This window comes from Littorina saxatilis, linkage group LG2, assembly GCF_037325665.1.
Source record: "Littorina saxatilis isolate snail1 linkage group LG2, US_GU_Lsax_2.0, whole genome shotgun sequence".
NCBI classification, from domain to species: domain Eukaryota; kingdom Metazoa; phylum Mollusca; class Gastropoda; order Littorinimorpha; family Littorinidae; genus Littorina; species Littorina saxatilis.
The window spans coordinates 1638408-1782586 of record NC_090246.1 but is presented as its reverse complement, the minus strand read 5'-3'; the positions used below and the strand labels follow the sequence as shown (position 1 = coordinate 1782586).

Below are 144179 nucleotides of genomic sequence, written 5' to 3'. Positions count from 1 at the left end.
GTCACTTTCGCTGCCTTTTGCACTAGCGGCGGACTACGGTCATTGTGAAAAAATGCAGTGCGTTCAGTTTCATTCTGTGAGTTCCACAGCTTGACTAAATGTAGTAATTTCGCCTTGCGCGACTTGTTTTAAATATATATTGTTTTTAAAGGCGTGCAGAAGTCTGCATTCTCCTGTTAACAAAATGTTTACCGAACAGCAGTAAATCTTGGCCTTCAATTCAGAGTGACGTTGCTGATAAGGTCCTCGCCACTAAATTGTCTCGGAAATCTATGACGGCTTACTAGCGCCAAAACCACATAATTAGAATGTTCATGTGAAAATTGAAATGTTCACGAGAAAATTGCAATTATCAGTGTAACAAAAATTACTAATTTTCTTACCCAGATAACGTTTAACTTTCAGTTTTGGCTCAAATAGTTCGTCTGGAAGTGTGCCAGAATTGAAACATATTAATTTTCACGTAAAATTGTAATCATCAAGTGATCATGATTCATTGTTAAGTATTCATGTCTAATTCATGTATCGGGTGTTCATATTTAATTATCAGATGTTCGTGTTTAATTATCAGGTGTTCATGTTTCATTGTTGCATTGGGGCTATTTTAAGCCGAGGACAAAACTAAAAATGAGTAATTAACACTGTCAGTTAACATCATTGCTGTGAATTACACAGAACACGTGATAATTGAAATTTTCACGTGAAACTGGTGACCTCAGGTTTTGGCGATAGTAAGCCGCCATAGAAACCCTCACCCAGACACTCGCGAGAACGAACATGAATTTACCGATCACGTCTCAACATTTATTGAATCTTGGCGAGTGTCAGGTCAAATGTATGGTCTTGGCAAGCGCTAAAAAGCTCGTTCGATCTTCAGAGAGCTGCTAGTGCGACTGAATATTCCGACTAATAATATCCTGTTATCTGAATTGTTGATTTTATCTTCAGATGCCTCGCAACTGTGTCAATCTCAAAATTGTTTGCTTCACAACTGTTTGTTTAAAGTGCACTTTCTTTCTTGTAAATCTCTTTCGATTCGGGCAGGTTTACACATAGAATAAGGATAAGGATTAGAATAAAATAAAATAAGGATACGGATAAGAATAAAATAAAATAAGGATACGGATAAGATTTAGTATAGTCCTTGGCGGTTACCCTCATGGAAAATCGCGGGTTGCTTTCTCTCCAGGGAAAGCCAGCTGCCATACAGTATACGGCGCTACCCTTTTTTTTCCCCTGCATGAGTGTATTCTTTGGCTGTGAACTTTATTGTGCGCATGCGTGCACACAGGGGTGTTCGGACACCGAGGATAGTCTGCCAGGTATTCCATTGCCCCCTAACTGCCAGGTCTTCCATTGCTCCCAGAGCAGCTAGCTACGTTGTTTCCATGAGAAGGAGCGGTGCCTTTAAGCCTGTCTATCACCGTTACGCGGGGGATTTGTGTGTCTCAGATGTAAGTCTTAATGTCCGTAGAGTTCTGACTAGCCCCCCGCGGGTTAGGGGGAAGAATTTACCCGATGCTCCCCAGCTAACTATCGTCATCATGTCAAACATGATTGCTTGCACTCAACTCCAAGGCCTGTGAAAAGTAAATATTCGCCGTAATGGCTTGAGATTTGCTGGCCGATGTAAATGCGTGATATATTGTGTAAAAATATTCCATCTCACACGGCAGAAATTAATATGTAAAGCGCTTAGAGAACGTCAAGCGCTATATAAATCTCCCATATAAATAAATAAATATATATATATTGGTCTTCCATGGCTTGCCGTTCCATTATCGCATACATGTATGTGTCCGAGTGTTTGCGCATCTATATTCTCTGCACGTTTTCTGACACGGGTGTCAATTTATTAACACCTTTCTGTTTTGTAAGGTTCGTGCGCCTTTCTTTTTGTCTAAGTGATCACGTGCACTGACACAGGTCTGTCCAGGTTTTTTTCTCTTTTTTTTCTGTGTAGGCTTGTACACAGGATAAGACCATCCTCCCAGGAGCTTGTCACAATGTTGATGTTGGGTATGTGTCCAAGTGGAGTGATTACGGACCTGTGTCTTGTACTTGTGGCTTCTTGGGAGGGATGGTATGGTCTTATCTCGTGTAAAAGCCTGAGACAGTGAGGCCAACTATTGTCACGAGGCGGAGTGGGGCTTTAACTTTGCTTGTTTGTTTGTTTGTTTGTTTGTTTGTTTGTTTGCCCAGCCGACCACGAAGGGCCATATCAGGGCGGTGCTGCTTTGACATTTAACGTGCGCCACACACAAGACAGAAGTCGCAGCACAGGCTTCATGTCTCACACAGTAACATTATTCTGACACCGGACCAACCAGTCCTAGCACTAACCCCATAATGCCAGACGCCAGGCGGAGCAGCCACTAGATTGCCAATTTTAAAGTCTTAGGTATGACCCGGCCGGGGTTCGAACCCACGACCTCCCGATACGGGGCGGACGCCTTACCACTAGGCCACCCGTGCCGGTGGGTCTTTAACTAAAGACGTTCTGCAAACAAGGTTGTCTCCTACGAAGAATACTGGTGTCCCGAACTGAAAACTCTGCCTGAACAATCCGTCTCATTGCGGTCAATGCGCATGCGCTAACATGGGGAGATTAATCAGGTCGTGAACAACCTAACCCTAACCCTAACCCTAACCCTAACCCTAACCCATGGTTCGTTCGGTCAAAGGGTCGCATTTTTTAAGTCCAAGATTGGCGCATGCGCATTGACCGCAATGAGAAGGATTGTTCAGCAGAGGTTTCAGTTCGTCAGTGACACCGCCGCAAACATTTCAATGCCGAAACTTTTGGCAAAAGACCGAAACTCAAGACTCAGTACTGATAACAAATCATTCAAACGCTTGTACTTAATGAGATTGGGCGGGAATGACATATGAATGTCGAGTTCGATCTGTTGTCTTTTGTCAGTCGATGTAATGGCGCCATTAAACCTCTAATCATCTGCAAAACTTGCAATACTGTTCAAGTAGTTTATTGTTTGTCAAAATTCAACGATTGCTGATTGAGAATACCGGTGTTATTTTAAAGTAAAGGAATTTTTGTTGGAACTATTTTCTGTTCGCGTTTTTTAAATAATTTGTTTTAGTATATCATTCTCTCTGTTTCCTTTCTTGCTTTTTGGGGGGTTTCTTTCTTTCTTTTCAGACTGTACATTCTTTTATCTTTCTTCTCATTTAACATCTTCTCTACTCATTTGTCTTGTTTCATCACCAGATTCGTTCATTGGTGTGTGTGTTTTCCTTACCCTTTACAAGGTGAGATGCACACGACACAGAAAAACATCTGACGATGTTAAACTCATGAAACTGGTAGGCCTATATATTTCTTACTTCACTTCAGGAAATATTACCATAAATACATTCGGTCAAAATAGATTGGTACCTGCGATGTATAAGGTCCCTCCGATGAGAGTCTTTCTGTGTATGATCTTTACCAAACTATACCTGTTATGACAGGCAACCTGCAATGTACGGACATTTCTGGCGGCTGGTCCCAAGGGTGTCCTTTCATAGCAAGTATCACTGTAAAACTCTAACGGATACTATAGTGTTCAAACTTCCTCACACCCCATTTTTTTGTCTTATTGAATGGTATTTTGGAGAAAACATTTTTTTGTGGAGCAGCAAATTCTTGCTCATGAATACGGAACTGTGTATTTCTTATTGCAATGTAGTAAAACAACATGCTGGCATGTCTTCAAGTTCAACCACATTTTTGTCCAACAAACTTCCTGAAAATCACCGCTATGTTAAACTGTACGCAGAAAATATTTTCCGTAAGGTACGTTTCCTTTCAGCAATGAAAGTACAACGTACGCAAATCTAATTTGTTTTCGGGGGTAAGTGCAACAATTACACGTTTCAAGATAATCATAACACTATAATAACACAAACAGTTTTCTCGGTCTTGTATGTCATCAACAACAAAAACAACAACACACAAAACGCTCATTAAACCAACATTAAATTAAAAAAAGTGTTAAATAATTTTATTAAATCAATCAAATATCTCATTAAATAAGACATCGTTTCTCTCCGAAGACCGTATTTGGATGCCTGACAACAGAGCTAGAGTAGTCCTATTAGCAAACACCCCAGTCTCGATCATGCTAGAACAGCGGTATCACAGTTGTCACCTGTCCCTTTCCACAAGAAAAACAGCTTAACACGTGAAGAAAACAAACGACACAATACGTTCCACATAAACATACAAGAGAAACTCAAACAATCTACGAGAAGTTAAAAAACAAACTCACCAGAATTGAGAATAACCGTGAAAAAAATCCAGCCGGTTTCGGCGCGTGTTAACATGTAAAAGCGGTGAGCATGGTATAAGGAGCGAGTCATGCAAAGACACAGCCACCGCTTGACCACAGGAGCCGGAATCAATAACACTGCTATATGCACGAACCTGTCCAGGCAAGGTTAACTTAACGCGGTACATTTGAACACATCGCTTTGATATTTTGCAATCTTTATGATAATAATAATAATACGAGAATTTATAACGCGCACATATCTTACCACAAGGCGACTCAAGGCGCACTCATACACATTCTTTCGCACATTCTTTATTCTATTTTTTTGGAACGTTGGCGGTCCATTTGTTTTTGGATTAACACAGTTTCGCCGCTCCCCGGAAAAATATAAATAAGGGGAAGTTCTCACATGCGCTAACATGGGGAGATTATTCAGGTCGTGAACAACCTAACCCTAACCCTAACCCATGGTTCGTTCGGTCAAAGGGTCGCATTTTTTAAGTCCAAGATTGGCGCATGCGCATTGACCGCAATGAGAAGGATTGTTCAGCAGCCGGTATTTTTTCCGCATCAGACCTTCTTTCGGGGTCATGACATAGGCAGATCTTCGTCTCAAACACTACTTTTGTGTAACTTATTCTTTTCACAGGTGTCAAGCACTGTGGTAGAATGAAGGTCTTGCAACATTGTTTCCCGGTCAGGTTAAGAACAGAAAAACAAGTCGCGTAAGGCGAAATTACTACATTTAGTCAAGCTGTGGAACTCACAGAATGAAATTGAACGTAGTCCGCCGCTAGTGCAAAAGGCAGTGAAAGTGACGAGCCTGTTTGGCGCGGTAGCGGTTGCGCTGTGCTTCATAGCACGCTTTACTGTACCTCTCTTCGTTTTAACTTTCTGAGCGTGTTTTTAATCCAAACATATCATATCTATATGTTTTTGGAATCAGGAACCAACAAGGAATAAGATGAAAGTGTTTTTAAATTGATTTCGAAAATTTAATTTTGATCATAATTTTTAATTATTTTAATTTTCAGAGCTTGTTTTTAATCCAAATATAACATATGTATATGGTTTTGGAATCAGGAAATGATGAAGAATAAGATAAACGTAAATTTGGATTGTTTTATAAAAAAAATTATTTTTTTTACAATTTTCAGATTTTTAATGACCAAAGTCATTAATTAATTTCTAAGCCACCAAGCTGAAATGCAATACCGAAGTCCGGCCTTCGTCGAAGATTGCTTTGCCAAAATGTCAATCAATTTGATTGAAAAATGAGGGTGTGACAGTGCCGCCTCAACTTTTACAAAAAGCCGGATATGACGTCATCAAAGACATTTATCGAAAAAAAGAAAAAAACGTCCGGGGATATCATACCCAGGAACTCTCATGTCAAATTTCATAAAGATCGGTCCAGTAGTTTAGTCTGAATCGCTCTACACACACACACCCGCACACACACCACACACACACACACACACACACACACACACACACACACACACACACACACATACACCACGACCCTCGTCTCGATTCCCCCTCTATGTTAAAACATTTAGTCAAAACTTGACTAGATGTTAAAAGTATTAGGACTTGTAGAAGGCAAATATTGGCCTATGAGCAGCATTTAAAGTGGAGGAAGTAGGTCGTTAGTAATTTAAGAGGGCTTGACAAATAAAATCCCTTTCCGTCCCATCCGTTCTACTTCCAGATTCCTATCGGACTTGTGTTGCTATACTGATGTACAATCAGCCCATTAAAATCTTAGTTCCGGTCTTGACCAGCTAATAATCTTTTGAACCAGTAGACCAATTGACTGGCATTCTTTCTCAGACAAAAGCTAAACATCCATTCTTCATTGGACAATTAAATCAAGTCAAGTGACGTCATGGCTGAGAAAATTATGCTGTCGCTAAATTGCGAACGGTCGGCCCAGCTGTAAGGCGTTAGCAAATCATCACAGCTGTTTTAGTGCAACTCTCAATTCTTAGTAAATGTGATATGTTTTAGTGTTGGTTTTTAGTACAATTCTTACTTCTTAGTAAATGTGATGTATTTTATGTCTGTAACCGAGGGTGTGACAGTGCCGCCTCAACTTTTACAAAAAGCCGGACACTGCATGGCAAGTTTCTGTGTTTTTATAAGGATAGTAAAAGTTTGAGTCTTTGAGTCTTTGAGCTAGTCCCTAATAGTGATCACCCTGTGCGACAGGAACAAATATCCTCTCTCTGAGCTGTAAGGGGTTAAAACGAGTCTGGTTGCTCCCGGTGCCTGTAGCGCGAGAACCCCGCAAACCAAGCGTTAAAACTTCGGTGTTACGCCCCCACCAATCGAGTCGCTCAACGCAGGCTCGTACCCTGGGGTAACTCTAGTGACTGCCTATGTGTATGTATTGACGCAGGCAACAACACTGGAGCTCGCATGTGACACACCCTCGCGAACTCAACCAACGAGTATCGCTGCGACCAACGCACTGGCCTTCGCTGATGTCGCACACACACGACCAACGTATTGCGGAACACACAGAGACGGCGAGAAAATGGTCAATGCAATAATATGGTCTTCTTCGGGAGCTAGAGTGCGACTACCATCCCTCCCTAACGGTGGCCCTTTTCTTTCTTACATTTAGTCAAGTTTTGACTAAATGTTTTAACATAGAGGGGGGAATCGAGACGAGGGTCGTGGTGTATGTGTATGTGTGTGTGTGTGTGTGTGTGTGTGTGTGTAGCGCGATTCAGAGTAAACTACTGGACCGATCTTTATGAAATTTTTCATGAGAGTTCCTAGGAATGATATCCCCGGGTTTTTTAAAAAAAAATCGATAAATGTCTTTGATGACGTCATATCCGGCTTTTTGTAAAAGTTGAGGCGGCACTGTCACACCCTCATTTTTCAATCAAATTGATTGAAATTTTGGCAAAGCAATCTTCGACGAAGGCCGGACTTTGGTATTGCATTTCTCCTCCCAAAAAGGCGTATAGTGGCTGCCTAAATGGCGGGGTAAAAAACGGTCATACACGTAAACTTCCACTCGTGCAAAAAACACGAGTGTACGTGGGAGTTTCAACCCACGAATGCAGAAGAAGAAGAAGAAGAAGGTATTGCATTTCAACTTGGTGGCTTAAAAAATAATTAATGAATTTGGTCATTAAAAATCGGAAACTTGTCATTAAAAAATCTTTTTTTCTAAACGATCCAAAAACAATTTTATCTTATTCTGCGTTATTTTCTGATTCCAAAAACATATACATATGTTATATTTGGATTACAAACAAGCTCTGAAAATTAAAAATATGAAAAATATGATTAAAATTAATTGTCCGAAATCGATTTAGAAACAATTTCATCTTATTCCTTGTCGGTCCCTGATTCCAAAAACATATAGATATGATATGTTTGGATTAAAAACAAACTCAGTACGCTAAAAAGAATAGAGATACAGAAAAACATGTTATCTTACTCAGCGCGACCATTACCGCACTATTCTGGCTTGTCGATTTCACTGCCTTTGCCACGAGCGGTGGACTGACGAAACTACGAGTATGCGGTCTTGGTGAAAAAATGCAGTGCGTTCAGTTTCATTCCGTGAGTTCGACAGCTTGACTAAATGTTGTTGTTTCGCCTTACGCGACTTGTTATTATTCTCCTCTCCTTTTCGCTCTCTTCTACACTTTCCACCGGAAGAAATGTTATTGTTGAAAGAAAAAAACTGCGCGTTCTTTAAATCGAAGGGTTTTTTAAAAGGGGTTCCGCTGTACAAAGTTTTATGTTTTGCAAGCAAGAAAACAAACACAAAAACCTAGGCTTCCCTGCATATGATCTACAAAGCGGGGGCGAGATGGAAGGGGGCGAGATGGGAGGGGGCGATATGGGAGGGGGCGATATGGGAGGGGGCGAGATGGGAGGGGGCGAGATGGGAGGGGGCGATCGAGATGGAAGGGGGGCGAGTCGGTACCTCGCCGCTGGTTTAATAAAGCGAGAAGGCACAGTCCTTGCCATGCAAACCATTATAGGGTTCAACATCTCAGATCTCTCCAGGCTTTGATTTGGGATATCGACCGCCCCTCGTCTTGGACTCATACCAAAACTCAAATGCGCGCTGTTCACCAGGGTGGAACAGAACAGTTACCCTTTTTGGCCTTGCCTAGCCCGGCCAGTTCTCAAGGTATTGAGCGGCTTTCAATGGCGAACCGACTCAACGACCGTTACATGCACAGCTCTCTATTATGGAAAGCCGTTTGGTTCATAACCATTACACGTGTAATAAATAATTCATACACGTGTAATAAATAATTCATACACGTGTAAGAAATTATTAATACACGTGTAAGAAATTATTAATACACGTGTAATAAATAATTCATACACGTGTAAGAAATGATTAATACACGTGTAGGAAATATTTCATGCACGTGTAAGAAATGATCAATACACGTGTAAGAAACAATTCATACACGTGTAAGAAATGATTAACTACACGTTTCTTACACGTGTGTAAATTATGGTGGTTATGAGCCAAACGGCTTTTTCATAGCATAAAATAACATATTTATTACACGTGTAGTAAATAACTTATACAAAGGATGAAAGTAGCGGTAGTGGTGGTGGGGGTGTTGAGATACTTCTCAAAGTGATCGCTGAAAGAGTTTGGATGTGGTGTTGGCCGAGAGCGGTCAAGGTTGGTCAAGTTGAGGTACAGATCTACTTTGCAAAGTGGCCCCTCCAGCGAGTGCAAAGTTCAGACTAAATGACATTCACAGCCTGGAGTTCACGGCCACCGTGTTGACAACGTTTCCCCTCGAGCCAAGTCTTTCGTCACCCAAGCAGAGACCGTAGAGTACGTACACACCAAACCGTTACACAAGGCGTGATGGCCGACTGGTTATTGTCCTTTTTCGTAATCTGATCATAGGAGAAGCTTAAAAATGGCGCAACATTTCTTGCATTAAATATCCGGATTCTGAAAGTTGACACCGCCGTTAAGAACATGGACAACTAGTTTTTTTCTTTCTTTTTGTCATTGCATTGCATCACGCCGGCTCCTCGCGGTTCATATTTTTCAAGCGGTATTACTCGAAACCTTCTCTTAAAGCTGTGGTCTATTTATGACTTTCCGGGGCTACAAGGTTGAAAAGATAGGGATGAAAATCGTGTACAGAATTCTGTACAGCAAACGCTACCCGAAACCCCACCTATACGGCGTGTATGACCTTGAGAGCTTCAGTCAACGCTTGAATTTGGCAGGGATAACATCCGGTTTGCTCTCTCAAGACTGATCATATTTTATCTTCAAGAGAGGGGAAAAAATAAACGCCCCGGATTTCGTGTCTGATGTCCTAACCACTAGGCTACTGCGCCAATTGAAAGGAAAAACATTGATATGAATTCATGTTATGTTATTCTTGAAGCAGTATGATTTATATCTCTATCCGCCCTCTGTTCACAAGTGAATACATGTATAACTATTTCTTTGATGTCTGTTTTCAACTGCACAGAGCTTTGGAGAGATTCAATTACTGGTCTTGTCATTTTTCTTGCATGTTGTAAATAGAGATATTGCAGCTATTTGCATGGCGCGAATGTCGTGTAGCATGACGGTGTAAACATGTACTGCGATTCCGTGAAACATGTTTGCAAATAAAGGCAAATTTGAATGGCAATTTTTACGTTTTTGCAGCGCATGAATGGTAATTCAAGCGTAGAATGATATAAAATGATAATTTTTTCTATCTTTGACAACACTGGTGGAGTGGCCTAGCGGTTAGGCCATCGGCCCCGACATTTTGAGGCCCCGAGGCCTTGAGTTCGAATCCCTGCCAAGTCGTATATTTTTCTGCCCGATCCTTCTTGACAAGTATGCTCAGCTCTGAGAGAGCAAACCGGATGTTACCACTGCAAAATTCAAGCGTTGACTGAAGCTCTCAAGGTCATACACGCCGTATAGATGGGGTTTCGGGTAGCGTTTGCTGTACAGAATTCTGTACATGATTTTCATCCCTATTTTGTCAACCTCGTAGCCCCGGATAGTCATAAATAGACCACAGCTTTAATGAGATATGATACCGATACACGCACGACCTAGCAGAGACCTCACACGAGATTTTTCTACTGCAGGAATGACGAAAGTAGCCAAGGTCGACATACCGTGTTCTCGAACTTTTAGGCCAGCTCCTCGGGGGACATGCAGTTAAGTGACAGAATGTGTACTGACATGACGCTATTTTTGGCATTATGACGTTTTCTCGAACTTTGTTTCGCTTTTGACGTCAGAGACCTCACTTTGAAAGAGAGGGTAAAAGAGACGTCTTGGTTTTTGTAATCGGTCGGTGTCGTTTGTCATTTATGCGAACAGATACGATTTGAATTGACCTTTTTCACTTAAATTTTGGCGCATGCGCTGTGAAGTTTATTGTCAGATCTACCGGAACTAGGGGGCAAAAGGAAAAATCGACAACGAGGCTTGGTGCAAAGTCAAGTGCGGAGACGACGAGGCAAACTGTTGTGTTTGCAACTGCAAGTGCAACAGTGGAATGAAGAAAGAGAAATACGGTGGACAGAATTTGTCATTGTATGGCTTTCCGATGGGTGCAAGTGCGAAGGCGTAACAGCGAAGGACGCGATGGGTGCAAGCAATCCGACGACAGGGGTTTGTCGTGCCATTGAAGTCTGCTCGAGTCACTTCGTGTCTGGCAATGGCACGGCTATCAGCGATGCCAACTACGTTGACTTCGTACCCACCCTTAATCTTGGATTTCCCCCTCCCCACTCTCTACCTCTCTCTCTCTCTCTCTCTCTCTCTCTCTCTCTCTCTCTCTCTCTCTCTCGCATGATACCGTATATACATACACGGATGTTTTTCTGTGTGTGAGTTTGTGTGTACGATACCGTGTGTACGTATGCGTTTGTGTGTGCGTGTGTGTGTGTGTGCGGTGTGTGTGTGTGTGTGTAATGAAGAGAGAGAGAGAGAGAGAGAGAGAGAGAGAGAGAGAGAGAGAGAGAGAGAGAGAGAGAGAGAGAGAGAGAGAGAGCGGTAATTGAATTTGGCTTTTACCGAATGAAAACTATTGTCAAAAACAGTGCATTAAGAACTAAAACCAACCAACCATAAAATAAAAAGCACCCTCCATCCCTTTTAACTGTCTCTCTCTTCTGCTTTCTCGCGCTTTTTCTGTCTGTCAATCCCCCCCCTCTCTCTCTCTCCCCCTCTCATTTCATAAAAGAATTTGGGAGAGAAGAAAAGGTTTCAATATCCTCGGTTATACCTTGTGTCAATATTTCCATTTACAAATATATGCAATAACACTGTCTTACAATTAGTCAAAAACAAAGCCCTTTTTTTCTAAAAAGATCAAAATCCGAAAGAAACAACTGAAAATCATGCAGAGACTTTCTTCCGAAAATTACAAATCTCTGGCAAATTGAAAGGAACAACAAAATATTCCTTCAGAGAGAGCGAGAGAGAGAGAGAGAAGAGAGAGAGAGAGAGAACGAACGAACGAACGAACGAACGAACCAACTTTATTTTTCGAGGGTAATGGAGTAGATACAGCAAAGATCTTTTTTCATCCAGCCCTCGCCCAAGAGGGAATTAACTAACCAGTGCATAATATTAAAGCAGAAGAAGAAGCAAAGCAAAAACATAAAAACATGGTTATTAAATCAGACAAAGAGGAAAAATAAAATTAAAAAAAAATAAAAATAAATAAAAAATGTTCATAGCATACATGGTCATTGGTAATGGTATACATTAAAACACACACTTTGACACACACGGTCACATGCACACAGACACACACAGACATACATGCACATACAGACACACACGCACACAGACACACGCACACACACATACACACACACACACACACACACACACACGCACGCACGCACGCACACACACACACACACACACACACACACACACACACACACACACACACACACACACATACACATGTACACATTGTACACATAATCATAAAAAAAAAACTTAACTGAAATGAAATGATTATACTAGTAGATCTTCATGTACTTATCAAACAGCAGTACCTGATCGAGGCATTAAGTGCCACACGACGATGAAAGCATATACAAAAAAGTATGTCTTCTAAAACTGGCAACAGAAAGTGGCTGTCTGAGAGAGACTGGTAAACCATTCCACAGAAATGGACCTGAATATGCCAGACTAGTTTTATACAAGTCAATTCTAGGGAGGGGAACATTTAGTTTCTTCGTGCGGCTTGATGAAGTCTCAGTTAATAATATTCTTTTAGTTAAATAGTCTGGTACACGTCCAAGAACTATTTTATGCATAAACCTTGCCTTGTTAAACGCTAGTCTGGATGAAAGTGGAAGAATTTCAGCTTTTTTGTAGTCATGATTAGAGAGGGTGCTGTTTTTCAGCAGAACAACTTTTACTCCGCGTCTGTGCAAAGATTTTAGGGGTCTTAAAGCTGCATCACTTGCAGAATCCCAAAGGGTTGATGCATAGTCTATTCCAGACTGCACATGCGCTTGAAAAAATGTTCTGCGCGCATCAAAATTTAGAAAATGTTTAATCTTTGCAGAGAGAGAGAGAGAGAGAGAACTCAGAACTCAGAATGGTTTATTATTAAGGCCACAGAGAGAGAGAGAGAGAGAGAGAGAGAGAGAGAGAGAGAGAGAGAGAGAGAGACGGAAAGAGACAGAGACAGAGACAGAGACAGAGACAGAGACAGAGTGAGTGAGCGAGTGAGCAAGAGAGAGAGATAGAGAGAGATAGAGAGAGTCACACACACACACACACACACACACACACAGGCACACACACACACACACACACATACACACACAGGCACACACACACACACTGAAACAGACAGACACACGCACACACACGCACACACATACATACACAGACATACATATACACACACAAACCACGAGTGAGAGCGAGAGACTGAAAAAATGAGAAAGAGAGAGTCGTCAGTAAGTAGTGGTATTGACACGTAGCAATAATGACACGTCGCGCTAAAAGATGTAGTGCTGTCGACACGTAGTGATAATGAACGAATGATAGCGACTCATCGACAAATTATTTGTAGCACTAATCAACGTAGCGATAGCGGCACATAGCACAAATGACACGTAGGACAAATGACACTCAGCACAAATGACACGTAGCGCTAGCGATACGCACCCTCGCTCATGCAGGGAAAGTTAGCCAAGTCTTTCGTCCATATACCACCAATAGCCGTTTCAAACCATACCTTCGTGCATGTCCTTGACTTTTTGTTCATGATTTTGAACAAGATAATCCGTTTTCTTGCAGAATTTCTCAAAGTAATCCTCTGGCAAAGTAATCTTCGAGCATCGAAAGTGAAAGAGGTATTTCAGGCCAGGCACCTATTGCCCCCTAGTTCCGGTTATCAGAGAGAGGCTGCCGTGCCCTAAAATCTGATTGGTCGAAACGCTGGGGGCAAAGGTTATACGAAAAAGGTCTATTGTTGTCAACCTTTAAAAATACCCCACCACAGATCCGGGGTGGTCCAAACTGATTTCAATAATGTTGTTAGCTTAGCATTTTTTAAAGAGAGTCCCGCCAAACCATACGACCATACAGCTCGCATTAAAAGGGGCATTTAAAGGTTGACAACAATTCAAATCGTATCCGTTCGATTGAATGCGAGCTGTATGAACGTATGGTTTGGCGGGACTCTCTTTGAAAAATGCTAAGCTAACATGCAAGCAGAGATCTGATCGCCACAGATGTGCCCAGGCTGTTACATGGCGTGTGAGTAGCCTTCCACTTGCACAATTACCAACAATCAACAGACTAGTATCTTTGCAGAACTTTTATTTATTTTTCATTTTCTTTTGTTTCTCAGATTGCATGATTTGGGGTTCGATCCCCATGTTCGACGAGGGATTTATTTGCCAGAGTCAACTTTGTGCAGTCTCTCCTCGGTGTCCGAACACCCCCGTGTGCACGCATACGCACGTTAGAGATCCCAAGGTCACAGCCAAAGTCTCAAGGCTCGGAAATATGAAAACACGCATAGGATATGCAGGGGAAAAAAATGGGTAGCGCCGTACTGTATGGCAGCTCGCTTTCCTACATAGAGAAAGCAGCCCGAATTTCCACGAGGGTAACCTCACAGGACTTTATAAAATAGTATCCTTATCCTTGACATAGGAGTCAGTTACGAAATAAATTCAGCAAAAACTTCCACAGTCTGCACAGAAAGCAGCTCAGGGACCCCCACTTTCAATTTTTAGAGGGTCCATGGACCCCCACTGCAGAACTTTAGAGGGTTCCAAGGGTCAAAAGCCGAAAGGTCCCAGTGTACTTATAAAACATTGTGGTCGCGCATAGTGTGCTGTGTACAATATAGCTGACGATTGCAGTCTGAAGAAGTATCTACGGTATGCACGATAAAAGAAATGAGAGAGTCCCAGGACCCGCTCATATCAAGTTAATTGCGTCCCGGGACCCCCTCCATACATTGGGGTGTGCACGTTAAAGATCCCACGATTGACAAAAGGGTCTTTTCTGGCAAAATTGTATAGGCATAGATACAAATGTCCACCAATTACCCGTGTGACTTGGAATAAAGGCCGTGAAAGGTGAATGCTCGCCCTAATAGGCTTGAGGTTTGCTGGCCGATGTGAATGCGTGATATATTGTGTAAAAAATTCCATCGCACACGGCAGAAATTAATATGTAAAGCGCTTAGAGAACGTTAAGCGCTATATAAATCTCCCCATACAATACATTTGCAGTACATGTTTTTGGATTCTAGTGCGTATAGGACGCAGGGACGCTTACTTCGGGGAGCCAGGATATGCATGCATGTGTGCAATTTTCGCAAGTGACCATGTAAAAGGGTGCTCTACTTCCATGTAAAAGGGTGCTCTACTTCCATGTAAAAGGGTGCTCTACTTCCATGTAAAAGGGTGCTCTACTTCCATGTAAAAGGGTGCTCTACTTCCATGTAAAAGGGTGCTCTACTTCCATGTAAAAGGGTGCTCTACTTCCATGTAAAAGGGTGCTCTACTTCCGTGTAAAAGGGTGTTCTACTTCCATGTAAAAGGGTGCTCTACTTCCATGTAAAAGGGTGCTCTACTTCCATGTAAAAGGGTGCTCTACTTCCATGTAAAAGGGTGCTCTACTTCCATGTAAAAGGGTGCTCTACTTCCATGTAAAAGCCTGTACAGATTAATGTTTGATTTACAAAATGTTTGACACGGAATGGAAGGTTTGTGTAAAGCAAACAGGTGCAGGATCACCACTGTAAACTTGTAGTCTCTTGCTGATTCTAAACATGCTCATTATACATTGTTTCTAAGAACTTTTGAATAAAACACCGCTCAAACAGCGCTCAAACCAAACAGCTACGATTCAAATGTTTGCGAGCGTGTACATGGTGCTTTACTCTTGATAAAACCGAGTCGAGAATTGATTTTGATCCGGTCTGAAAAATTACGCCTTCAAAAACCCAGGATCCGCCTTGTCATGGCTGAAAAGAAAACGGATTCGCCCGGCCACATTTTTGACTTCAAAGAAATATTGTCCATTGAATTGCCTGAATACGCTGAAAAGTGAGCTGTATGGTCGTATGAATTGACCTGACACTCGCTTTGAAAAATGCTAGGCTAACGCGCAAGAATAGACGAATACCCAGGGTTTCATTTACTAGTGCGCCTTGCGCCATTGACGCATAACATCTCAATAACATCTCCTAGATCTTTGTTTCAGGCCGGCATATTAAATGAATGTTTTGATAGCGCTTGACGCGACCAGGCTACGTCTAAGAGGGTGAGGCGATCTGTTTTCAGGAGAAGGACTGCGCTTTTAGTTTTAAGGAATTGTACATAGGGAAAACGTTGCAGCACCTGTGATCTGTTCCCTTTCTTTGCCAATAATCCACGAGTGCACTTGAGTAATCCATAAAAGCACAGTGGAGGACTGGGTGGCCGAGTGGTAACGCCATTTGGCTCGGAAGCGAGAGGTTGCGAGTTCGACCCTGGGTCAGGGCGTTAGCAATTTTCTCCCCCCCCCCCCCCCTTTCCTAACCTATAGGTGGTGGGTTCAAGTGCTAGTCTTTCGGATGAGACGAAAAACCGAGGTCCCTTCGTGTACACTAGATTGGGGTGTGCACGTTAAAGATCCCACGATTGACAAAAGGGTCTTTCCTGGCAAAATTGTATAGGCATAGATAAAAAAAAAATGTCCACCAAAATACCCGTGTGACTTGGAATAATAGGCCGTGAAAAGTAGGATATGCGCCGAAATGGCTGCGATCTGCTGGTCGATGTGAATGCGTGATGTATTGTGTAAAAAAAAATTCCATCTCACACGGCATAAATAGATCCCTGCGCCTTGAGTCCGAGTCTGGAGATACGCGCGCGATATAAGACTTCATATAACATGAGTGCAACCTCTAGCCTGAGCGATCAGCGAGAGCAGACGTATGACTTAGGCTCCAGTGTTCAGTCACCCGTGAACTCCTGTGTGTTTTACTGCTGTGCCGTGACGATGCTGTGACTTGTTATCTGACTTACTCATGGACCCTTGACCTTTAACGGACTGTGGATGTAGCTAATCAACCGTGTCAAACAGCTCTCACTCAACCGTGTCTTCTTGTCACGGGCAAATAATCTCTCTCACTCTCTCTCACTCTCTCTCTCTCTCTCTCTCTCTCTCTCTCTCTCTCTCTCTCTCTCTCTCTCTCTCTCTCTCTCTCTCTGCTGAGGCCTTGTTTAGAGCGTGTGTTGGTTCAATAATTATGTACATGTATAACAATAACAATAACAATAACAATAACAGCACTTTATTGTCCATTAAAATATTACATAAAAATGGAAATTTTTCTTCGGCACACCCTGTCTGCCTGTAAACGATTATAACAACAATTGTATAGGACGACACACATAAAACATAAAACATAAAAGGGATACAATCAAATATGATATTGCACTATGTAAATTTACCCTCTCATATCACAGGAGTTGGGTTTCACAGCCGAGTAATCACATTAACAAATATTTCCCACACACCTTCACATGTACACATTGTTTGTTTTTTCCCAGCCGACCAGCCTCTACGTGATGCGAGAAGAATTTAAAATGGTGACTGCAGAAGGCAGGAATGACTTTTTAAACTGGTTTTTGCGTGCCAAAGGGACCTTATAACGTTTACCTGAAGGGAGAATTTCGAAACAGGGGTTGAGAGGATGGATCGGATCACGGACAATTTTGAGAGCTTTCCGCTTAATGGCAGCTTCGTAGAGACTGGTCAGCTGTCGTTGGGGTTGCCCAACAAGCTTGCTAGCCGTCGCAACAATGCGGTGGAGTTTAGCTTTGTTTTTAACATTTGTGGTACCATACCATGTCACAATGTTAAAAGTCAGTATGCTTTCAATCAAACTGCGATACACAAGTTCCATAACACTTTGATTGACATTAAAATATTTAAGCTTCCTGAGAAGAAAAAGTCGCTGCTGAGCTTTCTTATAAACAGCATGAACATGATCACTAAAAGTCAGCTTATTGTCAATTGAAACCCCAAGATATTTGAAGGTTTCCACAAGTTCAACTTCCTTGTCGCTTATTCTCACTTTTTGGGGACCACAATTATCACTCTTTCCTCCAAAAATCATTTCTTTTGTTTTGCCTACATTCAACTGCAAGAAACTGGACTTGAACCATTCATTCAGAAGATCAACTTGGGTAAAATACTTTGACAAAGTTTCGTCGTCCTTCAGACGCCCAACGAGGGCCATGTCGTCTGCATATTTAATGAGGGCTAGAACTGGATCATTTAAAAGCATGTTGTTTGTGTAAATGGAAAAAAGGACAGGAGAGAGAACACAACCTTGTGGGGCCCCGGTGTTTAAAACAACTTCGTCTGAAAGCACAGAATGACCAAACAAACGGTTGCTGAGGCTGACACGTTGTGGCCGATCGCATAGGAACTCCCTGATCCAGAAAATCAAATTATTGTTCACATCTAACTGGACTAACCTCTGGATAAGTATATGGGGCTGAATCGTATTAAAGGCTGATGAAAAATCCATAAAAAGAACTCTAACCGTGTTCCCTGCTGTATCTAAATGGCTGACAATCATGTTGATAAGCGTGAGTGTAGCATCTTCGGCGCCTCTCAGGGGAATAATAGTATTGGAGTATAAGCAATCAGGCTCTTTAGCCATGATTACGCTTGCGTGACCTGGGCGGTCTATGTAACAAAAGGCTTGCATGTTACCCATGTATGGTAATTGGTGTTCAATGTCTCGATGCCAGAAGTTCAGTCACGGTAGGTAAACACAAGTTGGGGGATTAGGTGAGGAGAGGGGTGGGGTGGTGGGAGCGAGGGGAGGGGGGTGTGTGCATACCTATCCGGCGGTTCCCCAGAATAGTCTGCACAATAGCGTTGGGCTCTGTTCTGTTCTCTTCGAGTGACGTTCAATTATTTGACAAATTAAGTCTTGATTTGAATTTGTCGAAACCTCGATCCCTATGACGTTTCTTAGCAAATAAAACACGATCCTACCTGGTTCGTCTGAGAACCATAATGTCACCAAGATTGCCTACATCTCATAGTAAACACATCAATCCGATTTTACTGAACCACCCCCCCCCCCCCCCCCCTCATATTTAGACAAGTTACCAACAACAGACACAAGTAGGCAGATAAGCATGTGTGCGTGTGTGCGGGAGAGTGCGTCGTTGGATTCATCGCCCTGGCTAAAGCCACTTTAGCCACTAATCAATCAATATCAATATCAATATCAATATGAGGCTCAGGGCCTATATCGCGCGTATTCCGTGGGTACAGTTCCAAGCGCAGGGATTTATTTTTTAATTTTTATTTTTTTATTTTTATGCAATTTATATCGCGCACATATTCAAGGCGCAGGGATTTATTTATGCCGTGTGAGATGGAATTTTTTTTTTTTTACAGAATACATCACGCATTCACATCGGCCAGCAGATCGCAGCCATTTCGGCGCATATCCTACTTTTCACGGCCTATTATTCCAAGTCACACGGGTATTTTGGTGGACATTTTTATCTATGCCTATACAATTTTGCCAGGAAAGACCCTTTTGTCAATCGTGGGATCTTTAACGTGCACACCCCAATGTAGTGTACACGATTTAATAATAACAAATATCTTTTCTATAGCGCAAGCCCCATCAATTGGCTCCAGGCGCTTTACAATTTCATTCTAAAACAAACGAGCACAAATGTAACGAGCCTACAAACAACTTCTTCTTCTTCAGCGTTAGAAGATGGCTGTGTTCTTCTTCAGCGTTAGAAGATGGCTGTGTTCTTCTTCAGCGTTAGAAGATGGCTGTGTTCTTCTTCAGCGTTAGAAGATGACTGTGTTCTTCTTCAGCGTTAGAAGATGGCTGTGTTCTTCTTCAGCGTTAGAAGATGGCTGTGTTCTTCTTCAGCGTTAGAAGATGGCTGTGTTCTTCTTCAGCGTTAGAAGATGGCTGTGTTCTTCTTCAGCGTTAGAAGATGGCTGTGTTCTTCTTCAGCGTTAGAAGATGGCTGTGTTCTTCTTCAGCGTTAGAAGATGGCTGTGTTCTTCTTCAGCGTTAGAAGATGACTGTGTTCTTCTTCAGCGTTAGAAGATGGCTGTGTTCTTCTTCAGCGTTAGAAGATGGCTGTGTTCTTCTTCAGCGTTAGAAGATGGCTGTGTTCTTCTTCAGCGTTAGAAGATGGCTGTGTTCTTCTTCAGCGTTAGAAGATGGCTGTGTCTATATCCCTTGCCCCGTGATGTTGGCACTGGGCTGTCAGTTCGAGGTCCTTTTTGTTGTTACCCCACAGTTTGTGTCATCCAAATAATTAAGGCAAAACAACATCGACCAAAGGCAACAAGCAAACTGGGCGTGCATGACAAAAGATAGTCACACACACACACACTGACACAAACACACTCACACGCACGCACGTAAGTACGCACGCACGCACGCACACACGAACGAACGAACACACACAAACACAGACACACAAGCACACTCACACACACACACACACACACACACACACAAACACACACACACACACACACATACGCATACACTCACACACACACACACACACACAGACAAACACACACACACACACACACACACACACACACACACACACACACACACACACACACACACACACATTCATATCATTAAAAGAGAGATCATGGCGGTACATGTACATACAGTGGGTATTTTTACATTTGTTGTTTGAATGGCATTTCGTCATATATATTTAGAAAATACTAACGGTTTCTCTAACCAATAGGCCTAAGTATTAGAAAGGCGACCAATGGCGTTTGCGGCTGAATTCATTTGATTTTATCATCAGTTTTTAGGGGTATCATGACAAGCAGCACTGTATTTCAGCAATGACTTAGTGGATGGCTTTGAAACTTTCAGAGTATTTTTGGTAAGTTTAGTGAGTCAAAACTTGACTAAATGTAAAAAGCGGGTTTGCATTTCATCTTCACATTCTATCTTTTGCCAACGAGATCCCGTTTATACGGTGCTGCCTTAGGCGATGGACACGCTATTATAACACTATGTACACCTATAAAAAAAAAAAATTAAAATCGCTAAATACCGTAGTTACACAATTAGAGTAAAATTCACTTTTAGGGTACACCTTTACCTGTTGGGTACACACTCACAGTCACGTGGAAATGAATCCCGATCTGGTACGTAGACTGAGGGCAGGAAGAAAATTGCACAGTTTAAAAATAATTCGGATATATCAAACGGGTGCGTTTACATGCACGCAGAGACTACACACACGCGCAGACACACACGCACGCGGAATTACCAGCACAAGCACATGTATTGCACACACGCGGCACACACACATTAACACACACACACACACACACACACACACACACAAACACTACCAAAAACAAAATGAAACTTCTTTGCAAGAAAACAAGCTAGTTATCAGCATACAACAACAAGTCGCGTAAGGCGAAAATACAATTTCCACGTGTTTATTTCACGTGTTTTCTAACCGAAAGTTATGCCACACACACACACACACACACACACACACACACACACACACACACACACACACACACTTTGTCTTTAATATTATGAAGGTTTATTTTTGTAAGTGGGCATTCGGTCAGTGTAGGCATTTGGTCAGTATAGGGTTCGGTCACTAGGTATTAGGTCAGTATAGGGTTCGGTCACTGGGTATTAGGTCAGTATAGGGTTCGGTCACTAGGTATTAGGTCAGCCAACACTAGGTATTAGGTCAGCCAACACTAGGTATTAGGTCAGAATAGGGTTCGGTCACTAGGTATTAGGTCAGTATAGGGTTCGGTCACTAGGTATTAGGTCAGTACAGGGTTCGGTCACTAGGTATTAGATCAGACAACGACACCCCGGCCCTTTCTCCAGTCCTACCTTGGGCGTTGGACTCGCTATTAAAAATCTGTGTACACATATAACTTGAGCGAGAGACGTCCTTCGTCTCAGTGGATTTTAAGGAGTTAAATACCTTAGTTACACAATGACAGCAAAATTGACGTTTAGGGTACACCTTCACCTAATGGGTACAAACTCACAGTCCCGTGGAAATGAATTCCGATCTGGTACGTAGAATGAGGCCAGGTCTCAAATATCTGCCTGTTTTTTTATACTGTTGACTAGACTGATGATTTGGTGCGTGAAAGATTTCTATAGACACATGACCCATTTTCTTCTGCACGCTATGTTTTGTCATGAACCTCCGTCTGTGCCCCGAGAGCACGAAAGGTGTGTGTGACTAGACTGTGTGTGTGTGTGTGTGTGTGTTTGTGTGTATGTGACTGTGTGTGTGTGTGTGTGTGTGTTTGTGTGTATGGTTGTGTGTGTGCCGCGCGGCCCGGCCGTGCGAGTGTGCGTGCGTGTATGTGTGTGTTCGAGTCGTGTGTGTGGCAAAGGGGGTTCCACAAGCACTCGGTATATCGCCAGATACGCGGTTCTTCTTTTATTAGCAGTGTTCAGTGCCTGAACTCTGACCACACCTCACAATTACAAAAACGATATTGCACAAAGACATAATTATATAGAGATCTCATGTTTAAGACTCACACACAGTTCAGCAATTCAAGAAGAGTTCCGGGGAGACCCCCTAGGAGCCAGCCTTCGTCTTCTACATGACGGTTTTGGAAGGTAGTGTCGTAATTTGTTAGCTCAGGTTGCACCAGATCGGTCAATTTTCCTTGTTTTGATCCAAATTTGTCTTCTTACATTAACTTTGAGAAGGTATATTAGGGAAAGTTTCTTTGCTTTCTTTGCTATTTTCCTTGTTTTAATCAACATTTTCCTGGGACCCCCTAGAAAGTTCGACCTCAACTAAACGCTTCGTGTCGTCGATCTGTCCCTAAAAGAAATGTGGAAACCCCCCCCCCCCCCCCCCTAAAAACGATGTGATCCGCCCCTGCAAGGGTCACGGGTTGTTTAATATGTGTAGGCTATCTATTTTGTGTCTATAAGACCAAAAAGCTCAAGGGAAACTCAGGTCTTAAAAAAGAGGGATCCTTAAAATGGAGATAGCGGAGGTGTTAGTCTAAATCTATCTAGTCAAAGTTTCTTATCTTTTTAGTCTGAAATTGTTTGCTCTTTTTAGTCTAAATTTATCGAGTTTTAAAGTTTCTCACCTTTGAAATCGACACACATCGTTTCAAGTGCTGTATGTTTGAAATGGTATTCATGTTCTTTGATTGTCTGTTTTTCAAATGATTTTTTAAAATAGAAAAATAAAGATGCAAAAGTAAACTCCACTCTGTGCACAGTTGTCTTCATAGTGACATAAACATGGTCTAACCACACTAGTTGTCTAACGACACGTTGGTCTAATGGCAAGGTGGAAGTAAAAGAGAGAGAGAGAGAGAGAGAGAGAGAGAGAGAGAGAGAGAGAGAGAGACAGAGAGAGAGACAGACAGGCAGAGACAGACAGACAGAGAGACAGACAGACAGACAGAGAGAGACAGACAGACAGACAGACAGACAGACAGCCAGACAGACAGACAGGCAGAGAGAGCTGAGAGAGAGAGAGAGAGACAGACAGAGAGAGAGACAGACAGACAGAAAGAGACAGACAGACAGAGAGAGAGACAGACAGACAGACAAACAGACAGGCAGAGACAGAAAGAGAGTTTGACTGACTGATCTTTAATACATAAAGATAAGGTTTTAGGCACAGCCTAGTCTTACAACCTGTCCTTACTATATCTGTAAAACACATGAAAGGATTATAATACATAAGTTATATAGTAATAATATACATGTAAACAAGGCGAACAGATAGACAAACAAAACAACAAACAAACAAAAAAACTTGACTAAATGTAAAACGGAGCATCAAAGTTGATATTGTTTTGTCATTTATTTGTACTTAGACGGTTTGCACAGTGTATGTTCTACACATTCTCACACACATTCTCACACACATTCTCACTCACATTCTCACACACATTCTCACTCACATTCTCACACACATTCTCACACACATTCTCACACACATTCTCACACACATTCTCACTCACATTCTCACACACATTCTCACACACATTCTCACACACAAACACACCATGCTCATCCTAATTCGGTACACATTCTTTGTTTTCTTGACACTTCGGCATGGCCATGCATATTTCTGGCAACAACAACACTCATACGACCACACACATGCTTGCAAACATACACACATAGAATAATAAAAGAGGCGTTATACTTCTTCATTTCTTACGTTTGACCAGCACACATCATTATGCATTCATGACTGTTAGCAAAAAAGAATCATGCTGTCACACACACACACACACACACACACGTGCACGCATGCTCGCATGCACACCCACACCCACACACAATCACACACAATCACACTGGTAGCTGGCATCTGGTGTTTCAGTTTTCTGTGACAGCATTTTGCATCTCCTGTGGACAAATAAAGATGAGCTTAACATTACCATACACAATATTTCAAGGAAGAAACAACACTAACTATCAACTTAAAATAGCCACGTCCTAGACAGTCAGAGAAGATAAAATCAAAACTTGACTAAATGTAAAAAACACCAAACTTACAGTCTCAATAACCAGGTACAAAAACATGCAGAGAAAAAAAACCACAGACACACACAGACACAAATAACCAGGTACAAAATCATGGAGAAAAAAATATACACACAGACAAAAACCCAGATGAAAAAGATAATAGCCACAGCGAAAACCAAAGCAAAAGCAAAAATTAACTTGTTCATCGACGAAGCAACAAAAAAGCTCCTCAAGCAAAAGAATGGTGGCAGCATGCGAATGTACTAATTGTTTTGGTCATTTTATTTCTCTCTATATTTTCGTACCTGATGGTTGAGGCTGTTATTAAAGTCCCCATGAGGCAAAAGCCGAATTAAAACCTGGAAACCTTGCAACTTAGCCCACAATGCAATGAAAAGAGAGAGAGAGAGTGTGTGAGAGAGAGAGGGAGAGAGAGAGAGAGAGAGAGAGAGAGAGAGAGAGAGAGAGAGAGAGAGAGAGAGAGAGAGAGAGAGAGAGAGAGAGAGAGAGAGAGAGAGAGAGAGAGAGAGAGAGAGAGAGAGAGAGAGAATGCATTCGTATTGTAAGTATAAGTTAGTACGCTTGCTTGCTTAATTTTGTTGTTGTCGACTGTGTACTTGTTCCTCTCGCTTTGTTGGGTTAGTTTGCTTGTATTTTCTCATGTCATGATTTGTAAATCATGTGTGTGTGTGTGTGTGTGTGTGTGTGTGTTGTCTCTGTGTGTGTGTGTGTTGTCTCTGTGTGTGTGTGTGTGTTGTCTCTGTGTGTGTGTGTGTTGTCTCTGTGTGTGTTGTCTCTGTGTGTGTGTGTGTGTCTCTGTGTGTGTTGTCTCTGTGTGTGTGTTGTCTCTGTGTGTGTGTTGTCTCTGTGTGTGTGTGTGTTGTCTGTGTGTGTGTTGTCTCTGTGTGTGTGTGTGTGTCTCTGTGTGTGTGTGTGTTGTCTCTCTGTGTGTGTGTGTTGTCTCTGTGTGTGTTGTCTCTGTGTGTGTGTTGTCTCTGTGTGTGTGTGTGTGTCTCTGTGTGTGTGTGTGTTGTCTCTCTGTGTGTGTGTGTTGTCTCTGTGTGTGTTGTCTCTGTGTGTGTGTTGTCTCTGTGTGTGTGTGTGTTGTCTCTGTGTGTGTTGTCTCTGTGTGTGTGTGTGTGTGTGTGTGTTTGTCTCTGTGTGTGTGTGTGTGTGTGTGTGTGTGTGTGTGTCTCTGTGTGTGTGTTGTCTGTGTGTGTGTGTTGTCTGTGTGTGTGTTGTCTGTGTGTGTGTTGTCTGTGTGTGTTGTCTGTGTGTGTGTGTTGTCTCTGTGTGTGTGTTGTCTGTGTGTGTGTGTGTGTTGTCTCTGTGTGTGTGTTGTCTCTGTGTGTGTGTGTGTGTGTCTCTGTGTGTGTGTGTGTGTGTGTTGTCTCTGTGTGTGTGTGTGTGTGTTGTCTGTGTGTGTGTGTGTGTGTGTGTGTGTGTGTGTGTTGTCTCTGTGTGTGTGTGTGTGTGTTGTCTCTGTGTGTGTGTGTGTGTGTGTTGTCTGTGTGTGTTGTCTCTGTGTGTGTGTGTGTGTGTGTGTGTGTTGTCTCTGTGTGTGTGTGTGTGTGTGTGTGTGTGTGTGTGTGTGTGTTGTCTCTGTGTGTGTGTGTGTTGTCTCTGTGTGTGTGTGTGTGTGTGTGTTGTCTCTGTGTGTGTGTTGTCTGTGTGTGTGTGTGTGTGTTGTCTCTGTGTGTGTGTGTGTGTGTTGTCTCTGTGTGTGTGTGTGTTGTCTCTGTGTGTGTGTGTGTGTTGTCTCTGTGTGTGTGTGTGTGTGTGTGTTGTCTCTGTGTGTGTGTGTGTGTGTTGTCTCTGTGTGTGTGTGTGTGTGTGTGTGTGTTGTCTCTGTGTGTGTGTGTGTGTGTGTGTGTGTTGTCTCTGTGTGTGTGTGTGTGTGTGTGTGTGTGTGTGTTGTCTCTGTGTGTGTGTGTGTGTGTGTGTGTGTGTGTGTGTGTTGTCTCTGTGTGTGTGTGTGTGTGTGTGTGTGTGTGTGTTGTCTCTGTGTGTGTGTGTGTGTGTGTGTGTGTGTGTTGTCTCTGTGTGTGTCTGTGTGTGTGTGTGTGTGTTGTCTCTGTGTGTTGTCTGTGTGTGTCTGTGTGTGTGTGTTGTCTCTGTGTGTGTGTGTGTGTGAGGTGTTTATTGGAATTGTAAAGCGCTTAGAGGTATGCATGGGGACATGCGCTTAGCTAGAAAAGTGATTTATTATTACTGTTTTATTATTATTTTTATTATCATTATTATCATTATTATTATTAAAGTAGACTGACCTTGGCTATCAAAGTCTCCAGCAGTGCCAAGCCTTGCGCGGCCAGTTTCTTGCATTCCTCGTTCACCTCTTTCTCCACCACCCCTGTGCACCAAGAGAAATGTGTTAAGCGTGCCTAACAAGTTCCGTGGAACCCCCTTTTAAGACCTCCAAAAATCTGAAAAAAGATGGTCTTAAAATGCGGGTAAATATACAAAGGCTGTGAACAGCAAGTCTGAAACAAGTCGCGTAAGGCGAAATTACTACATTTACTCAAGCTGTGGAACTCACAGAATGAAACTGAACGTAGTCCGCCGCTAGTGCAAAAGGCAGTGAAAGTGACGAGCCTGTTTGGCGCGGTAGCGATTGCGCTGTGCTTCATAGCACGCTTTACTGTACCTCTCTTCGTTTTAACTTTCTGAGCGTGTTGTTAATCCAAACATATCATATCTATATGTTTTTGGAATCAGGAACCGACAAAGAATAAGATGAAATAGCTTTTAAAACGATTTCGGAAATTTAATTTTGATCATAATTTTTATATATTTAATTTTTAGAGCTTGTTTTTAATCCAAATATAACATATGTATATGTTTTTGGAATCAGAAAATGACGAAGAATAAAATGAAATTGTTTTTGGATCGTTTAATAAAAAAATAATTTTAATTACAAGTTTCCGATGTTTAATGACCAAACTCACTCATTAGTTTTTAAGCCACTCAGCTGAAATGCAATACCAAACTCCGGCCTTCGTCGAAGATTGCTTTGCCAAAATTTCAATCAATTTAATTGAAAAATGAGGGTGTGACAGTGCCGCCTCAACTTTTACAAAAAGCCGGATATGACGTCATCAAAGGTATTTATCGAAAAAAAGAAAAAACCGTCCGGGGATATCATACCCAGGAACTCTCATGTCAAATTTCATAAAGATCGGCCCAGTAGTTTACTCTGAATCGCTCTACACAAATACACACAGACACACACACACACAGACAGACACACATACACCACGACCCTCGTCTCGATTCCCCCTCTAATGTTAAAACATTTACCGTACTTTCCGGGTGAGAAGGCGCTTCGTTATCCAAGACGCACCCCCGTCTTTTAAAAAAAATTGTAATCCAGTCACCCATTGGACGCAGGGGGCCGATAGGGCGCACCAAAATGACCCAGTTTTTGCCATGAGAGGTGGTTCCCCTGTCATATCTGAGAGAGGAAACACTTCCTGCATCGGGGTCAGTGACCGGTCAGTGACCGACTTTAACTGAGTGAAAATATGTGTGCTCTGTGTGTGCGGCCAGATCAAAGGCATTGTGATAGCTGGGTGGCCTTGTTAAAAGACACGACCTTCTTCCCAGGGGTCAATGACCCAGTTTTTGCCATGATAGGTGGTTCCCCTGTCATATCTGAGAGAGGAAACACTTCCTGCATCGGGGTCAGTGACCGGTCAGTGACCGAGTTTAACAGAGTGGAAATCTGTGTGTGCGGCCAGATCAAAGGCAGGGCAGTACCTAGTAGCTGAAACATGCATTATCACAAGTTGTTTGACTGGTACTCAAGCGGTCTCTTTGATTTTTTTCGTATTTCATACACGGATTAGGCGCTTCGTTATACAAGACGCAGGGGTCGAACTCGAGGAAAAAAGTCGCGCCTTATGACCCGGTAAGTACGGTAGTCAAAACTTGACTAAATGTAAGAAGATGGTCTTAAAAGTGAGGGAGTCTTAAAATGGAGGGTGTTAAAAAGGGGTTGGACTGTAGTCATGACACACGTCATTCCATCCATGAAGGATTTGAGACTGATAACCAAGTGAGACAGAGTGCTAATAATAACATCTTAGAAACAAAGATAAATACAGACAACAACAGTAGCGGAGAATAGTGTTGAACCTGTTCATGACACTTGAGAGAACAAGAACCATTTAAGTGCACAAACAACTTTCATGCCAGAAGACTAGTGTTCCACATAACCACCACACACTAACTCTGCCTCTCTCTCTCATTCTCCTCTCTCTTTCTCTCTCACTCTCTCATTCAAACACCTGTACGCACGCACGTACGCACGCACGTACGCACGCACACACGCACAAACGCATGCACGCTAGCATAAACACACACACACACACACACACACACACACACACACACACACACACACACACACACACACACACACACCCAACAGAATGTTGCACTGACTTTCTAGCCAAGCCTTGGTCTCCATTACGTCCACCTGTAGGTCGGTCAGCAGGTAGTGTGCGGGCAGCACACACACCCACACACACCCACCCACCCACACACACACCCCCCCACACACACACACCCACAAAAGATAATGTTCCACTGACCCTCCAGCCAAGCCTTGGTCTCCATGACGTCCACCTGGAGGTCAGTCAGCAGGAAGTGTGCGGGCAGCACCAGCAGAATGATGGACGTCGCCACCACCACCGCCTGGCGCACTTTGCTGAACAACACACAGGTCACAGAAATATCACCTTTTGTCCCATTCAAGCAAACAAATCTTTCTTCTTCTTCTACGTTCCCAAAACAAATCATTCAAAAATGGATGCTGCCATTAGCAACGCTTGATACAGTGGAGCCACCTTTGAAGACCCCCCAAATTAAGACTACCTCCCACTTAAGACCCTGTTTTCTCAGACTCTTTGTTCATAACCTCTGTACATTTACCCCCTAGGTCTTAAAAGGATGGTTTCTAGTGTACACGTTTCTGAACAACATACAGACCTGTGAAAGAAAAATCACTTCAAGCAAAAAATTCACTTTAAAAGGGATGTTGCCATTAACAAGGCTTGATACACATATCTGAACAATACGTACAGGAATGAAACACAAACTTTTCTCTACTGTACTCACACGTCATGATACATCCTAAGACTCCACTGTACTCACACGTCACGATACATCCTAAGACTCCACTGTACTCACACGTCACGATACATCCTAAGACTCCACTGTACTCACACGTCACGATACATCCTAAGACTCCACTGTACTCACACGTCACGATACATCCTAAGACTCTACTGTACTCACACGTCATGATACATCCTAAGACTCCACTGTACTCACACGTCACGATGCATCCTAAGACTCCATTGTACTCACACGTCACGATACATCCTAAGACTCCATTGTACTCACACGTCACGATACATCCTAAGACTCCACTGTACTCACACGTCACGATGCATCCTAAGACTCCACGTGAACTCCAGCAGCACTTTGCCCATCTGTCTCGCCGCCTGCAACATTATTTACATTTCATTTTACACATACAGTAGACATCACTTCAAACATGTGCATGCTAGTTTGCTCAGATAAAGTGGACATAACTTCAAATAATTTACATTCTAGTTTATATCTCATACTTTCTCTGCATCCACTTCTTCTTCTTCTTCTTCTGCGTTCGTGGGCTGAAACTCCCACGTACACTCGTGTTTTTGCACGAGTGGATTTTTACGTGTATGACCGTATTTACCCCGATATTTAGGCAGCCATACGCCGCTTTCGGAGGAATCTGCATCCACTGAATTAGAATATCACTGTTACTCTGGCGATATAACACGATTATTATAAAACATTATTTTTGAACAAAATATAACATTTTACACAGATCGAGACAGACCTTGTTCTCCGAGACCACGCTAGCGGTCGAGGTGAATAGCAAAGGTTTCTCGACCTGTGTCAAATGTCATATTTTGGTAAGTAAACTTACATTCACATTTATATATTGATCTTTTTTTCATTAGAATTCCTATTATTTTTTACGATTGAATGCACATAAACATGCACTCTTTTGTAGTCTCGGCTATCAGTATAAATATGAGGTCTGACGTCGCATGGCTCAAAGAACAAAAACCAATGTTCAATCGATACAAGCAGGTTCATTGCATGAAACAATCATCCTTATCAGCCAACATATCAAAAGGCCTCTTACATGATCTACATGTTAGACAACAAAGTGACTGCGTTATGAAATCAACTCCACAAGGCTTACACACAAAAAGCAAGCTAACTACATTTCTCATCACACTGACCGTAGTATTAACGGCATTATGCAGAATGATGGCGAGAGTGTAGATCAAACGATGCAACACCATAGCGTCATCTCCCAGCAAGTCAAAGAAGCGTTCCCCTCTGCAGACAAAAGACCATTGAGAAAATTGAACATCAATCATAAGATCTGAATTGATGGGTTTGTAACAGGGACTTTGATCCCATATTTAAAATTAGAGAACTTGGTTCAAACATTTTTTTTTTTTTTTTACAGTACTAAATTTTTCAAGGGATTGCCTCTTGTTGTCTAAGATGTGAGGGGAGTGTTACTATGAATAACTGCTGTGTGGACAGTGCCCTGAGCACTTACCTCCCTTGAGTTTAGAACATTTGCTAATCTTTATGTTTTTTTCCCAACATAATTCACCCTCGATCCACAGAGCAAAAACGGTAAACATGTAATGACACAGTAATGTGCTGAAACACTGCTATCACGCAGTCCCACAGACATCAATGTAGCCGTACTAACGTGAAAGCTAAACAAAGAAAAACAAAACAAAGGTTAATTCTTTAAAAAGAAAACAAAAATAGGCAAGAAAAAATGTACACAAAAATCCAAAATCTATTTCATACTTGTCATAGAATCGCATCAGCGGGTAGAAGAATTCTCCGGCCACGTCACCAAATCTGTTGGCAGTGCCCACAGGCTCAGGCTGGGTACGTCCTTTGCCAAAGCGACGAGTTTTGCTGTCGATTCTTCTCTGCACCACCTGCCTCCATGTCTCCGGGTGTGTGCTGTGGGACTGTATCTTACTGGGTGCTTTTGCACTGTGAAAATCAGAAGAGTACATCAATTTGTTTTTCTCATCTCTACCACTCCCTCCATGTCTCCGGCTGTATCTTGCTGGGTGCTTTTGCACTGTAATAATCAGAAGAGTACATCAATTTGTTTCTCTCCTCTCTACCACTCCCTCCATGTCTCCGGCTGTATCTTGCTGGGTGCTTTTGCACTGTGATCATCAGAAGAGTATATCAATATTTTCCTCATACATTAGGCTACTAATGTGTTATCTGCATGCTTACATACAAAAGCATACTCCTGCACATATTTGTGTATGTGCAAACACAACACGCACGCACACAAGCACACACACAGACAAACAAACATACACGCATACGCATACGCACACACATAGAGACTTAAAAGAGAACACATACAGAAACAAAACATCTGACAATCACGCAACTCAACCCACCCACACAAACAGTTCAACATGACTGTGTTGTAAAGCACTACCATTTTTATTTTTTGAATGTACTGATTTTCTCTTTAAACAGCTTCAAACAAAAGTATTCCAATCATCCTGTCCCCTCCAGTAAATGAAGAAAAAAGTCAGCTCCTTTTCGATTTTACAGCAATCGCTATCTTCTGCACAGAATGTTGTAAAGATCATATACCAGGTGTTCAGTGATCATTATTTACCTGTGGTCTGAAGTTTTTGCCTCAGGTTTCTCTGGCTGTGAGAGCTCTTGTGCTGCAGCAGAAAGAACCTGAAACCAAGTAAAATATACTTACACTTAATAGTAAGGACAGGCTCGATAATACATAACACAAACCTTCAAGGCTGCACTAAGAAGGATTTTGTGAAAGGGGCTAGTCTCCAATTAACCCCATAGAAGTAACGTCACATACTGAAAGAAGAGCAACCGTTTGAGATTCATTCAGTGTTGACGGTGAACCTCACACTGGGCTCAAATGGGGTATTGCCATGAAAGGATTATCTCTCGATAAAAGTGGTATCGCCTTCATAGAAAATGTCAGTGCGGCATGCAATGATTGTGTTTTTACAAGAGATAAGGACCTCTGACCTCCAAGATGTCAAGTCGCTGTCGGATGTTGTAGTTCCTCTCATAGAACTGCAACGTCAGATACTGGGCCACCTGAAAACATAAACATTAGCAAGTTATCAGTGCAAGGAATTTATCACATGCACACATACTAAGCCTCTTATCAAAATTTTACAAAATGATTCTTTGAAATGCATATACTTGAGACTGCTTGTTCTGTTCCATGGTCTATTTCTTATGCCAGTGTCAGATAACCATCGACCAAAAACCTTTGTGAGCTTCTGTCTCAAGCTCAGTTACTTCCCTTTACAAATAGTTTGCCAACAGTAAATATTTGTACGTGTATATACAGAGCTTACAATGTGCCTCTGATGTATAAATGAATGCACCACACATGCAGACATTGTTTGTTTGTTGTTGTTGTTCTTCTTTGCTGTTTATTGAACGGTTAGTTGTCCGTTAAAGCAAGTAACCCAGGACGTCAGCTGACGTCCTACATGCAGCAAAAGGGTCAATGTAAAAATGCCTCTTTAAAAAATGAAAAATAAAACTGTGAAGATATAATACTCCTCATAAAAAAATCCAAGTCTAAAGCCCCAAAATCTTCCCTTTCTTCTCTACATCGCGTTGGATTGTTAGTTAGATTCTGTCATATTGTCATCTCATTTTGTTTGTCAAAGAGTATTAGCATTATTTTGACCTTGACTGTACCTGTATAAAAGGTGTTCTGTGTATATGTAAATATATTATCACACTTAATATAAGGCATAGCTTGTTGTGCGGTACCAAGTTTATCTTTTGTATCATATGCCACCCTATGTCATCTAAATAGAATCATATTCAAACCAACCCCCCGCGGGTTAGGGGGAAGAATTTACCCGATGCTCCCCAGCATGTCGTAAGAGGCGACTAACGGATTCTGTTTCTCCTTTTACCCTTGTTAAGTGTTTCTTGTATAGAATATAGTCAATGTTTGTAAAGATTTTAGTCAAGCAGTATGTAAGAAATGTTAAGTCCTTTGTACTGGAAACGTGCATTCTCCCAGTAAGGTCATATATTGTACTACGTTGCAAGCCCCTGGAGCAATTTTTTGATTAGTGCTTTTGTGAACAAGAAACAATTAACAAGTGGCTCTATCCCCTCCCCCCCCCCCCCCCCCCCCCCCCCCCTTTCCCCGTCGCGATATAACCTTGAATGGTTGAAAACGATGTTAAACACCAAACAAAGGAAAGAAATATTCAAACCAATAAAAAAAAAGCTCTGACCTCTTTAGGACAGTGCACAGCAAGCGCCACCATGGAGCGATACCGCTGGGAGAGGAAGTCAGGGACACCACAGGTCTCTGTCGTGTGCAGCAGAATCTTGCTCAACTCTGCGGAAATCTGTTTCAACAAACACAAGCTGGAGTTCTGTTGTTCAGACACTGAGACTTTCAAGACGCAAGTCAAATGTCCGGCAAGAGATCATAAAATTGTTAAAAAAAAAATTAAAAAAAGAACAAAAAAGCATAAATAACTGTGCAATGACAAGGTTTACCTCCTGATATTGTGTATTCTGTAAAAAAAAAAAAAAAGGACTTACCTCTGTGATTCCATCAGGCTTGCTGCGAATCAAGGCCTCTGCTGCCCCCAAGCTGGCTTCAAACCTGTCCACCTCCTGACTGTTCAGCAAACCTGCAGTCAAATGTGAACATCCACTTGCAAGTCAAATGAAGCCAGGGTTACTGTACATAAACTCACACATGCACACACACACACACACACACACACACACACACACACATATATATATACTGAACTCCAAAAGAAACGCAAGTTGAAATTTCAAGAAATTTAATCTCATTCTTTGGCATTTCATTTTGACGAGATCGAATCGAACGAATTTCACGAAAATTGGTACAAAGCATCTTGGGGCAATGTTCTTTGATTGTCACTAACAAAAAAATGTTACCGAAAGAAAGTTCTCACCGCCAGGCTCAGTAACGCGTGTGTCCCCCATTGGCGTTGACAAGGGCCTGACATCTGGCTCTAATGGAGCGCATCAGGCGGTTGACAGTGGCCATGTTGATGGTGGTCCAGATTTGCCTGATGGCCTGCTCCAACTGGGGTGCGGTTGTTGGCCTCGGCTGGAAGGCATTCAGCTCCCTTTGCAAAATGTCCCATAAGTGTTCAATGGGTTTCATATCCGGGCTCAGGGAGGGCCAGGGCATCACCCTGATGTTGTTCTGCTGCAGGAAGGCCGTGGTGGCCCGCGCGGTGTGGGGGCGAGCGTTGTCCTGCTGAAAGGTAAGGTTGCCGTGGAGTTGGAAGTACGGCACGACTGTGGGTCCCAGGACCTGGTTGATGTACCGCTGTGCATTCACGCTGTTTTCGCGCCCTGGGCCGATACCTTGGAAGACCACGGGGCCCACAAGACGGTTGAGGCCTATCCCACCCCAGATCATGACGCTGGGGCCTCCCCAGGCGTTGTATTGCAGGATGTTGTTGGCGGCGTACCTCTGGTTGCGTTTTCTCCACACCCTGATGCGGCCGTCCGCGTGGCTGATGCAGTAGCGGCTTTCGTCTGTAAAAAGGATGTCCCGCCACTGCCGCTGGTTCCAGTTGAGGTGTTGATGTCCCCACTGCAGTCGCTGCTGCCTGTGCTGTGCAGTAAGCAATGTGCGGCGAGCAGGGCACCTGCAGTACAGGTGGTTGGCTGACAGCCGGCGTCGTGTCGTGGTGCCCGAGATGGGAGCGCCATGGGTTCCAACGGTGTTCCTAGAGGTTTCTGTAGCCGGGAGGAACGGTTGGCGCAGGTGCTGACGGTAGATGACCCGGTCCTGGCGAGCAGTAGTCACACGAGGTCGTCCGCTTCTAGCGCCATCCCCGGTGCTGCCGCTGGCTTGGAATCGGGTCCACAGACGACAGATGGTCGAGGTTGCCACGCCCATGACATTTGCAATGGCAGCTGGGCGATTTCCAGCTTGCAATCGCCCGATTGCTCTCTCCCGGTCAATGGCGCTCAGTCTTGGCATGCTTCTACTGTACAAGTGGCTGATTTCAGACAATGGACGGAGACAGGTTTTTGTTCCTTGTGTGAGCTGAGTACCGTTAACGAAAAAAATCAGGTCTGGCAGCTTTTGTGTGGGCTGCGCGAGCGAAAAACAGTCTCAATCTTCAGAACGCTGCAGAGAGCGCACTCTGGGCGCTGCACACGTGATTTTCACAGGCTACGTGCAGGACACTATGCTAACTCATGCTCGTGCAGAAATTTCCCCTGAAACCCACCTTTGGTGCATGAATTTTAACAAAACCTTAAATAACTCTTAACTTGCGTTTCTTTTGGAGTTCAGTATATATATACACTCTCACACACACACAAGCACACACACACTCTCTTTCTCTCCCTCTCACCACTTGGGAATCACATGAAGTCAGGGTAAATGTGCATAAACTCACTCCCTCACCCGCACGCGCACACACACCCACACACATCTATATCTATATACGGCTTGTCTGTGTCTGTCTGTCTGTCTGTCGGTCACTTCGCGATGCACGGCCAAAGTTCTCGATGGATCTGCTTTATTCAGGTAGACCCAAAACACAATCTGGTCGATGAAAATTTTCAACACGTGCTCTCAGCGCGCAGCGCTGAACCGATTTTGGTTTTTCTGTACATCCATTCCCAGTAACTCTTCCTTATCTTCTCCAGTGTTTTGCGCGTTTATCTCCCTTCCTTCGTGTGGCGTCAATCGCGAAGTCGGGTCCCCGGCTTTGCCGGGTATTCGGCTCTACTTCTTCCCGGCGAAGCGGGTATTCATCTAGTACACAGATATATATGTACTCTCACACACACAAGCATGCACACATACTCTCTCTCTCTCTCTTTCTTTCTCTCTTTCTCTCTCTCTTTTTTTCTTTTTTTTTCTCTCTCTCTCTCTCTCTTGTTTCTCTCTCTCTCTCTCTCTCTCTCTCTCTCTCTCTTAGAGTCTTCCACACACACCCTATTTGTGCATCAGCAGCAGGAAGACCTGGATAAGAAAAATAAGGATTAGAAAAACATTTCCCTGAAAGGGTCAATCTTGCTCACCTTCCATGCAGTCTCGGATGTACTTTGGAGCTTTCACTTTGGACACCTTCTTGTCGAAGGACATGTCAAACGGGGCCAAGTCATCATCACTGGGGAACAGAAAGTAAAAACAAAATCAGGCTGACGTGAACAGCCAGTGACTATATGTGTCACATTTACCAATTTCTCAACCCCAGAACTTTTTGTTTTGACCATTCATGACAATAACAAAACTCGATTTTACAGACTTGGTAAGGAAAGCTACTCTTCTCCGACATCCAGGGGACACAGCTCGTTCGAGTTCCCACCAATAAAAAGTCACACGCACCTGGGTTAAAAAAAAAAGGAGAAAAAAACCTTTAATCTTGAGAAAAAAATGTACATGTATCAACCTACAGACCCCTATTTTATTGACCTTGACATTTTTTTTTTTTTTTTGCGGAGGCGAAAGGAAAGCAATTTAGAGAGAAGACACAACAGATTATTAAGCTTCCCTCGTCAAGATACATGCAAACATGTCACATTGTGCATGCTGAAAATGACTGTGCTTATTGTGCCAAATGAACCTTGTTCTGCCCTTACTTCTGATGGTCATCTCCCTATTTAACCCAATGTCAGATTTGACATCACACTAAATGAATCTCAAAATGTTCACTCTTCTTTCAGGAGATAAATTCTGCAAATAGCCGTTTTGATCATCTTTACGTGACTTGCGTTTATCCAACAAAAATCATTTAAATATCTACCTGTCCAGCTCTTCAGCGTCATTCCCAGGTTCTTGTGGCATTTCCTTTTCCAGGCTTTCCTGCTCATCAGTAACCTTGAGATCTGCCACTGCTCTAAAAGAAAAGAGAAATATATTGTGCCTGTTAAAAATGTGCACCTTTTAACACACACACGTGAATGCATGCATGCACATACACACATGCAGACAAACAAGCACACACACACACTGATCTCTTACAATCAACTGATCCATCTGTCTGTCTGTTTAGGTGGCTGGCTGGCTTCTTGCCTGCATGTTTGTCTTTTTACATTTAGTCAAGTTTTGACTAAATGTTTTAACATAGAGGGGGAATCGAGACGAGGGTCGTGGTGTATGTGTGTCTGTGTGTCTGTGTGTGTGTGTGTGCGTGCGTGTGTGTGTGTGTGTAGAACGATTGAGAGTAAACTACTGGACCGATCTTTTTGAAATTTGACATGAGAGTTCCTGGGTATGATATCCCCGGACGTTTTTTTCTTTTTTTCGATAAATGTCTTTGATGACGTCATATCCGGCATTTTGTAAAAGTTGAGGCGGCACTGTCACACTCTCATTTTTCAATCAAATTGATTGAAATTTTGGCCAAGCCAACTTCGACGAAGGCCGGACTTCGGTATTGTATTTCAGCTTGGTGGCTTAAAAATTAATTTATGACTTTGGTCATTAAAAATCTGAAAATTGTAATTAACAATATTTTTTTTATAAAACGATCCAAATTTACGTTCATCTTATTCTTCATCATTTTCTGATTCCAAAAGCATATAAATATGTTACATTCGGATTAAAAACAAGCTCTGAAAATGAAAAATATAAAAATTATTATCAAAATTAAATTTCCGAAATCGATTTAAAAACAATTTCATCTTATTCCTTGTCGGTTCCTGATTCCAAAAACATACAGATATGATATGTTTGGATTAAAAACACGCTCAGAAAGTTCAAACGAAGAGAGGTACAGAAAAGCGTGCTATGCAGCACAGCGAAACCACTACCGCGCTGAACAGGCTCGTCAGTTTCACTCCGTTTTGCACAAGCGGCGGACTACGGTCATTGTGAAAAAATGCAGTGCGTTCAGTTTCATTCTGCGAGTTCCACAGCTTGACTAAATGTAGTAATTTCGCCTTACGCGACTTGTTTTTCTTTCTAGTAGTCAGTTAAGGTCAGGCAAGCTGTCCAGACGATTTCATAAAAGTTCAATTGTCCCAAACATAGACACCCACAACCAAAACATGACTCACTGGTGCACTGTCTCCATGCCTGGGTCTGTAGGTGGCACACACACACACACACACACACATCATGACTCACTGGTGCACTGTCTCCATGCCTGGGTCTGTAGGTGGCACACACACACACACTCACACATCATGACTCACTGGTGCACTGTCTCCATGCCTGGGTCTGAAGGTAGCACACACACACACACACACACACACACACACACAGCATGACTCACTGGTGCACTGTCTCCATGCCTGGGTCTGTAGGTGGCACACACACACACACACACACACACACACACACACACACACACACACACACACACACACACACACACACACACACACACACACACAGCATGACTCACTGGTGCACTGTCTCCATGCCTGGGTCTGAAGGTGACACACACACACACACACACACACACACACACACATCATGACTCACTGGTGCACTGTCTCCAAGCCTGGGTCTGAAGGTAGCACCATCAGTTTCTCCAAGTCCTCTATTTCCGGTGTTCTTGGTATCTGCACAAAACAGTGCCATCTTACATTCTGCGTACAGTGTATCATCATGCATTAGAAGTAAGCAGCAATAATATCGCTGAGAAATTTTATGTAGTTCCCAAGTCAGTTGCTGGGTATCATGTGCATAAAAGTAAAGTTGACTCTTTCTAATGATCGCCTTTTGTGATGGAAACGCTATTGATAACAACAACAAAATTAATGTAATGTTAGCATCGAAAAAAAGGTGTTTGGTTCTAATATGGAGACAAAAAAGGTGTTTGGTTCTAATATGGAGACAAAAAAGGTGTTTGGTTCTAATATGGAGAAAAACCCAGACACATACAGAAACTACTGAGTAAGATTGAATTGACAACAGAATTATCATACTTTATTGCTTGAAAAAACAAGTTACCTACCTTCCTTCCATTTTTGGGGGGCCAGGTTTTCTTCATCCTTGTTGTCTTTTTGGGGGCCTTATGCTTACCTCAAACTCAATCTTATGTCCAGTGGGATCAACTGTTTTGGTCAGCAGCTGGGCTACCAGCATTCCTCGTGAACGAACGGCAACATCTGTCGAGCCAAGGTGACTCTGAACTCCCGGCAACAACAGTTTGATCAGCTCTGAAATCAAAAGAAAAGCGTGAAGATGAAAAGAAACAGAACTGAGCCAAAATGCTGGATTAGGAAAATACTTTGAATCATGCCTGTGCGGATACACACACACACACACACACACACACACACACACACACACACACACATGTGCATTCATTCATTCATTCTCTCTGTCTAGCTCTCACACACATATTAAGCACACACACATTCTCTCTTTCTTACACACACACACACACACACACACACACACACACACACACACACACACACACACACACACACACACACACACACACACACACACACACACACACACACACACACACACACACACACACACTCTCTCTCTCTCACTGACCATCTTTCCAATGTTGTTTCTCCTGCTCCCCAATATGACTGATAGAGATGATCAGAGCTTGACACAGAAACAAGTGTTGCTCCGCAGAAACATGGCGCAAGGAGCTGGCATCTCCCCAAACTTGGAGCAATTTGCAGAATGCCTGCAAAACATTTAGTAATAGACCTTAGAAAGATGAACCAACAGACAACAGACAAATTCAATGGTAACTGGCACTGTGACTCATCTCTGAATTCAGAGAAAAGTCTGTATTTTGTCGTCGATTTTTCTCTGTTGTGTGTCTTATTTGTCCACTTTAAAGACCGGCCATAGGTTGAAGTTTTTGTGACTGTTTTGTTTTGTCTTTAATTAAACATTCCATAGACGTCCTACAAGTGTCTCCTGAAAAGTGGTAATGATATAATGGCGGACGCTCTCGCGAGGGCTACATGTGACCGATATCATGGTCATGGGAGGTAACTCTGGCCAACGCCTAACCATGGCAACGGGCCCACGGCATTTTTTTTTAGTTAGCTCCCCCTAGACAGGGTTAGTGTAGTTTCATCATCTTAGCACTTAGACTGAAGTCAATGCTTATGTGAGTTGGAGTAAGAATATGTAATTTAATAAACGTTCCTTAGACTTACCTTTCTTGTTTTCGTTATTGTTGTTAATGAAACATTAGCAGTGTATTTGTTTTGAACTTTTATTTTAAAAACATTACTACTGTATTATTTTTGATTACTCATTTTAAAAACATTACTACTGTATTATTTTTGATTACTCATCGTTATTAAAGAAATACACAATTCTTTATATCGTGTGTGTTTGTATAAGCGATTTTGCATGTGTTGAAACTTGCTACATGTACATGTATATATATATTCTATATCTATGTCATCGCTCTTGTGCATGTTCCCTTCCTCCTCCCACCTCCACCCACTTCTGTCCCTCTTGTTATAAAGGAGAAGACAACGATAAGAAAGTGCGACCCAAATACCTCAGTGTACAGATGACGTCTTGTGTGGGAGGAGGCCAAATACCCAATCAGATTCTGCAGCAATGCCACCTGAAAAAAAGCATGCAGTTTCTGTATGTTCACTGCTGAAATACAACATTCTTCAATTGCAGAAGGTACAATGTGGGATAAATGCAAGCAGATGATCAGAGTTTTGTGGATAACCTATCTCTAATATGTTACAGTTCATCCACAGAATGTTTAATGTACAATGAATGCAAGCAGCTGATCAGAGTTTTGTGGATAACCTATCTTTCACATGTCAACAGATTTTACTAAATTTGCAATCATTAAGTTCTCTCATTTCAGTTGTAATACTCAAATGCCAACTGCAAAATATGTTGTCATTAACTGACCTCCAGCACTGATATATATAATAAAACTACCTACATGTATGTACACAACTAAAGATTTTATTTTAATTTACTGATTCTCTCTCAAGCATTACTTTTTTGTAGGTCCAAGCTTTTTAACATTGTGACAACAATTGTAAAGCAACCACAACTTTATGGTGTGATATGCCTTAACCCATTGAGAACACCTTGCGAAAGACATTGTCAGTTCATACATACCTGAGAAAAATAGCGATGAAACAGCAGTTTTGTGCACAAGAGAAACCGAACCTTCTGGTTGTGAATGACACAGTCCCCTAGGAATTTATCCACCCATTTATACCTGTCAAAGCATCAGAAACAATAAATACACAACAATCTGCAATGCCAAATCCAACGAACACAGGTAAACAGTGTTTCAAATGCAGATTACAAAAAACACTTCTAATCACACATTACAATCAAGGTACATCTACATATATATATGTTTAATAACAAATAAAGCAGTTAACAACTAAAAGTTACTGTTCAAATTATCTTCAGTACTACAAAATCTTTCCTTTTTATTCCCCTACATCATATTTTGAGAAAGTCGCAGCCAGCTGCATGGTAAAGACACAATAAAACTCTGCAATGAATGTAGGAAATACATGTACAGCACTGCATGCCTCTAGGTGAAAAAAGACGCAATGACGCTGAAGACTGTAAAAAACAGTTCTGACATGCAAACTTGATTTTTGTTCTACAAGTACTAAGCACACTGGACCCCCCCTTCAAAACCCCAAACAGAAGATTCCCTCCCTTTCAAAACTCCAAACAGAAGATTCCCTCCCTTTCAAAACTCCAAACAGAAGATTCCCTCCCTTTCAAAACTCCAAACAGAAGATTCCCTCCCTTTCAAAACTCCAAACAGAAGATTCCCTCCCTTTCAAGACCCCAAACAGAAGATTCCCTCCCTTTCAAGACCCCAAACAGAAGATTCCCTCCCTTTCAAGACCCCAAACAGAAGATTCCCTCCCTTTTAAGACCCCAAACAGAAGATTCCCTCCCTTTTAAAGACCAACCAGAGAGCAAAACTTTTTTCTGTTCAAAACATTTTTGTCACAACCCAGGTTAATATTCCGAAAACGATTTTGCAAAATTTTGTGTTGCTGATTTTTTATTTAATAAAATCCGATTTCGCGCACCTGATCAAACTGCACCGGGCGGCCCTGAGGCCAGTGACGTCACTCGTGGAACATCATGGCGGACGGTTGTAACTCTGCGGTTGTATCTTCTACCGAAACAGACGTTCCTTCTTTCAAACGGCGAAGGAAAGTCGGTTACTACTGTGCAGTTGCGGAGTGTAACAGCAAGCATGCTGATGGTTTTACATTGCATCAGTTTCCTACTAATGCAGAAACTCGGCGACAGTGGATTAAATTCGTTCAAACTTGCCGAGCAGATTTCAGACCAAGTTTTGGTACGCGAACAAGAACTCACGGATATGCAGTCTGCACTTCACTACGGATTGCTATCCAAGAAAGATTGCACTGGCTGCAAGTTTTGGACTTAAAGCGAAGATGGTTTTAAACCATAAACCAGTGCCAACAGTGCAAAAACCGCATCGTCTGGCGCCAACAACAGTCACAACGGTGACTTGCTCGAGTACCGTGGGCGTGGCATCTGTCTCCACAGCCAGCAGCACTGTGACACAAGTAACAACGGCAGTTACAGCGCCAATTTGCTCTGCCATTGTGGCTCCAAAGCAGAGTGTTCGAGTCAGAGGAGCCTTTGCCAAAAGGGAACACCAAAGGGTAAGGTGGAAAATTGTATTGTTATGAAGAATACTAATAGGTTCAGTGACACTGACAATGCCATTATTGAAAAATTCTATAAAAGGGCGCTGCATTTGTCAACTTTCACTGAATAAAACTTAGTACATTTGTAAGCTTTGAGTAGAAAATTCTGTTTTCTTGAGTGTTAAAATTGTTTTAACTTACAAAAATACAGAAATAGAGGACTAAAGAATGATTGTAACATTGTGCTTGCAGATTCTGGAAGATGCTTTGGCAGTTGGGCCTTGTGAATGTGATGTAAAACCTAAACCATCTGACCATCATACAGCTGATTTGTCAGGATCTTGTGATGGAGCTAGTGAAACTGACAAACCTTCGCCAGTGTATGCAAGCACTCAGACAGAGGTAGGCATTGCATTTTTTAATTTTTTTTATTGTATAGACAGTACAGATCTGCTTGTTCCCAATCCCACAGTCATTCATTGCAGTACTTAGTCATTCACACTTCTTATCAAGCATATTATAGCTGACACTGTAACTACTAAATGTGAGGCTGATCCACTTTGGCACACATTTGTATCTGATTCAGAGTTTGTAATTTTAGCAGTGTTTATTGATAAGTCATTGGATACATGTGTTGCACTTGCAGACCCTGTAATTGTATTCATGTACATATATATTGTCACTTTGTGTCACATGCTGTTCCGAATTGATGTGAATGAGTAAATATATCTAGATCTGTCAGTGAAATACTCTACTAACGTATCCATTGAGCAACTGTTATTGTATTATCATCATTTTCTAGCAGATTTTTTGCATAAATTGGTGACAATATTTTACTTCAGACACACCGCAGGATAAAAAGAAACAAGAAAATTCAAGTCACCCCAAAGGCTGCACAGAAAAGTAAGTAAATTATTAAAAAAAGTGGTGGTGGTGGTCCTGTTTATATATGGTGTGTGTGTATGGGTGGTGGGTCAATTAATTATTTTCAGACAAGACGTCACAAGAGTAGTCAGGAAAGTTTTAGACTTTAGACTATTTCTGGATATCAAATATCAACAGTCAACTGTCATAATCTGCAGTTTTTTAATGTACAGATGATATGTCTTTAGCAGACTGATAGTTTTTGCTTAATGATAGTAAGCCTTAAAATGAGCACTATACCTGCTAGCACTATGCAAAAGTGTACATGTGTGGGGGTTGGTATTGTGCACTCATCCTATCACATTTCAGTTGGAGATACTAAGAGGAATTTCTTTGCAGTATGTTGTGCTCTGTCAATAATTACCACAATTGTGTCAAAGCAGGTAGGCAATAGAGATATGGAACTTGCAATTACAAAATACTGTACCTTGTCAAATGAAACACTGTTTCAGGACAATCATAGCTGCTCTGCATTTTAACGAAAACAACAACAGACTGCAGGCTTCTGACCAGACCGGAAAGGAACGCTACAGTTTGGTCTACAGGAAATCAAAGAAGGACTATTCCATCCAGGAAGTGAAAGTGGATTGCACCTTTGGTAAATGTTCTTTTACTCTCACAAGCTCAGACTTTTGGTACAAAAGTTATTTTTGTGTTGTTCGGTTTGCAAGTACATACAAAATAATGGCCCATTGGATAAGCATGAAAGAGGTAGAAGAATAACTTCCAAACATTTAAGTTAATGGAGATCAGAGAGTAAGGAAGAAGACAAATAGCAATCAATGTCACAAATGTATTGCAACATTTTTTTTTCTTTGACTGCTCAAAGAAAATAAAGAAAAAACATTTTTATACACATTCATACAAGAGCAATCCATACAACAGTGCAGGGGAAGGTAACACTAACAGCCACAGAAGATTATGCCTATTTCAAAGTTGGTGGAGGGTCACTTAATAAAGTTCTCATTTGTTTGCAGCTTATGTGGGGAGACTGATGGAACGAGTGGTGGACTTGGCCTCTACACACAGCATCCAAGACATGGAACGGTCCATCAAGCAGTTGCCTCCGCCCCTTTGTGAACAATATGCCAAGCCTAACAAAGAACAGGCAGTCAGAGCACTAAAGTCTCGGTACAGCTACAAGGGGTGCTAATACGACCACATGTATGATGTAGTCAGGACCTGTAGATGTGAATGTTTAACCTTCACAACTGCTTCAAAATATCTACTGGCACAATAGTAAACTGTTAAAAGAACTAGTTTTCGGGTTCCAAATATCCTGTGTAATTGCCTGTAGCGTTAGGAAAGGTTTCCCGGATCTTCCTGACAGCAGAAGCAGGGAGAGTTACTCGTACATCCTTGCCCAGCCATCCCCATGCAAACTTTGCCAGCATACGGTATGCAGTGTAGCGGTAGCGACTGCACACAGACAAAATTAGGCATGCTATGTAATGTCCATGTACATAGTACTTTCCAAGTAAACTAAAAATGCATGAATATCAGGCAGCAGACATCTTTCCCATGTATACTGTATCACATGGTGTCGATGATAAAATTTACATTGCAGCAAGATATTTGGTTTGGGTGTAAATGTTATTTTAAAACCCTTACACTGGTGCAATTCTGCAACACAGGTTACATAGCCACTGGTGAATTAACAGGGAGAAAAATAAAGAAAAACGATCATATAGGTTTTCGCATTCATGGGAGGTAATCGGAACCGACCAAACAGACTGAGCCAGTAACGCGACATATATATATGTCGTGACAACCAGGTGACAGTATAGGAAAAGTAGCGCGACATATGTAAATGAATCTATTACATTGAACCATGATTTGTAATTTTGCTCCTTGATATATTATATATATACCTGTTTTCATCAGCTATATCTCTTCCATACTGTTGCTGGCACCATCTGTAGCAAGTACGAAGTAGTAGATATCCAGACACACTGACTGGAATCCTGGGTGATGAGTTATGCAGTTCACACCTTTTCTCATCAAGGCTTCCATTTGCTCCATTTCTGTGCAACAGCGACATTCTTTGATTGTGTCCATGAGCTCACAGTTGTCACAATGACACCTAGTGCATAAGAAGAGGAGAGGAGAGGAAAATAAAATTGTTTGCACAAATCTACTTACTCTGTCAGTCTGCGTTTTGGTTTTTGATCAATAAAATATTCTTTTAATCAAATCAACTTCACTTGTGTTTGATTCTTTTCCCCATCTGTGTGCAAAAATTTGATTCCAATCATGTTGCTCAATTTAACACTGATGTGTTTGGTCAGTTCTTCAATATTTACATGCAACTTTCCTTTAAAAAAAACCACACACACACAAAAAACACATTCAATCCTGGTGATACATAGACACACAAACATGACAATCCTATGGAAAAAAAACAAAACTCAAGTACTACAATTCCACAAACTAAAAAAAAAGATGCTGTTGCTATTCACAGAGGAGATGATATTGAAAGTTCTGCACTGATGAAAAATAAACACATGAAATGAACACTGAGTTGATTGTTGACAGTGATTGTTAACTTTCAATAGTTGGTATTCTATGCCTAGCTTTGTTGTGTTCAGATCTTCAAAATCTCTGATAATGTAAGCAAACAGTGTCACAAAATGGTAAGTAATCGCACAGTGTGAAATTTACCAATGCATCGAGTTCAGACGACTTGGGTCCACTTGGCACTTGGTCATGTGCCTGTCTTTCTCCTTCACTGCCATCATCGTCGCTACTCGAAATCTGAGGCTCAAACTGGTATGGTTGAGGGGCTCCACAAGATTGTGATTGTGTTTGGAACACGTTCATCTCTAAATCCGAGTCGAAATCGCTGCTTTCACACGAGAGTTGCAATGCAACGTCTCTCTCTGCTTCGCTTGACGCCATGTTTACTCGCTCAGTGTGTTCCACGTTTGACGTCACTAGCCAGGGGAGTTAAGCGATGGCAACATTTTAAGATTGTTTCCCTTATAGTTAATTACAGGTGAGAATGAGCACTTTCAATAGCCAATTACGTGCGATCGGAGGAGATGGAACTTGATATAATTATATTTTTGCGGTCCTGTTATAAAGCCCTTTCCAGTGGCACAATAAAAAGTTTGCACTCTGGTTGGTCTTTAAGACTCCAAACAGAAGATTCCCTCCCTTTCAAGACCCCAAACAGAAGATTCCCTCCCTTTCAAGACCCCAAACAGAAGATTCCCTCCCTTTCAAGACCCCAAACAGAAGATTCCCTCCCTTTTAAGACCCCAAACAGAAGATTCCCTCCCTTTTAAGACCCCAAACAGAAGATTCCCTCCCTTTTAAGACTCCAAACAGAAGATTCCCTCCCTTTTAAGACTCCAAACAGAAGATTCCCTCCCTTTTAAGATCCCAAACAGAAGATTCCCTCCCTTTTAAGACTCCAAACAGAAGATTCCATCCCTTTTAAGACCCCAAACAGAATATTCCCTCCCTTTCAAGACTCCAAACAGAATATTCCCTCCCTTTCAAGACTCCAAACAGAATATTCCCTCCCTTTCAAGACTCCAAACAGAATATTCCCTCCCTTTCAAGACCCCAAACAGAATATTCCCTCCCTTTCAAGACTCCAAACAGAAGATTCCATCCCTTTCAAGACTCCAAACAGAAGATTCCTTCCCTTTCAAGACTCCAAACAGAAGATTCCCTCCCTTTCAAAACTCCAAACAGAAGATTCCCTCCCTTTCAAAACTCCAAACAGAAGATTCCCTCCCTTTCAAAACTCCAAACAGAAGATTCCCTCCCTTTCAAAACTCCAAACAGAAGATTCCATCCCTTTTAAGACCCCAAACAGAATATTCCCTCCCTTTCAAGACTCCAAACAGAATATTCCCTCCCTTTCAAGACTCCAAACAGAAGATTCCCTCCCTTTCAAGACTGCAAACAGAAGATTCCCTCCCTTTCAAAACCCCAAACAGAAGATTCCCTCCCTTTCAAAACTCCAAACAGAAGATTCCCTCCCTTTCAAAACTCCAAACAGAAGATTCCCTCCCTTTCAAAACTCCAAACAGAAGATTCCCTCCCTTTCAAAACTCCAAACAGAAGATTCCCTCCCTTTCAAAACCCCAAACAGAAGATTCCCTCCCTTTCAAAACTCCAAACAGAAGATTCCCTCCCTTTTACGACCCTGTTTTCTCAGATCTTAAGTTCAAGCGAACGACAAGAGGATCTTCAGTTCATAACCTATGCATTGACTCCCATTTTAAGACTTTCTACGTATTCAGACCTGATTTTCTCAGAGTTTTGGAGGTCTTAAAGGGGGGTTCCACTGTTTACAGCGTACTCAGCTCTGCAGTATCCCCCGGCCCTTTTATTTTCTGGCCTTACTGTAACCGAAGCACAACAATCACCTTTGGAGGCAAAGCCAGGCCAACAGGGATGAGGTGCTATGCTATGCTATGCTATGCTATGCTATCCTATGCTATGCTATGCTATGCTATGTTAACTTGGTTTTTCTGTCCCCAGAACTAGTGTCTATTTGGGACATGACGTGGTTATATGCTAGGTGGGTTGAGAATTTTAGAGCTAACTTTATAGCCCTATAAAAACTGATATGGGTACGTAAAGGTTTGTAAAGGTTCCCAAGAGCATACAAGGAGACAGCAGCAGCCAGACTCCATCGCAAACAGAGCTCTACAATTGACAGGTGTCCAGCCGGCGACGTATAAGAAATGTCGAGCTACTATAAATAGCGTGTGCTCTTTGCCAGCAGACAACTTTGCAGAGCCTGCTGTGAAGGGAGACTACCCTGTCATATTACCAAGGTATTCTGGAGAGCAAGGGCACAATGACGCTCTCCATGGAGAGGGAAGGAACACCGGTGACGACTCTCTCACACACCCTGCACCACACGTAGTCTTTGGTCACTGATGTACACAGCACAGGCACCAAGACGTCAAGCAGCAAATCTGAAAACACCGAGAAACAAATGGTAGGATATTACAGGTCAGTTTAAAAACAGAAAAATAATGTGTGCTGGTGTCTATTTACAGTTTACCAAGACAACAAACATAAAAAAAACAATTCCTCTTAATCTCAGTATTTCATCAATTGTTCTTAATCCCATTTTTGCTCCCTTCATGGAACCAGAGATTGATATTAAAAAGGCAAAAAAACAAAAAAGACTCCCAAATTGCAAAGACAAGACATTTTTAATTGGATTAAAACACAAGAAAATATTTCCATCTGAACCATGAAAACACAGAGAACAAGCAAAACAAACCTGAATAACCAGTGAAACACAGCTTTCCCACCAGCCTACTGACAAACTCCAAAGAGCAGTCTTTAGAGTCGGTCAGCAGATCGTGGGCCCTCCGGAGACACTCAAGGATGCTCCGGGCAAGTCGAGGCACGTAGTTCTGTGGCAGGAATACATCACTGCAAACACAGGATTGCAAAAATTAAAGGTACAACTCAACCAGTTATGGACCGAAAAATACATAAATTTGTGAAGTACAGATACATGGTGAAGAGGCTTGTACAAAGTAAACCTTTTGTGCAAAGGAAAAAAACCCAGCTGACTTCCTCCTTGAACATAAAGCCATGATGAGAGCAAGTTTAATTGCTAAAAGCATTTACGATTGGAATCTTACCTGTACTTATGCGACGCTTGAGTTTTTTTTTGTTAAACCTGTTCGCCGGTGTCACGAACTGACAACTCTGCCTGAACAATCCTTCTCATTGCGGTCAATGCGCATGCACTAACATGGGGAGATTAATCAGGTCGTGAACACCTAACCCTAACCCTTACCCTAACCCTAACCCATGGTTCGTTCGGTCAAGATTGGCGTATGCGCATTGACCGTAATGAGAAGGATTGTTCAGCAGAGATTTCAGTTTGTGACACCGGTCTTGATAAAAAAAAAACAAGCTGCTGTAATGGGCTTAGCAAAGGCAGCTTGGGTTATAGATCAGATGTTTTCGGTCCCCTTCCAGTATGAACCCAGTCTGGACTTGAAGCAGAATGGTGTCATATTCCATCGGAATATACTGGAAAATTTCTAAAGTAAATTTTCATTTCATTAATATACTTACCCGAATCACATATATAGCAGTTGACACCGTCTGGTATGCTAAGGTACTGAAAGCGCTACCCATCTTTAAAGTAATTAAAGGGAAGCAACCCCACACCAAAAAAGCTGGAACTAGCATATGGTAGTGAGCTACCCCCTGGGAGTTACCTCCCATTAGCTACTTCCCATCCCACGCACGTGGCTACTTCATTCCGGCTCAGAGAAAAACCGAAACAAACAGCGGGGCAGGCGGGAGGGACTTCGATATGTGATTCGGGTAAGTATATTAATGAAATGAAAATTTACTTTAGAAATTTTCCATTAAATTACATATTCTTACTCCGAATCACATATATAGCAGATAACATCAACATGGCGGTGGGCAAGAAATAAATCAAACTCACCATCACATTCTGGACAGGAACTGGCCGGCTGCTATAAGGGCAGGTAGACCGCGAGATCCATCCTGTCTGAGTGCAGCCACGTCTCGAAGATAGTAATTAATGAAAATATCTTCTGAGCGCCAGTAAGCCGTCGAGAGCACCTCGTCAAGCCGTTGCGAGCGAAGAACGGCCAAAGACGAAGACCACGCCCTAGTCTCATGGGCTCTGGCCGAGACCAGGGGAAAGGCAGGCTGAGCCCCCCCCCCACTTGTGTGACACCAACTGTAGGCTTGCCGAATAAGGGACGACACCCACCGGGCCAACGTAACTCTTGAAACGTCTTTCTCCCTTGAAGTGAGAAGAGAGATAAACAATAGCTTTTGTGAGGAGGAACGAACCGGCTGAGTCCGAGCCAAATACAGACGTAAGGCCCTAACTGGACAGTTGACCGAATCAGGGTCATCCGGAGCCAACGCGTTGGTCAAGGCCTTGACGCGAACCAACGGAGAGGCCTGCCCCGGAGCCTGATTCTTGGCCAGGAAGTCGGGACGGAAACGAAGAGATACTGAGCCGTCCGACTCGAACAAAATGTCACCTGGCAGACCCGACAGAGCGTGGACCTCGCTACCCCGTCGGGCCGTAGCCAAAAGAACCAGAAAAAGAGTCTTGCGAGTGAGATTGTAGAGACTCGACTCGCTCAAAGGCTCAAATTCCGCGGACCGCAAGAACGCTAAAACAAGGAACAGGTCCCACTTAGGAGCGGGCAAACGAGACCGGACCTCCTTGAGAGCAGCGCCCTTAATGACAGCAGCGATCACCCCCCCCACTTGAACAGATCGGCCGATCTGCTTGAGAGTAGCAGAGATCGCAGAGCGCCGGACCCTCATAGAGGAGACGGAGGCACCCTGCGAAAACATAAACGAGAGGTGGTTGGCGACCTGCATAGAGCGAGGAGCCACTGCAACCACCCCTTTAGCGGAACACCAGGAGGCCCAGGCCCTCCAGTGCGAGGCGTATACGGACGAGGTGGAAGCCCTATGGGAGCTGCCCACCAAGTCCAGCGTCGGAGAAGACGCACCAGAGCGCCTCAGTGAGTCCCGAACAACATCCACACGTGAAGCTTCAGAAGACTGGGCTCCTCGTGTGGAATGCCTGTTCGGGGCTGCACTAATTCCCCTCTTCGCAGAGAGAGAGGAATGGGAGGACCTTGGGCGAGCCGAAGCAGGTCTGGGAACCAGTCCTGCGACGGCCAGAGGGGCGCGACCAGAAGTAGAAGGGCCGGCCCCTCCAGCTCCGCCTTTCGAATTACTCGGCCGAGTAATGGGAAAGGCGGAAAGGCGTACGCCTCCAGACCCGTCCAGGGAATGTCCAGAGCGTTCACTCGCCAAGCCTGAGGGTCCGGGAATGGCGAGACGAACACCGGGAGCCTCTTCGAGAACCTGGTGGCAAACAGGTCGACGAGAGGCTTTGGGACTTGGGTCCAAAGGCGAAGCAGTGCCCCGTGAGTGACTGTCCACTCGGACTGAAGCACCCTGCCGGAGCGACTGAGAGCGTCCGCCAGAGTGTTCAGCCTCCCTGGAAGGTACCTGGCGGAGATCGAGATGCGGTGTTGGTAACACCACCTCAAGACCTCGCAGGTCCTGTCCGAGAGAGACGGGGACCGCGAGCCTCCCTGCTTGTTGATATAAGCTGCCACTGTCGTGTTGTCTGTAAACAGACGAACATGCTTGGCCTGCAGGGAGGGCAGAAACCGGGTGAGAGCTAGAGCTACTGCTTCTAGTTCCAGCCGGTTGATATGCCACTGGCTCTGTTCCACCGACCACAGACCTGACACCGTGTGTAGGTCCGTGTGAGCCCCCCACCCCAGCAAGGACGCGTCCGTGAACAGGTCCAAGTCCGGGGGAGGCAAGGCAATCGGAACCCCTCTGCACACCCACTCCGTGTCCAACCACGGGAGGGTGGTAGACTGGAACCATCCCTGGAGAGGGACGAGGACGTTCCAATCCACCCGAGTCGAGCCCACAAACGGCTTCAGAGCTGCCTGAAAAGGACGCTTGTGTACCCGACCCAGAGGGACCAACAGAGCCATGGATTCCATCTGTCCCAAGATGGAGGCAAGAGAGCGAAGGGGCGCCTGCAGGAGGGGCAAAGTCGAGCGTATCTGAGCTTGGAGCTTGTCCACCCTCTTTTGAGAGGGGCGGACAGTCCAAGCGACCGTGTCGAAGGACATCCCCAAGTAGGTGAACGTCTGCGACGGGGTCAGCTCCGACTTTGACGCGTTGATCGAGAACCCCAACGAGTGGGCTTCCCGAAGAACCGTCTGGGTATGCTGCGTGCAGCCTGCCTGGGACTGGTTCAGAACGAGCCAGTCGTCCAGGTAAACCCGCAGGCGGATACCCTGAGACCTCACCAGAGCGCCCAGCTGTCGGACCACCATGGTAAAAATCCATGGTGCGAGCGACAAACCGAAAGGGAGGGCGCGGAACTGGTAGACCTGCTCGTCCCACCGGAAACGAAGCCATTTCCGGTCGGACGGATGCACCAGGATGTGAAAGTATGCATCTGTCAGGTCTATGGAGGTCGCCCAATCTCCTGGGCGGAGAGAGTATCTGACCTTGGCGGGCGTCTCCATCTTGAACTTTATCTCTCTCAAGAAAGTATTGAGAAAAGATAAGTCCAAGACCGGACGCCACGCCCCTGAAGCTTTGGGCACGGCGAAAAGGCGCCCGTAAAATCCCAGGGAGCTTTGGTCCAGGACCCTCTCCACTGCCCCCTTCTGCACCAGGGAGGCAACTTCCGTTTGCAGAACGGATCTTGCCTCCTGAGAGCAGGGGGGCTTGAAGCGTGGCGGATGTCGGGAAAGAGGAGCCTTCTCCTCCCGCCATAAGAGACGGAAGCCCGATCTCACAACTCCCACTATCCATTGGCTGTCTACTGAGACCATCCAATGGGTGAGTGCCCGGGAGAGGCCCCCCGCCATCACCAAAGTGGAGGGCGGGGGGGGGGGTGAGACCGGGGGCGCTTCATTGGGGGTGAGGCTTGCTGTTAGAGCCGCCACGCCCCCTTCCCGACACTGTCTTCTTCTTGCCACCTCGAGAGCTCTGCTGAGCAGGCCTCTTTTGAGCAGGCTTGGGCTTGGAACTCGGCTGAGACTTCCCCTGCTGGGAAGGCTTAGCCTGCTTCGCGCCCTGTAGAGCCATGTCCAGGAACTGAGCGTCCTTGTTGGACTGAATCTCTGCCTGCCGAGCGACAAGCGCCATGTGGCCGAGCAGCGATCCCTCTACAACCGGAGACACACGTAGTGTGTCTCTGGTAGCCTGATCGGCAAACTGAGAGTTGGCAAGAAACAACTCCCTCCTTGTCAAGACCGCATGCGCGTATTGCAAAGAGGAGAGACGAGTCTGTTCCTCATTGACCTTCGCCAGGGCCGTAAGCAGGGAGGAGACATCATCCGCATTTTGCTCCTCACTGAGGGAAAAAGGGACAAGAGAGTCGGTCAACGACCGAGACAGTGCCCGCACCAGCGTCTCGGAGATGGAAGCCAGCTCCAAGAGCTGACGACCGATCTCCTCCAGGGAGATAAGAGTACCCTCCCGCACTGGCACAACCGAGTCAGACTTGACTGGTTTGACAAGCAAAGCCTGCAGCTCCTGCGTCACCGGTAAGATGGCACGCGGGAGAGCAAAGGAAGTGGTGAGGTTGCGGCTACGGACAGGGAAAGCAATCCTCTTCTGTGCAGAATGCACAAAGGAAGAGGACTGCCCTTCATCCGCAAGCCAACCACGAGCCCGTTCCGGAACCGGCCCAAAAGGTGCCAGAAGAGGGAACGGCTCAACCGGAATACCACTGCTCCGTTTGTTCGGGTGCACCAGAACTTGGGACAGGTGGTATGAGACAGACGGAGATTCCACAAACCGGAAGGAGGAAGCGTCATCCTTATCCGGCAGGAAGTCTGCCATAGCTGAAGGCGCCGCCGAAACGGAAGTAGCGGACGTCGCTACACCTTCTGCAAAATACCGCGAAGTCACCTCGGCTGCAGAGTCAAGAATGGACTTGAGCTGAGAGGAAAACACAGTACGGGTGTCTTCGCTGACCACTGACTGCAGTTCAGACTGATCCATCAGCGAAGAACGACCGTAGTCATCAACCACAGTGGCTGAAGGGTACTCTGGATGACCGGAAACCGGAAACCTGTACCCACGAACATCGTCCTGGTTTAAACCCTGCCCAGTAGGGAGAGGGTAAACCGGAACACCGTCCGAGAACGCCGGATGTGGTTGGGCGGAAGTCAAAACCTCAGCAGAGGAAAGAGACGACCGTCCGTGCTGAAGCACCGGAAGTGCAAAAGCATCACGCTGTTGTTCCCTCTCCGCCATCCAAGAGGAAGTGGACGGTAGAGGGACAGCGTGTCCGGCCGAAGCCGGAAATGCAGACACCATAACCGCCGGGGGCGGAAGCGGTGAATGCACGAACTGCGGCCGGAAGCCGTGAAGCCCGTAGGCCAGCTCATGATCCATCCCATCGCGGCTGGCATTGCGAGCAAGCGTGGGGGGACCTATGCTTCCGGCGGGAGCCGGAAGCGCAGTAACCGTAAACGGTCGCCGCTGCTGGCTAACAGAGTCCTGCTCTACAAGAGGAGGCCTGCCGCCAGCCGAAAACAGGGAGTGACCCTGCGCACACGAACCGTTGCCCGCACGGGGCTGTCCAGGCGCTTCACGAGAGCAAGAGGACCGGTTCAACTTACTTGTAACGTCTCCACCCGAGACAGGAAGTTGAGGAGCGGAAACAGAAGAAACCTTCCCGGAAGAGAGGGACTGAGTGTCCCCCCCCGAAACCGGAACGGCAGCGCTAACTGGAGTAGACGAGCGCTGCATCTCTGTCTGTACCAGAGAGCGAATCTCCGGGATAAGAGTCTGCAAGAGAGAGGACACAAGCGTCCCCTGGTCCGACGCCGACAAAGCAGAGGGCGCAGAAACAACAGTAGAACTAGCACAAACGGGGGTGCTAGAAAGCGGAGGTGAAATAGGCACTGACAAAATTGTGTTGCGTGCAGCGTCTGACACCAATACAACAGGCTTAGAGCTAGAGGACTTGGGCTTAATCTTGCCCTTAATGTCTCCTTTACCCTTACGTTTATCCTGGTCTGCCATGCTGACCAACAACAAACAAGAAACAAGCGAAAAAATTTCACAGAAAAAGTTACTGAAAACGAAAGTCCTAACGGACAGCTAAGCAGTAACTACAGCAAAATAAAAACGAACCAAGCTTGCAACACACAATGCACAAGCGTCAGTGAACACGCCACAAAATACAAGCCAGCAAAGCTAACTGTAAACAAAATGGCGAAAGCACAACAGGTTACTGACGAACAATGTCCAAAGGACAACAGACAGCAACCAACGCACAAGTTCGAAAACAGAAAAATACAGAACGAGCTCACCAAAACAGGCGCCCGCACGGGAGACAAGATGAGTAACGTGGCCGGCAGGTGAACGAAACAGCACAAGGCAGCCACAGTAGCGCACAGAAAATTCAATGACCTCTCACCAGGACAGCTGAAGTCGGAATGAAGTAGCCACGTGCGTGGGATGGGAAGTAGCTAATGGGAGGTAACTCCCAGGGGGTAGCTCACTACCATATGCTAGTTCCAGCTTTTTTGGTGTGGGGTTGCTTCCCTTTAATTACTTTAAAGATGGGTAGCGCTTTCAGTACCTTAGCATACCAGACGGTGTCAACTGCTATATATGTGATTCGGAGTAAGAATATGTAATTTAATTTGAGCTTATAATGAAGATGACCTTTTTAAATTTTATACTAAAAGTAATTTTTTAAAAGTGACAAATAGTGGTATTTGTGCATTTTGTTGTAAATACATTTTGCTCTAGTCCTTTTACGGTGTAAAGGAAGAAAACCGTGTTTTTACCGGCGCACCTTGTTGTGACCTGTTTTTTGTGGAGCGTTAATTAACTACCTTTACGCGTGAGACTCGCGTGCTCTTTTCCGTGTCCTGGTTTTGTGTGAGCGCTGCATAACTGCGTAGTAGGTTTTAGAATACGTGTGACTCATGTGTTTTTAGTTTTTAATGTCAGCTACTGAGCTAGTTCCTTGTTCTTTTTGTAAATCGTAGTCTCACCCTACCCTAGGAATGTTGTTGGTTGGTCAATATGGTGACCTTTTACCTTTAAAATGAACTATTCTATGTTAGGTTTTTGTTTTCTATAAATATTACTGTTTGACTTCCTCTCATCAGTCGATCTGAGGGTTTTACGGAAGAGTTTGAATATTCGTTCTGTAAACGTATCAAAGTTAACAAGTGAACCAATGGAGTGTTTCTTGTGATGTTTTTAAAGTCAACAGTTTTATCTAAAGTTTGTGAATAGTCTTGTGCCCTTCGTTTGAGAGGCTACACGTTTTGGTACTCTGGACAACGCACACAGCGCATAAGGTAATTTTGTTGTTACTTGTTTGTGTTGTATTTTGGTCGCCATTTTGTAATGACTTCATGAGTTTTTTATGTATAACGTGAGTTGAGGTAGTATCTTTTTTGTAACTTTGAATAACACAGGAACGTTGTCTTGTAGAGATTTTTTAGTATGACAGTTTGTTATTGTATTCTTGGCCTGATGAGTCAACGTTTGTATTTTCCGTAACGTAGCCATTTTGGTTTGTAACGTATTTATGCTAAGTTTCTTGAGTATTCTTAGTGTTTATTGTTTTTAACGTAAGGAACGTAATCCTTTCTTAAAAGTCAAAGGATTAATCAACGAGTGTTTGGTTATTGTAACTTTTTTGTGTTTGTTTGTTTTCGCCTGTTTTGTGTTTGTTATTTTTTCCCTTTTTGTTTTTTGCGTTTTGTTTATGCATTTTTGATACCTTTGCCATGTCTAATAATTTATTTTCTTTTCTCTTTTTCTTTCTGTTTAGTTTTATACCGCAATATGCAATACTGAATATCGCAATATGCAATACTGAATATCACAATGAACATATTCTGTCATCGCAATCCCACTATTACGATGCAGAGTTAATAAACCAGTATTTTTGCGCGTTATCACTTGTAACCTGTGTTTGTCATTTCGTATGAACAATTTCTAGTACCAGCCTCGCACACGGAGGCGCGCACAGTATTAATTAAATTCAAGTGCCTTGACTGACTACTCGTCAGACTTTCAACACTAAAATTGCAATATGAAACACTTTGTCATTATACCTGTTTTCTCTGCCAAGACAGTTAGCCATCCGTGTAGGAAGAGATGATAGAGTCAGAACGAGTTCCTCCCAAAGGCCAGTATGTCCTGCCATCAGCGCCTGACAACACTGACCTCCGTCTGACCTTGACATCTGACACTGGTCCCACAATACCTGCTGCAGTCTGCCCTTGGTAATGAACAACTCCAACAGCGCTGTGGTTTTGTGCAGCTTGAAACCTTGCCTTCACACACACACACAAATCATACAAAAGTAAAATTACATTGAAATACTGTTTTTATATCTCACTGACCCATCAAAACTGTCTACTGTATTCACCTATGAAATGCAAATGTTAAAAAAAACTACTTCTGACAATGTATGTAGTCTTGATCCACCTTCTAAGTGCAGTTATAATTAGTTTGTTTCAAAATGAACTATACTCAATGACTATATGTTCTCACTTCAGCAATAGCGTTAAACCAATTTACATCGTCTTGCGAGGAGAAACCCAACAGACCTCGTGCAAAAACTGATGTAGACTTTACACTGTTAAATTAGTTGTGTCGCTATAGGGTAATTAACTACTGTGGGTGTTCTGGGGATATGACTTTTTTCAACTGTTTGGCTATTTACAAAATAGCCCAGTTAAAATGATGTCACATACTGAAAAAAAGTGAACATCCCCATGCTGATGGGGCCTATGTCGACCAAAAGAGTATACTATAGGGAATCCCACAGGGTGGAGTTTTTCGATAAAACTTGCAAACCATACTCGAATTTCTAAAAATTCGAAAAAGATAGAAAAACATCAATTCTACCGATGTCGCTATAAGAAGCACGTGACTTTCAGCGATAAAAGCGAAACGCTACAGGAACTATCTACACCCTGTGGTATTCCCTGTATACAGGGAATCCACGGTATCCATCTACAGGAAATCCACCTTCAGGGAATCCCACTCTTTTGGTCGACAAAGACCCCATCAGCGTTACACATGACTCAATGTGGAGATTGCCTTTCAAGTTTCACCATTTCTCACCTGTGGCTCTGCACTGCATGATCTAACGCCAGCAGAGCGTCTGCGCCAGACCCTTCCAGAAACAAAACCCCGACATGTGCGCTGAAAAGGTTGCCAGGCAATTTCTGAATCCATTCCACACTCAGAAGGTCCAAAATCGTCGTACAAAGTTTGCCAAAATGTTGCTGTTGAAATGTCGTCTGCAGCTGAAGCGAGGGGACGTCACTATACTGCCCCAGAACCGAAGGTAGATTTTCGTCTTTTTGTCCGTGTTTTCTGGTCAGAAATTTTGCTGCTTCCAACCATTTGATAATGTTCTGAGTGTCTTCTGCGTTTCTGAGACCGTTGATGATCTCTCTGGCAGCAGCACGAACTCTTGTTTCCATCACAGTTCTGCTTCTTCGCACATGAAAGTTTCGCGGTAGATGTGAGAGTGCTTCCCCTTCGTTATTACTGTAGTTGAGTGAACTCCCTTGCGACTTTCCGAATCCCACTCAGCAAGTGCAGGAGAAAAAGAATATATGCATGTAGTTGTTTGAAGTATCATTTTCTGACCAGAAGACGTGTTGATAATTCGATTTTTTTCCTCAGAATATCTACTTTCCTTTGATGTAAGTAAAGTGTCTTAATTAATGTGTGTGCGTGTTAGTATGTGTGCGGATACATGATGGTGTGCATGTGTGTACGTGTGGTCACCTGTGTGCGATTTTTTCAAAGGAGGCTCAATAATACCTTGATATTAAAAAAATGGTTCCAAAAGTATACATACAGGTAGTTTTTGTTGGTGGCATGTGTAATTAGTGTGTTTCTGTTATCTCTGGCATTATCAGCTTCAGCGTCACACACACACACTCTCTCTCTCTCTCTCTCTCTCTCTCTCTCTCTCTCTCTCTCTCTCTCTCTCTCTCAGTGACACAGAAACAGTGACCAAGACCAGTAACTCTTTTATTCAAACACAAGCTGTGCAAAAAATAGAGCTTGTTTCTCAGACTAAAAGACATCGCACAATGTGCTATTCTGTAACAACCATTTCAATGTTAAGTGAAAAGATAAAACCTGCTTCCAACACTGTGAGACTATTAAAGACCATCTGCTTACTGGCCTAGCGTCCCATTTCTCGGCAGCTTTGAGTTTCTATACATGACTGATTGACTGTGAGAAGAATAAAGAGTGAGTGTGCATGCATATTGCATCAACTTACATTAGACTCAAACACATGTTTTCAACAAGTTCGCTGTGTAAAACCCATGCTTACACTACAAAAATACTTCTGTTCTTTCCGTACTACATATCCGTTACAGGAGCTTGACTTTTTATGAGAATTTGTGTCTTTACCAAAACATAAGTTTTCATATGAAGGAGAAAGCCTTTCATCAGAGATTCTTTCATGTATTCAGATACTCACAAGCCAGTGCAGTATATACGGGTTAAAAAATCAAACACCAAGGATGTAGAAAAATATGTGATGGAGTATAAAATAAATGCTGCACCAAAAAATATGACTGCTAAAAATGACTAAAAAATTAGATGCCTGAGGTTAAGACTTCTAATCAAACATGAACAAGTGTACAATAAGCAGATAGCAGCTGCTACATAACAAAAATGGTACACTAATGCCTTAAAAGCTGAATTACACACGGAACATGAGGCTGCTTTGATGTAATTTGATTACCAGAGAAATCAGACAGAACTACAAATACTGTATTTTACTAAAACAGAGCCAAGCAAAACCTGAGTATGTTTTTAAAGACTCGCTGAAATACACATGGCACAAAGACTGCTTAGCCAGGAGAACAAAACAGATCAAAATTGATTTAACTATCCGTCATATCTCAATGATCTGATTTGCATTCATGATTCAAAATGTGCATTTCCAGATTGTCAGTTTTCATATTCAGACACTGCTTAACAGCACAAAGAAGAAAAGTCACAGTAAACAGCTAAGTACATGTACCATCTTCACAGTAGGCAGCAAAGAATTATCTTGATGTGGCCTTGAACTCGTGTGGTTCCTGTGCAATTGTGTTTTCATTCAAACCAAGTACTCTCCATTTTCAACCTTGAAGCATTTACCATCCACATTACAACAGAAAATCACAGATCTCAGCCCCTTATGAAACTGTTAGCGTAAAATCATGCCACTAGATTACGTGTTTAATTTACTGTACAGGACAACAAGTGCAAGAGCGAGCAAAGGATTTCAATGCTCACTCGGATGCTAGTAATCACAAACATGTACATTGGTGTTGGAAATTCTAATCACTACTAAAACAGACTAAAAATTTAAGACCTACACAAAAAGATTTTGAACCCCAAAAAAATTCATTCACTTCATTCACCACTATCGCACAATATACATTTCAAATTAAAATGAGTTTTACATCCCAGTATTCTAGTTTCAGCTCCGAAAGTCACAATACTATTCACTGATAATGGTTCACTCTTGCTTCCACTGTCTGTTTGACGGCCCTGTTTAGAGCCAGGGAAAGCGTCTACTTGTTCAGCTCCTTCATTCTGTTGAGGGCGCTGCCGGCTTTGAACCACTCCAGCTGTCCCTCGTTGAACGTGTGTTTCAACTCAATCTTCTCCGTTTTACCGTCTTGATGCTTGATCTCACAAGTGACAGTCTGCAATCAGAAACCAGTGCCAATGTCATACATAACAGCAACTGGAGTGCTTGGTCTCACATGTGACAGTCTGCAATCAGAAACCCGGTCCAATGTCATACATGCTAATGGAAACAAGCAACAGCAACTAGAGTGCTTGGTCTCACATGTGACAGTCTGCAATCAGAAACCAGGTCCAAGGTCATACATGCTAATGGAAACAAGCAACAGCAACTAGAGTGCTTGGTCTCACATGTGACAGTCTGCAATCAGAAACCAGGTCCAAGGTCATACATGCTACTTTAAACAAGCAACAGCAACTAGAGTGCTTGATCTCACATGTGACAGTCTGCAATCAGAAACCAGTGCCAATGTCATACATGCTACTGTAAACAAGCAACAGCAACTGGAGTGCTTGGTCTCACAAGTGACAGTCTGCAATCAGAAACCAGTGCCAATGTCATACATAACAGCAACTGGAGTGCTTGGTCTCACATGTGACAGTCTGCAATCAGAAACCAGGTCCAATGTCATACATGCTAATGGAAACAAGCAACAGCAACTAGAGTGCTTGGTCTCACATGTGACAGTCTGCAATCAGAAACCAGGTCCAAGGTCATACATGCTACTTTAAACAAGCAACAGCAACTGGAGTGCTTGGTCTCACAAGTGACAGTCTGCAATCAGAAACCAGTGCCAATGTCATACATAACAGCAACTGGAGTGCTTGGTCTCACATGTGACAGTCTGCAATCAGAAACCAGTGCCAATGTCATACATGCTACTGTAAACAAGCAACAGCAACTAGAGTGCTTGATCTCACATGTGACAGTCTGCAATCAGAAACCAGGTCCAATGTCATACATGCTAATGGAAACAAGCAACAGCAACTAGAGTGCTTGATCTCACAAGTGACAGTCTGCAATCAGAAACCAGTGCCAATGTCATACATAACAGCAACTGGAGTGCTTGGTCTCACATGTGACAGTCTGCAATCAGAAACCCGGTCCAATGTCATACATGCTAATGGAAACAAGCAACAGCAACTAGAGTGCTTGGTCTCACATGTGACAGTCTGCAATCAGAAACCAGGTCCAAGGTCATACATGCTACTTTAAACAAGCAACAGCAACTAGAGTGCTTTTTATGAATTGAACTGGACTAGCAGCGCAGCACTTTGTCTTGCTTTCGTGTATACCTGAATTACATTTCTAATAACTAAATAAAGGACAGGCACTAACCGAGAATGTTTTATGAGATTATGCTGATTACATCTGAATTAGAGAGGGATCAGAAAATATTTTACACATTCAAGACACACCATGAGGCATTAGACAAAACACAAACACAGCTAATTGTAAAGAAATATTCTATACAACCCTCCGGGGCAGCTCCCGGTAATAATCAAATCTGCCACACTACAAATTGAGCTTGGAGAAATCCTTTCTTGGTTTGTTTGTTTGTTTGTGTAGGTTTTCTATTCCTGCCTTTAAAAAAGGTGTTAAAAGGTAGTCCTGTAACCATTTTTGGACAGGGCAGAGCAAGATGATAGATATCGCAGTTACTCTCTGGACACCTTTACTAACGGGGCAGAGGGGGGGGGGGGGGAGAGAAGATGGCATTTTCTCTGCCTTTACGCGAGGTTCCAAGTCAGAGCAGAGTGATGAAATAACCATCGAGCCAGACTTCCTTCAGTGCTTTGTCTAAAGCATATCTTCAGTCATACAAAGAAGACACAGAAAATGAAAGGAAAATGAGTGTAGATTTGAAGTACTCACAGAGCCAGGTTTGAGTCCTTTGAGGTTGAGCAGTGAAATTTTATCGGAGGGCTGGATCTTGTCGTAGTCAGCTGCGTTGGCAAAGGTCAGGGGCAACATCCCCTGTTTCTTCAGGTTGGTTTCTGCACACACAACAATCAACATGCATGTGTACAGTGGAATATCTTTTTAAAGAACCTAGTTTGTCAGATGTCCTGTTCACAACGTCTGTAATGTATAGCACTTGTATTCAGCCAGTAAGATATCTGAAGAGAAACAACAGAATAAAACACAACACACGCTCATGTACACACACAATCCTTACCATGGATACGAGCAAAGCTCTTGACGATAATGGCACGACCTCCCAGATGTCTTGGCTCCAAAGCGGCGTGCTCTCGACTGCTCCCCTCTCCGTAGTTCTCATCTCCAATCACCACCCATGGCACCTTCTTGGCCTGTGGATTTCAAACATACCCTCTTGTAAAAGCTGCCTTTTTTGTGGTACATAAATTACAGGGTGCGTGTACTGGGTTAGTTTTGTTAAAAGCTGTGAATGAAGCTTATGAAGACAGACTGACAGACACACACACACACACACACACACACACACACACACACACACACACACACACACAATATTATTCTCTCTATCTCTTACTTACACACACCCATTTGCACACACACTCTCTCTCATTCTCTCATTCTCATATGCACACACAGACACACACAACTTTCATGTCTGAAAAAAATCAGAATTAGCAGTTACCAAAAAACGCATTTCTTTCAGTGTATGCACACGCAAGTTTACCCTATACTATCTTGCTGACCTTGTATTGCCTGGCAACCTCAGGAACGCCACCATACTCTCCTGTCAACTGGTTCTTCACTTTGTTGATCTCCCCATTCTCCGCGTTCTCAGCACTGCAAACACACAAGACAGATATCAAATGTATCTGCTCAAGGTAACGAAGTCCAGGTCAAGGATTGGAATATTTGCTACATTTATTTGGCAGATAAACACAGGTGTTAGGAACAAAAGTAACTGAGCAAAGACATTTACAGACCTGTTTACCCTAAACCTGAGGCAAGAGTACTTTTTCAAAAAGTTGAGTGTATTTTTCAAAAAGTTGGTGTACTTTGCAAGCAAAGCCATATGGGCTAGGGAAAACGTACGCGTGGGTGCAAACGTGTTTGTGTAAGAATAGCATGTCTTGTGACCATCTTCAGAATTTAACTCCTTCCGATACAACAGGGATAAAACAATATTATTTACCTGTCAGTTTATAACATTATAACCACACACCGGTGACACTGTGACGGTTCCCCTACGCTTTGTGTTCGGTGCCCTGACCCTTTGTGTTCGGTTCCCACTCGGTTCCCACACGCCAAAATTCGCGGACAAGATCGAGGTACTGTCACCCAAAACATCCATTTATGGTAGTATTACGCAATGTTGCTCTCTGAGAATGGTCTTGTTAGATCTGTGAGTGTTTACACTACATGCCTAGGTGCTGTTGGATTGAAGGTTTTTGATATTTTAGCCATTATTAGGTAGAATGCCTTCCACTTTACTGCAAAACTGCATAATTCGTAGCATCGGCAAGAAATATCCTACCAAAAAATGCCTGCTTGGAACTGTCGTTGGTCCAGCAAAAAGTTCAACATGTCGGTAGCAGACAGCCCAAGTTTCAAGATTGTAGGGCCATCCAAACAGCCGTAATAATAAAAACAACAAAAGTAGTCAGTGAAATTGGCTGTGTTCGGTCCCCCCACACTTTTGTGACGTAGGCGTGACGGTTCCCATAATTCATTGTGTCGGTCCCCACTTTCTGTGTCGGACCCCACTTTCGACCTAATTTCTCTGTGACGGACCCCACAACCAGCCTATTTTGTGTCGGTCCCCACACCTTCTCGGATTTATGACTTGCCGGTTACTTGTATCATTGTATTCATTGAATCTAATTGTCTCGGAGTTATTTTTCAGCAAAAACCGGCAAGGCAGCACCTTTTGTGATACCAAGTAAGTCAGATGACATTAGTATGTGTGTGTGTGTGTGTGTGTGTGTGTGTGTGTGTGTGTGTGTGTGTGTGTGTGAGAGAGAGAGAGAGAGAGAGAGAGAGAGAGATTGACACCTTTCCAGATCACTCCGGTTATGCGACACTACCGCGAGCGTCACTACCGCGTGTCACACTACCGCGAGTACGACACTACCGCGTGTAACACTACCGCGTGTCACACTACCGCGAGTACGACACTACCGCGAGTATAACACTGCCGCGTGTCACGCTACCGCGCGTACCACAACCGCGAGTACCATAACCGTAGAGAGAACGCATGCAAACTTACTTCTTGTGAGTTTGTGTTCTAACTTTGATTGGAAGCAACCCATTCTATATGTATTCTGATAGTGTGTTCTGATCGTTTTGAGTTCTTGGTTAGCATGACAAACATTGAATTAGTGTTCAGAGAACAGACCAGGCCTTTTTGTTTTATATTTCAAGGAAACATTTCAACCTTTGCCTTCAGCCATACTTACTTACTTACTGCCTTTCACGCCTGGTGGCGTGTAGGGCAGCGACGCCTTCAGCCATGGAAGTCATAAAATGACACGCGGTAATGTTATACTCGCGGTAGTGTGACACGCGGTAGTGTTATACTCGCGGTAGTGTCGTACTCGCGGTAGTGTCGTACTCGCGGTAGTGTCGTACTCGCGGTAAGTTCTGTTTCCGTACCCGCGACAGCGGCAGCGACAAAAGAAAACGCGCGCAAACGCGTGACGTGTTTCCGTACTTGCGTTTTAAACATGCGGTAAAATCTGTAAACTCCCGCGTTGCCGCGCGACAACGCGAAAAAATCGCTCCAGGACCCTTTCAAAAAAATCGCGTCGCTTGCCGCTTGTCGCGCCGCTAACGCGTCGCGCGTGTGGAAACACTCCTGGTCATTTTCTATGTGCTTGATTTTCGTCGCGCCGCTGGAAAAACGCTGTCGCGGGTACGGAAACACAACTTTAGTGTGAGACGCGGTAGTGGTACTCGCGGTAGTGACGCTCGCGGTAGTGACCAGCACCCGATCACTCCACATAAACGCTGGTTCTGGTTGCATTGTGCCGCTGACATACAGCTAATAGGATTTTTTTAATCCTTTTGTGGTATTGCTGATGATGCTGAACATGTATTTTACTAGTTTACCAATATGTATCTTTGACCCTGATAGCCTACGAAAACGGAGCAATCATGGCCCAACATTGGCCCAATGCTGAATTTATTGGCGCGGTGTTGAGCCTTAGTCGGGCCGTTGTCGTAGGCTGTCAGGGTTTATGTAGCCTTGTTCCATTGTATTCTGACTGTCATAAAGTAATTAATTTTAAGAGAAAGCAGTCATGAACACAAGGAGCTGGGAAAAGTTGCCTCTTACAACAAGCGTGGATAAAGACACATACTTGACATAGGCAAGTACTCTTTTTTTTTTCAGTCACCACTAGAAGTCCCTGGGCAGCATTTTGCTCTGAAAACTGAATCTCACATACGACAGGTGGATCTTTTATTTTAAAAATGTGCCAAATTGCTGCAAGTTGAACAGACTGTATCAAAGTATCACAACAATGGCCAATGCTTCTATTCAAATATTTTTTTTAATAATCTTACATTGGTTATAAACAAAGGAAAATCTTCTTGGGTTTCAGAGGTTCAAATGGATTATCGATGCTACAACTGTGGAGAAGAATTTGTGAACTTTAATGATATTATATCTCATAACGTTGACAAACACTCGTCACTAAGGTTGAAGATTCGAGTTTTGACTCTAAGTGCAACAACTGGGAAGAATTCCTATGTGACACAAGACTCCGAGACAATTAGATTCAATGAATACAATGATACAAGTAACCGGCAAGTCATAAATCCAAGAAGGTGTGGGGACCGACACAAAATAGGCTGGTTGTGGGGTCCGTCACAGAGAAATTAGGTCGAAAGTGGGGTCCGACACAGAAAGTGGGGACCGACACAATGAATTATGGGAACCGTCACGCCTACGTCACAAAAGTGTGGGGGGACCGAACACAGCCAATTTCACTGACTACTTTTGTTGTTTTTATTATTACGGCTGTTTGGATGGCCCTACAATCTTGAAACTTGGGCTGTCTGCTACAGACATGTTGAACTTTTTGCTGGACCAACGACAGTTCCAAGCAGGCATTTTTTGGTAGGATATTTCTTGCCGATGCTACGAATTATGCAGTTTTGCAGTAAAGTGGAAGGCATTCTACCTAATAACGGCTAAAATATCAAAAACCTTCAATCCAACAGCACCTAGGCATGTAGTGTAAACACTCACAGATCTAACAAGACCATTCTCAGAGAGCAACATTGCGTAATACTACCATAAATGGATGTTTTGGGTGACAGTACCTCGATCTTGTCCGCGAATTTTGGCGTGTGGGAACCGAGTGGGAACCGAACACAAAGGGTCAGGGCACCGAACACAAAGCGTAGGGGAACCGTCACAGTGTCACCGGTGTGAACCAGTGTCTTCCAAGCAGATTGATAATGAAAAGATGAAGTTCGTGAAATAACATCTGCGGTTGACAGTGGCAAGTTCATTTTTACAATCATCTCAGAAATCATTGCTTCAGCACGGACTACAGCCTTTTCTTCTGGCAGGATTTGCTTTGCGGGAATGAACTTCATAATTCCTTGGCAGCTTTCAGCGGATTTCTTTGCAGCAACCTTGTCCATGTGAGTTTTGGAACTGCAGTGTCGTTCGATGTCATATTTTCCAGCATGGGCAACGGAGAAATCTGATTTACAATACTTGCAGTGTGCATGACTTTTTCCCATAGTAGACTCCACAATTCCTGGCTCTTTCTTATATTTCTCCAAGAAAATCTGCTGCTTCAGATGTTTAGACTTGGTACAGTCATCCGAAACTGGCACATTTTACCGCCTCATTTTGCCACGATTGTCCAGACGATCGCACGTGCCAACAACTGAACAAGGTTTCCACAGCTGAAGACTCGCTGTCATGGTTATCTCCCTTCGACCGAAACCGGTATCAGTGGTACCATCCCGTAATCAGCACACCAACACCGGAAAACGTATTCTAGACTTTTTCTTATGCGTATTTTGTGGGTGTGTCGCGTATTTGCGTACTGATAATAATTTGGCGTACAAAATACGCCCAAATCGTACTGGTAAACAGGTCTGCATTTATACTCTGCACACAAAGCAGCCAGACTGCACATTGTTGACATGCGTCTAAGTGTAAAACTGTTATCCCGTGTAAAGTCTAAGCGGATTTACTGTGACTCACAAGATGGTCATAGTAAAGAAAGCACCTCTCAAATTTAGCCATTTTTTATCGCACCATTTAGGCAGCCATACGCCGATTTGGTGGGACTTCAGTTGTCAATGCTTGACCCTTACCCAATCAGCAAGTTATTGGAGATGTTGTCCAGGTGACCGCGGTACTTGAGCCACTGACCGGCAGCACTGATGTGATCTGTTGTGCATTTGCCTTTGGCCTAAAAACACACCAACAAACACACTGATGAAGTTGAGAAACAGTAACACAACATTACTGGCAGAATGGCAGTCCCTGTAATATCAGGCCTCTCAAATGAGAGGACAACTCCCAGTGAAAGATATTTGACACCTTAAAAAGAATCCTCTTGTACAAGGCAATGTGCAATGTAAGGACACCTTTGTTTCATGACAGGTACCACAGCCCAGTAACATTTGTCATGAGGGGACACACATGAGACCAGGTTACCTTTCATGGCAAGTCCATTTTTCTTGAATTAATTACTCAATGACCTTTGGCACGGCTGTTCCTGGCCTGCATTTCAGTGCGAGTTAAAAATAGTCAAGGCAGAGGCTACTAACAGCTGCAGCCAGTACATTGTTAAGCTCGCTTGTTTGCTATACCCAAATGCTTCCGCGCTACATCGGAAGATGGTACTTATCAGTGTATGGCTCTGAGCGAGCCAGCACTGCTGTGTAGAGCGGTGGTGGAAAGGATGCTAAAAATAGCTCAGCCTGCCTGCAGCTAAGGAGGCAGAAATGAAGCCCTGGGAACAGCCGTGTTGGTTGAGTGAATGAACCAATGGACAACACAATATGCCAATTACATAGAGATGTCCCCTAATAAGAGGGGTCTTTCCAGAACCTCTGTGTTTTATTTCTTGAGATGACAGATTTAAGCTCAATTGTATCACTGCCAGGTTGCATAAGAAAGATAGAAAAAAAGAAAGAAAGAAAAAAAATAGAAAATAAGAAAGAAAGGAAAATAGAAAAGAGACTGAAACGATCCTGCCAGAAAACACAGTTCACTGAAAAAGCTTTGAAAGTTAACCATGATCATCGTCAACAATCAAATAAGGCCTTATCTTAACGAGACAAAGAAATAAATCAACACAACAAAGAAATCCTAAATCCAACAAACAAACCTTGATGAGGATGGGCATGTCGACAAGATCTTTGCCGTCCCACTTCTGGAAGGGAGACAGAAGTTGCAGACGCTTGCTGTCGGGTGCGACCTTGACATTCACACCATCGCCAGTGGCAGGCGGGGCTTGGTAGGTGTCCTGGCCGGGGTCGAATCCGTCGGCGGGCAGCTCGTCCCCAAAGGGGCTCTTCAGCTTGAACTTCTTGCCTGAGGATGGAAAACAGCTTTGGTATTGGGTACACAGTGGAACCCCCCTTTTAAGACTTCCTCCCTTTTAAATAATAATAATAACAAGAAGGGCAAAGCCCACACGACTCACATGCTGAACAGACCTTGATCTTTCTTTCAGAATAATTTTACAATAAAACTGAGAAAAACAATATTTTACACATTTTTCCTACCAAAATACATGTGACCTTGACCCAAGGTCAAGGTCATCCAAGGTCATGCAACACAAAAATTCAAGACATAGGAAGTACAATGGTGCTTATTGGCTCTTTCTACCATGAGATATGGTCACTTTTAGTGGTTCACTACCTTATTTTGGTCACATTTCATAAGGGTCAAAGTGACCTTGACCTTGATCATGTGACCAAATGTGTCTCATGATGAAAGCATAACATGTGCCCCACATAATTTTTAAGTTTGAAACAGTTATCTTCCATAGTTCAGGGTCAAGGTCACTTCAAAATATGTATACAATCCAACTTTGAAGAGCTCCTGTGACCTTGACCTTGAAGCAAGGTAAACCAAACTGGTATCAAAAGATGGGGCTTACTTTGCCCTATATATCATATATAGGTGAGGTATTCAATCTCAAAAACTTCAGAGAAAATGGGAAAAATGTGAAAAATAGCTGTTTTTTAGACAACATTTATGGCCCCTGCGACCTTGACCTTGAAGCAAGGTCAAGATGCTATGTATGTTTTTTGGGGCCTTGTCATCATACACCATCTTGCCAAATTTGGTACTGATAGACTGAATAGTGTCCAAGAAATATCCAACGTTAAAGTTTTCCGGACGGCCGGCCGGCCGGACGGACGGACGGACGACTCGGGTGAGTACATAGACTCACTTTTGCTTCGCATGTGAGTCAATAATAATGGACATTTATATAGCGCTTCTCCACAGCTCGAAGCGCTTTACAAGTTCAATTTACAAGTTCAATCAAAAACACAACACGATATATACAACTAATACAATTTGTCTCAGATGAAAAGGAAAATACTCATAGACATAGACCACTTTATTATCTCAATTATGAGAAACTCGGTTTTTTTAATTTCCTATTCATATCCTGTGTAAAGTTACCCCCATTTTCAGACTCCCTCCTTTTTAAGACCTTAGTTTTTTTAATTTCCTATTCATATCCTGTGTAAAGTTACCCCCATTTTCAGACTCCCTCCTTTTTAAGACCTTAGTTTTTTTAATTTCCTATTCATAACCTGTGTAAAGTTACCCCCATTTTAAAACTACCTCCTTTTTAAGACCTAATTTTCTCAGATTTGTGGAGGTGGCAAAAGGGGGTTCCACTGTATCATTTTGTCCTTGGGGAATTGCCTCAAGGTCATTGGGGCTGCTATCCCTGGGATAGCTTGCAGTGACAGAATTGCACTACCCATTTTTTCCTTGCAAAAGGTTTAAGAGTTTTACTAAAAATATAAATTTAACACAAGAGTCTTTGCTGCACAAGCACAGATTAGTGTTCAAAATGTCAGTGTTGCATGCAAATTAGATCAAAAGCAAAGCGGTTGCTAACAAGAAGAGCAAACGCTCGATCGAGTCACTTTCGCAGTTCTGAATATTATATGAGGCATCAGATGGACAGGAAGAAATTGCTATTCACAACACAATGAGTCACGTTCACATAAAATTTGAGCCCGGTCACTTTTATAGTTTCAGAGAAAAGCCCAACGTTAAGTTGTGTGTTGCCGAACAGAAAAGGCTAGTTATCTCCCTTGTTTTTCTGATAACGTTCGTAAAAGGCTACAGATGTAAATACTTTGATGTAAAGAATAATCCTACAAAGTTTCAATCACATCCGATGAACTTTGTCAAAGATATAAAATGTCTAATTTTTCCTTTGACGCTGACCTGTGACCTTGAAAAAGGTCAAAGGTCAACGAAACCATCGTTAAAGTGTAGAGGTCATTGGAGGTCACGACTAAACAAAATATGAGCCCGATCGCTTTGATAGTTTCCGAGAAAAGTCCAACGTTAAGGTGGTGTCTACGGACGGCCGGCCGGACGGCCGGCCAGCCCGGCCGGCCGGACAGACTAACACTGACCGATTACATAGAGTCACTTTTTCTCAAGTGACTCAAAAATTTAGTCTCGAGTTTTGAAAAGATAATCGAAAATTTTTATCTAAATTTTGATTTGATTAATATACTTACCCGAATCACATGATTAGCATTGACCCACTTCGATGCATAGGTTATGATAAAAGCTACCCCGTCTAGGTATAAGGGGAGCAACCCCAACTAAAAAAGTGACTGCACCAGCATGACTGACACCCTGGGTTACGTCCCATGTAGCCTACTACGTCATCAATGGTGCTGGTCACGTGATACCCCTTCAATCGACTAATTGAACATCAAAAATCGTGCGGGGCAGGAGGGAGGGAATTACCCATGTGATTCGGGTAAGTATATTAATCAAATCAAAATTTAGATAAAAATTTTCGATTATAATTACATATTCTTACGCCGAATCACATGATTAGCAGATAACTCCAACCAGGCGGTGGGTAAGATCAAAGAAGTTCAAACCCACTCTTAAAATCTGGAGAGGCATTGTCCCGCTGCCACCAAAGCAGGAAGGGACCTAGATCCATCGTTACAGATAGATCCATACTGCCAGAAGGCAGCAATGTCTCCCTATTAAACTGATAAAGACAAAAGCCGAGCACCAGTAAGCTGTGTGCAGGACATCATCCAACCTCCCAGACCGTAAAACGGCCGAGGAGGAGGCCCAGGCCCTGGAAAAAGAGCTCGGGCTGAGCCTAGGGGAAAGATAGCCGAAAGCTACGCCAAGGCGGAGGGGAAGAGAATCCCTCGCCAAAAAACTGGCCCACTGCCAAACATCAGGGAAAGAGCCGGTGAGAAAGAAAACATCTAGCTCACTCTAAAACCCTTGCCAGGAACTGGCCCACTGCCAAAAGACAGAACGAGGACCGAGAACCAACCTAAATGACAGTCGCAATGCCGCTCAGGCAAAAAAGCGAAAGACAGCATCAGAGAGCCCGTAAGCTGTGCTCAGCACTTCTTGCCATCTCCTGAACCATAAAGGGGCTCAAGTCTTGAATAACCCGAGCCGAGTAGAGGGGCAGACAAGCTGCCCCCCCCCCCCCCCTTACTATTGGAAGGAAAAGCCAAAAACCCTGGAAACGACAAGCGTAAGGTTGACCGATCATAAATGAAAAGCACCAACCTTCCCCAGGACCGTAAGACAATCATGCCAAAGAAAAAGCCTTGGCATGGAGAGAGGCCCGAAAGGCCGGAGAGATAACGGTCAGCTCCAGAGAGGAGTGACCTGTTTCCTAGAAAGAGAGAGAGACGTCTGAGTACAAAAAACCAGAGTCAAACTCAAAGAAAAAACTCAGAAGAGACGGTCACCAGAAGTCCACTACCAGACCATGCAGAAGCACAGAGGGAGGTAAACAGAGGAAGAAGCGGCCTACGAAAAGTGTAAGCCGCCAGCAGAGCGGAGAACGCGATGGCCAAAGCCTGATGTGACCGGTGACTCTAACCAAAATGACTAAAGTCAGAGTGATCACAAAGCAGTCTGCTTGTAGGTAAACGAAAGAAAATCAAAAACCCAAAACAGAAACGAGGCTGGAAAGGAAAAACAGAAAACTGTGAAGCTAACCAGCCTTAAGACTCCCTGAACGAGAGTTCACAAGAAGAAGGGCCCGAAGAAATTTCGCGGCCGACCGAGCCCAGAAAATTCCTGAGTCTGGCTGAAAAACCAAACACGTCTGATACCTCAGAACCGAGAATCAGACACGGAACACAACAGGCAAGAGTCCGTAATAGTTGCCAGCGGTAGAAGGGTGACCGTAACAGGCAACCCACCCCACCGGAAGTCGACCCGACCCGCCTCATGGCAGGATGAGGGAAAAGAGGAAGACACAAAATCTAGAGACACGGAGACCGTAGTCGCCCATGCCAGGCAGGAGACTATTACACGGGCTAAGGCTGAGAGCCGTAACGCCCGTAGACCCGCCATCAAAGATGCTGGGCTGAAAGCCCGCACCAAGAAACCAGAAAATTAACTAGACCTCTACCGAAAGGGGAGGTTTAGCCAATAAAGCTGAGAAAAGTGATAGGCCACAAGAATGACCCCTCACCATGCATTGCTAAAACCAATGCAAACTCAGTAAAATCTGAATGTAACCTCCGAGGCCAACTCAAGTAAACCTTAAGTTTGGACGAAACACCAGAACAAGTCCGATCGCTAGAGAAAGACAGAGTCAAAATCGGCGAAAAGCCCACTAGGACCAAGTCCAAAAGAGTAGACAACAACCACCACCACCAACGGATGAAATGGCTGTTGCACCAGCCGAGGCTGAAAAACCCGGATGCCCTAATGCAGGCTGTTGTTCCCAAAAAATACAGACTAAGACGTCTGTGCAAGGAAGAACCTCTCCGGATAAACCTGAGCTGAGGACTTAGCCTGAAAAAGCTGAGTCTGCTTAGGTAGAGCCCGTTTTGCTGCTTCAAAGCTTGGAGAGCAAAAGAAGAGACCTGAAGGTCCCTACACATCTATATCTCCTTGGAGGCCAGGAGGCCAGGGAGGCCTTGGAAGCCAGGAGACTTAAGAGGCCAGGAGGCCTTGGAGGCCCGGAGGCCATGGAGGCCAGGAGGCCTTGGAGACCAGGAGGCCAGGAGGCCTTGGAAGCCAGGAGACCTTAGAGGCCAGGAGGCCTAAGAGGCCAGGAGGCCTTGGAGACCAGGAGGCCTCAGAGGCCAGGAGGCCTTGGAGACCAGGAGGCCCGGAGGCCTTGGAAGCAAGGAGACCTTAGAGGCCAGGAGGCCTAAGAGGCCAGGAGGCCTTGGAGGCCATGGAGGCCTTGGAGACCAGGAGGCCTCAGAGGCCAGGAGGCCTTGGAGGCCTTGGAGGCCGGGAGGCCCTAGAGGCCAGGAGGCCTTGGGGGCCAGGAGGCCTAAGAGACCAGGAGGCTTCAGAGACCAGGAGGACTTGAAGGCCAGGAGGCCTAAGAGGCCAGGAGGCCGAAGAGAGACCCATCCACCGAGGGTGAAGAACTAAGGGTGTCTCATTGATTCCTCACAAACTAGGAATGGGCGAGGAACAAGTCCCGTCTGTACATGACCGTATGGGCATTGTGCAGAGAGGAAGGACTTCTCCGTTCTAAATTCGCCCTAGCAAAAGTGGAGAAAGCATCCCCTGCGTCCTGCTCTAAACTGAGAGTAAAGGGCGCAAAGAACTCCGTAAAGGAGTGTCTCCGAGATGGAAGCAAGTTCCAAAAGCTGTCTGCCCACTTCCTCAGAGGGGAAGAGAGTCTGCTCAGAGAGCAGGGGACTCGAAACGTTCCCCAAAGAAGAAGTTCCGGCGTGACCGGCAAAGGTGCACGCAGAGGGGCAAAAGACGACAGCAAATTCCGGGACATCTTGGGCAAAGGCAACCTCCTCTGAGCCGCTAATGTCCCGAAGCTGGGAAGGCCGGAGCCTGAAGCCCCTTTCCTGCAGGTCAACGGCCAAACTTCACCCCTGACTAAGAGGAGGATGAGAGGCGTCGAAGACCAAAGGCACAGGAAGTGAGGAGAACGGCAGAACCCACTACCGAAGTGTGTGGTAGCTGCTAATCCGCCTGAGGCAGGGAGCCTGCAAGCCCAAAGGGCACTGCTGACGAAAAAACCAGACTCAAACCAGATGGGACCATAGCAGGTCCACTATCCAGTGAGCCCCCACTTCCGGCCGGAGCCAGAAGCGCAGAGGTCGCGTACGACCACCGCCGTAAGGCAAGGTTCGAACTGAACGTGCCAGTAGCCTGTGCACTAACCAGTGAACCGATACCTCCAGCCGGAACTGGAAGCACAGCCGTCGCGTAGGGCAAGGCTCGAAACCGGACGTGACAGCAGTCTGTACACTAACCAGTGAACCTACGCTTCCGGCCGTAACCAGAAGCGGCGCTGTCGCGGACAACTGCTGAAGTAGGTAAAGGCTCGAACCAGAAGTGACAGCAACCTGAGCACTAACCAGTGAACCTACACTTCCGGCCGGAACCGGAAGCCCAGCTGACGTTGACGACTGCTGACGTAGGGTAAGGCCCAAACCGGACGTGACAGCGGCCTGTGCACTGCCGGTGAACCTACACTCCCGGCCGGAACCGGAAGCGCAGCTGCCGCGGACGACTGCTGACGTAAGGCAAGGCTCAAACCGGACGTGAACGCAGTCCGAACACTAGCCAGTGAGCCTTTTACTTCCGGCCTGAGCCGGAAGCAGCTGTCGCGGACGACTGCTGACGTAAGATGTGGGACGCACCGGACGTGACAGCAGGCTGCGCACGAGCGGAAGAACCACTGCTTCCGGCCGGAGCCGGAAGCCCAGCTGTCGCGTACAACTGCTGGTGTAAGGCGGGGTTCGGTCCGGACGTGAACGCAAGTCGCTCACTAGCCGGTGAACCCCTACTTCCTGCCAGAGCAGGAAGCCCAGCTGTCGGAACCGACTGCTGGAGTACGGAGAGGTTCTGACCCGACGTGAACGCAAGTCGCTCACTAGCAGGAGAACATCCGATTCCGGAAACCGGAAGTGCAGCTGCCGTAAACGGCTGCTGCAGACACCAACCTTGAAGTGGCCGGATCCCCGGAGGGACATGCACTGTTGCGCTACCGCAAGCGGAAGGCAACCAATGCCGGCCAGGAAGAGGAGAAGAAGATCCCCAAGGGACCGTCCAGAAACATCGCGGTGGACAGCAGCCCGGTCCGGAGAAGACCCAGCGTCTGAAGGAGAGAACGTCGCCTAACCCCCAGGCGGGGGGCAGAGCTGGCGACGAAGTCCGCCGAGGCAAACCTCGCGAACGAGGGAATCTATTTCTGGAAATAAGCAAAAGATAAGTGCAGACCCCAGAGCCCGAGACTCTGGAGCCGAAACAGACGTAAAACGACAGCCTTGGAGGCCAAAACGGACGGCAGAGAGCCAGACGGCCAATCGTCCGTAACATAAAAAACGGCACAGAACAACGTAAAAACTTGCCTAAAATTGTGCCAACATGAACGACAAAGGCGTTCTTCAAAATAAGAGGCTGCTGAGGGATAGAGCTTAGCAGGGCCCAAGCCCTAACCCTCAGCCTTAGCTCCCTCTAATTCTCATTAACGGCCAAGTAAGCACCGAGAGAAAAATAATAAAACAACTGAAACTAGCAAAGTCCGAAAGGACGCCAGCCTTTCAGAAGCCAGCAAAGAGGGCAGCTAAAACCAGTTTAGGAGCTACCAAAGGCAGCTAAACAACTAGCTATACGAAGAGTTAAGCGTCCGAGTACGGACGAAAAATCAACATAACAACAACATGCTAGCTAAAAATGGCGACCAAGGAGGAAGCCACAAGTCTGAAAATAATAAAGTCCGTACAGACACAAACATTTCAGAAGCAAGCGAGCAAAAAAGATAAGCACGTACGTAAAAGCTACCGACGGCAGCTACAAAGCAAGCTACGACAGCGTTAATAGCCCGAACACGGCTAAAACAACAGAAGCCAGCCAACGTGCTAATGCAAATGGCGACCGTGAGGAAGCCAAACAACCGCTGAAAACTTCAGAGTCCAAAGGACATGCGAAATTCACAGCAGAAACAATAAAACATACAAGAAAATATGAACGATCTCACCAGCTGCAAGCCAGCAAGAAGTAGACGGGGGCCGAGGCCGGTGGGTGCCGTAGACACAAAACCAGCCAGAGCAAAAGCGAACACAACCGTCACCCTTGAGTGATAGTAGTCGATTGAAGGGGTATCACGTGACCAGCACCATTGATGACGTAGTAGGCTACATGGGACGTAACCCAGGGTGTCAGTCATGCTGGTGCAGTCACTTTTTTAGTTGGGGTTGCTCCCCTTATACCTAGACGGGGTAGCTTTTATCATAACCTATGCATCGAAGTGGGTCAATGCTAATCATGTGATTCGGCGTAAGAATATGTAATTATAATCTCCACTTACCATCGGCACACAAGAAAAGATAATCTCCACTTACCATCGGCACACAAGAAAAGATAAAGAAAAGATAACCCCCACTTACCATCAACACACAAGAAAAGATAATCTCCACTTACCATCATTACACAAGAAAAGATAATCTCCACTTACCATCAGAACCGGTCAGTTCATCCGTCTCAGGGTTGAAGCCCAAGTCACCGGCGATGGACATGGCGGTGACAAGCTCCGGTGAGGTGACGAAAGCGTGGGTGGCGGGGTTGGCGTCGTTGCGACCGGTGAAGTTGCGGTTGTAGGAGGTGACGATGGTGTTCTTCTCTCCCTTCTTGGTGTCCTGACGATCCCACTGACCAATGCACGGACCGCAGGCGTTGGCCAGCACCACTCCGCCAATATCACGCAGTATCTGAGCCTGGAGACATGACACAATGCAGCAGGGTTATTCTCCACAGCTGGGTACCAGGGGAAACCATGCTACAAAGTTGACATTTCTTTACTTAATTAACTGAGACATCTTAACCATATGCATTTAGACCTGGGAACACCTGTTTTGCACTTTGAGTATTCTCAAGAAAACTTTGTGTATTTTCAGAAAAATGTGTGTGCTCCACACATTTGAACATTGATGATTCAAACATGCTTCACACGCGTCCGTTGCACTGTTAATTAAGGTTACCAATACATTTAAACAAATGCTTCTTTCAATGTTGAATGACAAAAGCTGTAATCATTGATCAAATGCTGAGCTATAAAGTTGTTTTTAATCACTAAAATAAACAGTGCCCCAGTAAATATACAGGGATGCGCTTGAGGCGAAAAGTAGTCTAGGAATCTTTCTCTTCATATTTTTTTTCACCGACTGTACCAACCGTATTTTAGACAATCAGGCGTAAAAAATACGGCAAAATCGTATGGGTTCCCAGGTCTGAATGGGTAACAAGGCAAAACGGATCATGGTGGGGGCTAGTGTGGTGGAATCATTTTAAAGATCTTCAGACTTCCTCCCTTATAAGACCCTTTTTTCTCAGATGTTCTCTCCATTGCCTGTGTAAATTTACCTCCATTTTAAAACTCCCTCCCTTATAAGACACGATTTTCTCAGATTTTTGAAGGTCGCAAAAAGTGGTTTGACGGTATGTACTTTTCTTCTCCAGTTCCCTCTCCCAAACTTTTTAGTTCTGGCACTTCAGGTAAAACATTATGATATGCTAAACTGTTTAACTTTAAGCTTTCAACTTTAGGTATACCCCTTTTTCTATCCTTTTGTTTCCCGGCAGAGGTTGCTTTCCATCAGAACAATCTATTGACTTTAGAGTTGCAGTCCACCCCGAGGTCAATTTAGTTACAAGGGAACATCGTCGGTCATTACGACACAGATCATGCGGATGATGCTAGCTATGATCATCCTCAGTCTTCACAACGCTTCTTTTTCTTTCTGTGTTCACTCACATTTTGCACAAGTGGGTTTTCACATAAATGACTGTTTTTCTCCCCTGTCATTTAGGCATCCTCACTTTGTTTTTTGGGGAATAACATGGAATAAAATTGATTTCAGGTTCATAAATGGGCGAAGGTTCTAACCAGCCATGTGAATGTATGAACGTACCATGCCGTCTCTCTCAATGGTGGCACGGATCTGTTCCGAGCCGGGGGTGACGGTGAACTTGCTCTTGGATTTCAGTCCATGCTCCAAGGCCTGTTTGGCCACACTGACCGAGCGACCCATGTCCTCGTAACTGCTGTTGGTGCAGCTGCCAATCAGACCTGTACACAAAACCATCATCACATTTTAGTTCAAAACGTGAAAACATCTTTAAACAGCCCAGATATACAGAAGAGAATAATATGTTCAACAGTGGTACCCCCCTCAAACAAATCTAACAGTGGTACCCCCCTCAAACAAATCTAACAGTGGTACCCCCCTCAAACAAATCTAACAGTGGAACCCCCCTCAAACAAATCTAACAGTGGAACCCCCCTCAAACAAATCTAACAGTGGAACCACCCTCAAACAAATCTAACAGTGGTACCCCCCTCAAACAAATCTAACAGTGGTACCCCCCTCAAACAAATCTAACAGTGGAACCCCCCTCAAACAAATCTAACAGTGGAACCCCCCTCAAACAAATCTAACAGTGGTACCCCCCTCAAACAAATCTAACAGTGGTACCCCCCTCAAACAAATCTAACAGTGGAACCACCCTCAAACAAATCTAACAGTGGTACCCCCCTCAAACAAATCTAACAGTGGTACCCCCCTCAAACAAATCTAACAGTGGAACCCCCCTCAAACAAATCTAACAGTGGAACCCCCCTCAAACAAATCTAACAGTGGTACCACCCTCAAACAAATCTAACAGTGGAACCCCCCTCAAACAAATCTAACAGTGGAACCCCCCTCAAACAAATCTAACAGTGGTACCACCCTCAAACAAATCTAACAGTGGAACCCCCCTCAAACAAATCTAACAGTGGTACCCCCCTCAAACAAATCTAACAGTGGAACCCCCCTCAAACAAATCTAACAGTGGAACCCCCCTCAAACAAATCTAACAGTGGAACCCCCCTCAAACAAATCTAACAGTGGAACCCCCCTCAAACAAATCTAACAGTGGTACCACCCTCAAACAAATCTAACAGTGGAACCCCCCTCAAACAAATCTAACAGTGGTACCACCCTCAAACAAATCTAACAGTGGAACCCCCCTCAAACAAATCTAACAGTGGAACCCCCCTCAAACAAATCTAACAGTGGAACCACCCTCAAACAAATCTAACAGTGGAACCCCCCTCAAACAAATCTAACAGTGGTACCCCCCTCAAACAAATCTAACAGTGGAACCCCCCTCAAACAAATCTAACAGTGGTACCACCCTCAAACAAATCTAACAGTGGAACCACCCTCAAACAAATCTAACAGTGGTACCACCCTCAAACAAATCTAACAGTGGAACCACCCTCAAACAAATCTAACAGTGGTACCCCCCTCAAACAAATCTAACAGTGGAACCACCCTCAAACAAATCTAACAGTGGTACCACCCTCAAACAAATCTAACAGTGGTACCACCCTCAAACAAATCTAACAGTGGAACCACCCTCAAACAAATCTAACAGTGGAACCACCCTCAAACAAATCTAACAGTGGTACCACCCTCAAACAAATCTAACAGTGGAACCACCCTCAAACAAACCTAACAGTGGAACCACCCTCAAACAAATCTAACAGTGGTACCCCCCTCAAACAAATCTAACAGTGGTACCACCCTCAAACAAATCTAACAGTGGTACCACCCTCAAACAAATCTAACAGTGGTACCACCCTCAAACAAATCTAACAGTGGAACCACCCTCAAACAAATCTAACAGTGGTACCACCCTCAAACAAATCTAACAGTGGTACCACCCTCAAACAAATCTAACAGTGGTACCACCCTCAAACAAACCTAACAGTGGTACCCCCCTCAAACAAATCTAACAGTGGAACCCCCCTCAAACAAATCTAACAGTGGAACCCCCCTCAAACAAATCTAACAGTGGTACCCCCCTCAAACAAATCTAACAGTGGAACCCCCCTCAAACAAATCTAACAGTGGAACCCCCCTCAAACAAATCTAACAGTGGTACCACCCTCAAACAAATCTAACAGTGGAACCCCCCTCAAACAAATCTAACAGTGGAACCACCCTCAAACAAATCTAACAGTGGAACCACCCTCAAACAAATCTAACAGTGGAACCCCCCTCAAACAAATCTAACAGTGGTACCCCCCTCAAACAAATCTAACAGTGGAACCCCCCTCAAACAAATCTAACAGTGGAACCACCCTCAAACAAATCTAACAGTGGTACCACCCTCAAACAAATCTAACAGTGGAACCCCCCTCAAACAAATCTAACAGTGGAACCACCCTCAAACAAATCTAACAGTGGAACCCCCCTCAAACAAATCTAACAGTGGAACCCCCCTCAAACAAATCTAACAGTGGAACCCCCCTCAAACAAATCTAACAGTGGAACCACCCTCAAACAAATCTAACAGTGGAACCCCCCTCAAACAAATCTAACAGTGGTACCACCCTCAAACAAATCTAACAGTGGAACCCCCCTCAAACAAATCTAACAGTGGAACCACCCTCAAACAAATCTAACAGTGGAACCACCCTCAAACAAATCTAACAGTGGTACCCCCCTCAAACAAATCTAACAGTGGAACCCCCCTCAAACAAATCTAACAGTGGAACCCCCCTCAAACAAATCTAACAGTGGAACCCCCCTCAAACAAATCTAACAGTGGAACCCCCCTCAAACAAATCTAACAGTGGAACCCCCCTCAAACAAATCTAACAGTGGAACCACCCTCAAACAAATCTAACAGTGGTACCCCCCTCAAACAAATCTAACAGTGGAACCCCCCTCAAACAAATCTAACAGTGGTACCCCCCTCAAACAAATCTAACAGTGGAACCCCCCTCAAACAAATCTAACAGTGGTACCCCCCTCAAACAAATCTAACAGTGGAACCACCCTCAAACAAATCTAACAGTGGAACCCCCCTCAAACAAATCTAACAGTGGAACCACCCTCAAACAAATCTAACAGTGGAACCCCCCTCAAACAAATCTAACAGTGGAACCCCCCTCAAACAAATCTAACAGTGGAACCACCCTCAAACAAATCTAACAGTGGAACCACCCTCAAACAAATCTAACAGTGGTACCACCCTCAAACAAATCTAACAGTGGTACCCCCCTCAAACAAATCTAACAGTGGAACCCCCCTCAAACAAATCTAACAGTGGAACCCCCCTCAAACAAATCTAACAGTGGAACCACCCTCAAACAAATCTAACAGTGGTACCACCCTCAAACAAATCTAACAGTGGTACCCCCCTCAAACAAATCTAACAGTGGTACCACCCTCAAACAAATCTAACAGTGGAACCCCCCTCAAACAAATCTAACAGTGGAACCACCCTCAAACAAATCTAACAGTGGAACCCCCAGACCTGTTTACCCTAAACCCGAGGCAAGAGTACTTTCCCAAAAAGTTGAGTGTATTTTTCAAAAAGTTGGTGTACTTTGCAAGCAAAGCCATATGGGCTAGGGAAAATGTACGCGTGGGTGCAAACGTGTTTGTGTAAGAATAGCATGTCTTGTGAACACCTTCAGAATTTAACTCCTTCCAATACAACAGGGATAAAACAATTTTATTTACCTGTCAGTTTATAGCATTATAACCAGTGTCTTCCAATCAGATTGATAATTAAAAGATGAAGTTCGTGAAATAACATCTGCGGTTGACAGTGGCAAGTTCATTTTTACAATCATCTCAGAAAACATTGCTTCAGCGCGGACTACAGCCTTTTCTTCTGGCAGGATTTGCTTTGCATGAATCAGGCATGGGAACAGGAAATCATCAAAAAGGAGGAAAATAATGCGGGGGCCGCTATAGGCCCCTGCCAGGGGGTCAGGGGGCAACGCCCCCTGAAGCTGAGGGTTTTGGGCATTTTCCACACCTAAAACGTGCACCAGGGCACACCATAACTTTACAAAACAGTGCACTTGAAGCTGCAGTAATTTCTCACCAATGTGTTCAAAATCGTTAACAGAGAGCTCCACTGTGTGTTCGTTTTAGACTTTGCCTTTCGTCAACCAGATCGAAGTCTTCACTCTCTCCTCAAGACAACCAAAATTCCATTTGTTTTTCACACTTGAGTCGATTTCGGCCGCAAGGGCCTTATTGCTTTTCGTAATTCGTCGATGCATGGTGACCAAAATGGCGCGTGGTCTAGAAACTGCACGATCCGTAAAAACAAAGAAAGCGCTCGGAAATCTTCGGCAAATTCCGGAACAAGCATAAAACCACTTGCTCGACTGTTTCCGACAGCATTCTTATCATCCTCGGGTTCTACTCGGCAAATTTCGTACAACCAACATTCAGTCCAAATAAGAATACACCAATTGAGAATAAACTATCGCCGATGGAAGTTGTAAGTACCGCTCCTCTTCATTTTGCCACGATTGTTCAGACGATCGCACATCATGTGACGTGCCAACAACTGAACAAGGTTTCCACAGCTGAAGACTCGCTGTCATGGTTATCTCCCTTCGACCGAAACCGGTATCAGTTGTACCATTCCGTAATCAGCACACCAACACTGGAAAACGTATTCTAGACTTTTTCTTAGGTGTATTTTGTGCGTGTGTCGTGTATTTGCGTACCGATAATATTTTGGCGTACAAAATACGCCCAAATCGTACTGGTAAACAGGTCTGAACCCCCCTCAAACAAATCTAACAGTGGTACCCCCCTCAAACAAATCTAACAGTGGAACCCCCCTCAAACAAATCTAACAGTGGAACCCCCCTCAAACAAATCTAACAGTGGTACCCCCCTCAAACAAATCTAACAGTGGTACCCCCCTCAAACAAATCTAAGAAAATCAAGTCTTAAAAGAGAGGGAGTACAGTACAACTCCCCCTTACCCTCCCCCCTGTTTACCACTACTCCCCCTTACCCACCCCCCCTTTTACCACAACTCCCCCTTACCCACCCCCCTTTTTACCACAACTCCCCCTTACCCACCCCCCTTTTTACCACTACTCCCCCTTACCCACCCCCCTTTTTACCACTACTCCCCCTTACCCACCCCCCTTTTTACCACTACTCCCCCTTACCCACCCCCCTTTTTACCACTACTCCCCCTTACCCACCCCCCTTTTTACCACAACTCCCCTTTACCCACCCCCCTTTTTACCACAACTCCCCCTTACCCACCCCCCTTTTTACCACAACTCCCCCTTACCCACCCCCCTTTTTACCACTACTCCCCCTTACCCACCCCCCTTTTTACCACAACTCCCCCTTACCCACCCCCCTTTTTACCACTACTCCCCCTTACCCACCCCCCTTTTTACCACAACTCCCCCTTACCCACCCCCCTTTTTACCACTACTCCCCCTTACCCACCCCCCTTTTTACCACTACTCCCTTTTTATGACCCATTTTGCCACCACGGATGCTTTTACTATATAATGAACCCCCAGTGGGCGACTCACCCAAAAACGCAACTTACAACCGAGCTTTTTGGGATGATTTACGACTTTTGCACACATTTCGAGCAGACGAAAACACAACATGGCGGCTCTCGCTCCTCCAACTATCGCGAGACGAAAAAAACAACGAAATCGCGCGCGCGCGCGAGATCCTAATACATCCGGTTTTTCTCTCTACGCTATCTTGTCAGTTTTCCGACGACTTGTTGACAAACGAAGATTCGCGAAAGAAAGAGAAAAGCGTCGACTCTTGAGTAGAGAGCTAAAGTAATCGAGCGAAATCGCAATCCGCGGTGACTTCCTTAGGAGTCGGGAAGACGCAAATCCTGTGTATCGTCAAGAATAAGGACTCGGTGTTATCGAGATGGCGAGAAGGATAGCGAAGCGAAAGTACGCAAAGAGAGGTGCCTGTACGAAAACTTCAACGATCGTGTATGGGACAAGTTTAGCGATGCAAGGAGAAGAAACATTCCTGTGAGCGGAAAGATGATTCGGGAGAAAAGTCGTTATGCTTTCTATCGAGTTAGGACATTCGGATTTCACTGGTTGCACCACAATGTCAAATTTGCTTCAGCCTTCACTCAGCGGGGAGCGAGCATTACGCCATGAGTAAATTTTCTTTGAAATTTGAGTTCAAGTTGTTCTGCTGTAATGTGTTTGGGTGTGTGTGTGTGTTGATATGACAGTAAACTGCAACTATGTGTTTGTGTGTAAACATGACAGTACGTAACAGTACGTACACTGCAACCAAATTCATGACCGCCCGGGCCTAAAACTCAAAACCCCATTTTAAGACCCCTTTTTTTTACGACCTAATTTTCAAGGTTTTTCCAAAGTCGTAAATGGGGGGTTCTACTGTATTAAAATGGAGGTAAATTTACAGAGGTTATGAAGAGAACATGTGAGAAAAAAGGGTTTTTAAAGGGAGGGAGTCTTCAATTGGCGGGTCTTAAAAGGGGGGACAAAAAATCCTCAATGAAGCAGACTACCTGCAACTTTCCCCTAATGTTAGTGGGAAAACGTGTGTGTAGATAATAGGATACAAGAAATAGACAATCACTTCCTTACCTACTCTGATGTCCATAGGCCAGTCGTGCTTCTTGGCGGTCTCGCCCAGTTTGCTGATGGGGTGAGCAAGGTCAGGGGTGAAGGGGCCGTTCACATGGGGCTCCAGCTATAATGGGAAGAAAACAAAGTTGTGAAACATACCATGCCATTACCATTACCATCCTGAACAAATCAACACAGGCTGCCGAAAATTTGATGAAGAATTTATCCAAACTGGTTTCTGTCGTGTTTTTTGTTGTTGTTGATAGTTGTTTGTTTGTTTGTTTGTTTGCTTAACGCCCAGCCGACCACGAAGGGCCATATCAGGGCGGTGCTGCTTTGACATATAACGTGCGCCACACACAAGACAGAAGTCGCAGCATAGGCTTCATGTCTCACCCAGTCACATTATTCTGACACCGGACCAACCAGTCTTAGCACTAACCCCATAATGCCAGACGCCAGGCGGAGCAGCCACTAAATTGCCAATTTTAAAGTCTTAGGTATGACCCGGCCGGGGTTCGAACCCACGACCTCCCGATCACGGGGCGAACGCCTTACCACTAGGCCAACCGTGCCGGTTGTTGATAGTTGTGAGTCACGTTTCACCAAGGAAAATTACATTGCTAGGAAATTGGGGTCGCTTCCTCCCAGAGGAAAGCAAGCATCAACTAAAGTCGCGCTTACTAAGTGTCTGCTTGGTTACGTGTAATCAGCCACCTGCATTTATGGTAGAATGACCATGGTCTTTTACGTGCCACTGTGGTTACACGAGGGTGGGACATGAATACCGTCTACACATAAAGTTGATCTGAGTCCGTCCCACCCATGGGTCATTGGTCCAAAACTAGACTGGGGCGGACACGGGTCAACTTTATGGACAGACCCAGAGATGGTATCCATGTCCCATCCACCTGTGTCACCAGAGTGGCACGTAAAAGACCTTTGTCATTCTGCCACAAGTGAAGGCGCTTGATTACTAATAAACACGCTCACACTTTGGTACCATCACTTATGTTGCTGCTAGCTCTCCACTAGGAGAAAGCAAGTCAAATTTTCTAGCATTCGGATAATAAAGTAAATGAAATTTTAAAAAGAAAAATTTTCAATTTCAAGTCACTGAACAAGAACCTATTTTTTTCTCCGCGTGAACTAAAATGCAACGGTCATATCATGCAAACAGAGCCATTTCCACTGACCTTGTCGAGGTCAATCTCGATGACCTGGTCGTATTGTGCCTTGGGGTCAGCAGAAAGCAGATTCTTGTAGGAGTTCGCAAGGTCAGCAATATCTGCACACACAAATCCACACAACCATGTCAACACACTAGCTACTTCATGATCTTGCAGTGTATATGTTCTGATTCATGGATACACATGTATTAATAGACGATTTTTTGAAATAACTCCTTGGGGTTTGTCGGTGTTGTGGAAGAGGGACCTTTTCCGGTCCACGTCACTGTATTCTATTCTACTGGGATTTTTGCCTTCTCAGCTGAAGTCTGCCAGCGCTAGTCCGCAGCTGGCGGGCTAATTATAGTCGAACTCTTCCCTTCCGCGCCGCGAGCCGGCAAGCCGGCAAGCCGAAAGCAGGCGTCTTATCTAGGTCACTCTGGAACATGTGTCAGTGAAAATGCCGGTCTGTAAAAATTCGTGTTTCTTGGTGTGAAAATGGGATCGTTTTCGTGACTTGACCCGTGGATTACGTTCATCTTGTCTATTTGGTTACTCTGATATACAGGCTTTGTATTAGTGCAAACTAGAGGTTAGTGTCTGACTCATTTTGTTTGATTTTGTGGTAATACTGATATCACTCATACTGACACGTGCTTCTTTGTTCCTCTTAAAAGAAACAGAATTTGCGCGTTGTGTACCATTTTCTAACCACGCTCAATATTGATAGCAGCCACCGACTGTGTTTCTTATGTTGCCGTCAGTAAGCACTTAGTCTAAACTGTGTGATAGAGTGAGAATAAGTTTTGAGTCAGGTGTTTGTGTTTCATTTCTGGAGCAGTTTTGTGCCGTAATTTTTGTTAACCCACGCGCTGCACGGTTCTCGGAACAGGCACTCGATACAAGACACTTGTTTTATGCAGTACGACAATCACTGTGGCTGTTCACTCTAGTGCATTTCATTGTTTCTGCTTTCTTTATTGCTTGTTTTGCATTTCCCCCTTCTTGTTTGTTCTTTAGCATATGACGTGTTTATTCTTAACTTAATGTTGTTCCTTAGTGTAAAGAGTGTGTTTACACTCACATTTGAACCGTTTAGTTTGAAATTACACCCACTCTATTCCATTACAATGCACGTCATTTTTTTTCTTAAGCATCTCAGAGAAATAACAACCCCAACTGTTCTCCTGTGTTGTTTTTTTTCGTTTTGTCTGTTCTGTTTTGTTTGCGATAATGAAACAAACGTTAAATTTTCCGTCGGATCGACGAGTTTTGTTTCCTGTGGTATATACAAGTTTGTGAGAACAATAGTGAAAACAAGAGTCGACTGTGTTGAAAAACGTGTGTGCTGTTCTGGGATAGCTGCATCGATGAGTCAAGTGCTACGCCAGGTAGGCTTTTTGTTTTATTCACATGCAGCAAACAACTTGCATAAACATGTATTGCCGTGAGATTTTTTTTTAATATTATGTTACTGACATTATTTACATTATTTTGAATTATATAATTATATAAACGCAAAACAAATTTTACATGCGCACCACGAAATGCATGCCTATAATATGTATGTAAATACGACTGTATATACTCTGCTGTTTTTATATATTTTGTAAAGTGTTGTATATATACATATATATATATGTACAAAATGTACATAGTGTGTGTATGTGTGTGTATGTGTGTGTGTGTGTGTGTGTGTGTGTGTGTGTGTGTGTGTGTGTGTGTGTGTGTGTGTGTGTATGTGTGTGTGTGTGTATGTACTTGGGGATTAACTTGGTCTTTTTCTTTCATCAATTAGTGTTCTTTTATTGTGGCACATTTAGGATGTTTTGTTTACTGTGTTGTCTTCTGCTGTCTTATATATTGTGCCGTGCTTTGAGATGTTGGGTTTCCTGTTTCTTTAAATGCACATGTTTTTCAGAGTGCAAAGAGTAGCATAATTATATACTTGCGGGGGAGCACACACTTTTTCTAATTCTCTCATTTGTCCTTTCTTCTGTCTTGTAAATTGTGGCATGCATTGCAATATATATATATAACTATTGAGAGATGCCCGTCAAAACACACTGAAAACACCAGTTCCGAAAGGCAGGGAGGGCCACTTATCACGCACTCTGAACAGTGCAGACAACTTTCTCAGTTTTTACCCTCTTTGCTATCTCTCTAGAGCGCTGCTCGCCGCATACAAATCCTTATCAACACAGCTAACAGAGCGGGCCAGGCTAGCTGCTATAGACAAAGAAAGAGTGGTCTGCCCGTATTTCAGGCGCCACTGTGGATGGGAGGGGTAGGAGGGAAATGGGGGAGGAAAGGGTAAATAGGCCGGAGGGGAGTGGTTCTTGCCAGTTATTTTTAACTGGAGCCAGCCTGGAGCAGACAGTACCTGTAATGGAATACAGTGACGTGTTTCTGACAGACCCCTTGCTAGCGATTGGTCCATCCTTTGTTTGTCGGAGGTTTTGCAAGAAAAGGTCATCCTCCTACAACCCATACAAACCTGACGGAGTTATGTTTGGATTTGTATATATTCTAACTGAACTGAACTGATAGTAATACCAAAGCATGTGGCTCAAGAGGGTTACTTAGTCACAGTCAATATCTGACAGTCAGTTACAAAAGACAGTCTTTAACACTTTCTACCCCACCTATGTTGACCAAGTTTTTTTTTAGCCGAGACCAGCTGTGCTGCAGCAGGTCACTCAGAATTGTAGTAACTGTGTAGCAACTGTGTATCAACACGCTGGAATGCAGGCGTTAGATCGACGTTACAGGAAGCGACTGAAGTGACTGTGTGTACGGATATATCCGTACTAAGTCAGATAGAGCCATATGAGTGGGTACGGATATATCCGTACTAAGTCAGATAGAGCCATATGAGTGGGTACGGATATATCCGTACTAAGTCAGATAGAGCCATATGAGTGTGTACGGATATATCCGTACTAAGTCAGATAGAGCCATATGAGTGGGTACGGATATATCCGTACTAAGTCAGATAGAGCCATATGAGTGGGTACGGATATATCCGTACTAAGTCAGATAGAGCCATATGAGTGGGTACGGATATATCCGTACTAAGTCAGATAGAGCCATATGAGTGGGTACGGATATATCCGTACTAAGTCAGATAGAGCCATATGAGTGTGTACGGATATATCCGTACTAAGTCAGATAGAGCCATATGAGTGGGTACGGATATATCCGTACTAAGTCAGATAGAGCCATATGAGTGGGTACGGATATATCCGTACTAAGTCAGATAGAGCCATATGAGTGGGTACGGATATATCCGTACTAAGTCAGATAGAGCCATATGAGCGGGTACGGATATATCCGTTCCTGGGAGACAATGAGTCTTTCTTCTTCTTTTACGTTCATGGGCTGCAACTCCCACATACACTCATGCTTTGCACGAGTGAGTTTTTACTCCATTTTCGTGGGAATAACAGAATGCTGAAAGCTTTACCTCCTCTGTTGGTTGCCTTGAGGTAGTCCTGCATGCGGTGGTTGAAGGGGAAGACGGAGGTTGTGGCGCCGATCTCAGCTCCCATGTTGCAGATCGTGCCCATGCCTGTCACACAAACGATGTGCAAATGAGCAAGTTCAAATAAATCACATAAAACTTTCACCACCCACCGATAATACTGCATACACAGAGTACCATTTTTTTTCTTAGTTTAGAGATTTCCGCATGTATTTCACTGTTCAAATTTTTGATACTTAAAAATTGTTAGGGTATAGTTGAGAAAATACCGTTTGTTATCAAGAAAGATTATGTTTGTGAGATAATTACAGGTAGCATGAACATGCCCCGAAGTGAAAGAGATATAGTGGCACCTGTAATAACGACGCACTCTTCAGATCAGCAAGTCGTGTCCTGACATTATAGGTATCCCTTTTCGACAGTAACAATAGATAAAAGGACAATGGAAGGAGTCCTTTGATAGAATTGCCTAACATTGCAGACAACACTTCCAAGTTTTACAATTACAGTAGTCAGTTTTCTCTTTTATATTACAACATCCCAAGGGGGTCCGGGTAGCTTAGTTGGTAGAGCACTGGACCTGTGGTCGTAGGGTTATGGGTTTGAATCCAGGCCGGGACAAACATGGACCAACTTTATGTGCAGACTCCGAGACGGTATCACAGGGGCATGTAAGACCTTGCTCATTCTGCCATAAATACAGGTGGCTGATAACACCTAAACATGCACGCACCTGGGTAGCGCCACTCGTGTTGCAGCTAGCTTTCCACTGGGAGGAAGCAACCCACATTTTCCAGCAATGGGATAATAAAAGTACTTGGGTAAATTTCATTTTATTTTTCATTTTCATTACTTTATTGTCCCATCGCTGGGAAATTCATGTCGCTTCCTCCCAGTGGAAAGCTAGCAGCAAGAGTCGCGCTACCCAGGTGTGTGTGTGTTTAGATGTAATCAGCCACCTGCACTTAAGGCAGAATGACCGAGGTCTTTTACATGCCACTGTGGTGACACGGGGTTAGGATGTGGATACGGTCTCTAAGTCTGCACATAAAGTTGACCCGTGTCCGTCCCGGCCCGGATTTGAACCCGTCACCCGCAGATTACAAGTTCAGTGCTCTACCAACTGAGCTACTGGGCTCTCAAATGAAATGAAGCCAACGCTGAAGGTAAGGTACTCACCTGTGCAGGAGATGGAGTCGACGCCAGGTCCGAAGTACTCCACGATGGCGCCAGTTCCTCCCTTGACCGTCAGGATGCCGGCCACCTTCAGGATGATGTCTTTGGGCGAAGTCCACCCGCTCAGCTTGCCAGTCAGCTTCACGCCAATCACCTGGCAAAGAAAATGCAATATGAGTGGCACATGTTGTGGGGATGATTGAAATCTGTTGTTCAAATCAATGACTCGTACTATGAACATGGTGAGCACTGTTTCCATTTCATTGGGATCTTTCAGAAAGGAAAATCTTCTGCAAAGTAATTCAAAACTGCCAGCATGAAATATTGAAAGCGCAAGAATTAAAACTGTTATACAGTCACAGTGGAACCGCCCTTTTAAGAGCCCCCAATTTAAGACCTTCTGAAGACCTGATTTTCACTGATTTGTTTTAAGTCTTAACAAGGGTGTTCCACTGTAGGTGCAAAATACACTATGGAAAACTGAGAAAAAGGAGAGCCAAAGGTGTCCCATCCCGTGATTGCATACAATTGGAGTTTTATTTATCTATTTTTGTCAAATTCAACAAATCTTTCTAATAATTATAATTATGTGGACTTATCCAGGAGATTTTCAAAACTGTTAGTACTTGGTGCAAATTTGAATGTATCTGGAAGTAGATTTCAGAACGGTGCATGCTATGCTATTACTGAATGTGTTTTTCTAATGTTAGTTTTACAGTTCTCTAAAACGATTGTTCTTACATTGGGGCACTTGAGTTCCCAGGGCATGCCAGCCATGACGTCCACAGCGTCAGCACCTCCCACGCCAATGCACAAACCTCCCAGACCACCTGGCATACAACACAATGTATCAATTCAACACTGGATTTCCATTCTTTGAGCCATGTGACGCCAGAGGCAGACTAAAACCCATATTTAGGATGTTGGTCAAGACTACAACTCAGTGCAAGTTTGTCTGCGTTCAATTGTTACAAAAATTAAAGGAATTCTGACATTTTTGACCAAAATATGACATTTGACATTGATCTCGACAGTCTGGATCCAAACCGATCGCACACAATGAAACAGACGGTACACACAATAATATACTCACATCCTCGACAGAAGCTAAACACATCTATCTTTTGCAAAAAGGCAAGAAACATTCTTGTTTGACAAGAAAAATCATGTGTAGCTCTGTAGGCTGAAAAAAAAAAGTGGTACATGTGAGCCTGTGACAAAAGGTCGTTCGGTATACCCTTGTGCATTTGCAAAGAAAATAAAATGTTTTCACAAAAGCTTTACTATTTTTGTGTTCGTTTGTTGTTTTGAATATACCCATGAGAGATATATATGACAACATGTTGATGTCTGTGAATCTGGATGTTTTAAAATTTTTTTAAAAAGTATAAATTATTCTCTTTGTTTCCCTCCTGAGAACGTGTCCGGTGTGTTCACCTACTTTGTTGATTAAAAAAAAAATCCAAAATCATAAGCACTAATTTTTAGCAAGTAACCACACAACTGAGGTTTGAAAAAAACACCTCAGTCAACATTATGGCTAAGCTGTTGTAAATTCGGATGATTTTGACCCAAAAGAATCAGTCAGTCGGTTGTGACTCGCGTATGTCCCACCGATGTGTTTCCCATTTATCTTTTTTTGTTTTCACCTGATCGCTTCCTGGACAAGTTTAAACATGTTTTCCTTTATAAACAACAGTAATAACGATAAAACTATATACTGCATATTGGAAAGTTTGAACATCACCGGTATTTTGAAAAAATGTGTGCCGTGGCTGATAGTTTGTCCGAACGTCACGACCAAAGATTCACTGATTTTTCCACTACACAATGCGTAGCTGGTCCGATCTTAGCTTTTGCATAAACCGGAACATGCCGGATGTAAGGAGAGCCTCGCTTTCAGTTCCAAAAACGGCCACACGAAAACGTGATGGTAAAAGACTGTAGTATGTCTGTTTGTTAATAACACCACGACCGACAAAATCGTCACAACCAACTACTGCTTTGACTATCGTTCACATTTAAAAGTACCGTATTTTCCGGGTCATAAGGCGCGACTTTTTTCCTCAAGTTTGACCCCTGCACCTTGTATAAGAAGCGCCTAATCTGTGTATGAAATACGAAAAAAAAAATTGGGAAAAAACCATGGGGAACAAAACGTGACAAGAACTCACCTCCATCTCGAATACACAAGTCGTTTTTTTTTAAATTCTGTGAGCATCAAAGAGACCGCCTAAGTACCAGTCAAACAACTTGTGATAATGCAAAGTTTCAGCTACTAGGTACTACCCTGGCCAAGTTTCCTCTCAAGACATCAAAGAGACCGCCCCATAGGTTAAACTGGTCACTGACCCCGGTGCAGGAAGTGTTTCCTCTCTCAGATATGACAGGGGAACCACCTCTCATAGCTAAAACTGGGTCATTGACCCCTGGGAAGAAGGTCAGTGTCTATAAACAAGGCAACCCAGCTATCACAATGGACCTGCCTTTGATCTCGCCGCACACACAGAGCACACATATTGCCACTCTGTATTCTTCCTTTGATGTGCGGCTTATTTTCATTCTTCGACCGTTTGTTACCATACTTTTTCAATTTTGGTGCGCCCTATCGGCCCCAATGGGTGACTGGATTACAATTTTTTTTAAAAGAAGGGGGTGCGCCTGTGCTGTAGCGCCTTGTAACCCGGAAAATACGGTATGTCCATTGCAGGGTGGTGACAACCAACAGCGGAAATGATGTTTTTGTAACTAATATCAAAAGACACGTTCCTTTTCATTCTTTAATTCTAGGAAAACAACATTGCCATGTGTTTTAGCTGCTACAGAGATATATCTGATGTTTTATATCTAAATCTTGCACATTTAATTTATCAGAATATGTCCATTCCTGTTTAGCGACAACCAACAGCACAAATGTGTACCCATGTTCATGCTGTCATGTTATGACAATTATTTTGTGTGTTGATTGAAGGAAATAAAGGTATTTGACATATAAAAAAACAACTGAGGTCAGTTTTGGTGTTCTATTTGATGCAAGTGGAAATAATCAAGATGTGTGAGTGTTGGTTGTCACAGTGGACATACTATTACATCATATAAACATAATATATTTCGACAATCTTGGATGAATTTTAACAGGGATAGTTATATACCTTTGTTTCAGTAAGTTTTAACTGTTGTTTTAAACTTTGGAGATGTTTTTGCCATTATTTTGTGTGAACTAGTTTGTCTTGTGTCACAACCAACAATCTCAAATTATTCGACTAACAACTGATCAAATCATGTCAAGTGTTGCTCAAAGTATCTTTTAACATGTCATGTTTCCAGATAGCCAAAGGACAAAACTGAACACTTTAAATCCATTTTGGAAATTGTCACTTTCAGTCCTGATTGTCAAGGACCTTTTGTCCCAGGCTCATGTATTAACTGACCTCCATTAGGTGTGTGACTGTCCGTGCCGATGAGCAGAACACCAGGGTAGGCGTAGTTCTCCAGGATAATCTGAAAAAGAAGTGAATGCAAATGAAATCGGGTAGAAAAAAAAATTCTACCTGTAATACCCAAGAAAACTACCTTAAAACTATTTTAATTATCCAGATGCATGTATCACTTGTGTATCCCAACCTGCTATCATTTCACCGATCATCAAAAAACACCCACAAATCATCAAAAAACACCCACAAATCATCAAAAAAACACCCACAAATCATCAAAAAACACCCACAAATCATCAAAAAAACACCCACAAATCATCAAAAAACACCCACAAATCATCAAAAAAACACCCACAAATCATCAAAAAACACCCACAAATCATCAAAAAACACCCACAAATCATCAAAAAACACCCACAAATCATCAAAAAACACCCTCAAATCATCAAAAAACACCCACAAATCAAAGAACAAATTTGTTTTCTGTCTCTTCCTGCCCGCCAACCCCAAACCTTTCTTCCACGACACATGCTTTACTGTCAAACGCGCTCATTTTCCATCCAACATGCGCATGAGAGAGAGAGAGAGAGAGAGAGAGAGAGAGAGAGAGAGAGAGAGAGAGAGAGAGAGAGAGAGAGAGAGAGAGAGAGAGAGAGAGAGAGAGAGAGAGAGAGAGAGAGAGAGAGATAATGAATATGAACTAATGATGATTTGCACTGAGAGTTTGCAGTCATATTTAAGGAATTATCCATTTTTAAATACTTTTACTGTATCTCAATGTTTAATGTTGCTCTATGTCATGTTTTATGCTTCTTGTCATATACACGCCAGAAACAAATTTCTCTGCTGAGATATTAAAGTCTTCTGTGTCATTTACTGTCCAACATGGTGTTCCTGGTCACATGCTGAACACAAATGTCTCAAGACTCACCTGGTGGATGATACCGCTGCCAGGTTTCCAGAAGCCAACTCCGTACTTGGCGCTCACAGTCGCAAGGAAATCATACACCTCAGCATTGATGTCCTGAATAAATACACCATCACTTTCATATTGCACCACAGTGTTTTTGAAGTAATACTAACTAACTAAGGGGTGTAGGTTCGTAAGTGCTTTCAGAAACAATTTTTCTTCAACCAGAAAGAGCCAGAGGTATTCACTCTAACTTGACAAGGACATGCTAACCATGATTTTTATTTCAAAGGGTCTAAGGCTGTTCTAAAATTTCTGTGTCTATCATTGACTACTGCACTGAGTTTATACAAGTGTGACTGTGAGTGTGGATGGGGGTTGTGTTTGTATAGTGGTGGGGGGATGGGGGTTGTGTTTGTATAGTGGTGGGGGGATGGGGGTTGTGTTTGTATAGTGGTGGGGGGATGGGGGTTGTGTTTGTATAGTGGTGGGGGAATGGAGTTGTTTCACTGTACCTTTGCTCGCTTCAGATCTTGCTCTCCACTGATCTGAGCCTCGATGAGATGGTCGCAGTGCACGGTGGATGGAACGGCCACGCGGGCCAGGCCGCTGGAGATGAACTGTAGCAGGGCCATCTGACAAAACAAAAACCATTCAAAACTATTACTTGAAGCTAAATATAAGGGTTCACAAAAAAGTGAGGCCAGGTCCCATCTTTATAGTCATATTCTTCCAAACTAGGATTTTACCAAAATTTATTTTAGTTTGTTCTTTTCAAAAGAGAAAAAGTAAATTTACCTGAGCAGTAGCATCTTGCATGGCAACTCGGTCAGGTCGCAGTTTCAGGTAACTGTTGCCCCTCTCAATCACCTGCACAAGAACAATTTTCTTTAGAAACATTTGTTGGTAGAAAAAGTGTTACAGTCTAACCAGACATTGCCACCACCTTTCAAACTTTCAAAAACGCCCACTTTCCCACAACGACCACCTATTGGTTCCCGGACAACCTTTTTTCTATGTAATTCAACTTTGCATAACGACATTTATAATGACCACTTTTGGAAGGTCCCTTGGTGGAAGGGGGGGGTCATTATTGACAGGTTCAACTGTGGTTACAGTGAAAGTAGCTTCTGTCATAGAAGCAGAAGGAGGGGAAAATAATTATTTGAAGTAACTTCTGTTACACAGAAATGTCGTTTGGCATGTGCAGATGGTGACACACTGAAACTTTTTTAAAATTACCCAAACCTTTGCAGACATTTCGGCCGATTTTTGTTTGTTTGTTTAACGCCCAGCCGACCACGAAGGGCCATATCAGGGCGGTGCTGCTTTGACATATAACGTGCGCCACACACAAGACAGAAGTCGCAGCACAGGCTTCATGTCTCACCCAGTCACATTATTCTGACACCGGACCAACCAGTCCTAGCACTAACCCCATAATGCCAGACGCCAGGCGGAGCAGCCACTAGATTGCCAATTTTAAAGTCTTAGGTATGACCCGGCCGCGGTTCGAACCCACGACCTCCCGATCACGGGGCGGACGCCTTACCACCAGGCCAACCGTGCCGGTTACATTTCGGCCGAGTTGCGAAACTTTTTCACAATGGGGGAAAGCTGACATGGACTTGCTGAAACTTTCACGCCTTTTAAGAACAATTTGCTGAGAAAAAAACCCAGCAACATCCCTCGTCTCAAAACAAGCTAATCATGCAGAGAGGCAAGACAATTAAGTCTGTGAAGAGCGGAGTCAGAAATTAGGTAGACCTAATTACTGAGTCAGTGAGTGGCCTACCTCATTCTTGGGATCATCCAGATGGCTGTACAAAACTTTCTCTGACAGGGTGAGAGGGCGGCCAAGCCTGAAAACAGAAGCCATCGTAATTTCAATTCTTTCTTTATTTGGTGTTTAACGTCGTTTTCAACCACGAAGGTTATATCGCGACGGGTAATTTCAATTAGAAAGGAATAAAACTTGGAATTGAAAAAAGAAAAACCATTTTTAAGTAATAGCAATCAAAGACGCGAAGAGCGCCAAAGCGACGACGTGAAGCGCTTTGCCTCACTAGGGGCGTCCTTTTTTTCTCTCCAAAGAACCCAAATGGTGCAATTTGGTGTCATCTGAGCTCCAAGTTTGCCATTAAATTTATTTTTTTCGGCTGACACTTTTGCTTTTTCGGCGAAACAAAAAACAAATTCGGCGGAAAATTCACATGCCTGAATTGGATGACGTAACTTGAAGTCTAACTCTAAGGAAACAAAAAAACTCACATAAACTGATAAGGTGCATTTTTGTTTTTGTTTGTTTTTTGTAATCGGGTCTAGCCTGCCAAAGCTGAAAGACAGCAGAAGCTCATGACAACAAATATTTCTTGTTTTCTTTTCGGAAAACTATACTGATTCCCAAAAAGTATACCTGTCACGGACGATCTTGAGAATATGTTCCTGCTTGTCGTAGTCCAGGTACTTGTCTTGCTCAAAGCGACTCAGAGCCACCTGAAGCAAAACAACATGTCCAGTTAAGTTAAATCAAAAGATGCGTTTGACTTTCTACCTTTCCAGCTTTGACTATCATATTGATAACATTAACAAAACAGGAAAACACACACACACCTTGTCAGTGTAACTTGCACTCTTACATTAAATTTATCCGTCTTTTCTTTTAAAAAAACAACATGTAAATGTAATTTCAAAGCTTAACCCCTTCACTGCCACAGTATAACAGCTTTATCCGAACGGTCTAAGGGAAAGAACTGTGTTTAGAACCCCTACAAGTACTTGGACAGTGGTTACCTCCCATTTAGTTTTCAGAAATGTCCTGAAATGTTGTTGACACAAATCCCACGTATGAGATACGGTTATGGGCGTAGGACAAACCGAAAATGACCACGTATTACATACGGGGTGGGCAGTGAAGGGGTTAATGATAATAGCACAGCATTCTGTTAATTAATGAAAAATGCTTTGAATTAAAGTTTGAACACTGCCAAGAACAACAAAAACTTACTAAATGTACTAGTAACTGCCAGGTGTGCAAGTCTCCAGTGTTTTTAAATCCAACTTAAAACATAAAGAACAAAGATCTGACAGGCATGCAGTGTTGTTGCCAGGCCTCGGTCTTCGGTCTCTGACGCATTCCTTTCTGATTTGACGCATTGGACCTAGCCTTGTCCGGTCGATGGACCAATAGTTTTTACGTTTTGGTGGTCAACTGCCGATACATATTCGTACAATGCGGACAAGGTCTGCAGTGAATGGAATAAGAGTTGCAAAGTCAGAAAACAAACCCCGATCGAAATGCTTATGTTCGCTACGAGTGAAAATGCACTCGGTGCCGAGTCCGTGTTTGTCGTCATTGACACTCGAGGCTGCGTTTACGGAAATACCCGATCCAGCCGGTGTACCTATTTACCGAAAACGGCGCAAACAGCAGAAAGTTCATCAATATAATACTACGACATTGTAATGCGAAGATCAGGCAGGATCCCTACATTCGCACACCGGGCACTGCCAAAAATGAGCGCCATACACTAATTTTCTGTGAGAATCAGATAAAGTGTTATCATTGTTCAATGGCTTTATTGTCATTTTTGCGTAAAAAGATAGATTTAACTACGGACTGTAAGTTATTTTGCAATGCATGTATCAAAGGTATGGCGGTACAATTTGGACCTATTGGTTTTTTTTAAAGCCAGGACATTTGGACCCATTGTTTTTTTTTAGGGAGGTCCAAATGACCTATTGTCTTCTTAGGCTGGCAACAACACTGGGCATGTATGATGCTTTGTTGATAATCACAAATTTTCCAATGAACACAGTAACCTGTCATAATAGATTACTTTCATACCTGGGCTGCAGCAGGAGATGTGGTGTGCATCCATTTTTCTCCGTTTGCTCGAACAAGCGTTCGAATGCTCTAAAAATAAAGCATAGGCAATCACAACCAATTTTACATGAGCCATATATTGCAAGCAAATCACACTGAAGAAACCAAGGAAGAACTAACATCAGGTTCTCTACCACAGTTATAGGCACACACAAAAAAGTGATGGTTAAATTTTAAAAGTAAGTTAGTTAGGTAACCTTTTTTCTTTTTAAATGAAAGCTCTGAGGTATAGTTTAGTAAGTCTGTTGCCAGTTTGTTCTTTTTCCAAAGTGCGTTTGTGTGTGTGTGATTTTGTCTGTACATTTTTTTTTTTTAAAGTTTACGCCTAAATGATTGTTTTATCATTTATGTATTTCATCTATGTCATGTCTACAGTTCTGCATGGTCTTTCAGATCCAGCTGAACATTAGCAAGCAATTTTGTTTGACCCATTTCATTAATACTAAAAGTAACAAAGTTCACTTACTACTCATGAAAGTTTAGATTTCTTTCTGTTTCAATGAGGAAAAAGACAGACAGAGAGAGAGAGATTTGGAATTTGATTCTCAAAAGCAACTTTAGACTCTCATTGTAGGAGAAAACAAAAACAAATACCTAACAATGCCTAAACAGTTGTATGAGTCAAGTGAACCTCACACTTCATTGCGAACTTTCACATAGGCACGGAAAGTGACAAAGATTTACTCTTAAAATTCAAAAGGGGTCGCTTCTTCCTTTAAAACGAGACGTCAAGGTAGCCTAGACTTTCAAAGAATAAGTCTGGTGAACTTGTACAGTCAGAAACAAACACTTCAGAAACTTTTCATCACTGATAGCATATTATTGGGAATGTTTAACTTTAGGCAGTTAAGCGTTGTAAATAACTAAATTCAGGGACGTTGTTTTTTTTACTGCAGAACTTACTCTTGAAGAATAAAAAGCAATTGTGGTTACCATTCAAGTGACTAAATGAACTGCACAGATCTATGCGTATCATTTACATGGGGTTTAGAAACTAGAAGGATAACATCGGCACAGCCCTCTTGACAAAGGAAGGAAGACAACTTGAGTTAGAGTAGCAATCTTAATTCTTTTGTATGTTGGTAATCTTGAACTTTAGCGTGTTAAATTCATAGCTCAGAATCCAGTTGTCTCCCTTGTTCGCTCACACGGATAATTCCTTCTTTGACCCATGTAAATGAAATGCATTCGTACAGTTCATCAGAGTTCATTCCGTAACTTCAAAGGGATCTAAAATGACTTGTTATGATTACAAGTGCAGGTTCTACAAATTTGGAGACTTAAATGCCTCTGAATTATGAGCTATGAATTTAACACGCTAAAGTTCAAGATTACCGCGTAACCTACAAATAGAGAAAACCGCGGTAGCTAATTTCCTCAATCAAATTAATTAATTATGCCGAATTTTGGAGCTCAACCTGTCAATTAATTTCACAAAAAATATTCTTTGCTTTCAATCGTTTGATAAAACTCTTGTAACAAAAGTAAGTCAATAATTCCACTGAATCCTGAGCTCTGAATTGACAACGCTAAAGTACAGCACTACCAACATGTGTAATAAATAAACAATGTGCATGCTATTCAGTTTTATTCTAAAATTTGAAGAAGGGTCTCCTTTTGTTTTGAACTTCAGTCTGCGACATGACCTTCAGCAAGGAGCAAAAGTAGGAGACATCGGCACGGAAAATCGCCAATATAAATTACGTCAAGTAGACTCCAAATCGATTTTCAAGTTACTTTTGTATGAATCATAATTTAAATACGTAGACGAAAGCCAAGGAAACGCCATAATCATGAAAAACCTTGACACACACCTTCTGAGCCGCTGCTCTCAAAACCTGCGCCATGTTGCTCTTGGAGTTGAACAGAGATCACACTGTATTCTCTGAACAGAAATGACAAAATGCTATTTTCAGTCAGAAGAGAATCTACAGATCAATATCTTCATACCAACTTCCAAAAAAAATATTGATTCAATATATTATGTGCCAATAATAGTAGTGTTTTACTTTTACCCTTTTGTTTGCTAATGTTTATGAGATTAACAAACAAATTAAGAGTTATCTTCCCTGAAACAAGCAAGGAAGAGAACTTCTGCCAGAAGGAGATTTCCGCAAATCAGCTGATTTCAATTGACAGTTTATCGTTCGATATGATGGTCAGTTCTTCTTGACATTATGCATAATCGGTAACTTGCAGTCCCTCAAATTAAACTTTCTTATATTTCTATAAAATGCGTTTCTTCAAGTTTGATTTGACTCTTGAGAGGTCGCGAATGCCAGACGGTAGAGAGTCTCTGGATAGAAAACTGAAAAGACAGAACAAATCTTACGCCTACCCTTGTAACTGCAGGAACTTCGAAAAGGAATTTTGTCTGTAAAAGTTAACGTACGTGTACATATTTTATTATTTGCATTACTGGAACACCACAGTGGGACATAGAAACCCAAAATTGAAAGTGTTGATAAAAGTAAAACTCGCAAAAAACGTTTTAGTACAATAGCCTAGGCCAGTAGGGGTATAAATAATATTGATAGGCCTAATCCTATAGTATTTTCGCGGAGTGGCTCGGGAACCGACAGTCACCAGTAGCTCTCAAAATAGACATCCCTTTTTTTCTGCTCACATTCACAGTGATATCATTCATGCATGGCACAGCGGTTAGTGCTCCAAACAATGGATCATGAGGCTAAAGGTTCGACTTCGAGCCCAGCCATCACTGCTTTTTTTTCTTCTTTTCTTATGTCTTTCAACCATCTTTTGTTTCTTTTTTACTGGTACTCTCCTTTCTTTTATTCTATTCTTCTTTATTCCAAAGCAGCTTCTCGGTGATCAAAGATTGACACAACAAAGCTCACCAGTCACTGATTACATTCTGTGTCACTGTCAGCCATCACTAACTTCGTTCACGAATGAATGTACCGAGCATCGTTAATCACTATTAAGCTAGGATTCCATTCTTACGGCTGCGGTGCGGCTCCGGCGACGGCAGCGGCGACGGCAATTTGAAAAACATTGATGAAAGAAGGGATGACCCCATTCACACGGGTGCGGTACGGCGACGGCCCGGCATGCGTGCGTTTTTTCAAGAAAGTTCCATGTAGCTTTCTGGACTGCTGTCGCCGGACGCCGTCTGGTATTTTGTGGGCGTGTCTATTTTCCCGCGTTTTTCTCAGAGCCTTTCCCGAGCACAAAGAGACGAAAATACTGCTGAAACCTTTCGCCATCGAGTTGCAGTTCTTGAACAAGATGGTGATAGGTTCCATACTGCCGTCTTTTCTCCAAAATGGCATGCACCCACCAGCGATGTCGTCTCTTTTGGCGTTTTTTCATTTGGCGGTACGCTAATAATATTAACATAAATTGTTCTTCATTATGAATGACAGTTTGCATGAGACGAGACCAATGTGGAGCCATGGCGGCATTGGCGGGAAGAGAACATATCCGGACGACGTCGCCGTTATATACGGTTCACGACGATGCGTTTTTCTCGCCAGAGCCGGATACCGTTGCCGTCGCCAGAGCCGGAGCCGCACCGCAGCTGTAAGAATGGAATCCTAGCTTTATTCCGAGGCTGCGCTTCCCAGTACTAACTTTGTAACTCCTACTCCTAAAGTCTATTTTCAGAATCTTTCATGAAGTTTGCTGATATTGTTAATTAAACTTCAAACAGCATGTAATTTGTAAATGAACATACATTAAACTCAAATGAGGAAACTATATCCTCAGAAAAATACTCTTTTTTTTCATTAAGATTTCAAGTGCAGGTCAAAATGTACTGTACACACAACTACATTTTTATCAAAACACTTTTTTAATCATTTCGTAAGGCAAAACAAAAAAAGTTGTATGTTTCTGGTCACACGACCCTACCTAGTTTTTACCCGCCGACCCTAGACTTTTTTTTAGTGCATTTGTAAAAAAAAAAAAAGCGTCAACACAAAAGTAACAGATGGCAGACGACACAAGGGGGATAACCCCGCATCCTTTTTGTCTCATTGCTTTGTATAGTAAGTCCAGTCTCTTTGCGTCACTGTATAGTTGTTTTCTACCCTGACCAAAAAACAAAAAAACAAAAAATCCCTACCTACCTACCCTATTTTTTGTAGCCATGTTACCAGAAACATACAACTTTTTTTGTTTGGCCTTAGAAAGAACAAAATTTAGAAGTCTGTACATAAAACAGTACTCACTGCAAGTGGTGGAGTGATGCTCTGCCTGTCTTATTCAGAGAAATTGTAAATATTTATATTGTCATGGAAAATGAAACAATAGAAAGTTTTATTGCAGCAGTGCTTTTACGTACATCATAACCTGTCTTTCACAAATGAAATAACTGACTTGTTATTACATCATCTTTTCAAGACAAGAAAGGATATTGCAACATGGCTTCCTGATAACAAACCTTATGCAGGACCATGCCTAGAATAAAAAATGTGTTCAAAAGGATCCGGGTTATAGACTTTATCATCTTTGAATTTAGGTCAGGTCAAGAGCCTTTATCAGTTATGCTTTTAGTTTTAGGTCATGCATAATGCGCTTGCAGTACATACAGGATTATTGCATGTGTTGTTTTCATGAACTAGCAGAAGGGGTCTATAATTCCACCTAAAGTGGGTGCATTTCCTGTTGGTGCATTTCCTGTAGGTGTGTTTCCTGTTGGTGTTTTTCCTGTAGGTGCATTTCTTGTAGGTGCATTTCCTGTTGGTGCATTTCCTGTAGGTGTGTTTCCTGAAGGTGTTTCTCCTGTATGTACAAGGAATGCTCCCTGGTGCATTTCCTGGTGGTTTCTCTGATCTTGTTTGAGGTCATGTGACATAAATAATGTTTTACCAAAAGTTTGCTGATCTAGAAATGTTCTGACACAAACCTGTAATCCATTTACATGGTGCAAAAAGAAAAGAAAAAGGCAATTTTACTTGATTTACACTAAATGAACCCTACCAGCAGCAGCAGTTTACGGCAGTCTTATGTAGGACACAAGATTGAGTGAAATCAGGGCTGAGGTGCACGACAAAGTTGCCACCCAAACGGGAGCCACCCGCAGTGTTGGATTGGTTGAAACTGAGGTGCACGACAAAGTTACCACCCAAACGGGAGCCACCCGCAGTGTTGGATTGGTTGAAACTGAGGTGCACGACAAAGTTGCCACCCAAACGGGAGCCACCCGCAGTGTTGGATTGGTTGAAACTGAGGTGCACAACAAAGTTACCACCCAAACGGGAGCCACCCGCAGTGTTGGATTGGTTGAAACTGAGGTGCACGACAAAGTTGCCACTCAAACGGGAGCCACCCGCAGTGTTGGATTGGTTGAAACTGAGGTGCACGACAAAGTTGCCACCCAAACGGGAGCCCCCCGCAGTGTGGGATTGGTTGAAACTGAGGTGCACGACAAAGTAACCACCCAAACGGGAGCCCCCCGCAGTGTTGGATTGGTTGAAACTGAGGTACACGACAAAGTAACCACCCACACGGCAGCCCCCCGCAGTGTGGGATTGGTTGAAACTGAGGTGCACGACAAAGTTACCACCCAAACAGGAGCCCCCCGCAGTGTTGGATTGGTTGAAACTGAGGTACACGACAAAGTAACCACCCAAACAGGAGCCCCCCGCAGTGTTGGATTGGTTGAAATTGAGGTGCACGACAAAGTAACCACCCAAACAGGAGTCCCCCGCCGTGTTGGATTGGTTGAAACTGAGGTGCACGACAAAGTTGCCACCCAAACGGGAGCCACCCGCAGTGTTGGATTGGTTGAAACTGAGGTGCTCGACAAAGTTGCCACCCAAACGGGAGTCACCCGCAGTGTTGGATTGGTTGAAACTGGGATGTGGTGTGATTTCAACTTTCGGTTCCTGCACCTCCGCCCGGTTTTCCTACTCTAACTGCACCCGGGGGGGCATTCCTGAATACAGGGGAAAAAATACCCTACGGGAAATACACCCTCTTTGGGGCGAATTCAACCCCTTCTGCACTACATGTAGCAGTAAACATGAGAGGGAAAACAGTGAAGGCTTTTCTCATATCTCCCTTATTGCTCTCACCTTGAGTCTCTACTATGTTTGAGGAGGGATTACTTTATCTAGTGGTGAACATTATTATTACTTATTTTAGCAGTTTCTTACTTTTATTGTCATCTTGGGCTTTTCCTTTTTTTTGTTCTTCAAAATTTCTTTACTATCTCTTTATCTTTTTAATTGTGAATGACAAGTTCTTGGAATAGAAAAGCAATAGTAATTACCAATGATTATTGTTTTCTTTTACAGATTGATATAAATTAAAGACATAACATTAACAAGGATGTCAAGAAATGAACTGAATGACTGAATCGCTGAAGGAAGTAAACAAAATTATGGAATCTACAGACGTGAATGTCAACCACAAGTAGGTTACATACAGTGTGTGTGTGTGTGTGTGTGTGTGTATGTAACAAGCATGTATGCAATTGGCACAAATGACATCACAGTGAGTTTCCCTTTTTGAATAATATATATCATTGGAGAAGAATACATACATTTACAACAGTTACAACTTGCTTCTATTTTTGAAAGGGGGGGGGGGGGGCTCAACACTATTGTTTAAGTAATTGAATGTAACTTGCATTTTGCAGGCTTTTTCGCCTTGGCTTGAAATGTGTACATGTACTATCAAAATTAGAAATTGAAAAATATCTTTACTGGAATTACTTTACATTAGTCGTGTGTGTGTGTGTTTGAAGGGGGGGGGGGGAGGGGGTGGTGGTATTGGGAAAGGGGTTGTAGTGCTGGTAAAACATTGGCAGTATATATTTTGTCAACATATGTAAGTTAGTAATTTGTATTTTGCAGGCTTGTTCACCTTGACTTGAAAGGTGCACCACCAAAACTTGAATATCTTGAAAAGGTAAATGATACTTGATAGAGGCCAGAAAGGGTTTTTTAAATGTATTGTGTATTGCCGAGATACTTTTGTTTGCCCATATACTTTGTATTTCAACTCAAATGAAGTCTTTTTTTTCAATGGCAACAACAAATTGTTTTTTGTTTTTTTACTGTAACATAGAATAACAGACGCTCGTTTGGTCAGTGTGAGGTCTTATTTGTTAGTTGCTGTGAGTTAGAGCATGCATGCTTCTTCTTCTTTTCTCTCTCTCTCTCTCTCTCTCTCTCTCTCTCTCTCTCTCTCTCTCTCTCTCTCTCTCTCTCTCTCTCTCTCTCTCTCTCTCTCTCTCTCTCTCTCTCTCTCTCTTTGTGTTGTTTTACTTCTGTTGTCCTCTTTCATTCTTTCTTTCATTTTCTGTCTTCTCTCTAAACCTAGTCCTAGCCATTATCTTCACCTTCATCAGCTTCTGACTATCATTGACTATATGGCTTTTTATCTGTAATTGTAAACACTAGTAGGTGTCACTGTCACTGTCACAGTGTCAGCTAGGCATCATTTTGGTAGGACGAAAGATCCTGTTCTTGGCAGTTATTCACTTTTATACCTGTTCTTGGCAGTTATTCACTTTTACCTTTAATCCCCAGATTTTTCCATTGCTGAGAAAATGGGGCACCACAGGTTTGCTGGTGGAGTACGAAGACTCCTTCCCCTACAGCGAGGCACTGACTGTACTTCGTGCCCGGGATTCATACAGGTAACATTTGCACCCAATGTGCATCGATCACTGATTCATTCTGGATGAAGAATATGAAGGGAAAACAAATTTGAAGTGAAAAAGTTGCTGAATTCCAACACCGTGTCAGTGTGGGGGTTTCTTTTAGCCATTTAGATTTGTAGGAATTCGTTCATAACCTGAACTGAGTAGTGTTCTTTTCATGGTATGCAGCATGCAGATTACTCTCTTGCATCAGTAAGACATCTAGAAGTAAAATGTGCCCTGTATCCTTATAACAAAGGAAATCAAAGGAAGAGAGAAATAGGGTAATCTATTCTCTACCTTACATTTTTTTCTCCTCGTTTTTCAGAGTCCACCTTACATCACAGAGATGGAAATGACGTATCTGTTAATTGCTTATCAATATTCTACATCACGAGGATCAGAGAGAAATTTCTTTTTGAACGCACATGATTTTGACAATTGTGTGTGCTTTATTTCAGCGTTGAAGACATTTTGACAATTGTGTGTGCTTTATTTCAGCGTTGAAGACATTTTGACAATTGTGTGTGCTTTATTTCAGCATTGAAGACATTTTGACAATTGTGTGTGCTTTATTTCAGCATGGAAGACATGTTGACAATTGTGTGTGCTTTATTTCAGCATTAAAGACAGTCATGTTGACAATTGTGTGTGCTTTATTTTGGCATGGAAGACATTTTGACAATTGTGTGTGCTTTATTTCAGCATTGAAGACATGTTGACAATTGTGTGTGCTTTATTTCGGCGTGGAAGACATTAATTTTGACAGTTGTGTGTGCTTTATTTCAGCATGGAAGACATTTTGACACTACAGAGGTTGGCTGAAGAGAACGAGCTGATCGTGGTTCCCCTTGTGCAGACCTTCGGGCATATGGAGGTACTTTTCTTTACAGTGGAACCCTCTTTTAAAGCTTCTGCCCATATTTACAGCCCCCCCCCCTCCACACGTCCCTTTTAAGACCTTGTTTCTTTGGACTTTTTGTTCATAGTTTATTAACTGTCTGTACATTTATCCCCATTTTTGAGACCCCGGGCTCCCTTTTAAGACCAGATTTTGTCAGAATTTTGAGTGGTCTTACAATGGGGGTTCCACTGTATGAACTTCTTAACCGTTATTCAATTACTTGAACTCTTGCTATGCTTTGTAATGAGTCAAACTCTCTTAGATAATTGATAGTGTTTTTCCAGACAATGCCCATTCAAAGTGATCAAAGTTCTTCTTGAATTCATGAATACTTGACAGTTTTGTAAAATTTACAAAACAGAATTAGAATTGTTGCTCCGTTTTTTTGCCTGACAAATCAAACCACCATTTTGTCAGTGAACAAACATCTTTCATGCTGGTTTCGAGTGAGAATATTAAAAGCATAGCAGAAAGCCTTGAAGCACTTGATACAAACTGACATGTGTATTGCTTTTTCATTGCAGTTTGTGCTGAAACACTCCAAGTTCCAGCGTGTGAGAGAAGTGGTCAACTTCCCCATGGCGCTCTGTCCCTCCAACCCAGGTTTAATGTTTTCTTCTTCGTTTTTAATTTATGCCTTGTTGTTCTTCTTCTTATTCTCCTTCATTCAGAGTATTTAACATGATTAAATTCTGGCCAATTTACGCATTTTATGCCCAACCTCACACAGCTTAATTCTGCACAATTTTGTATAAATCAAATAAGATCGCATGGATATGCACAGAAATACAAAAAAAGGATGCTGTTGTTGTGGGTAATAACTCCTCTACTGTACTGTATTGGAGAGATTAGGTTCAAAACCAGTCTTTACCATCCATGAACTTGTAAGAGCAATTGTAAAATGAAACTTTCACATTTCTGTATGTAAATAAAATAAACATGTAGTGGATCGTACAAGCTGTTCTTTCTGTTTAACTGAATTCAGTATAATGCATTTAGAGTGTCAAGTGTCCCCACTCTTTGCAGTTCTGCTTTAAAAGCCTTCAAATGCCACATATGGCTGATGGCTTTCTTCACATGTATGTGTACCTTTCTACTGCTGATATGAGAAAGTAACTGAAAGTGAAACTAACTGCGTTCTCCAAATTCTTTGTCAGCTCCTTGGGAGACATGCAGAAGAAGTGAAATAATTTTTCGTGACACCATTATTGGCATTATGACATTTGCTCAATTTTATTTTTTGCTTTTGGCGTCAGAGATTTCACTTTGGAAGAGAGGGTCAAGAAAAGATGTCTTGGTTTATTCAATCCTTTTTCTTTTTTTATAAATACCAGTGTATGTGTGACTGGTGTAATTGTGTGTATAGCAATTTAATTTCCTTTGTTGGATCAATAAAATGTTATGAGTTATGAGTTATTGTGTGTGTGTGTGTGTCAGATTCCCTGCAGTTAGTGTGCACCATGGTGGACCAGGTGATGGCCGCTCACTCCAACCTGCAGTGGTTCCACGTCGGCTGTGACGAGGTCAGTCAAGCCACAATCTAGAAACGTACAGTCTAACCTGTCTTTAACAACCACACAAGGAACCGACAAAAGTAATCGTTTGATCGCTAAGCAGACCTGTACGATTTTTCCGTATTTTGTACGCTTGATTGTCTAAGATACGATCATTACGGTCTGTGGAAAAAATTACAATCAAAAAATTCCCACACTACTTATCTTCACAAGTACATTCCAAAGCTGATCTGGTATTTTGGATGTTTGAATGCTGTGTGGAATACACTCATTTTTCTGAAAATTTTCTTATTGTCTTTTGAGAATGCTCCAAGTGCAAAGGAAAAGTGAATTCCATAGAAGAAAATCTCATCAGGATCCTTTGGAGTGGTCGCTGTGAGCAGGTGGTCGTTTTGGAGATGTGGTCGCTAGGGCAGGTTTCACTGTATTACTATTAACATGTAGAAGAGATTCTGTAAAAAAAAGGTTCATTGACATTTTGAATGCTTACACGGGGAATACACAATGGAATATTTTGAAATATGACTATGCTTTCAGGTGTGAATTTTAATTCTTTGTTTATTTTGAGTCTTCTTTTAACATCTTGGGCTTCTTTGTTTTAATATTTTGTTTGTTAGACAGCTTTGTTGTTGTTGTTGTTGTTGTTGTTGTTGTTGTTCCAACTGACCACAGCAAGCACCCAGGGTATTGATTTTTGGCATGTGACCAGGGATGGTGTTTAGTTCTGGCCTGATCTGAGATGGAGAGCCAAACAGTTTCCATGGGAAGGACAGTGTCTTTTACATTGCCCATGTTGATTTAGGTGTACCACCTAGGGATCTGTGATGAGTGCAGACGTCGTCAGTTGGAGGACGGCCTGTCACCGGAACAGATTTTCCTCCAGCACGTGAAGAATGTGGCTCAGCATGTGAGAGACAACTACCCGTCGGTCACGCCCATCGTGTGGGATGACATGTTTCGCTGCACAGATCTTGATGTGCTCAAAGGTAGGGATACTTGTTTACTTTTGGTAGGTATGCACACGTTACGTCTTGTTAGATAGTACAGTGGAGCCCCCCTTTTAACACTTCTCAAAATCCGTCAAAATCTGCTCTTAAAATTGAGGGAGTCTCAGCGGGGGGAAATTTACAGAGGTTTTGAACAGAAAGCTTGAGCAAACAGGCTCTTAAAATTGAGGGAGTCTAACAGCGGGGGGAAATTTACAGAGGTTTTGAACAGAAAGCTTGAGCAAACAGGCTCTTAAAAGGGAGGGAGTCTAACAGCGGGGGGAAATTTACAGAGGTTTTGAACAGAAAGCTTGAGCAAACAGGCTCTTAAAATTGAGGGAGTCTAACAGCGGGGGGAAATTTACAGAGGTTTTGAACAGAAAGCTTGAGCAAACAGGCTCTTAAAATTGAGGGAGTCTCAGCGGGGGGAAATTTACAGAGGTTTTGAACAGAAAGCTTGAGCAAACAGGCTCCTAAAATTGAGGGAGTCTCAGCGGGGGGAAATTTACAGAGGTTTTGAACAGAAAGCTTGAGCAAACAGGCTCCTAAAATTGAGGGAGTCTCAGCGGGGGGAAATTTACAGAGGTTTTGAACAGAAAGCTTGAGCAAACAGGCTCCTAAAATTGAGGGAGTCTCAGCGGGGGGAAATTTACAGAGGTTTTGAACAGAAAGCTTGAGCAAACAGGCTCTTAAAATTGAGGGAGTCTAACAGCGGGGGGAAATTTACAGAGGTTTTGAACAGAAAGCTTGAGCAAACAGGCTCTTAAAATTGAGGGAGTCTAACAGCGGGGGGAAATTTACAGAGGTTTTGAACAGAAAGCTTGAGCAAACAGGCTCTTAAAATTGAGGGAGTCTAACAGCGGGGGGGAAATTTACAGAGGTTTTGAACAGAAAGCTTGAGCAAACAGGCTCTTAAAATTGAGGGAGTCTAACAGCGGGGGGAAATTTACAGAGGTTTTGAACAGAAAGCTTGAGCAAACAGGCTCTTAAAATTGAGGGAGTCTTAATTTGGGGGGTCTTACAAGGAGGGGGGGGGGGGGGATCCGCTACAGTAGTCTTTTCACGATGCAATGTGGTATAGGCAACAGATTTTGACTTGATTATCATATGGTATGATTATCTTTTCTGTAGTAGCGGTGTATGTGACTCAGCCTGAAGATGAATTTCAGCATAATTATGATGAGCGTTCTGGCAGTCACTATGCCAGAAGAAACTAGGTCTAGGGGGAAAGTAAGAATCATCCTATGGGTGCTGGTATCTCATAAAAGTTGTCGGGCAGAATGTCTATATCCCATATGCGCCCATGATATAGGTCATGAGGTAAACAGATGTCAGTGCTCTGAAAAGAAACCCACTTTGGCTGTGTGCCAGTGTGGAGGGGAGTCGGGAAAGAAGAAAACATTTTCTTTTTGAAGGTTTATTGTTCGGGTAAATGTTGCTGGACACATTTTATTTACTGTTAGGGTGTTGAAGGCTGCAGGCTATGCGAACATTACTGTAAAGATGAGAAACAATTGTTGCATGTGAATCGCAGACAGCGGTCTGGGTGGCCTTGTTGAACCGATGGTGTGGCACTATCTGACAAGCTTTCAGCTTCCTGCCGGTGAGTGACTATTTTTGCACAGATCTGTCACTTTCATGCTAATACAATCTGACAGAGATACATGTAGCTTGGTGTTATTCATCTTATGACACAGAAAAGAAAAATCAAACAATCTTCAACTGGTCCATTACTGCCTGTGTGTGAAAGCAGCTTAAAAGCAAAACTGCTAAATTCACATTCTTTTTTTGTGCTTTTCTTTTAGATCAGATCTTATCTAAGGCTTTTGGAGTAAAAGAAAAGAATGATCCTGTTAAAGATTACATTGAGTCCACTGTAAGTAACCTGAGAGGCTAACTGTTCTATGCACACCGTATTTTCAGAGGTTTCACAAAACATCTTCAATTAGTTTCAAAATGACAAGAATATTGTACGTCAGATTTCTGGGAGAAGCTGTCAGCGGTGTTCCCCACTATCTGGGTGGCGAGCGCTTTCAAGGGCGCGACAGGGTCAAGGGCGTGTGTCAGCAGCGTGGCGTATCACCTGGAGAATCACAACACCTGGCTCTCCACGCTGCGAGCAGAGCAGCACCGCTTCACCACCATACGAGGCTTTGCCCTCACCGGCTGGCAACGGTGAGTGCACTGGAACCCCATTTTAAGACCTCCAAGAATGTGAGAAAATCAGGTCTGAAAAAGGACGGAGTCTTAAAATGGGGGTACATTTATAGAGGTAATGAAGAGGAAGTCTGAGAAAGGAGGGTAAGGTCAAAAAGAAAAATATGTCTGTTTCCGGTAACATTGCCGGAAAAAATAGTGTCGGTCGGTCGGGGTTTTTTTTTTTATTTTTTTTTTCACCTTTTTCTTACGCTTTGTTACCGTCTTTTTACGTTTTGGTTTTTGGTTTTTTTAAACGCTTACTTAGTTTACTTACAATTATTTAGCACATGTTTTTGACCTAGATATATTGAAACTAAATAAAGTATACTTGACTTCATTTAATTTTTTTTAATTTATTTTTTTGTTTTTTTGGTTTTTTTGTTTGCGAAAAGCGAAAAAAAACCTTTAGGGTCGGCGCTTAAAAATAGGGCCGGTCAGGTTACCGGAAACAGACATATTTTTCTTTTTGGCCTTATCAAAGGAGGAAGTCTTAAATTTGGGGGTGTTAAAAGTGGGTTTCAACTGCACTAAAGATAGTGAGTACAAGATTCTAAGCGAATATGCCTTGTTTGAATCAACTAACATACATACCTTGCTCTGTGTGTGTGTGTGTGTGTGTGTGTGTGTGTGTGTGTGTGTCTCAGTGTGTGTGTGTGTGTGTGTGTGGATGTGTGTGAATGTATGTCAGTGTGTGTGTGTTTGTCTCAGTGTTGTGTCTGTGTGTGTCACTCTGGGTGCTTGTGTCATGTGCTTGTGCTGATGTGTTGTATCATATGTGTGTGTGTGCGTGTGTGTCACTCTGGGTGCTTGTGTCATGTGCTTGTGCTGATGTGTTGTATCATATGTGTGTGGAGCAGGTATGATCACTATGCCGTGCTGTGTGAGCTGTTACCTCAGGCTCTGCCTTGCCTGTCTATATGTCTGCAAACTCTAGAGAAAGGTAATACTTTCTAGCTTTCTCACTTTCTTCTGTCCTTTCGGTTCAGATTTTCTCTTTCTTTTGTACTGTTATACTTTGCAGTTGCTGTGGTTAGAATACATGTATTAATTTTTGCATTTTGGAAAGTTATTTACTGCATTTAACATCCAAGGTTATTTAAAAACGTTTAGTACAATGTTTAAGCCAGAAGGCACTGCTTATGTTCTCATTCAGGCAGTGCCATGAAACTGATTCAGTTATTTTGTTTCACCACAGGGTCGTACACTGCTGATATTCACCAGAATGTGTCCAGTGATCTAGGCTTTACTTCACTGCTACCTCTCAATCCATTTACCTGGTAAGCTTCAAGACCGGCATGGTTGGCCAAGTGGTAAGGCGTCCGCCCCGTGATCGGGAGGTCGTGGGTTCGAACCCCGGCCGGGTCATACCTACGACTTTAAAATTGGCAATCTAGTGGCTGCTCCGCCTGGCGTCTGGCATTATGGGGTTAGTGCTAGGACTGGTTGGTCCGGTGTCAGAATAATGTGACTGGGTGAGACATGAAGCCTGTGCTGCGACTTCTGTCTTGTGTGTGGCGCACGTTAAATGTCAAAGCAGCACCGCCCTGATATGGCCCTTCGTGGTCGGCTGGGCGTTAAGCAAACAAACAAACAAGCAACTGGTAAGCTTCAAGCAAACAATTCAAATGCAGCCTTGCGTAAAGCTACTAACCAAGTTTACCTAGCTTGTCCGTAAAGCGAGACTTTCGTTGTTGATGTCAAGAAATGATGGTCTTTCGTACAAAGAGAAAAAGAAACACGTTACAGGTTCTTGAACAAGAATTATGAGAAATGGAAGTAGTGAACTAGATTTGTTTGTTGTGCACAAAGTACAGAACTCTAAATTATGTAACAGTGTGCCAAAGATAATGCCCAGTTAAAGTGAGAGAAAAGTGTGACCTTTTTCTATTTGATGACAGGTTTTGCAAGTGAATTAGATTTTTATCACACCTTTTAGAAAATAGTTTTGGTGTTGCTGCATATCAACAAAAGAATATTCACAGGTACAAATTCCATTCCTAGCATCCATACCTAAACCAAATATGAATTGTGCATGTTTACCTTAGCACGCCTCACTGCAATCAGGCCATTTAGTTCAAAGTCAATGTGTTCTTTGCGGCAATGATTTTTTCCCACTCCCAAATAGGACATCAAAGTTTTGGGGTAAAAGGTATCACTATCAAAAATATGGCTGATCGATTTATCGTAAATGTAGATTTTGTTTGTTAGGTTGTTGCTTTTATGTGATTGTGTTTTCTGTGCCACGTTCACATTTCTCTAAGGAGGCAATACAGTTGTCTGATGTTTACTTTATTTATTGGTATGTGTTCATACGACTAGTTTATCTGTGTTCTTAAAAGATATTTTTGTGAATGTAACGTTTTGTTTTGTCAATAATTCAACGTTCAAATAACATACCTTTCTTGTTATTTTATTCTGAATTTTGGAAGGCTGGCAGTCTATTTGCTTTTTGGATTTCATACGATGTGTGTTTTTCAGCACTGTGATCCCGAATTGCTCCTACCCAGGGGCTGCTGTGTACCAGCTGATGATTGAGTACGCCTTCCTGGAGGCTCACTGCGACAGGTTCATCTCCAGTGATGGGTAAGACAAGGATTTGCAATTATACCATGGTGCGTTTCTCATATTTGTAACTTTTTGAGAATATTGGCTTTGAACCATTCTTTTCTGATCGTGAGAGGTATTTGCAGCATGTGATATGTGAACGAGAGAAAATAGAGGATAAGAAAAGACAAGATCAAAGAGATACATGTGCCACAATCATGTCAAACATTTTGTATTTCTTATCGCAAATATGATTTAAAAAAAAGTAGTTATGTAAGCAACATCTCAGACTGAACAGGTAACCACAATTCTGTGCGTTACACAGTTTATGTCGTTTAAAGCCCCCACAAAGAAACCATTAGGGGCATGTCACAGTTCATGGTGTATGTGAAACTGTATCTCTGTGTTACTTGACACAGTTCATGTTGTTTAAAGCCCCCACAAAGAAACCATTAGGGGCATGTCACAGTTCATGGTGTATGTGAAACTGTATCTCTGTGTTACTTGACACAGTTCATGTTGTTTAAAGCCCCCACAAAGAAACCATTAGGGGCATGTCACAGTTCATGGTGTATGTGAAACTGTATCTCTGTGTTATTTGACACAGTTCATGTCGTTTAAAGCCCCCACAAAGAAACCATTAGGGGCATGTCACAGTTCATGGTGTATGTGAAACTGTATCTCTGTGTTACTTGACACAGTTCATGTTGTTTAAAGCCCCCACAATGAAACCTTAATTAGGGGCATGTCACAGTTCATGGTGTATGTGAAACTGTATCTCTGTGTTACTTGACACAGTTCATGTTGTTTAAAGCCCCCACAATGAAACCATTAGGGGCATGTCACAGTTCATGGTGTATGTGAAACTGTATCTCTGTGTTATTTGACACAGTTCATGTCGTTTAAAGCCCCCACAAAGAAACCATTAGGGGCATGTCACAGTTCATGGTGTATGTGAAACTGTATCTCTGTGTTATTTGACACAGTTCATGTCGTTTAAAGCCCCCACAATGAAACCTTAATTAGGGGCATGTCACAGTTCATGGTGTTTGTGAAGCTGTATCTCTGTGTTACTTGACACAGTTCATGTTGTTTAAAGCCCCCACAAAGAAACCATTAGGGGCATGTCACAGTTCATGGTGTATGTGAAGCTGTATCTCTGTGTTACTTGACACAGTTCATGTTGTTTAAAGCCCCCACAAAGAAACCATTAGGGGCATGTCACAGTTCATGGTGTATGTGAAGCTGTATCTCTGTGTTACTTGACACAGTTCATGTTGTTTAAAGCCCCCACAAAGAAACCATTAGGGGCATGTCACAGTTCATGGTGTATGTGAAGCTGTATCTCTGTGTTACTTGACACAGTTCATGTTGTTTAAAGCCCCCACAAAGAAACCATTAGGGGCATGTCACAGTTCATGGTGTATGTGAAGCTGTATCTCTGTGTTATTTGACACAGTTCATGTCGTTTAAAGCCCCCACAAAGAAACCATTAGGGGCATGTCACAGTTCATGGTGTATGTGAAACTGTATCTCTGTGTTATTTGACACAGTTCATGTCGTTTAAAGCCCCCACAATGAAACCTTAATTAGGGTCATGTCACAGTTCATGGTGTATGTGAAGCTGTATCTCTGTGTTACTTGACACAGTTCATGTTGTTTAAAGCCCCCACAATGAAACCATTAGGGGCATGTCACAGTTCATGGTGTATGTGAAGCTGTATCTCTGTGTTACTTGACACAGTTCATGTTGTTTAAAGCCCCCACAAAGAAACCATTAGGGGCATGTCACAGTTCATGGTGTATGTGAAGCTGTATCTCTGTGTTACTTGACACAGTTCATGTTGTTTAAAGCCCCCACAAAGAAACCATTAGGGGCATGTCACAGTTCATGGTGTATGTGAAGCTGTATCTCTGTGTTATTTGACACAGTTCATGTTGTTTAAAGCCCCCACAATGAAACCATTAGGGGCATGTCACAGTTCATGGTGTATGTGAAGCTGTATCTCTGTGTTACTTGACACAGTTCATGTTGTTTAAAGCCCCCACAATGAAACCATTAGGGGCATGTCACAGTTCATGGTGTATGTGAAGCTGTATCTCTGTGTTATTTGACACAGTTCATGTTGTTTAAAGCCCCCACAATGAAACCTTAATTAGGGGCATGTCACAGTTCATGGTGTATGTGAAGCTGTATCTCTGTGTTACTTGACACAGTTCATGTTGTTTAAAGCCCCCACAAAGAAACCATTAGGGGCATGTCACAGTTCATGGTGTATGTGAAGCTGTATCTCTGTGTTATTTGACACAGTTCATGTTGTTTAAAGCCCCCACAAAGAAACCATTAGGGGCATGTCACAGTTCATGGTGTATGTGAAGCTGTATCTCTGTGTTACTTGACACAGTTCATGTTGTTTAAAGCCCCCACAAAGAAACCATTAGGGGCATGTCACAGTTCATGGTGTATGTGAAACTGTATCTCTGTGTTGCTTGACACAGTTCATGTTGTTTAAAGCCCCCACAAAGAAACCATTAGGGGCATGTCACAGTTCATGGTGTATGTGAAACTGTATCTCTGTGTTACTTGACACAGTTCATGTTGTTTAAAGCCCCCACAATGAAACCATTAGGGGCATGTCACAGTTCATGGTGTATGTGAAACTGTATCTCTGTGTTATTTGACACAGTTCATGTCGTTTAAAGCCCCCACAATGAAACCATTAGGGGCATGTCACAGTTCATGGTGTATGTGAAGCTGTATCTCTGTGTTATTTGCAATGTGTGTACAGGTGTTTGACATGGATGAATGATTACAACATCAAGAGGAATTTCACCAACCCTGTGCACCTGGAGCCCATCTTCAGTGCTGCCTCCGCGTGAGTAGACCGTTGTGTTGTTGGTACAGTGCTACCTCTCTTGTAAGACACCACCCCCTCCCAATTTTAACACTTCCTCCCTTTTATGACCTTGATTTTTCAGTGTTTGTGTTCATAACCTCTGTACATTTACCTTATTTTTAAAACTCCCTCCTAGTTTAGATCTGATTTCCTTAGATTTTTTAAAGTCTTAAAACGGGGGTTTCACTGTACGGTCGAACTTGTCTATAAACAACCACCCAAAAGACAGACCTAAAGTCATTGTTATAGATGGGTAGTCATTATGGTAAGCTGATTTATATAGACAAAATAAATCATCTGGGATCCTTCGGAGTGGTCATTAAGGCCAGGTGGTCACTTTCGAGAGGTGGTCCCAAAGGCAGCTGGTTCTACTCTTTATGTATTGTCCTTGGGGAATTTCCTCAAAGAAATGCAGACAGCAGTCCATGGGGATAGTGTGCAGCAACGGAATCAGGCTACTGATTCTAAAAATAGCTGTTCTGTCATGATTTGAGTTAAAGATTTCAGTAGGAATGACAGAAAAGAGAGAGAAAAAGAGGTGGTACTTGTTGCCTACAGTTGATCAAATGTCGCATTCAGTAATTTGAACAATATGATAAGTTAAATAATGTCTTTCTGTGAACAGATGTTATCAAACTTGTTCTGAAAACTTTGGTTAGCTTAAATCAAATCCTGTCTCCAAATGAGTAAAACATGATTAAAGTATTGAAGATTCATGAAGGTTTATGCCATGAAGAATCCACCAGTAATAACTTGAAAATAAAAAAAATAATAAATACACATAAAAAGACAAAACAAATTCTGTACCCTGGTGTCAAAACTGCTGAGAATTGTGACTTTATCGTCTTCGTTAATACGTGAGTACAGTATTTTTTACATTTAGTCAAGTTTTGACAAAATGTTTTAACATCAACGAGGAATCGAGACGAGGGTTCTGGTGTATGTGTATGTGTGTGCGTGCGTGCGTGCGTGTGTATAGAGCGATTCAGACAAAACTACTGGACCGATCATCATACAATTTTACACGAGAGTTCCTGGGTATATTATTTCCAGACATTTTTTTCCTTTTTTGGAATAAATGTTTTTGATGACGTCATATCCGGCTTTTTGTGAAAGTTGAGGCAGCACTGTCACGCTCTCCTTTTTCAACCAAATTGGTTGAAATTTTGGTCAAGTAATCTTCGACGAAGCCCGGACTTTGATATTGCATTTCAGCTTGGAGGCTTAAAAATTAATTAATGAGTTTGCTCATTAAAGTTGTCATTAAAATCGATTTTTTGCAAACAGATTTAAAATTGATTGCATTGTATTCCTCATCTTCTCCTGAATTCAAAAATATATAGATATGTCATATTTACAGTAAAATTGTGCTCAGAATGAAAGAAAGTAGGTTCAGTAAGTACTGTAGTACGGAGGTGTGCTTCGCGGCGGCGAGCGTGACCCGTCTTCGGTATGCTTAGCCGAGACTATCTGAATGTAGTCTCGGCAATGATTGGTTTGTGGTGTTGATCTTGACTAAAAAATTTTATATCACTTCACGCGACTTGTTGCCTTTGTATTTCTCACTCTTGCATGCAGTCACCATTGCTCTTCTGATAAATAAACTCCAACCTTTTTTTCTGCTCTCCCAGGAAACTTCAACAACTAGAAGACATCAAGATCAAGTTGTCTGCAGAGCTGTCCAGCATGTTTTCCGACAACACAGTGGAGGAGTGGCTAGCCACCCATCTCCAGCCGTTGATCGACAAGATCCGACGCTGTGAGCAGACGGCGGGTCAGCAGCTAGCCATCGGCCTCGGGGACGACACAACTGAGTCTGGCAATTCTTGAAGACATTGGGTTGCTTTGTTTTAGGAGATGGTTGTGGTTGTGGAAATGTGCAGGAGTAATGTGTCTGCATCTACTGCTGGTTTTATTATGGTCAACAAGGCTGCAGGGATGCCGTTTGGTGCGGGTTGTCGGGGAAACGAATGCCGAAAACTTATTTGACCTCGCCAAACATTTAACTGTCATTGAGGCAACATTTCTACACTTCAGAGCCTGCCCAAGACTTTTTTTTTTCTTTTTTTCTCTCTTCTTTTCTTCTTTATGCATTTATTTATTTTTGTTTGTTTCATCCTCTTTTTGCTTGTCCCGACGCTTGTTCCTCCCTGCCCAAGACTTGAAAAAGATTACGGGAATTGGTATGGCCATTTCGGCAAATTTGAAAATGAATTCAAGCTAAATCCCTGGAGTTGTCTTGACCGCCGGGTGAATAATGCTGGAATACACACTTGTACTGTTTAGTTTCTTTCTCTCTATTTTTAAATTGTTAAGAAATGTTGTCATATTTGACATGCAGAGGTTGTTGAAAGACAGCTGTTGGTTTGAATGAGTGCGTTCACAATTCAATGTGCTGTCAGATTCTGTTAAGATTGAGACCAACGACATCTTTAGATGTCGTTGATTGAGACCTATTTTGAGAACTGATCTTCACCCGCAAAGGCCAGTAATACTGAAATGCAGGGTGCTTTCCCTTGGAAATCTACCGGGGCTGTTGCATATTGATTGACTTTTTGTTGTATGGTTGTTTTTGTTTTTGTTGGTGTTGTTTTTTGCTCCTATGACAACCAAAGTTGTGGTATGTTTGTTTGCTTGTAAGTTTATTTTGACATGGGGTATGTTGTGATTTTGTAAGCCCCCAAGATAAAAATGTTTTCCTGGTGATCATGATTGCTCTGATTAAAACAAAATTGCTAGGGTGATCAAATAACCGGTGTTCGCGTCAGCAATATTCCATTCAAACAGGATTGTTTTTGCAAGTTCAGTAAAAGCTCTCTTTTTAGTCCCAATAATTTAGTTCTCCCTTCTCAAGACCTTGATTTCTCAGATTTTCTGTTCACAAGGTCCGTAAATGTACCCCCATTTTAAGACAGTATTTTCTCACATTTTGGAGGTCTTAACTGTTCAAACCCTGGCTTTCACAGAGGCCAATCACACTGTCACGCCGACTGGTCAAACCCTGGCTTTCACAGAGGCCAAACACACTGTCACGCCGACTGGTCACACCCTGGCTTTCACAGAGGCCAGTCACACTGTCACACCGACTGGTCAAACCCTGGCTTTCACAGAGGCCACTCACACTGTCACACCGACTGGTCAAACCCTGGCTTTCACAGAGGCCAGTCACACTGTCACGCCGACTGGTCAAACCCTGGCTTTCACAGAGGCCACTCACACTGTCACTCCGACTGGTCAAACCCTGGCTTTCACAGAGGCCAATCACACTGTCACGCCGACTGGTCAAACCCTGGCTTTCACAGAGGCCAAACACACTGTCACGCCGACTGGTCAAACCCTGGCTTTCACAGAGGCCAGTCACACTGTCACGCCGACTGGTCAAACCCTGGCTTTCACAGAGGCCAGTCACTCTGTCACACCGACTGGTCACACCCTGGCTTTCACAGAGGCCACTCACACTGTCACACCGACTGGTCAAACCCTGGCTTTCACAGAGGCCACTCACACTGTCACGCCGACTGGTCAAACCCTGGCTTTCACAAAGGTCAGTCACACTGTCACGCCGACTGGTTAAACCCTGGCTTTCACAGAGGCCAGTCACACTGTCACGCCGACTGGTCAAACCCTGGCTTTCACAGAGGCCAGTCACTCTGTCACACCGACTGGTCACACCCTGGCTTTCACAGAGGCCAGTCACACTGTCACACCGACTGGTTAAACCCTGGCTTTCACAGAGGCCAATCACACTGTCACGCCGACTGGTCAAACCCTGGCTTTCACAGAGGCCAAACACACTGTCACGCCGACTGGTCAAACCCTGGCTTTCACAGAGGCCACTCACACTGTCACTCCGACTGGTCAAACCCTGGCTTTCACAGAGGCCAGTCACACTGTCACACCGACTGGTCAAACCCTGGCTTTCACAGAGGCCACTCACACTGTCACTCCGACTGGTCAAACCCTGGCTTTCACAGAGACCATTCACACTGTCACGCCGACTGGTCAAACCCTGGCTTTCACAGAGGCCAGTCACACTGTCATGCTGACTGGTCAAACCCTGGCTTTCACAGAGGCCAAACACACTGTCACGCCGACTGGTCAAACCCTGGCTTTCACAGAGGCCACTCACACTGTCACACCGACTGGTCAAACCCTGGCTTTCACAGAGGCCAGTCACACTGTCACACCGACTGGTCACACCCTGGCTTTCACAGAGGCCAGTCACACTGTCACACCGACTGGTTAAACCCTGGCTTTCACAGAGACCACTCACACTGTCACACCGACTGGTCAAACCCTGGCTTTCACAGAGGCCAGTCACACTGTCACGCCGACTGGTTAAACCCTGGCTTTCACAGAGGCCAGTCACACTGTCACGCCGACTGGTCAAACCCTGGCTTTCACAGAGGCCACTCACACTGTCACTCCGACTGGTCAAACCCTGGCTTTCACAGAGGCCACTCACACTGTCACGCCGACTGGTCAAACCCTGGCTTTCACAGAGGCCACTCACACTGTCACTCCGACTGGTCAAACCCTGGCTTTCACAGAGACCATTCACACTGTCACGCCGACTGGTCAAACCCTGGCTTTCACAGAGGCCAGTCACACTGTCACGCCGACTGGTTAAACCCTGGCTTTCACAGAGGCCAGTCACACTGTCACGCCGACTGGTCAAACCCTGGCTTTCACAGAGGCCAGTCACTCTGTCACACCGACTGGTCAAACCCTGGCTTTCACAGAGGCCAGTCACACTGTCACACCGACTGGTTAAACCCTGGCTTTCACAGAGACCAGTCACACTGTCACACCGACTGGTCAAACCCTGGCTTTCACAGAGGCCAGTCACACTGTCACGCCGACTGGTCACACCCTGGCTTTCACAGAGGCCAGTCACACTGTCACACCGACTGGTCAAACCCTGGCTTTCACAGAGACCACTCACACTGTCACGCCGACTGGTCAAACCCTGGCTTTCACAGAGGCCAGTCACACTGTCATGCTGACTGGTCAAACCCTGGCTTTCACAGAGGCCAAACACACTGTCACGCCGACTGGTCAAACCCTGGCTTTCACAGAGGCCATTCACACTGTCACGCCGACTGGTCAACCCCTGGCTTTCACAGAGGCCATTCACACTGTCACGCTGACTGGTCAAACCCTGGCTTTCACAGAGACCATTCACACTGTCACGCCGACTGGTCAAACCCTGGCTTTCACAGAGGCCAGTCACACTGTCACACCGACTGGTCAAACCCTGGCTTTCACAGAGGCCATTCACACTGTCACGCCGACTGGTCAAACCCTGGCTTTCACAGAGGCCATTCACACTGTCACGCCGACTGGTCAAACCCTGGCTTTCACAGAGGCCACTCACACTGTCACGCCGACTGGTCAAACCCTGGCTTTCACAAAGGTCAGTCACACTGAAACAGTCAAACCAGACAGTGTTATACACACACAGTAGTTACAATTTTAGAGAACAGATTGGTCGAGCGAAATGTCAACAGCGACGGATATGACACGTTGCTGGTTTCTTTTTACATTTAGTCAAGTTATGACTAAATGTTTTAACATAGAGACGGGGAATCGAGACGAGGGTCGTGGAGTGTGTGTGAATAGATCGGTTCCAAGAAAACTACTGGACAGATCTTTATGAAACTTTACATGAGAGTTCCTGGGTAAAATATCCCCAGACCATTTTTTCTTTTCTCGGATAAATGTCTTTGATGACGTCATATCCGGCATTTAGTGCAACTTGAGGCGGCACTGTCACGCCCTCATTTTTCAACCAAATTGGTTGAAATTTTGGTCAAGTAATCTTCGACGAAGCCCGGACTTTGATATTGCATTTCAGCTTGGAGGCTTAAAAATTAGTTAATGAGTTTGCTCATTAAAGTTGTCATTAAAATCAAATTTTTGCAAAGAGATTCAAAATTGATTGCATCATATTCTTCATCAAATTCTGAATCAAACATATATACATAGGTCATGTTTACTCTTAAGATGTGATCACAATTAACGAAAATAGGTTAATTAGTACCAGGATTAGAATTTAAGAAATCGATCCGAAAACGATTTCATCTTATCCTTTATCATTTCCTGATTCAAAAAACATATGTATATGATATGTTGTACTTAAAACAAGCTCAGAAAATTAAAAAGAATACAGAAAAGCGCGTTTTCCTCCTTAACGCAATGCGCTACCGCGCTATTCTTGCTTGTCTCTTTCACTGCGTTTTGCAAGTGGGAGGTGAGTGATTTCCTTCTCGCGGCGATTGACGAAGCTGTATTGTCTTGGTGGAAAAATGCATTGCTTTCAGTTTAATTTCGTGAGTTTGACAGCTTGACTAAATGTATTAATATCGCCTCACGCGACTGGGTTAAATTCGTTGCAATCAAATATTTAAAATGTTGGGTTAATGTGATCCCTGGATAACAGTGTGAAAGAGTAATCAGATAACAGTGCGGAAGAGTGGAATCCCCACTTTCAAGACTCCCTCCTTTTTAACTCATTGTCTCCCAGGTACGGATATATCTGTACCCACTCATATGGCTCTATCTGACCATGCAGGTACGTATTTATCCGCTCAACTGTTAGCTTCAGTTGCTTCCTGTAATGTCGATCTAACGCCTGCATTACAGTGTGTTGATACACAATTTCTACACAGTTACTAGAATTCTGAGAGACCTGCTGCAGCACAGCTGGTCTCGGCTAAAAAAATAACTTGGTCAACATAGGTGGGGTAGAAAGTGTTAAAACCTTGTTTTCTCAGACTTTCTGTTCATAACCTCTGTCAAATTACCCCCATTTTAAGACTCCCTCCTTTTTAAGACTCGATTTTCTGAGATGTTTGGAGGTCTTAAAAGGGGGGTTCCACTGTATATCTTTCTCAAAACTAATCTTTGTTATTTTTCTTGGCTTGTTTACCATTCTGCTCATATCATCTGTGATCCTCATGATGCATTGAGACAACCACATGGTCACATCTGTTGAGAATGCTTTTATTTTAGATACATCATTTTATTCACTGTTGGATTTTTGAATCTCATTTTCATTTGTCTTGCAAGTTTTTTCACAATCTGCTCTTCTTTGTGGTTTTTTGTTTGATTGTTGTTACAGGTTTTTGATAACGCTAAAAGTAATGCAGGGTGTCTTTTGAAGACAGTATGCATGTATGTGACAGTGTGTTTAAAGTCAAATGATTTAAATGGCATAAACAAATGTATTCCCTTCCTACGTTAACAATTCAGCCCACCATCTGGAAAGTGAATGCTTTATGTCCTGCAGGCTAAATATTTCGCCTCTTAAGGACAAGATATGGGTTATATGATTCGAGTTTTACGCCCTCATGGCTTTTGACGAGATAAACAAGTGTATGCGTGTTTAGGTGGTATCAGCCATCCGCGCTTATGGCAGAATGACCGAGGTCTTTTACGTGCCATTGTGGTGACACGGGGCCGGGGGTGGGACATGGCTTCCGTCTCTGGGTCTGGGTCTGCACATAAAGTTGACCCGTGTCCGTCCCGACCCGAATTCGAACCTGCGACCTTCCGATCACAAGTCCAGTGCTCTACCAACTGAGCTACCGAGCCCCCACGCTCACCATCTCAGATCTAGCTCAGCTTTTACATCAGAGAAGTCCTTCCCTCCAGCTGGACACATACACAAAATCCACACCCCGACTGCTGTCTGTGCACAGTAGGAATTCATGTTAAAACCTGGCTCTGCACAGGGGGAAGTCGGGATATTGCTGTTATGTATGTGTCTAAGGGGAGGGATGGTCTTATCCCATGTTAGACGGGCGCTGTGGCGGGGTGGTAAGACGTCGGCCTCTTAATCAGAAGGTCGAGGGTTCGAATCCGGCCGCGGCCGCCTGGTGGGTTAAGTGTGGAGATTTGTCGATCACCCAGGTCAACTTATGTGCAGACCTGTTAGTGGCTTATCCCCCTTCGTGTGTACATGCAAGCACAAGAGCAAGTGCGCACGGAAAAGATCTTGTAATCCATGTCAGAGTTCGGTGGGTTATAGAAACACGAAAATACCCAGCATGCTTCCTCCGAAAGCGGCGTATGGCTGCCTTAATGGCGGGGTAAAAACGGTCATACACGTAAAATTCCACTCGTGCAAAAACACGAGTGTACGTGGGAGTTTCAGACCACGAACGCAGAAGAAGAAGAAGAAGAATCCCATGTTAAAGTCAGACCAGATCTCAGATACTGAGCAGAACCGTTTTCATGGGAAGGACTGCTTTTGAATGGAATTTGTGAATGTATATCTTGGAGGTTAAAGTTGTAAACATGTGCTTCCTTTTTATGTTTTAAATACTGCCACAGCTGTGCAATATTCAATCAAGTTGTGCACACTCAAATAACGTTTAATGGTAACACACTAGATTGAGAATTATGCATACGCACACGCACGCATGCACACTCAAGTAAAGAGTAACGTTTGACAAATTGTACTAACTTGACTCACTGCCTGATTGTTATGCTAAACTCTTGCATAAAAAGATGGAATGTAACGGCCATCTGTTGCCACAGGGCCTTGTATGCTAAAAATGTCACAAGTTTTGGAAAACAAATCCAGCTTACGTCATAATGTAGACATTTTATGTAGACAGTTCTGAAGCTTGCGGTCTTGGCATTTAGATTAGAAAATGTTGAGCAACTTGTACACTATAGTCATTGATTAAAAAAAAAAAATCATTACATGTATATTCATGCTGTTGGCTATAATCCAGTATGGAGACTTTGAATTCCTCCGAAAGCGGCGTATGGCTGCCTAAATGGCGGGGTAAAAAACGGTCATACACGTAAAATTCCACTCGTGCAAAAAACACGTGTGTACGTGGGAGTTTCAGCCCACGAACGCAGAAGAAGAAGAAGAAGAGACTTTGAATGTTTGTCAATGTCAAAGTTGATGATTCTTTAATGTGGACAAAAGCAATCTATAAAACGTCCATGAATTGTTAGAGGAAGCACTGCCTGTGTCAAGCACAAGTTCCTGTCTATTGAGTCATTGTATTAGATTTAGAGGGCATTAACATAATCATATTGGGGATGGGGTGGGGGGAGGGGGGTGCACGTAGTTAGTGCCTTGTAATAGTTCATCTTTTCTTCTTTTTGATGAATGGGTTGCTTTATATATATATATAAGTTTGTATTCTACATGTTGGTTTTTTACTTTTGTATTTTATTCTTGTTTGTAAATGTGTGTGTGTGGGGGGGGGGGGGGGGGGGTATGTGTGCAAGAAGGGGTTGGGTAGAGGGAGAGAGATAAAAGGATTCATTCAATAATCGGTGTACATGGAGTGATTTCCAGTTGATACAATTGTAAAACATTACTACCTGAAAGGACTGTTTAAAAAAAATCATTGTAATTGGAGTATTGTCTAGTTGGAATATTTGTAACACTTGTTGTTACGGTTCTGTAATTTCTTGACTATCAAAATGTCATGCAGTTATCTAAACATTACAATTAATTATCAATGGAAAGGGATATTAATCATTAAAATCATCAAGGCAGAACAAAGTGTTGACTTTTTTATTTTCTCACTGGTACAGCAGATATTTAACATCCTCTTCATAATACAGATGTAAGCAGAATTGATTGTATCTCATACCCCCTCCCCCTCTCTCTTTATCTCCCCCTCCCCCTCTCTCTTTTTATTCTCTCTCTCTCTCTCTCTCTCTCTCTCTCTCTCTCTCTCTCTCTCTCTCTCTCTCTCTCTCTTGGAGAGACTTATTATTCTGAGACAGAAGACGTGTTTACAAAGTGCTCCGCTATTCTTGCGTTTTTGACAGTGATATCATACACTGTCAGCGCCCATTTTCATATGTGCTTTTTTGTGACGATGTGGACTACACTATGGTGAACTTTTCTATAGCTTTTGTTCACACATGGCGGTGATTTTTGTGGAATTGTGTTTTTCAACTATGCCATCACTGTGCTCTTTGTGAGCGGGCTGCTGGGTCAGCCACGCTTGGCCACGCTTGACCGGCGCCACCACCTGGCTCTGACAGCTCAGCCGCGCCTTATCAGTATCCCATCTTATCTACCATCCCCCCGACTACGCCGTTTCCGTGTGCGCATAGTAAACATGGTCTGGTCTCTGAGGCGTGTGTGTCCGGTCTGCAAGACTCTCTCTTCTCTTCAACTTCATCTTGAGGTGTCATAAGATGATCTCGAGGATGGGCAGTGTAATTATGTGAGTCGCCGCCGGATACATCTTGGGCCTCTCGCCCACAAGCTTTCATGCTTTCTTAATCCTAACCAATTATGTGATTTTATCTCGCTCAAAGGCCACGAGCATTGTGTTATTTTAACTCTGCAGCTTAGTCCCATGGCCCTGCACACTTGTAACTTGCAGGACTGGGTCCCCAGTGTGGACATCAAAAGGGACCCAAATCAGCTAACTTTTACAGTACCTTTAGAGTTACTCGCACTCACAAGACAGATTTTATATAAACGATATGGATATGACATTCGTAGCAAGCCTGGTTTTTATGTTGACTGGGTGGACGAAGCCGACAACCCTACCCGTAAGCTAAGTGTTGTAGACAGTTCTGATCTGGAAGACCAACGTGTACTGCCTTCGGAGCTGTTTCGGACCAAAGTACAGGTAAGGCGTGACGGCATTAAATGCATCACCGTCACCCTCTATTACACGACAGGCACAGTTCTGGTGCAAGGGACCAAGTGTAATGTATGGCGAGACGAGGAATTCGATGCCATTGTTTCCTGCATCAAGGCTGTGTCTGCCCTCGATGCAGCCAACAGAAAAGCGTCGATGACGGAGAAGCTGTCAACTTTGCGCCTCCCACCAACTTCACACGCCTCCAACGCCTCTTCAGGTCAAACCGCGACCACTAAACCTGCAAGAGCGTCTCGGCGTCTGAAATCTCTCGGTCCCGACAATGCCTCACTCGAGAGTATTAATGAAGACTCTGAGCTCGCTCTTGCACCTTCATTGGACAACTCTTACACTCCACCCCCCTCTACTGCAGCACTCACTGACTCATGTGACATAAGCCCCGAAGGCACAGTGACACCTGTTCTTTCCCAAACTGAACAGAGCTCGACCTCTTCTCCCACATTCCATGGGAGTGTGACCCCATCGGCTGACCTTGTCAAGGCGACGCAAGAAGTCACAATCGTGTCGGACGGAACAAACGCTGAACACTCCTCTTCTCTGCTCGTGGACCACCCTGAACTTCGTGATGAGTTCATGTCCCTCATCGAGACAGCGAAGGCACAAATAAAAAGCGACCTTAAACACCACATTAACACGAAATGCAATAAATTCAACGACACACTAGCAACCATGAGGAAGGAGATGACTGAGCTGAGCAAGCAAAACCATACACTAAAGTCTCAGCTTGGTGACTTGAAAAGGCAAAACCAAAAGCTAGAGAAAGAGGCTGCAAACAGGAAAGAAAAAACAACAACAACAACAACAACAGAGTCACAAACAGCTGTAGAAGCTATACCCGCTCAAGTCGATGCGGGTGTCGAAACGTTCAACAGGTTTGAAGCGCTGAACGATGAGGTGGAAACAAGTTCAGCTCTACCTAAGAGAGTCACTCAGCCTGTACTACAGAATGGCGCTGACACGAATGAAGAGTCTATCAATATCACACGAGAAAACAAACTGCGTCTATCTGCTGCGAAACTTCAGTCTCCCGACAACTTAAATCCACGGCAGCAGCTGGCAGAGCTCCGAGTAGCTTCTTCAACCACTCGCGTGCTGCTCGGTGACTCGGTGATGAGAACTGTCAGAGAAGAACTCATGTTTCCCGGCAAAGCGTCCCAAAACCTCAGTGTGTCGGGCCTCTGTGTGGACGATTTAACGCACTGGTTGACCAACATTCCACAATCCAAACAGGTTCAACTAGTAATCGTCCACATCGGGGTCAACACTTGCCGACACAACACCATCACAGAGACAGCATGGTCCGGATTGTTCAAGCTCATGAAGAAGGTGTTTCCTGCAGCACGTCTACATGCTTCCTCTCTTGTGCCACCAAAGGGAGAGCACGCTCTGAGCAAGACTGTAGCGACCTCCAATCATTCCCTGGAAAGGGCTTGTGCCAGAGAGTGTGTCTTGTTTACCGACCACACTGACACCTTCCTCACCGCCAGTGGCGCCCCTCGCAAGGCCCTGTACCGGGACGCCCTTCACCCAAGTCGGCAAGGTACCATACGCCTGGCATGCAATCTCAAGTTTGCCGATGTAAAGATTGTGGACAAAGAACAAGATCAACGAGGCCGAGAGAGAAAGGTGACAGAGGGGCCAATCTCACATCGCTACACCGGCCAGCCTGCTGCAACTTCGCAGCGCCGGGGACCTTTGCTGCAGACCCCTCGCGGAACCGGACAGCCGAGTCGCCACCACGACCAGGGACCGGAACTTGTGTTGCGAAACAGTCCAACGCCCTACCCACACCCACCCCCTCACCTAGGGGAGCGAAAGCAGCCGGGCAACACAACCACGACTTCTGCGAAACAGACCAACGATGTCTGCAGACTGCGCCGCTCCAGCGATCAGCAGCACTACAGCCAGTCCCATCAGGCAGTCAGAGAGGGGCCGCCCTACCCTGTGCCTCCATATGTCTGGCAATATGCAGCCCCTTGGTCTCCCCCGCGCCACATGCTTCCTTCATCATTCCCGCTCCAGACACACCATAACACAGTGCCACCCCACCGTGCATACGGTCCCATGCTCCCACATCTTCAACAGTGTTCCCCACCCTCCAGCTACCAGGGCTACTACAAGTACAACTCGGATATGTGTACGCTGGTGTAATGTCACGTGGAGTGTATTTCATAGGTGTGACGACTTATTTTTTGGATTACTCTTACATGAGTGTGTGTGTGTGTGTGTGTGTGTGTGTGTGTGTGTGTGTGTGTGTGTGTATGTGTGTGTGTGAGCGCATGTGTGTATGAGCGTGTGTGTGTGTGTGTGTGTGTGTGTGTGTGTGTGTGTGTGTGTGTGTGTTTGTGTGTGCGTGCGGTAAGAGAATGCGAGACAATACAGCATTATTGGTGTCATCTGCCATGATGGTAACACTTTGCATACTTTTATGTACGACTGTGCTACTGCACGAACATTTAGTAATTTACCCTTGTGAGGGTGTGAGCATGATTTCGTGGCCTTTATCCTCCTGATTGAACTTCATATTACCTTCGTTTTTACTGTGCTGTGGTTCAGGCTGTCACAGCAACTCTTTCACAAAGAGACGAGAATCACATTCTTTGTCTTGCGTGAGACAGAGACTCGATGTGTGCGTGCTCCTTTATTGTGCGCCTTTAATCGGACAAGCTTTAGTGACAGCAGTGTGTTCGGACGGTCAAGCGATTCGCCCTTTTCTATCGGATTGAAAGTGACTTCTGTTTCTAAGCGACAAGTGTGTCAACATTGACTCTTGTGTCAACTGCTTTGTGTCAGACTTGTTAAGAGTCTATTACACTAGTTCTGTAGTTTTAGTTTGGTTCTTTATCATTATAAACGGTAACAGTACCGTTTTATTTTTATTTTCCTGTTTCCTAATTGTGCTTGTCTGCTTTTCGATTTTCTACTTGCTTATTGTTTGTTTTCGCTGTTTACCTAGTTTGTCGTCGGAAACAGTTCCTTGTCTCTTTACTAGTTAATTTACGCTTGACGTTGTGTTTCGTAAAGTGTCATATATCATTTTGGTTCCATCACTGTTTTGTATCTCTTCATTATTTTGTTGTCTTGCTTACTGGATAATTAGCTGATTCAGTATCAATAAGTATATTGTTTAATTAAACAAACAAACAAACAAAAAACGCCCCAAAACGCTACTTGAGCTTAAATATGAGTAGCTCTCCTACTACATGGCCAACAAAACAGGGTCTCCGTGTTGGGCACCTGAACATTAACCATGCTATAAATAAAATCAATGATATTTCTACAATGCTGTTAAATACTGGAACAAGTTTTCACATTTTTGGGATCACAGAATCAAGATTAACACCTCAGATTTCGGATTCTGACGTTGTTATTCCAGGTTACAGTACGTTACGCAGAGACCCTCAGCAAAGTAGAGAAACTGGTATACTTTTGTACATAAGTGAATCAATTAGTTATACACGAATAATACACCTTGAGAACTTCGTGGAATCTGTGTGGATTGAAGTTAAGTTGAGAGGAGCACCTCCACTCCTCATAGGATTTTGTTATAGAAATCCCGCAGAGCGAGCAAACTGGTCAGATAACTTTACACAGATGTTAGATGCAGTTCTGCTCGAGTCAAAGGAAACAATTCTGTTGGGAGACTTTAATGTTGATTTGCTTAAACAAAACAAGCAGTGGGTTGATATGATTAACCTCTATAATCTTAAACAAATAGTCAACACTCCCACTAGAGTCACATCATCCAGCAGTACTCTGATAGATCATATCTATGTTACTGATCACCATAATATTGTCGAATGTTGTGTTCCAGCCAATGGTTGCAGCGATCATTTTCCTGTCTGTTTAACATGGTCAAGAAAGGGTGTCAAAATTCCTAAAGTTGGTCACAAGACAATAAAATACCGCTCTTTTTCTCAATTTAACGAAGACACCTTTCTACATGAACTTTGGAATTCCCCACTATCTGATACTTACAATTTTACGGATCCGGACGAAGCCCTAACACATTGGCTTAGTGCCTTCAATGACATATACGATAAACATGCTCCGTGGAGAATAAAGAGAGTTAGGCACATTGTAAAACCTAAATGGTTTGATAATGATTTACAACATGCCATTGACCATCGCGATTTTTTAAAGTCGGTTGGCAAGGAAGAGGAATACAGAGAACAGAGAAATAAGGTAAATTCACTTAAACGAACAAAAAAGATAAAATATTTTCGTGACCTAGCATCAAGTTCAAAGCAAAACTCAAAGAATATATGGAAGGCAATAAATGAACTTACGAATAAAAAGGCTGCCAGTCATCCGAGTTGTATCAAGGACATATCTCCCGATGCTTTAAACACACATTTTTCCAAAATTGCTGAAACTGTGATTAAAAATGACAAGTCCAAATTAAATGATTTGAAAGTTTTAGAAGAATTTTGCAAATCAAAACAAATTTCATGTCCAGCAAAAATTCCCCTTCTTACAGTACCTGAAGTTTTTCACGCACTTACACACCTCAAGCAAACAGGCACCCGGGGGCTCGATGGGCTTGATGGTAGGATTCTTAAATTGTCAGCCCCCGTAATTTCTGAAACACTTACCTACATTTACAATCTCTGTTTAGACAAAAAATATTTTCCAGTCGCCCTGAAACAGGCTAAAGTCATTCCTCTGTTTAAATCAGGTGACAAAAGAGACCCCTCAAATTATAGGCCAATTTCCATTTTGTCTGTGTTATCAAAACCACTGGAAAAGCATATCAACAAACACATCCTAACACATTTCAACCAAAACAACTTATTCCATCCTAAACAATCAGGATTTAGAGCTAAGCATTCCTGCCACACTGCCTTAATCTCTCTTGTTGATCAGTGGTTGGACAAAATAAACGATAATGAATTCTGTGGTGCCATTTTCGTAGACTTTGCAAAAGCCTTTGACGTAATTGATCACACATTATTGCTTAGAAAATTCGGTTTGTATGGCGTCGGATATGATACTATCAATCTTGTTAGTTCATTCCTCTCTGACAGACAACAGACAGTTCTTACAAACACTAGAGCATCGAGCATGCAAGCTGTAGATTACGGTGTACCACAAGGATCGGTATTAGGACCTCTGCTCTTCTCAATATATGTTAATGACCTCCCCCTTTATATTCAACATTTATGTGAACTTTTTGCAGATGATACCACAATTCACTCCAGTAACAAAAATTTAACTCGCTTATCAGAATCCCTCCAAGGAAGTCTAAACCAGCTGACAGAATGGACTGACCTAAATCACATGTCTCTTAACCCAAAGAAAACCAAATATATGATAATTACAACTAGACAAAAACGACAGAATTTTACCTCAACTGGTCCCGATTTAATGATTGACGGCAATATAGTGGAAAAAGTCGACCATCACAAAGTTCTAGGTGTCCACATCGATAACAACCTGTCTTGGTCAACTCACATTGAACAACTTAGTAAATTAGTGTCAAAGAAAGTGTACCTCTTATCTAGAATTAAACACTTCCTTAATTGTCAAGCCAGGAAGTTATTTTTCACTGCTCATATTCAGTCTCTTATTGATTACGCATCCACTCTATGGGACTCTGCAAGTGATAATTCCCTAAAGCTACTCAGCAGATTACACAAAAGAGCGCTAAAAGTAGTATTACTCAAACAGACTACTCTCACCGACTCAGACTACATCAACATAGGGGTCCTACCTCTGAAGTCAAGAATGAATTACAACAAAGGAATAATGATGCATAAAATTATGACAGAAAATGCACCCGAAACCATTTGCTCAAAGTTCTCTTTGAAGAATTCGCACCACTTTATAAAACTAAACACTCCTCTTCCTAGGATAGACCTATTTAAATCAAGTCTTGTTTATTCAGGAAGCAGCCTCTGGAACGCTCTTCCGGACGCCCTGCGGCAATCCACCAACACAGATTCTTTTAGAACCAAATATTCTTTCCATTTAATGAACTCTATGAACAAATAAACTTGATTGGTATGTTTTCTTTGTATACAGTTGTTCATTATCGGAATTATGGTTTATTGTGACAAAATCACGAAGATTTGGCTCTGTAATACATTGTTTTGCTGAGCTAATGTATTGTTGGGTTACTTTCCGTTTATCTTCATTGCTTTACACCCAATTTTGAACACTACCTTATGATCTACAATGCTTCTACATAATGCGCTTCATGTACATAAACTTATATGTTCTACCATTAATGTTTTTATGTAACCTTTTTTTCCCTAGTCATAGTTATAGTAAAATAGTTTAGTCCCTCTTTAGGGCGAGGGCCAGATGCAAAAAAGCATATCTATGCTTATTCTTGTCACCCTCGAAAAATAAAGATTTGTCTCTCTCTCTCTCACACACATGCAAAGGGGCGTGCACACACACACACACACACACACACACACACACACACACACACAACGATACGGGACAAACCAGAAGCACATGCACATCTGCTAGTATGTGACCTGCTCTTCTTACCATGAAGTGAGGCAGAACTGACTAGATATATATGCACACCTCCTTTATGTCTCTCTTCCTCCTTATCGACACTCCTCCCCCCCCCCCCCACCCCCCCCCCATCTCTCTCACAGCACACACGCACACACACACACACACACACACCATATGGAGTGAGACAAACGGACAAACACGCATGCACACACGTATACACACACACACGGCACACACACACACACACACACACACGCAGAAAGAAAAACACACACATACGCTGACAAACACTCTCCCCGTAAGTTGCCGTTGATAGTACTGAACCGACCCATGCAATGCAATTCTAAAGGATACGCAGAGAAGGGGGGAGTGAGGAGATATAGGGGAGGGGGGGGGGGCTGCTACCCCACGACCCTGCCATGTTAAGTCCTATCTGTCAGAAACATCCCAGGGGCGGGGAAAAGGTCGCATCATAAATATTTGACTGTCACCCGGCCACGCAGCACAGCTTGCTTGCACAGTGATTATGTTTTTGTTAGATCATGAGACGAGCGATCCGGCGTGAGGGAGGGAGGGAGAGTCTGAGAAAATGACGGTGTGTGTGCGTGTGCGTGTTTACGGTGTGTGTCAGTGTGTGTGTGTGTGTCAGTGTGTGTGTGTGCGGTGTGTCTCTGTGCTGGTGCGTCTGTGTGCGTGTCTGTGTCTGTGTGTGTTGTATGTGCGTGCGTGTGTGTGTTATGTTTGTGTGTTATGTTTGTGTGTGCCGGTGTAAACTGATGTTGGGAAGGATGATTATGTAGTGGTGGTTATATCTGGAATCACACTCATTTCTGCTTTCAGTTACACTGCAACAACAATTCCGCGAGTCCATGAAGGGGTAGCCTACGCATTTTGCTGAAGAGAAACTGTTCGTAGCAAAAGTTTCGTTGAAAGGCTGGACGAAAAGCCAGGAAGAAACATTCCCATGAAAGGACAGCTTGTTGCTTCAGTCTTAGCTTACTAGCTGTCTTGACAAAATGACCCCCTGCTGCGTGAGGACACTTCAGCTAGTCGCAAGGGCGTCATTTTATGACAGGTACCACTGTAATAGACACTCTGTTCCTCAAAGTGTTGATAGCAGTGCCTGAGGAAGGAGGGAGCGAAGTTATCAGTAATTTTCTTCGAAAGAAATAGTCACCCCAAAGAGCACAATGCCAGCAGGCCGCTTCGAAGAGAAGCAATTTTTCCATAAAGTACAATTTCTGCTGTCCCTTTTTCTGTCAATTTAACCAACATAGCTAAGGTTCTCGTGAAAGGTAACCTGAAATGTAAGAATACTTTTGGCGGGTCCAAAGGATGTCCGACCTCTCACCACAGGTAGGCCTACCGTGAAAAGTAAGATATGCGCCGAAATGGCTGCGATCTGCTGGCCGATGTGAATGCGTGATGTATTGTGTAAAAAAAAAATCCACCTCACACGGCATAAACTGATAAATCCCTGCGCCTTGAATTCGTGTGTTGAGATATGTGCGCGATATAAATTGCATAGAAATAAAAAATAAAATAAATAAATCCCTGCGCTTAGAACTGTACCCACGGAATACGCGCGATATAAGCATCATATTGATATTGATTGATACACAATACAATGAAATAAGCACAAGGTCGGCTGAGCAAGCTTTCGAAATGAAAGCCCCGCAAGCGAAGATAAAAAAGATGAGATTTTCTCAGTGTCCAAATATTGGATGATGCTTGAAGATAACAAACTATATTTCCGTTCGATCAGCGTGTGTGTCAGTGTTGGTCGGGGGTGGGGTGCGTGTGTGGGTGTGTGTGCGTTTGTGCGTTAGTCCGTGCGTGTATATGTGTCAGTGGGTGCGTGTGTGTTTGTGCGTGCATCCTCAGTTGCGCGTGTGTGTGCCACAGTGTGTGGGTGTGCGTGAGAGTGTGTGTGTGTGTGTGTGTGTGTCAGTGTGTTTGTGCGTGCATCTGTGTGTGTGTGTGTGTAAGCGCTCTCGCGCATGACAAATAAACAACAGCAACAACGAAGAGAACAAACAAACAAACTAATACACTAAAACCTGTTCTTCAGACCGTCCATCACCCTCTTTACCCTTTTTACAAAGTAACTTATTTCCATATCGTTGCCTTGTTGTGTGACAGTATGTGTGCGTGTGAACGCGCGTGCGTGTGTGTATGTATGTGTGGTGTGTGTGTGTGTGTGTATGTGAGTGTTTGTGTGTGTGTGTGTGTGTGTATGTGCGCGCGCGCGTGCATGCGTGTGTGTGTGTGTGAGTAAGTTTTGCTTTTCTTTGTTATAATCAACCTTCCACTGAAGACGTCTTCTTTTCCTTATCAAAGGAGGTGGTCATGAGTACTCAAAAAGATAACACTCCTGTTTTGGGATTCCATTTGGAGATAGGAAAGGAATTGCGGAATGGGGAACAGCTTATCCCAGGTTTAAGAAAGCTGAGATAAAGCATGTTAATTATGATGTTTTAGATTTCTCAGAAAAGAAAAGACACACGTACAGAAGTTGAATTACATTTCTATTTTTTTTTTTTTTTTTTTTTTTACATAGGTAGTGACACACTGACGGAAATACGGGACGATAGGCAGGCAGTCAGTCACACATGCACCCACAGACACGCAATTAAACAGTGGGAGATAGAAAGAGACTAGACACGGACATGTTCGTCAGTGCGCGCGCGCCACGGTGTGTGTGTGTGTGTGTGTGTGTCAGTGTGTGGGTGTGTGTGTGTGTCAGTGTGTGTGTGTGTGTGTGTGTGAGTGTGTGTGTGAGTGTGAGTGTGTTTGTCAGTGTGTGCACGCCCGTCCGGCGGTAAATCAGTGTGTGTTTCAAGTTGTGTTTGGCTGCGCGCGTGTACAGAATTAAGTCAGACGATGGCTATAGTTACGTGTGTGTGAGTTTTTTAATGTTAATTTTTTTGTGTAACTTTTTTTTACGTAAACATCGTGATACAATTCAAACAAGAAAATAATTACACACATCCCTAGCCCACCCCCCAAAAAGAACACGAAACAAAACACACACACACACACAAATTTAACTTGAAAGAATTGAAAATAAAAATCAACAAACACAAACGGATGTGTTCAGTTTATATTTCCCAAGCACATTTGTTTTTAACGTTTAATTCTGCCAGCACCGTGCACTGAAGGCAAGTTATTGCCGCTGTTTATTATATTCTTGTTTTGTTATACACATGTACTGTGTGCCCTCGCTAAAGTCTCGGAGAATTTATGAGTCAGTCGGCAGATCGAACACACAAGTCACGAAATGTTATCGATTTCTCACAATACATTTTGATTATTTGTCCTTCATCGATTATACATGCAAAAGGTGACCTAATTCGTGATCGATTAGCGGAAAAGCCGAGACAGTTTTGAGCCAGGTGGTTCCAGCAATGAATGTCAACCAAAACACTGCAAGACTTCAATGGGAAACCAGTATCGCGGCAGTGTAACACAGCCACTTGTACCTGACTCGCGCACATTCGATATCATCCAATCAAGACGCTAGGCAGGTGCTTCATGAATATTTATCACACACTCGTTTCAGTATGCGTAGCGCACGACAAAATTATGTCGCCAGGCAGGTCAGATTCGTTCTCTATTGTGAGCGGGCGGTTCTTATCTTAGCACGTAGCCTGGGCCGTTTCGGGACAGTGGAAATGATCGTGTGTGTGGTGTGTGTGTGTGTATTGTGTGTGTCATACCTGAGACTGAAAGAGCGAGTCTGTGTTGTCGCGGACCCGCACCTACTTCTGCGAGAGAACTTTTTCGTCAGTTGGTCCCCACCCCGGGTGTGTCTGTCTATCCTTCCCTTTTCAGTACCCCGGCTACTGTTTTGACACTTCAAATATTGAGACAGTCTTCATTCGGTCAGTGCAGCTCCTTTCGACGGTTAACACTACCACCACCGTGTCACTGAATCAGGAAAGGATAGACTTGTCTCAGTTACTGCCTTGTGTGTGATTCGTGTGTTCTTGGATTTCTTACCTCACCGGACCTGTGACCGTCAGTGTTTTTCGGTAGACTGACTAGGTAGGTATATATAGTTGAGTGTCACCTGAATGTTTCTGGTTACGTGCTCTCAAGAAAGGCTTGTGTCAGTGTGTGTCGCTGTTGTTGTCTCAGTGCTGTCAGATTATTTTGCTCTCTCAGTTATAGCTGTTGCGCTGTTTTGTTACCTTGGTTTTCGTGGAAACACTGACGGCCGCTGTGCCGGGCTGTTGCGGGCGTTTTACTTTTAGACAATCGGCTGTTGTTTCGCTTTATGAGGAGAGAGAGAGAGAGAGAGAGAGAGAGAGATACGGATAGACAGACAGAGACAGATCTATAGTAATTGATTTTTACGTGTAAAATTAAATTGCGAAAAGGCGTGAATCACATGAAACGAAGGTTTCGTGGAAAGTCTGTATCATAAAATTCCAGCCGGGTGTCAGTCTCAGGCTAGTCTAAGTCCGTGGCAGCAAAACCAGTGACGGTTTCCCGTGGTTGGAATTCTAGTGGTTCCCAATTGACGCAGAAACACTATGCATGCGTGCAATTTGTGAAATTCAGCACTCTGTTTAGTTTTCCGGGATACATTTCATATGACCTCAATGTTGAAATCGGGATTACCTGTAAAATGATCCCACGGTCCGCAATGTACATGGTGGTGTGACTGAGAGAGACCCATTATCCCGTCAGTTCTGGGTAGAACTGGTGGAATAAAGCCAACAATGTCTGTCTGTATGTCTGTCTGTCTAGTCTCTCTCTGTCTCTCAGAGCTGCTGGAATATGGCCAATGTCTGTCTGTCTGTCTGTCGCTCTCTCTCTCTCCGTCTCTCTCTCTCTCAGTCTCTCTCTCTCTCAGTCTCCGGCTTTGTTCTCCGAATGATGCATTTTGTAAATTCAGTAAGGATTCGGTGAAAAACACGGTTTGTTCGATAACCAGCCCAACATCCCACTCCCCCCCCCCCCTCTCCCGATTCTCTCTTCCCATCCCTTCATATGAAAAACCTCGTTCAGTCTAGTGTCTTCAGTCTAGTGTCTTCAGTCTAGTGTCTTCAGTCTAGTGTCTTCAGTCTAGTGTCGCGGATTTTCAAGAAAGTTAGAAATGGGGAACCTATAAATGTGCTCAGATTTGCATCAGACTGTTCCATGTGGAATTTTATATGGACTCACTCCTTTTCGTTCAAACAGGACTCACCATCTCAGATCTGACCAGTCTTTCGCTTGGGATAAGACCCATCCTTCCACTCTGACACATGTATATCAAACATAAAATGTTTTGGCTGCTTCCTGTTGTCAGTTGAACATTTGTGATGATTATTTTTTTTAAAGCCACCCATGACTTTTAGTTCTAAGAAATTAATTCTTCAAAACAGGTTCAACTGTGCCAAGAGAGCACTCAGGCAGTTCAATTTTGGCATTTGACCAAGTGGGGGTGGTCTTATCCCATGTAAACGACCAACCAGTGATATGAGAGGGAGACGATGAGAGAGAAAGAGAGAGAGAGAGAGAAAGAGAGAGAGAGAGAGAGAGAGAGAGACTGTGTGCGTGTGTGTGTGTGTGTGTTTGTGTGTGTGTGTGTGTGAGAGAGAGAGAGTTTTTTTCATTTTTTGATAAATGTCTTTGATGACGTCATATCCGGCTTTTTGTGAAAGTTGAGGCGGCACTATCACGCTCTCATTTTTCAACCAAATTGATTGAAATTTTGGTCAAGTAATCTTCGACGAAGCCCGGACTTTGTTATTGCATTTCAGCTTGGAGGATTAAAATTTAATTAATGAGTTTGCTCATTAAAGTTGTCATTAAAATCGATTTTTCGCAAACAGATTTAAAATTGATTGCATCGTATTCTTCATCACATTCTGAATCTAAAAATATATACATATGTCATGTTTACTCTTAAAATGTGATCACAATTAACGAAAATAGAATAATTAGTCTTACGATTAAAATGTAAGAAATCAATCCAAAAATGATGTCATCTTATTCGTGATGATTTCCTGATTCTAAAAACATATAGATATGTTAGGTTGTATTCAAAACAAGCTCAGAAAGTTAACAAGAATACAGAAAAGCGCGCTTTCCTGCTTAGCACAATACGCTACCGCGCTAATCTGGCGTGTCAATATCACCACGTTTTGCACGTGGAAGGTGAGCGATTTCCTTCACGCGGGGATTGACGAAGCCTGTCTTGGTGAAAAAATACAGTGCGTTCAGTTTCATCCCGTGAGTTCGACAGCTTGACTAAATGTAGTAATTTCGCCTTACGCGACTTGTTCTTTATGTCCGTTCACCCGTGAAAAGCCAGATCTGGAATGATAAGACTGTTTTGGTCCACAGTTAGGCGTTGCTCTGGACACACACACGCACGCACGCACACACACACATACAGACACACACACACAAACACACGCACACGCACGCACGCACACATTTGTTTGAGATTTCAACCGCTAACTCAGTGCTTGTTTCCCACCCAGTTGGGCAATTTCTCATGCATATATATATATATATATATATATCTATATCCCATGACCTCCCTTCTTTGTCTCTGTTACTTCAGTATGGGTATATATGTTGTATTTTTATAGCTCAATAAATACATCATGGACTCAAAAAAATATATGATAGTGCAGATTCCGATTTGGGCGAAGAACTACTTTGCTCCCGACCTTTGACCTCGCGCCGAACAATGTGACACATTTGTATGAAGTTCCAAAATCGTATTGCACGGCTCAGAAAACCATATCAGTTGCACGCAAAAATGAATCTCAGAACTGATCTGATGTATGAGATGCAATAAGCAAACGTTTCTTTCATTATGAAAGCAATGCAGGTGGGAAAAAACGAACATTCAACTTACAAGATAACCAGATGCTAGCGAACCAAAACAAAAACACGAGTACCCTCCCCTTGCTTCGTTAGCAGACGACTTTTGAGAATCTGTCAGACCGTCCTTACCTGGCACGGTTGGGCTTCGCTATCATCAGCTGTTTCACGTGTTTTGCGAGCAAGTCTACTCTTTTGCCTGGCTCTGCAGTAAGTCCACATTGGCGATGAAGGTATCTAAGAACTTAACATGTGTGTATTTTTCCGTAATCCAGTCATATTCTTTCAAAATGCAATCAAGCGGCGGTGACAGACTTGGGTCCTGTTTTCATCGCATCAATACCAGTTTAGGTTCATGCAAACACACTCGCAAAACAGTTTATCATGTAGATACATTTCAAATAGGGAGCAAATGGTTAAATCTACATATGTGTTCCCTAAAATTTGCTTCTCTGTCAATAAGACTAATTGTATAATAATGCGTTCGAAAAAAACAACGTGGAATCGATTCTGAATCGAGTCGAGTAAGCCAAATGGGGGCCAAACCGGTTTCCCCGTTCCGCTGACCTGAAACGCAAAAGAATTGTGCGCTTCAACTAAATGGATTTCTATACGACTTCATTACTTTCTTGCAACTTATGAACCTTTACTTAACGCTTTTAAACGGTCTGAAAGTAGTGTTACCGCGTACTTATAGATGCACTCATTCGTTTTATTTTTTCAGCGACGGTCACTTAGTTTAAGGTTGCAAAAAGGCCATGTCTCGCTGAAAACACTGTTTCACACTCCACAGATCGCAAAAGTGCCGCTAGTAGTCTACACTTTGTGTTTGATGGTAGAATGGGATATACAGATTACAACACTCGTGGTTTTTTATATGGCTTGTATTTCAGTCAAGACCCAGCGGGAATATCAATCGAGAGCCACTCGCCAAAGGCTCGTGTCTCCCGATGATATTCATCCGCTGGGTCTTGACTGAAATACAAGCCATATAAAAAACCACTCGTGTTGTAACCTATACATATATCACTCAAGGAAACAGGTGAATGACCCTACGTTCAATGTTCAATGCCTGATTTGGAATCATTTAATCCGTCATTCACGATTAACCTTTTTTCATCAACCGTCTGACCGTCTGAGACAGAACGTCATATCTGCAGTGAAAGTCAAAAGAGAAAAAATAATTGCTAGCTTTCTTTTCAATAGCACTTTAGAGCTCTGTCACGATCAATTTACTGACCGAACGATGATCGTTGGTTCAAATCTTTCAGCCTTTTATCCATGTAATTGAAATGAATCGGTAAATTGCGAAGACATTTTTTTCTTATTCTTCCGATTTAGAAGGCGTAGCCTCCTTTCCTCTGCATACATGTACTTCGTACATACTTTGATTGATTATTTTCTTTGAACACTAATAATTTGATGTCATTTTTCTCAATAATAAGACTGTCAACAACCGTTGTCATAGCGTCACGAACGAGCCAAGATTTCCGTCTCCAAGAGACCTCCCCCCCCCCCCCCCCTTTCTCCCTCCCAGAGAACAGGAACGAAAGAAAGTAAGCTAATACCTATAACCAAAATAGAAGCAATTAGAACGAAGCAGACGAAAGGAAAAAAGAAAAAATCCGGTTTGAGCGTCCCGCACAATTTTGATGAAGAGAACAGGGGTGGAAAGGGCATTTTGTGTACGTATGATTTCACCTGTAGTCTTCACACTTTGTGTACATGATTTCACCTGTATCCTTCACGCTTAAGAGCCTGGGAAAAAGGCACGGGGTTGA

The 144179-nt window shown here is 43.2% G+C and overlaps 7 protein-coding genes across 11 annotated transcripts in view; 4 read left to right on the top strand and 3 right to left on the bottom strand.

Moving 5' to 3' along the window:
- Window positions 1–4336, bottom strand: part of LOC138957614 (UDP-glucuronosyltransferase 2C1-like) — an 87918-nt gene extending 83582 nt beyond the window's left edge. The window contains exon 1 of the mRNA XM_070328702.1: window positions 4272–4336. The gene's annotated coding sequence lies outside the window, so the exon portion shown is untranslated. The remainder of the gene's footprint in view (window positions 1–4271) is intronic.
- A 19123-nt stretch (window positions 4337–23459) lies between these two features.
- Window positions 23460–59066, bottom strand: LOC138957581 (telomere length regulation protein TEL2 homolog). The gene is made up of 21 exons (XM_070328679.1): window positions 58658–59066; window positions 57640–57861; window positions 49257–49411; window positions 48795–48942; window positions 41538–41640; window positions 40948–41016; window positions 39969–40110; window positions 39480–39616; window positions 38937–39016; window positions 37252–37344; window positions 36527–36615; window positions 34040–34131; window positions 33724–33840; window positions 32480–32551; window positions 32094–32161; window positions 31244–31438; window positions 30652–30751; window positions 29792–29856; window positions 28942–29057; window positions 26617–26699; window positions 23460–24226 (listed from the first exon to the last, which is right to left on the bottom strand). The coding sequence occupies exons 1-21, from the start codon at window positions 59020–59022 to the stop codon at window positions 24197–24199; spliced, it is 2541 nt and encodes an 846-aa protein (XP_070184780.1). The 5' UTR covers window positions 59023–59066; the 3' UTR covers window positions 23460–24196.
- On the top strand, window positions 42696–46139 carry LOC138957592 (uncharacterized). Of its 2 annotated transcripts, XR_011453090.1 has the most exons (5): window positions 42715–43093; window positions 43331–43480; window positions 43921–43981; window positions 44455–44600; window positions 44980–46139. XR_011453090.1 is itself a non-coding variant. In XM_070328689.1 (4 exons), the coding sequence occupies exons 1-4, from the start codon at window positions 42860–42862 to the stop codon at window positions 44463–44465; spliced, it is 456 nt and encodes a 151-aa protein (XP_070184790.1). In that variant the 5' UTR covers window positions 42696–42859; the 3' UTR covers window positions 44466–46139. The 2 variants fall into 2 exon arrangements, 1 of the variants encoding a protein (XP_070184790.1); XM_070328689.1 differs by having other exon boundaries at window positions 42696–43093; window positions 44455–46139.
- A 498-nt stretch (window positions 59067–59564) lies between the features above and the next one.
- Window positions 59565–104073, bottom strand: LOC138957731 (aconitate hydratase, mitochondrial-like). 2 transcript variants are annotated; one of them, XM_070328795.1, is made up of 22 exons: window positions 103973–103991; window positions 101594–101664; window positions 99741–99809; window positions 98310–98389; window positions 97689–97755; window positions 96692–96763; window positions 96409–96528; window positions 95915–96007; window positions 94981–95050; window positions 92291–92379; window positions 91553–91703; window positions 90356–90460; window positions 86917–87008; window positions 85739–85844; window positions 79221–79378; window positions 77768–78026; window positions 69446–69651; window positions 68424–68521; window positions 63830–63923; window positions 63325–63457; window positions 63021–63142; window positions 59565–61263 (listed from the first exon to the last, which is right to left on the bottom strand). In XM_070328795.1, the coding sequence occupies exons 2-22, from the start codon at window positions 101624–101626 to the stop codon at window positions 61129–61131; spliced, it is 2352 nt and encodes a 783-aa protein (XP_070184896.1). In that variant the 5' UTR covers window positions 101627–101664; window positions 103973–103991; the 3' UTR covers window positions 59565–61128. The 2 variants fall into 2 exon arrangements, with proteins under 2 accessions (XP_070184896.1, XP_070184891.1); XM_070328790.1 differs by lacking the exon at window positions 59565–61263 and adding an exon at window positions 61911–62075 and having other exon boundaries at window positions 103973–104073.
- LOC138957811 (hexosaminidase D-like) lies at window positions 101858–121603 on the top strand. The gene is made up of 15 exons (XM_070328867.1): window positions 101858–101937; window positions 106043–106160; window positions 106604–106658; window positions 107282–107391; window positions 108184–108271; window positions 108823–108901; window positions 109736–109821; window positions 110615–110798; window positions 112333–112401; window positions 112778–112973; window positions 113855–113937; window positions 114193–114274; window positions 115476–115580; window positions 118331–118417; window positions 120070–121603. Exons 2-15 carry the CDS (start codon window positions 106096–106098, stop codon window positions 120266–120268), a joined length of 1488 nt encoding a protein of 495 aa, XP_070184968.1. The 5' UTR covers window positions 101858–101937; window positions 106043–106095; the 3' UTR covers window positions 120269–121603.
- On the top strand, window positions 120296–131247 carry LOC138960462 (mucin-2-like). The gene is made up of 7 exons (XM_070332371.1): window positions 120296–120386; window positions 121405–122007; window positions 122173–122679; window positions 122797–123063; window positions 123229–123854; window positions 128329–128482; window positions 129116–131247. The coding sequence occupies exons 1-7, from the start codon at window positions 120296–120298 to the stop codon at window positions 131245–131247; spliced, it is 4380 nt and encodes a 1459-aa protein (XP_070188472.1).
- Window positions 131248–139287: 8040 nt separating this feature from the next.
- LOC138957663 (unconventional myosin-XV-like) overlaps window positions 139288–144179 on the top strand; it is a 225759-nt gene continuing 220867 nt past the window's right edge. For all 3 annotated transcript variants that reach the window (XM_070328742.1, XM_070328746.1, XM_070328738.1), the window contains exon 1: window positions 139288–139617. The gene's annotated coding sequence lies outside the window, so the exon portion shown is untranslated. The remainder of the gene's footprint in view (window positions 139618–144179) is intronic.

Bases quoted from the DNA above. Each gene is read 5' to 3' on its own strand.
- LOC138957581 (XM_070328679.1), bottom strand. From the start codon at position 59,022: ATGGAAACAAGAGTTCGTGCTGCTGCCAGAGAGATCATCAACGGTCTC. The intron at 48,943-49,256 runs GTTTGTTTTGCT...CGGTGTTTTCAG, and splicing joins GTGTTTCACTGGTTATTCAG to ATTTGCTGCTTGACGTCTTG. The intron at 32,162-32,479 runs GTCAGAGGTCCT...ACTTGGTTTCAG, and splicing joins AGCGACTTGACATCTTGGAG to GTTCTTTCTGCTGCAGCACA.
- LOC138957731 (XM_070328790.1), bottom strand. From the start codon at position 101,626: ATGGCGCAGGTTTTGAGAGCAGCGGCTCAGAAG. The intron at 92,380-94,980 runs GTCAGTTAATAC...GTTGTATGCCAG, and splicing joins CAGTCACACACCTAATGGAG to GTGGTCTGGGAGGTTTGTGC. The intron at 85,845-86,916 runs GTCAGTGGAAAT...TTCCCATTATAG, and splicing joins TCGAGATTGACCTCGACAAG to CTGGAGCCCCATGTGAACGG.
- LOC138957592 (XM_070328689.1), top strand. From the start codon at position 42,860: ATGGTTTTAAACCATAAACCAGTGCCAACAGTGCAAAAACCGCATCGT. The intron at 43,094-43,330 runs GTAAGGTGGAAA...TTGTGCTTGCAG, and splicing joins CCAAAAGGGAACACCAAAGG to ATTCTGGAAGATGCTTTGGC. The intron at 43,481-43,920 runs GTAGGCATTGCA...ATTTTACTTCAG, and splicing joins ATGCAAGCACTCAGACAGAG to ACACACCGCAGGATAAAAAG.
- LOC138960462 (XM_070332371.1), top strand. From the start codon at position 120,296: ATGGTTGTGGTTGTGGAAATGTGCAGGAGTAATGTGTCTGCATCTACT. The intron at 120,387-121,404 runs GTGCGGGTTGTC...TGGCTTTCACAG, and splicing joins GGCTGCAGGGATGCCGTTTG to AGGCCAATCACACTGTCACG. The intron at 122,680-122,796 runs GTTAAACCCTGG...TGGCTTTCACAG, and splicing joins TCACACTGTCACACCGACTG to AGGCCAGTCACACTGTCACG.
- LOC138957811 (XM_070328867.1), top strand. From the start codon at position 106,096: ATGACTGAATCGCTGAAGGAAGTAAACAAAATTATGGAATCTACAGAC. The intron at 106,659-107,281 runs GTAAATGATACT...TTTAATCCCCAG, and splicing joins AACTTGAATATCTTGAAAAG to ATTTTTCCATTGCTGAGAAA. The intron at 112,974-113,854 runs GTGAGTGCACTG...TGTGTGGAGCAG, and splicing joins GCCCTCACCGGCTGGCAACG to GTATGATCACTATGCCGTGC.